Below are 139,805 nucleotides of genomic sequence, written 5' to 3' on the forward strand. Positions count from 1 at the left end.
GAATATAACTACTATAATACTACTCCTATGTACAAGAATATAACTACTATAATACTACTCCTATGTACAAGAATATAACTACTATAATACTGCTCCTATGTACAAGAATATAACTACTATAATACTACTCCTATATACAAGAATATAACTACTATAATACTACTCCTATGTACAAGAATATAACTACTATAATACTACTCCTATATACAAGAATATAACTACTATAATACTACTCCTATGTACAAGAATATAACTACTATAATACTACTCCTATATACAAGAATATAACTACTATAATACTACGTCCTATGTACAAGAATATAACTACTATAATACTACTCCTATATACAAGAATATAACTACTATAATACTACTCCTATGTACAAGAATATAACTACTATAATACTACTCCTATATACAAGAATATAACTACTATAATACTACTCCTATGTACAAGAATATAACTACTATAATACTACTCCTATGTACAAGAATATAACTACTATAATACTGCTCCTATGTACAAGAATATAACTACTATAATACTACCTCCTATGTACAAGAATATAACTACTATAATACTACTCCTATGTACAAGAATATAACGACTATAATACTGCTCCTATGTACAAGAATATAACTACAGGTAGTCCTCGGGTTCCGACGGTCTCGGGTTACGACATTTCGTGGTTACGACAGCTCCCTTGTAACAGAAAACTGCCAGCACTCCCAGCTAGCAAGGACTAGCCTGCGGAAAATCAATGCTGGCAGCTTGCTGTTACAAGTGAGCTTGTAAAATAAAACCCTGAAACAGAATGTGAAACTTACCGTACGGTGCAGGGTGGGCGGGCGGGCATTCAGGCCTCCTCTTCCTCCGATGTCCTGACCACTTCCTCCGGCGCTCGCAAACTGTTAATGGCCAGGGCACATGCGCAGTATCGTGATGCTTCTATTACGGCTACTGCGCATGCGCCCAGGCCATTATCAGCTTGCGAGCGCCGGAGGAGGAAGGAACATCGGAGGAAGAGGAGGCCTGAATGCCCGCCTGCCCACCCTGCACCGTACAGTAAGTTTCACATTCTGTTTCAGGGTTTTATTTTAAAGGGGGGGGGTTGATCCGTTCCTACGCGGCCTCGGTATGGTAGGTTTCCGACTTACGTCGAAATTCGGTTTACGACGCCGCGCAAGAACAGATCAACGTCGTAAGTCGAGGACTACCTGTACTATAATACTGCTCCTATGTACAAGAATATAACTACTATAATACTACTCCTATGTACAAGAATATAACTACTATAATACTACTCCTATGTACAAGAATATAACTACTATAATACTGCTCCTATGTACAAGAATATAACTACTATAATACTACTCCTATGTACAAGAATATAACTACTATAATACTCCTATGTACAAGAATATAACTACTATAATACTACTCCTATGTACAAGAATATAACTACTATAATACTACCTTCTATGTACAAGAATATAACTACTATAATATTGCTTCTATGTACAAGAATATAACTACTATAATACTACTCCTATGTACAAGAATATAACTACTATAATACTACGGCTATGTACAAGAATATAACTACTATAATACTCCTATGTACAAGAATATAACTACTATAATACTACTCCTATGTACAAGAATATAACTACTATAATACTACCTTCTATGTACAAGAATATAACTACTATAATATTGCTTCTATGTACAAGAATATAACTACTATAATACTACTCCTATGTACAAGAATATAACTACTATAATACTACGGCTATGTACAAGAATATAACTACTATAATACTACGTCCTATGTACAAGAATATAACTACTATAATACTACGTCCTATGTACAAGAATATAACTACCATAATACTACTCCTATATACAAGAATATAACTACTATAATACTACTCCTATGTACAAGAATATAACTACTATAATACTACTCCTATGTACAAGAATATAACTACTATAATACTGCTCCTATGTACAAGAATATAACTACTATAATACTACTCCTATATACAAGAATATTACTACTATAATACTACTCCTATGTACAAGAATATAACTACTATAATACTACTCCTATATACAAGAATATAACTACTATAATACTACTCCTATGTACAAGAATATAACTACTATAATACTACTCCTATATACAAGAATATAACTACTATAATACTACGTCCTATGTACAAGAATATAACTACTATAATACTACTCCTATATACAAGAATATAACTACTATAATACTACTCCTATGTACAAGAATATAACTACTATAATACTACTCCTATATACAAGAATATAACTACTATAATACTACTCCTATGTACAAGAATATAACTACTATAATACTACTCCTATGTACAAGAATATAACTACTATAATACTGCTCCTATGTACAAGAATATAACTACTATAATACTACCTCCTATGTACAAGAATATAACTACTATAATACTACTCCTATGTACAAGAATATAACGACTATAATACTGCTCCTATGTACAAGAATATAACTACAGGTAGTCCTCGGGTTCCGACGGTCTCGGGTTACGACATTTCGTGGTTACGACAGCTCCCTTGTAACAGAAAACTGCCAGCACTCCCAGCTAGCAAGGACTAGCCTGCGGAAAATCAATGCTGGCAGCTTGCTGTTACAAGTGAGCTTGTAAAATAAAACCCTGAAACAGAATGTGAAACTTACCGTACGGTGCAGGGTGGGCGGGCGGGCATTCAGGCCTCCTCTTCCTCCGATGTCCTGACCACTTCCTCCGGCGCTCGCAAACTGTTAATGGCCAGGGCACATGCGCAGTATCGTGATGCTTCTATTACGGCTACTGCGCATGCGCCCAGGCCATTATCAGCTTGCGAGCGCCGGAGGAGGAAGGAACATCGGAGGAAGAGGAGGCCTGAATGCCCGCCTGCCCACCCTGCACCGTACAGTAAGTTTCACATTCTGTTTCAGGGTTTTATTTTAAAGGGGGGGGGTTGATCCGTTCCTACGCGGCCTCGGTATGGTAGGTTTCCGACTTACGTCGAAATTCGGTTTACGACGCCGCGCAAGAACAGATCAACGTCGTAAGTCGAGGACTACCTGTACTATAATACTGCTCCTATGTACAAGAATATAACTACTATAATACTACTCCTATGTACAAGAATATAACTACTATAATACTACTCCTATGTACAAGAATATAACTACTATAATACTGCTCCTATGTACAAGAATATAACTACTATAATACTACTCCTATGTACAAGAATATAACTACTATAATACTCCTATGTACAAGAATATAACTACTATAATACTACTCCTATGTACAAGAATATAACTACTATAATACTACTCCTATGTACAAGAATATAACTACTATAATACTGCTCCTATGTACAAGAATATAACTACTATAATACTACTCCTATATACAAGAATATAACTACTATAATACTACTCCTATGTACAAGAATATAACTACTATAATACTACCTCCTATGTACAAGAATATAACTACTATAATACTACCTCCTATGTACAAGAATATAACTACTATAATACTACTCCTATGTACAAGAATATAACTACTATAATACTACTCCTATGTACAAGAATATAACTATTATAATACTCCTATGTACAAGAATATAACTACTATAATACTGCCTCCTATGTACAAGAATATAACTACTATAATACTACTCCTATGTACAAGAATATAACTACTATAATACTACTCCTATGTACAAGAATATAACTACTATAATACTACTCCTATGTATAAGAATATAACTACTATAATACTACCTCCTATGTACAAGAATATAACTACTATAATACTACTCCTATGTACAAGAATATAACTACTATAATACTACTCCTATGTACAAGAATATAACTACTATAATACTGCTCCTATGTACAAGAATATAACTACTATAATACTACTCCTATGTACAAGAATATAACTACTATAATACTACCTCCTATGTACAAGAATATAACGACTATAATACTACGTCCTATGTACAAGAATATAACTACTATAATACTACCTCCTATGTACAAGAATATAACTACTATAATACTACGTCCTATGTACAAGAATATAACTACTATAATACTACGTCCTATGTACAAGAATATAACTACTATAATACTACTCCTATGTACAAGAATATAACTACTATAATACTACTCCTATGTACAAGAATATAACTACTATAATACTACCTCCTATGTACAAGAATATAACGACTATAATACTATTCCTATGTACAAGAATATAACTACTATAATACTACTACTATGTACAAGAATATAACTACTATAATACTACTACTATGTACAAGAATATAACTACTATAATACTACTCCTATGTACAAGAATATAACTACTATAATACTACTCCTATATACAAGAATATAACTACTATAATACTACTCCTATGTACAAGAATATAACTACTATAATACTGCTCCTATGTACAAGAATATAACTACTATAATACCGCTCCTATGTACAAGAATATAACTACTATAATACTACTCCTATGTACAAGAATATAACTACTATAATACTACTCCTATGTACAAGAATATAACTACTATAATACTACTCCTATGTACAAGAATATAACGACTATAATACTATTCCTATGTACAAGAATATAACTACTATAATACTACTCCTATGTACAAGAATATAACGACTATAATACTATTCCTATGTACAAGAATATAACTACTATAATACTACGTCCTATGTACAAGAATATAACTACTATAATACTACTCCTATGTACAAGAATATAACTACTATAATACTACTCCTATGTACAAGAATATAACTACTATAATACTACTCCTATGTACAAGAATATAACTACTATAATACTACCTCCTATGTACAAGAATATAACGACTATAATACTATTCCTATGTACAAGAATATAACTACTATAATACTACTACTATGTACAAGAATATAACTACTATAATACTACTACTATGTACAAGAATATAACTACTATAATACTACTCCTATGTACAAGAATATAACTACTATAATACTACTCCTATATACAAGAATATAACTACTATAATACTACTCCTATGTACAAGAATATAACTACTATAATACTGCTCCTATGTACAAGAATATAACTACTATAATACCGCTCCTATGTACAAGAATATAACTACTATAATACTACTCCTATGTACAAGAATATAACTACTATAATACTACTCCTATGTACAAGAATATAACTACTATAATACTACTCCTATGTACAAGAATATAACGACTATAATACTACTCCTATGTACAAGAATATAACTACTATAATACTACTCCTATGTACAAGAATATAACGACTATAATACTACTCCTATGTACAAGAATATAACTACTATAATACTACTCCTATATACAAGAATATAACTACTATAATACTACTCCTATGTACAAGAATATAACTACTATAATACTGCTCCTATGTACAAGAATATAACTACTATAATACCGCTCCTATGTACAAGAATATAACTACTATAATACTACTCCTATGTACAAGAATATAACTACTATAATACTACTCCTATGTACAAGAATATAACTACTATAATACTACTCCTATGTACAAGAATATAACGACTATAATACTACTCCTATGTACAAGAATATAACTACTATAATACTACTCCTATGTACAAGAATATAACGACTATAATACTACTCCTATGTACAAGAATATAACGACTATAATACTGCTCCTATGTACAAGAATATAACGACTATAATACTACCTCCTATGTACAAGAATATAACGACTATAATACCGCTCCTATGTACAAGAATATATGTTTGGCTATGTTGCCTCCTCCTCCCTTCCATACGTTCCCCTATAGGTGTATGGTTTCTGTATATCTGGTGGTGTGTTCCTTCTTCTTGCGGCGTATCTTACAGTATAACCCTCCAGTTTCGCTCCCGTTGTGGCATACGTTTCAGGCCTGTAACTAGTTAGGGCTGGCTCTTATCCAGGCCTTCTGGTAACGTTTAACAATGGGCCTGGACCACATCCAGACGTTCTCACTATAGAGAGATGACTGCTGTGACCCAGCGTCTACAAGACAGGACGACGTTAACCCATGCCACCACTGGGTTCCCTGCCAGGACACGACCAGCTCCGCACTGTAATTACTACTGACATTTTGCCTCTGGGCAGTTGCATCAAAACAGATCCCATATTGCCAGTGAGTAAGAAATCTTCAGTATCTGGGTCTTGTAGAGGAAATATGGCCGCCATTGTATTAAATAAGAAAATCCTCTTATAAAGAAGTTCTTAAAGGGCTTCTACACTTTGGCGAATCCCTACTTGTTGTCAAGAAGTTGAGAATAAACATTCCTCTTGCTCTTACTCTTAGTAATCAGCTGCGATCAGTGGAGGGAACCTGGCAATAAGTGTTCAGTTTTCCTGCAGCGCCACCACAGGGCAAATGAAGAATTACACTGCGTCCATGTAAGTTAGTGGTTTGTGTAATGCAGAAGATCACCTCAGGGCCACATTACACCGATACATCAGCTGTGCCTATATCGATGCGTATGAGTCCTATAACCCTTCGGATTGTCCCCCATCTTTCCTAATATCACAATGAAGACTTCAATGACTTTCGTCTTTCTTATTCTCTCTAGGACAGATCCTGTTTCAAGTATTTGGTGATTTGTGTCCCTTCCCCCTCCCCGGAGAGTCGCAGCTTTGACTCCGGCACATAATCTTGTCACCTTGGCTGCTGCTTCCGATTTTCCGAATATTAGAGAGGAACGAGCCAGAATTAGCTCCGAAGCTCTTAGTACTAGTCCTAAAATAGTAATGGGATTTGTACCCTCCATATATTTATAGGGGGTTTCCTGGACTGTGATATCGACGACCTATCAATATTAGATCGGTGACAGTCCTACGCGTCACACCTGCAGATCAGCTGTCATTGGGGTGAGGTTTGCTTCTATTCTGGTGCCAGTGATGACATGTCCAGAAGACGTCACAGCTCGTGTCCAAATACTGCAGCCGCTTCAATTAGCTGATCTGTAGAGGTCCCGGGTACCAACCAAATATTCATGACCTACCCTATCATAGTCCCAAGTCACTGCCTTCTACACTGTACTGCTGAAATACTCTGTACTGCAGGCAGATACTTCTTCTCCCATTTGTCTCCATTCCCTCACACCACGGTCCTGGCACTGACCATGAAGTCCTGGTATTAGTGGAGGTCACTTTCCCCTTAAAATCAGCCCAGTCCTCTCCCAATGCTGAGGAAGGTAAATACTAAAATGTAGAGAAATGGATGTAACTCAGATTGACCACTAGGAGGCAGCATGGCCCAGAGCTCGGGGGTGGTAAATGCTTTACAATGTAAGATAAGATAAGATAATCCTTTAATCCCTCTTCCTACTTCCTGGCGCCCTTAGTGGCTGCCTGATACAGGGCTCCAAGCTGGGAGCAATCTCTATTTTTCCTTTCTCACTCTTTTCCTCTGTATCTTCAAGAATCGTGTAACTAAGCAATCTAGCACTATGAATTAGCAACTATAAATCGAATGGAAGACCCTGTGGAGTATTTTGTTTCCATTGTAAAGCATGGACAACGACAAGACCTGGTTCAGCTGGTTTACACATGTGCCTGTTACCATCCCCCCAGCTAGGACAGAATGGCTCACCATGCGGCAAGGAGGAGAAACTTACATGGAAATGCGGACTTCTTCCTTCAAGGAGATGATTTTTGGAGTCTATTGCTGGTGTGTGAAGATGCCTACAGCTGACTGGTATTTCTTTCTATTACTGTGGACACGTGGGACACTGTTACAGCCTGGGAACCATCACCCACTTACCCCAGGAGTTATGGAAGCTTGGCAAGAGAGCAGCACCCTGTATACCTGGATGGCTTCAGACCTCTCTGGGCAGTAGAAAATAGTGGTAAGAAGAACGGAGGAGGGCTGTGATGAAGGACATTTGGGGCATTTTTTGTGGTTAATGGACAATAGTGCTGATACAAGATACCGAACTATCAGCTGTGAGCAGGAGATCTCACCACCTACAAAAGGAACTGCCACATGTTATCATGATAGCTGCATATGTCCCCCACCTCTGCAAAAATGTTTTCTGCTTGTTATATCCACATGCTGTGACCCCCCTCCTCATGTCCTCCAACCACGGTCGGGCTGTATTATTATTATTATTATTATTATTATAATTATTATTATTAACAACACTCCACACAGAGAACTAAATGATCCTGCAGTGTGTCTGTGTTTCTTTCCTTTTTAGTTGCTCTGATTCCTAGGATTTCTCTATCTGCCATGAGCTTCTATGTGTTTCTCTCTCGTTATATACTACTGTACCATCTATGAAACTGTATCACTGAAATTTCCCCATTGTGGGACTATTAAAGGATTATCTTATCTTATATACCATATATATACTGTATATAGTAGTTGCCTATAGGGTAAGCCTGTCATTGCAATGGCTGGACCTGCAGACCCCTCCCCACCGTTATAGCCTTGGTGCCCATAATTAGACCAATAATGAACATCCCCCACATTCTGAGATGACGTTGCGCCCAGTGTTAGTCTTGGAAAATTAAACTCCTAACAATCCGTCACGTCCTATGTATAGTAAGATGTATCTAGGTGTATTATAATGTGGACTAGTATACACCATGGCATCTATCCTTGTATGACCACAGCCGCTGTCATCCTCCGGAGCTGCACTCTTAAATATAACCAGATACTCACTCGCAGTGTATTTATGAATTGCTAAAAAGCTATGTAAACAGTATGACACACGAAACCAAGAGGGGAACATGAGCCGCCCCTGGCCCAGCTAAAATGTGACCGAGAAATGTCTGTGCCAAGTAGTGGATGTAATGGATCATGGAGGAAGAGAAGGAGCCGGACAGGGCAATGACACTCGGGGTACAGGAGAATGACAGGCTGATACTTGGGGTACAGGGTAATGACAGGCTGATACTTGGGGTACAGGGTAATGACAGGCTGATACTTGGGGTACAGGATAATGACAGGCTGATACTTGGGGTACAGGGTAATGACAGGCTGATACTTGGGGTACAGGATAATGACAGGCTGATACTCGGGGTACAGGGTAATGACAGGCTGATACTTGGGGTACAGGATAATGACAGGCTGATACTTGGGGTACAGGATAATGACAGGCTGATACTTGGGATACAGGATAATGACAGGCTGATACTTGGGGTACAGGATAATGACAGGCTGATACTTGGGGTACAGGATAATGACAGGCTGATACTTGGGGTACAGGATAATGACAGGCTGATACTTGGGGTACAGGATAATGACAGGCTGATACTTGGGGTACAGGATAATGACAGGCTGATACTTGGGGTACAGGATAATGACAGGCTGATACTTGGGGTACAGGATAATGACAGGCTGATACTTGGGGTACAGGGTAATGACAGGCTGATACTTGGGGTACAGGATAATGACAGGCTGATACTTGGGGTACAGGATAATGACAGGCTGATACTTGGGGTACAGGATAATGACAGGCTGATACTTGGGATACAGGATAATGATAGGCTGATACTTGGGGTACAGGATAATGACAGGCTGATACTCGGGGTACAGGATAATGACAGGCTGATACTCGGGGTATAGGATAATGACAGGCTGATACTTGGGGTACAGATAATGACAGGCTGATACTTGGGGTACAGGATAGTGACAGGCTGATACTTGGGATACAGGATAATGACAGGCTGATACTTGGGGTACAGGATAATGACAGGCTGATACTTGGGGTACAGGATAATGACAGGCTGATACTTGGGGTACAGGATAATGACAGGCTGATACTTGGGGTACAGGATAATGACAGGCTGACACTTGGGGTACAGGATAATGACAGGCTGATACTTGGGGTACAGGATAATGACAGGCTGATACTTGGGGTACAGGATAATGACAGGCTGATACTCGGGGTACAGGATAATGACAGGCTGATACTCGGGGTACAGGATAATGACAGGCTGATACTTGGGATACAGGATAATGACAGGCTGATACTTGGGGTACAGGGTAATGACAGGCTGATACTTGGGGTACAGGATAATGACAGGCTGATACTTGGGGTACAGGATAATGACAGGCTGATACTTGGGGTACAGGATAATGACAGGCTGATACTTGGGGTACAGGATAATGACAGGCTGATACTCGGGGTACAGGATAATGACAGGCTGATACTTGGGGTACAGGATAATGACAGGCTGATACTCGGGGTACAGGATAATGACAGGCTGATACTCGGGGTACAGGATAATGACAGGCTGATACTTGGGGTACAGGATAATGACAGGCTGATACTCGGGGTACAGGATAATGACAGGCTGATACTCGGGGTACAGGATAATGACAGGCTGATACTTGGGGTACAGGGTAATGACAGGCTGATACTCAGGTACAGGGTAATGACAGGCTGATACTTGGGGTACAGGATAATGACAGGCTGATACTTGGGGTACAAGATAATGACAGGCTGATACTCGGGGTACAGGATAATGACAGGCTGATACTCGGGGTACAGGATAATGACAGGCTGATACTCGGGGTACAGGGTAATGACAGGGTGATACTCGGGGTACAGGATAATGACAGGCTGATACTCGGGGTACAGGATAATGACAGGCTGATACTTGGGGTACAGGATAGTGACAGGCTGATACTCGAGGTACAGGATAATGACAGGCTGATACTTGGGGCAGAGATGGAGAGGACATGAATCTGGGGGCAGAGATGGGGGACATGAATCTGGGGGCAGAGATGCAGGGAGATGAATCTGGGGGCAGAGATGGAGTGGACATGAATCTGGGGGCAGAGATGGGGGGACATGAATCTGGGGGCAGAGAGGGAGGGGACAGGAATCTGGGGGCAGAGATGGGGGACATGAATCTGGGGCAGAGATGGGGGACATGAATCTGGGGGCAGAGATGGAGGGGACATGAATCTGGGCGCAGAGATGGGGGACATGAATCTGGGGGCAGAGATGGGGGACATGAATCTGGGAGTAGAGATGGAGAGGACATGAATCTGGGGCAGAGATGGAGGGGACATGAAACTGGGGGCAGAGATGGGGGACATGAATCTGGGGACAGAGATGGAGGGGACATGAATCTGGGGGAAGAGATGGGGGACATGAATCTGGGGGCAGAGATGGGGGACATGAATCTGGGGGCAGAGATGGAGAGGACATGAATCTGGGGGCAGAGATGGGGGACATGAATCTGGGGGCAGAGATGGGGGACATGAATCTGGGGGCAGAGATGTGGAGACATGAATCTGGGGGCAGAGATGGAGGGGACATGAATCTGGGGGCAGAGATGGAGAGGACATGAATCTGGGGGCAGAGGTGGGGGACATGAATCTGGGGGCAGAGATGGGGGGACATGAATCTGGGGCAGAGATGGAGGGGACATGAATCTGGGGGCAGAGATGGGGGACATGAATCTGGGGGCAGAGATGGCGGACATGAATCTGGGGGCAGAGATGGAGAGGACATGAATCTGGGGGCAGAGATGGGGGACATGAATCTGGGGGCAGAGATGTGGAGACATGAATCTGGGGGCAGAGATGAAGGGACATGAATCTGGGGGGCAGAGATGGAGGGACATGAATCTGGGGGCAGAGATGTGGGGACTTGAATCTGGGGGCAGAGATGGAGGGACATGAATCTGGGGGCAGAGATGGGGGGACATGAATCTGGGGCAGAGAAGGAGGGGAGACTTGAATCTGGGGGCAGAGATGGGGGACATGAATCTGGGGGCAGAGATGGGGGACATGAATCTGGGGCAGAGAGGGAGGGACATGAATCTGGGGGCAGAGATGGAGGGGACATGAATCTGGGGGCAGAGATGGAGGGACATGAATCTGGAGGCAGAGATGGAGGGACATGAATCTGGGGGCAGAGATGGAGGGACATGAATCTGGGTGCAGAGATGGGGGGACATGAATCTGGGGGCAGAGATGGAGGAGACGTGAATCTGGGGGCAGAGATGGAGGGATATGAATCTGGGGGCAGAGATGGGGGACATGAATCTGGGGGCAGAGATGGAGGGGACATGAATCTGGGGGCAGAGATGGAGGGGACATGAATCTGGGGGCAGAGATGGAGGGGACATGAATCTGGGGGCAAAGATGGAGAGGACATGAATCTGGGGGCAGAGATGGGGGACATGAATCTGGGGGCAGAGATGGGGGGACATGAATCTGGGGGCAGAGATGGGGGACATGAATCTGGGGGCAGAGATGGAGGGGACATGAATCAGGGGGCAGAGATGGAGGGACATGAATCTGGGGGCAGAGAGGGAGGGACATGAATCTGGGGGCAGAGATGGAGGGGACATGAATCTGGGGGCAGAGATGGAGGGACATGAATCTAGAGGCAGAGATGGAGGGACATGAATCTGGGGGCAGAGATGGAGGGACATGAATCTGGTTGCAGAGATGGGGGGACATGAATCTGGGGGCAGAGATGGAGGAGACGTGAATCTGGGGGCAGAGATGGAGGGATATGAATCTGGGGGCAGGAATGGGGGACATGAATCTGGGGGCAGAGATGGAGGGGACATGAATCTGGGGGCAGAGATGGAGGGGATATGAATCTGAGGGCAGAGATGGAGGGACATGAATCTGGGGGCAGAGATGGAGGGACATGAATCTGGGGGCAGAGATGGGGGGACATGAATCTGGGGGCAGAGATGGAGGAGACATGAATCTGGGGGCAGAGATGGAGGGGACATGAATCTGGGGGCAGAGATGGGGGACATGAATCTGGGGGCAGAGATGGAGAGGACATGAATCTGGGGGCAGAGATGGGGGGACATGAATCTGGGGGCAGAGATGGGGGGACATGAATCTGGGGGCAGAGAGGGGGACATGAATCTGGGGGCAGAGATGGAGGGGACATGAATCTGGGGGCAGAGATGGAGGGACATGAATCTGGGGGCAGAGATGGAGGGACATGAATCTGGGGGCAGAGATGGAGGGGACATGAATCTGGGGGCAGAGATGGAGGGACATGAATCTGGGGGCAGAGATGGAGGAGACGTGAATCTGGGGGCAGAGATGGAGGGATATGAATCTGGGGACAGAGATGGGGGACATGAATCTGGGGGCAGAGATGGAGGAGACGTGAATCTGGGGGCAGAGATGGAGGGATATGAATCTGGGGGCAGAGATGGGGGGACATGAATCTGAGGGCAGAGATGGAGGGGACATGAATCTGGGGGCAGAGATGGAGGGGGGACATGAATCTGGGGGCAGAGATGGAGGGGACATGAATCTGGGAGCAGAGGTGGGGGACATGAATCTGGGGACAGAGATGGGGGACATGAATCTGGGGACAGAGATGGGGGACATGAATCTGGGGGCAGAGATGGAGGAGACGTGAATCTGGGGGCAGAGATGGAGGGATATGAATCTGGGGGCAGAGATGGGGGGACATGAATCTGAGGGCAGAGATGGAGGGGACATGAATCTGGGGGCAGAGATGGGGGACATGAATCTGGGGACAGAGATGGAGGGACATGAATCTGAGGGCAGAGATGGGGGACATGAATCTGGGGGCAGAGATGGAGGGGACATGAATCTGAGGGCAGAGATGGGGGACATGAATCTGGGGGCAGAGATGGAGGGGACATGAATCTGGGGGCAGAGATGGGGGACATGAATCTGGGGGCAGAGATGGAGGGACATGAATCTGGGGGCAGAGATGGAGGGACATGAATCTGAGGGCAGAGATGGGGGACATGAATCTGAGGGCAGAGATGGGGGACATGAATCTGGGGGCAGAGATGGAGGGACATGAATCTGAGGGCAGAGATGGGGGACATGAATCTGGGGGCAGAGATGGAGGGACATGAATCTGAGGGCAGAGATGGGGGACATGAATCTGGGGGCAGATGAAGGGTGTATATGAAACTGGGGGAGAAATGATAGAGGGGGGACATATAATTTACGGGTGACTGTAGGAGGATTATACTGTGTGCGGGCACATGAAAAATTAATGAGAATGGGAGGAGTCAACACAAAAGTGGGTGGGGCTAAATTTGCAGAGGCGCGCTATGCACGCCGCACTTTTTGTCCCTCTTTTGGTTCTTCAAACGTTGGGAGGTATGGTATTCCCAGGTGTTTTTCGGGGGACCACGGATGTCCGCTGTATCAGCTCTGCAGCCGCCCCTTTGGTCTTTACTACGCTTGCCATATTACGTGGTCACTGAGCGTCCGTGGGGTATCGCCAGGTTTGGGGAATATAAAATGGCGACCTGGTATTAAGTTAGTTATAAAGAAGCCGTGTCCATTGGCAACCAATCAGATTGCAGCTCTCAGTTTCCAAAGTCCCTGTGTTGTATGAAAGCTGCGTCCTTATTGGTTGCTCCATTTGTCTCTTCCACTGATGATTACAATAGCCGATACGTCATCCCTAGGAAACACTGACGGCCATTTTATAAGCTTCTCTTAGGGAGAGTGCAGGCATCGTCCAAACTGACCAATGAGATCATTGCTTTCATTTTCAGACTCGATAAAAGCTGAAATCTGATTGGTTGCTATGGGCCGTGCAGCCTGGGGCCTGTATACAGGGAGGTCTGATGGCCAGTGGTCTGGAAATGGGGGAGCCTATGTATTTTAGGGGGTCTGTATTATCTCGGGGGGATCACTATTTATTTCGGAGGCCATTTTTATGGGGCCTGTTCATATTTAGGGAATAACTGCCGAAGGCCTAAGTACAGAAGTCTGCCCAAAAAGGGGGTGACCTCCTGGACCCCGAAAGAGGAGGCAAATCTCCAGGACCCCACAGATTGCTCCCGCGTCTATATGGGACTTGGGCACCATAACGTTACGTGGCCAGCGCATTTCATGTCCGCACCACAAGGCAGCGCCGTGACGGTGAGCAGAAGGCCTCATTTTCCCCGTGCACTTTGCACCCCATTCTATAGGCACCACCTTTGGAAGTGTTGGGGGTTTGTATATACAGCTGATCTATGAGCGGTCCGGGGTGCGAGTGGTATTGCAGCTCAACGCGTGAATGTAGATGAGCTGCAATACCACAATACAACCTGTGGACAGCTGTGGCGCTGTTTTTCCAATAAGTCAGCCGCGTTTCCTTTATCCCGTACATTGTCTCATTTCCTAATTAGATTATTATACAATGGGGAGAATACAGAACACGCAAATAACATGGCGGCCGTCAGGTGCCGCGCCTTCCCTGGTACGCTGCGCTTAGTTTCTCACCGACAGGAGCTGGAAGCCATCAGACGTTAAAGTGACACTAAAAATTAGGCCAAGTGTCAGAAATAAATGGGGAGACTGGCCGCTCTGCTCATCAATGTGACAGCCCCCCAGCATCGCCGCAACGCCTCCGTCTCCACCGTACCCTGTCTATGAACTTACAGCCAGTGACATCACCACATCAGATAGTCGCGGCTGCTGCGACACTTGCCAAATGTGACCATAATTGCTGCAAGTAAATGGACTGGTGTCAGGGGCAGGAAGAAATGGCATTCATTTAGGGCAGGGGTAGGCAACCTTTTCTGTTCGGCGTGCCGATTTAAATTAAAAAATCAAAGATGAGGTCCTCGGAGTGCCGGGCAATAATTGTAAAGCCGACGACACCTACACTAAAGTCATATAGCACAACATAGGGGTGCTGTCATACTGCGCTCCCAGCCACATGCGCTTACCACTATTTGCCTGGGTACACATGTGCTTTTCCATTAGAAGCAATGTAAGTACATGTGTAACCCACAATTAGTGGTAATGTATGTGACTGGGAGCAGAGTGAGGTCATACCTGTAGAGTGGTGACACACAATGTACCTGTATGCTCCATCCAGTCCTTGTCCGTTAGTAACTTCAGTTTTCTGTAAGGGAGCGTTCACACTACCGTCGGTGTCTGACAGCTAGTGTCCGCTGCTAATGTCCGTTCAGAATCTTGTGCGGATATTAGTATCGGACACTAGCTGTGTCCGTGACATTTTGCATTGATTTAAATGGAGATCGGGTGCGTTCTTTTACTGTCCGTGCCTGTCCTTAACAGTCCGTTCACAAAGATGTCCAACTTTTCAAGCGGACAGCAAAACCCGACATGTAGGTTTTTCTGTCCGCTTGAAAAGTCGGACATCTTTGGGAACGGACACTTAAGGACACCCATGAACAGTAAACGAACGCACCCGATGTCCATTTAAATCAATGCAAAATGTCACAGACACAGCTAGTGTCCGATACTAATATCCGCACAAGATTTTGAACGGACATTAGCAGCGGACACTAGCTGTCAGACACCGACGGTAGTGTGAACGCTCCCTAAGTGAAACGCAGATTAATTTGTCACTTTTAGTTCCTGGCGGTGCAGTAACAGCAAAACCCCAGCCAGGAATAAATGGGTGTCACACTTACAACAAAGTGGCCGCACTGGTGCCCGGGACTGGATTTGGCTATAATTGCATCTAGTTACAGTGTCACCACCCAATAGAATCACACTAAGGCTGAGGCCCCACATTACAAAAATGCTGCTTTTTTATTGCAGATTTGGCTGCGTTTTTTTTTACGTCAAAGCCAAGAATGGCTAGAAAACGAATGGGAAATATATGGGAAGCTTCTTATACGTCTCCCTCCAGCTCAATCTACTCCTGGCTTCGGCTCAAAAAAACCAGCAAAATCTGCAACGTAAAAAAGCTGTTTCTGCAACGTGGGGCTTTAGCCTAAGGCTGAGGCACAGGGAACACGGCTTTTTTTGTTACATATTTTGCTGTGTTTTTCTGAGCCTAAGCCAGGAGTGGATTGAGCAGAAGGGAGACGTATAAGAAGCTTCCTATATATTTCCCATTCCTTCTGTAGCCATTTTTAGCTTTGGTTGAAATAAACCGCATCAAAATCTGCAACAAAAACGCTGCATTTCTGCAACGTGGGGCCTCAGCCTTACGCCTCCTGCATACAAATGGCACGGATGTGGTTTTCACTGACCTATACATTAGAAATGAATTGACAGGGCTGCAAATGCAGACAGATATAGGGGATGTATAGGACAGATATAGGGGATGTATAGGACAGATATAGGGTATGTATAGGACAGATATAGGGTATGTATAGGACAGATATAGGGGATGTATAGGACAGATATAGGGTATGTATAGGACAGATATAGGGGATGTATAGGGCAGATATAGGGGATGTATAGGGCACATATAGGGTATGTATAGGGCAGATATAGGGGATGTATAGGGCACATATAGGGTATGTATAGGACAGATATAGGGGATGTATAGGGCACATATAGGGTATGTATAGGACAGATATAGGGGATGTATAGGACAGATATAGGGTAGGTATAGGACAGATATAGGGATGTATAGGACAGATATAGGGTAGGTATAGGACAGATATAGGACCTGCTCAATAGTTTTCAGTTCTTCAATTTGGCCCAGATACACAGCCACAAATAGAATGGCTGTATATACGGGTCAATTGAAATATATAGGTCTGTACTTTTATCTACAGTTGTAGATAGAGTCTGGTCATGTGCATTACAGGTTACAACTCAATGTGCCTCATATTAATAGCAGTTAACCCCATCATGTCCTCACATTAACCCCCTGTGTGCTTTACATAAGGGACACTGATATGTGACATATGGAGATAATAAGTGAACATCTTCATTATATAGGTCCTTCATTAGTACCCCCATGTCTCACACCTCAGTAACCCTTATGTGAGCCACACAGGGTTAATGTGAGGGACATGATGGGGTTAACTGCTATTAATGTGAGGCACATGGAGTTACTAAAACTAAAGTAATAACCCCAAATGCCTGACAGTAATAAGAATGGTCAGTAACACACACGTACCTGGTGTTTCATAGTCCATATTACATAGTCCCAATAAACGGATATCTGACTACTGATCGCAAATCACAAGCGACATCTCCACTATAGGGATCCACATAAGTCGTGTGTGACTCCGACTACTTGTGATTTGTCAATGTTTTGCATTGTCTTGTGCTAGGTTCACACTGGTGCAGTACTCCGGCATGGCCATTACACAAGCAGGTGGCGCTGTTGGTTTCTGACTCTGGACACTTCTTAGTTCTGGTGTCGGCTGATCATTATGGGTGTCGGACTAAGTGAGGACATCAATTCCTAAATCCTGGACAACCCCTTTAAGTCCCACCCCCAGGACTGTTCCAAACAGTCAAGGCCTGCCTAATTTTTGGGTGGGGTTTGCACAAACTCCACCCTTTTTAGATTTGGGACAACGCTAATTTGCTGGTATTGTTACTGACAGTTGGCAACTTTGTAGGCAGCGAAACCCTGCGGCGCGTGCTCCTAGGTGGAAATTCGCTTTACTCGTGCCATTGGCGACCCTCAGTCTCTCACTTTGGTATTGTTCGTGACAGTCGCGCCTCAGTTGTGTCACTTTGTACGTAATAACGCGACCAAAGTCACAATCATTACTCGCCAAGTCACTGGTGAGCTCTAATAGGAATATCACACAAATGCTATATAATGGGGTACAGTACAGGGGTGCAGGCACAGATTGGGGGCCACATGATCACAGGCACACTGGTTCCTGCCCCTCCTCTAATAATGGGGTACAGTACAGGGGTGCAGGCACAGATTGGGGGCCACATGATCACAGGCACACTGGTTCCTGCCCCTCCTCTAATAATGGGGTGCAGTATGGGGGTGCAGGCACAGATTGGGGGCCACATGATCACAGGCACACTGGTTCCTGCCCCTCCTCTAATAATGGGGTACACTATGGGGGTGCAGGCACAGATTGGGGGCCACATGATCACAGGCACACTGGTTCCTGCCCCTCCTCTAATAATGGGGTACACTATGGGGGTGCAGGCACAGATTGGGGGCCACATGATCACAGGCACACTGGTTCCCACCTCTCCTCTAATAATGGGGTACAGTATGGGGGTGCAGGCACAGATTGGGGGCCACATGATCACAGGCACACTGGTTCCTGCCCCTCCTCTAATAATGGGGTACACTATGGGGGTGCAGGCACAGATTGGGGGCCACATGATCACAGGCACACTGGTTCCTGCCCCTCCTCTAATAATGGGGTACACTATGGGGGTGCAGGCACAGATTGGGGGCCACATGATCACAGGCACACTGGTTCCCACCTCTCCTCTAATAATGGGGTACAGTATGGGGGTGCAGGCACAGATTGGGGCCACATGATCACAGGCACACTGGTTCCCGCCTCTCCTCTAATAATGGGGTACAGTATGGGGGTGCAGGCACAGATTGGGGGCCACATGATCACACTGGTTCCCGCCCCTCCTATAATAATGGGGTACACTATGGGGGTGCAGGCACAGATTGGGGGCCACATGACCACACTGGTTCCCGCCCATCCTATAATAATGGGGTACACTATGGGGGTGCCGGCACAGATTGGGGGCCACATGATCACACTGGTTCCCGCCCCTCCTATAATAATGGGGTACACTATGGGGGTGCAGGCACAGATTGGGGGCCACATGACCACACTGGTTCCCGCCCATCCTATAATAATGGGGTACACTATGGGGGTGCCGGCACAGATTGGGGGCCACATGATCACACTGGTTCCCGCCCCTGCTCTAATAATGGGGTACACTATGGGGGGTGCAGGCACAGATTGGGGCCACATGACCACAGGCACACTGGTTCCTGCCCCTCCTCTAATAATGGGGTACAGTATGGGGGTGCCGGCACAGATTGGGGGCCACATGACCACAGGCACACTGGTTCCTGCCCCTCCTCTAATAATGGGGTACACTATGGGGGTGCAGGCACAGATTGGGGGCCACATGATCACACTGGTTCCCGCCCCTCCTCTAATAATGGGGTACAGTATGGGGGTGCAGGCACAGATTGGGGGCCACATGATCACACTGGTTCCCGCCCCTCCTCTAATAATGGGGTACAGTATGGGGGTGCAGGCACAGATTGGGGGCCACATGATCACACTGGTTCCCGCCCCTTCTCTAATCAGCATTACACCCACGTGGGGCTCACACAGCTGTCAATCAAACTTGCGCAACCCGGTCCAATTGACCCCGCCTACCCTGCCGGATTCCATGGAAACCACATCAGCCAATAGAAGGGCCGCGTTGATGAGTGACAGCCGCCTCCAGCCTCTTTCCTGCAGGAGAGGGCGGGACTAAGAGGGAGAAATGATGGAGAGGCAGCGAAGTAACGGTTTCGGGATGATTGACGGTGGTGTTAGCCAATCAGAGCGGATAGTGGGCGGGGGAAGTGACGGCGCGGGCCAATAGAGCGGGCGGAGAGGTCTGGCTGGCTCCGCCTGGTGTCGGTGGGCGTGGCCTCTGAGGTGACGGGCTGGTGGTTACCGGGAGGCGCAGAGACAGAGAGACGGAGCCCAGGAGCCGCCGGTAAGAGGGGGATGGTGTGGCGGGGAGGGAGCGGGGCTGTGTGTGCTCCAGTGAGAGGTAACTGCCCCACCCGGGGTATTAGCGAGCTGCCCCTCATACACAGCGCCCCCTCATGTGAGAACCGGGAGCAAATTCCTATTAATTTACCTCAGGGGGTCCTGTGTGACTAGAAAATACCCCCCATTACCCCCATAATGTCCTGGCCCGGGTCATTCCTCAATACCCCATTCATAAATCTGCCCCATTAGTCTTACCCCTCACTATATGCCCTCAGTCCTCTAATACCCCCTGCCCAGAGTAATAGCTGTTATATCTGAGACCCCAAACTCAGGCCGTGCCCCCCATCTCTTACCCTGTGCCCAGAGAATACCCCATCTGTATTACCCCATCCTTAGACTATGCCCCTTCTATACTACCCCCATCCCCAGGCTATGCCCCTCATCTGTTACCCTGTGCCCACATAATACCCCATCTGTATTACCCCACCCCCAGGCTATGCCCCTTCTCTATTACCCCCAGGCTATGCCCCTTCTCTATTACCCCATCCCCAGGCTATGCCCCTTCTCTATTACCCCATCCCCAGGCTATGCCCCTTCTCTATTACCCCATCCCTAGACTATGCCCCTTCTCTATTACCCCATCCCTAGGCTGTGCCCCTTCTATACTACCCCCATCCCCAGGCTATGCCCCTCATCTGTTACCCTGTGCCCACATAATACCCCATCTGTATTACCCCATCCCCAGGCTATGCCCCTTCTCTATTACCCCCAGGCTATGCCCCTTCTCTATTACCCCATCCCCAGGCTATGCCCCTTCTCTATTACCCCATCCCTAGGCTGTGCCCCTTCTATACTACCCCCATCCCCAGGCTATGCCCCTTCTCTATTACCCCCAGGCTATGCTCCTTCTCTATTACCCCATCCCCAGGCTATGCCCCTTCTCTATTACCCCATCCCTAGGCTGTGCCCCTTCTATACTACCCCCATCCCCAGGCTATGCCCCTTCTCTATTACCCCCAGGCTATGCTCCTTCTCTATTACCCCCATCCCCAGGCTATGCCCCTTCTCTATTACCCCCAGGCTATGCCCCTTCTCTATTACCCCCATCCCCAGGCTATGCCCCCTCTCTATTACCCCCATCCCCAGGCTATGCCCCCTCTCTATTACCCCATCCCCAGGCTATGCCCCATCTTTACTACCCCCATCCCCAGGTTATGCCCCTTCTCTATTACCCCATGCCCAGGCAGTGCCCCTTCTATACTACCCCATCCCCAGGCTATGTCCCTTCTCTATTACCCCATCCCCAGGCAGTGCCCCTTCTATACTACCCCCATCCCCAGGTTATGCCCCTTCTATACTACCCCCATCCCCAGGCTGTGCTCCTTATCTATTACCCCATCCCCAGGTTATGCCCCTTCTCTATTACCCCATGCCCAGGCAGTGCCCCTTCCATACTACCCCATCCCCAGGCTATGTCCCTTCTATACTACCCCATCCCCAGGTTATGCCCCTTCTATACTACCCCCATCCCCAGGCTGTGCTCCTTATCTATTACCCCATCCCCAGGTTATGCCCCCTAGTGTTTTTTTTTTTTTTTTAGCAGTCCCCTCCCTGATACCTTGTCTTTGACTCTGACCCCCCTCCATTACTTTTTTGCCCCTTCCACAACTCTCCCACATTAAATATTAAGGATCTGCCCGAACCTCTGGGCTCTCCTTCTGGTGCTTCCCCTTTCCCCTCCACGCCTGCATTTGGGCACCTCTTAGAGACCCTCCCCCCACATTATATGCCGTTCTGGTTGGCAATGCCAAGGTGTTTGCCTATCTTGAAATATTCCCCCCCCCCCCCCTCAAAATTCAAAGAATTCCCTGTTTCCCCTTAAAAACTATGACCATGGTCTCAACTATTATCTGCAATCTGATCCCTTTCTTCCTTGTACCCACAGCAGTGCCCCCCCCAAATTCCTCTGAGCGCCCCCTCCCCTTTTTGGAATGACAATTCCTAAATTGAACGGTTAACTATGAAGTCGTGACTCTTTGTCGGTGTCTTTGTGGCTGAAGGGGTTAATGATTTGGGCTCTGCCAGGGAGGATGCCATGCTGTTTCGCTGGCACTGCCCCATTCATTCAGGGATCCTGGAGGCCGCCATGTTTTCCCAGTTGCAGCAGAGGAAAGGGTTAATGAGCGTGCCATATGGCTTACTCCAGCCTGGCTGGTTGCCTTCAAGGGCAGCTTGATCTTTACCCCCTCCCTCAGTCTGGTGCCCATGTGTCTCGGGCCTGTGTGGGGCACTTAGCGGGCGCCGCCTCATTCATGTGTCTTATCTTGGCCTGAGCTCCTCGGCTCTGCTGCAGAACATCTCGCGGCTACCAGCGCTGCAGGCGGGTGAATTAATCAGGGGCACCACCCAGGTCCTGCTATTCAGCTGTTTGCAGCCTGGATGGTGGGTCTGCATGACCTTGTTTAGGGGGGAGGGGACGGCAGCAAAGGGGTTAAGTTGGAGAAACAAGTGTGGAGACCAGTTACCCGGCACTAGGTGGGCGGCTGCTCAGATCTCTTATTGCAGCAGCTCGCAGGGAACAAAGAGCCTGTCTACATCATGACTTGCAGCTTCCATGCGCTCAGTCAGTCCTCCTCTGCTCTGTCTAGCCCCCTCCTCTGTACCCCCCCCAGCCTACCCACCTCCTACAGAACCGCCAGGCCCAGCCGGAGCCCGCTGCATACCCATCCTACCCCAAATACCCGCACCCGCCTCATTCCCGGCCATACACATCCCATTACATTGGGTCTGGGGGCCATGGCTAGACGAATTAACCTGTGTATTGCTGTATCCGGATTACTAGGGGGTTTATTCCGCCCGCTTTAGGGTTACGTCGCCCTCTGTGTAATCTACCAGAAATCCTCCGACCTTCTAATCGTCAGTGTGCAAATGTTATAAGAAAGGTGGAGGGAAATCTTCTGAGAAGTTTCTAATTCTTTGCATATTAATCTTCTGCGGCTTGTGCTCGCCGTTACTTGGAGGGTCTATGCTGGGGAGGGGGATAACATGATGTATTATGCCAGGTGCTGCATGCAGGGGGGGCATTACCTGGGTATAAGCAGTGCATGAGGTAATGCAGGAGGGGGTCTCACTGTCAGAGTAGGTACTGGGGCATTTGCAGAGTGGTATATGCAATGCTCAGGGTAGTACATGGGGTGTTTGCAGAGTGGTATATGCAGTGCTTGGGGTGGTACATGGGGCATTTGCGGAGTGGTATATGCAGTGCTTGGGGTAGTACTTGGGTTCTTGCAGAGTGTATATGCTGTGCTTGGGGTAATACATGGGGTGTTTGCAGAGTGGTATATGCAGTGCTTGGGGTGGTACATGGGGCATTTGCGGAGTGGTATATGCAGTGCTTGGGGTAGTACTTGGGTTCTTGCAGAGTGGTATATGCAGTGCATGGGGTAGTACATGGGTTCTTGCAGAGTGTATATGCAATGCTCAGGGTAGTACATGGGGTGTTTGCAGAGTGGTATATGCAGTGCTTGGGGTGGTACATGGGGCATTTGCGGAGTGGTATATGCAGTGCTTGGGGTAGTACTTGGGTTCTTGCAGAGTGGTATATGCTGTGCTCGGGGTAGTACATGGGGTGTTTGCAGAGTGGTATATGCAGTGCTTGGGGTAGTACTTGGGTTCTTGCAGAGTGGTATATGCTGTGCTTGGGGTAATACATGGGGTGTTTGCAGAGTGGTATATGCAGTGCATGGGGTAGTACATGGGTTCTTGCAGAGTGGTATATGCAGTGCTTGGGGTAGTACGTGGGTTCTTGCAGAGTGGTATATGCAGTGCATGGGGTAGTACATGGGGCATTTGCAGAGTGGTATATGCAATGCTCGGGGTAGTACATGGGGTGTTTGCAGAGTGGGATATGCAGTGCTTGGGGTTACATGGGGCATTTGCAGAGTGGTATATGCAATGCTCGGGGTAGTACATGGGGTGTTTGCAGAGTGGTATATGCAATGCTTGGGGTAGTACATTGGTTGTTGCACAGTAGTATACATAGTGCACGAGCTGTTTGCCGATAAGGCGTTATTACTAGGTTGTAGGGTATTTTAGGGTTTGTATACCCATCGCCTATCCTTGGGATTGGTCATCAGTCTGGGAGCTGTGAGGGTCTGACCCGGGGCCCCTGCCTGTTGTCTTTATCCTTTGCTGATGTCACGTTCATTGGTCACATGGTCGAGCAGCAGTAGCACAATGCCATTCATGTCGATTATTAAAGGGATTGTCCAAGATCCAGGCATAACGGATGCCGTTGGTCTATCCAGTGGATGGATCAAAAGAGGTCCAACACCCAGACCCCACGCTGATCAGCTGAGCTGGCTGTGGTGTTGTAATTCTTCTTCATTCATTACAGTGACGATGAGGTGCTGCACCACACAAACTATAGACCTGTGCGGTTTTAGGAGTGAGCACCACCTGGCTATATGGCTTCTGGTATTTGTCCAGGCCTGTGAAGGGGCATTACCAGGGTGTGGGATATTGGTGGAGTCCTCATGGGGCAGATCCTTGGAGCCAAATAGACCTTGAAGATTTTGCTGTGGATTGTCAGTATTATTGGCATGTGGAATAGTGACAATGGGGTAAGAGGGCGTATGGGATATTGTAGGGTATTAAGAGGGCATATAGGAGTTAGTAGCATGGTATAAGCAGCCCATATGGGATTAGAGAGTGTAGCATTGCCAGGTTTGAGTCTGGGCGTGTTACTATCACATTGGGGTATTTGACAAGGGGTTGGCACCTAGTCGAGGACATTACGTGCCCAGCCTCATAGATATGAGATGTCCCCATATTTGGGGTAACTACACAATGTCCATGTTTGGTTTCCCCCAATCCTTGGTATGCCATTGTTTCAGAAAACTATTATTCCTGGAACTCTCAATGGAAGGAAATTCCAATACTGTGATCTATAGCGACTCCGGCGTCTTGTTGATCTTCACCCACATTTTGTGGAGCTCTGTTATAAAGAATACCGTAAGAGGATGACAGAGTAACAAGAACACCTCTGTGGTGAGGATTAGAGGAGGCGCCAACCTTACAGAACAGGTGGCCTGCATGGAATTGAGGGGCACAACATGGCAGTGCCAACAAGTTCTGAAAATGTGTGAACTCCCCGGGTGAATGGTGACTGAGCCTTCTCAGATTTGGTGATGGCCCAAGTAGCAGGAGATTATCTTCTGGCATCTCTTCATGTAGGTGAGACGAAGCTTCCCCAAAAGACTCGGCCACAGATACGTTTCAAGATTTCTTCTCCTTGATGCACTAGCCCTAAAAATATTTGGGCAACTCCACTGTTGACTTCAGGATATGAACCAAAAAGTTGTCCAAATCCTATTAATATTATAAATGTGAAAGTTTGTGGGTTTGTGTGTTTGGATGTTTGCATGTTCGGATGTTTGTTCCTCAATCACGGAAAAACCGCTCCACCGATTTGGCTGAAATTTTCCACAAACATAGTTAATACACCCGATTAAACAATAGGCTACTTTTTGTCACAATAGCGCACATACGTTTTTCCCAGGACCCCCACAAAACCCAAACTCACACCACTATCTCTGCAATCTCACACACTTTGGACCCCGATTTGGCTGAAATTTTCCACAAACATAGTCCCTACACTCGATGGCGTAATAGGCTACTTTTCGTCACAATAGCTCACATACGTTTTTCCCAGGACCCTTTGGATGTTCGGATGTTTGGCGGTCAATCACGCAAAAACCGCTCTACCGATTTGGCTGAAATTTTCCACAAACATAGTTATTACACTCGATTAAACAATAGGCTACTTTTCGTCACAATAGCGCACATACGTTTGTGCCAGGACCCCCACAAAACCCAAACTCACACCACCATCTCTGCAATCTCACACACTTTGGACCATAGCAAGCCACAAAATTCCTATTGCCCTCTGCAGCCTCGCCCCTAACCCCACACAATCACATATACATAGACTTTACCACTTTGCCCCTCACCTTACCGATACTCCAGGAGCTTCTCTATAACGCTCCGGAGCAGCCATGTTTGCCGACCCCCACCGCTCTGACAATCCGCGACACCGCCCACCCATGTCAATACCCCTAGGCGGTCTAATAAATGCAAAAAAAAAAGTTTAAAAAAAGTAAAAAAAAATATAAAAACAATAAATAAAAAGGATTAAAAATTCAAATCACCCCCGTTTCCCTAGAACATATATAAAAGTAGTTAAAAACTGTGAAATACATACATGTTAGGTATTCCCGCGTCCTAAATCGCCCGCTCTACAAAGCTATACAAATATTTTTCCTGTTCGGTAAACGCCGTAGCGGAAAAAATGGTCAAAAGTGCCAAACCGCCGTTTTTTCACTGTTTTGATTCTGCTAAAAATTTGAATAAAAAGTGATCAAAGCAATAACATTTCCCGAAAATGGTAGAACTACAAAGTACACCCGTTCCCGCAAAAAAAGACGCCCTATACATCCCCGTACACGCAAGTATAAAAAAGTTACGGCTGTCGGAATATGGCGACTTTTCAAAAAATAATTTTTTAACACAGTTTTGGATTTTTTTTAAGGGGTCAAAATGTAAATAAAACCATATAAATTTGGTATCCCCGGAATCGTAACTAAGCACAGAATACAGGGGACAGGTCATTTTGGTTGCACAGTGAACGCCGTAAAACCAAAGCCCGTAAGAAAGTCGCAGAAATGCATTTTTTCTTCAAATCCACCCCATTCTGAATTTTTTCCCTGCTTCTCAGTACATTATATAGAATAAATAATGGCGGCATCATGAAGAAAAATTTGTCCCAGGAAAAATTAAGACCTCATATGACTCTGGGAGCGGAGAAATAAAAAAGTTATGGGGTTTAGAAGGAGGGGAGTCAAAAACGAAAATCAAAAAATGCCATCGGTGGGAAAGGGTTAACTTCAAATACCTCAGTCCCAAAGTCACTATGTAAAGTTTCTCACAACACCGTATATATAGCGGCTCTAATACAAAGTAACTGCAACACAAAAGTCTCACGGATTCTCTGAATTACAGCAAAAACAAGATACAAAGTTACATTTCATATCCCATCCCTTATACACAGTACGAAAACCTTACCCGCACCTGTATATACCCACTGCTACAATCACCACAGACCAAGTCGTGGGTACCAGCTAGTGTATCTATGTAACTCAATGGGCAGATATGGGCACCATGGTCTTCTACTTTGATTTTAGGTAACTCCTTGTCTGGGGGGAGGGGTGTAGAGCTCTGGTGAGACCATTGAGATGATGTTATGGCCCTGTAGTGGTTTGGATGACACATACTGATCGGCCTTCTGTAGTTTTACAAGGCTTGATGTGTCTGTGCCAAATGAGGCGACAAGTGAAGTCATTAGTCATGTAATGAGGAGAAGACTATATCCAGTCTGATTACTAAGTGCACCCCCTACTGTGAGACACATCCAAACTCTAGGCCAACCAAGATGTCTCCTGGGGAAGTGCTGAGACCTGGTTCATAGGGATGTCTGTAATCTGCATATGATATTCACATCATGGACTCGGGTCATCTCCTATATTATGTGGTAAAGTCATAGGCTGTGCTATTTCTCCCACATATCTACCAGAATATAACTACTATAATACTACCTCCTATGTACAAGAATATAACTACTATAATACTACCTCCTATGTACAAGAATATAACTACTATAATACTTCTCTTATGTACAAGAATATAACTACTATAATACTGCTCCTATGTACAAGAATATAACTACTATAATACTACTCCTATGTACAAGAATAGAACTACTATAATACTGCTCCTATGTACAATAATATAACTACTATAATACTACTCCTATGTACAAGAATATAACTACTATAATACTACTCCTATGTACAAGAATATAACTACTATAATACTGCTCCTATGTACAAGAATATAACTACTATAATACTGCTCCTATATACAAGAATATAACTACTATAATACTACTCCTATATACAAGAATATAACTACTATAATACTACTCCTATATACAAGAATATAACTACTATAATACTACCTCCTATGTACAAGAATATAACTACTATAATACTACTCCTATATACAAGAATATAACTACTATAATACTACCTCCTATGTACAAGAATATAACTACTATAATACTACTCCTATGTACAAGAATATAACTACTATAATACTACTCCTATATACAAGAATATAACTACTATAATACTGCTCCTATGTACAAGAATATAACTACTATAATACTACTCCTATGTACAAGAATATAACTACTATAATACTACTGCTATGTACAAGAATATAACTACTATAATACTACTGCTATGTACAAGAATATAACTACTATAATACTACCTCCTATGTACAAGAATATAACTACTATAATACTACTCCTATGTACAAGAATATAACTACTATAATACTGCTCCTATGTACAAGAATATAACTACTATAATACTACTGCTATGTACAAGAATATAACTACTATAATACTACTCCTATGTACAAGAATATAACTACTATAATACTACTCCTATGTACAAGAATATAACTACTATAATACTACTGCTATGTACAAGAATATAACTACTATAATACTACTCCTATGTACAAGAATATAACTACTATAATACTGCCCCTATGTACAAGAATATAACTACAATAATACTACCTCCTATGTACAAGAATATAACTACAATAATACTACCTCCTATGTATAAGAATATAACTACTATAATACTACTCCTATGTACAAGAATATAACTACTATAATACTACTGCTATGTACAAGAATATAACTACTATAATACTACTGCTATGTACAAGAATATAACTACTATAATACTACTCCTATGTACAAGAATATAACTACAATAATACTACCTCCTATGTATAAGAATATAACTACTATAATACTACTCCTATGTACAAGAATATAACTACTATAATACTGCTCCTATGTACAAGAATATAACTACTATAATACTACTCCTATATACAAGAATATAACTACTATAATACTACAGCTATGTACAAGAATATAACTACTATAATACTACTGCTATGTACAAGAATATAACTACTATAATAGTACTGCTATGTACAAGAATATAACTACTATAATACTACTCCTATATACAAGAATATAACTACTATAATACTACAGCTATGTACAAGAATATAACTACTATAATACTACAGCTATGTACAAGAATATAACTACTATAATACTACTGCTATGTACAAGAATATAACTACTATAATAGTACTGCTATGTACAAGAATATAACTACTATAATACTACTCCTATGTACAAGAATATAACTACTATAATACTACTCCTATATACAAGAATATAACTACTATAATACTACAGCTATGTACAAGAATATAACTACTATAATACTGCTCCTATGTACAAGAATATAACTACTATAATAGTACTGCTATGTACAAGAATATAACTACTATAATACTACTATGTACAAGAATATAACTACTATAATACTACTCCTATGTACAAGAATATAACTACTATAATACTACTGCTATGTACAAGAATATAACTACTATAATACTACTCCTATGTACAAGAATATAACTACTATAATACTGCCCCTATGTACAAGAATATAACTACAATAATACTACCTCCTATGTACAAGAATATAACTACAATAATACTACCTCCTATGTATAAGAATATAACTACTATAATACTACTCCTATGTACAAGAATATAACTACTATAATACTACTGCTATGTACAAGAATATAACTACTATAATACTACTCCTATGTACAAGAATATAACTACTATAATACTACTCCTATGTACAAGAATATAACTACTATAATACTACTGCTATGTACAAGAATATAACTACTATAATACTACTGCTATGTACAAGAATATAACTACTATAATACTACTCCTATGTACAAGAATATAACTACTATAATACTGCTCCTATGTACAAGAATATAACTACTATAATACTACTGCTATGTACAAGAATATAACTACTATAATACTACTCCTATGTACAAGAATATAACTACTATAATACTGCCCCTATGTACAAGAATATAACTACTATAATACTACTATGTACAAGAATATAACTACTATAATACTACTCCTATGTACAAGAATATATACTGGAGTGGATATTACAGAGGTTGTGTCTTCTGTATATACCGTATGTGCTTTCACTATGCTGATACCAGGAGGATTTGGTTTTCTCTCCCGAGTTCTTTAGTCCTTGGGGTAAAGGTCATCTACGAGTTCTGGTATAATTGGTTACAGAATTATGTAATCATGTTTTGTTTCTTTTTTGTGAAGTGAAACTGTTACTTTGTATTCTTGGTAGTATCTAAGCTGCTGATATGTTACAGCCTGTTCTATCAGTGTATCTAAGCCGGTCTTTACTGATTTGTCTTCTCTCTTTAGGTGATTCCTAGTGACTCCATGATGTCTCAGAGAGTGGGGCAGGATGACCCCGAGCGATACCTCTTCGTGGACCGTGATGTGGTCTACAATCCCGCCACGCAGGCGGACTGGACGGCCAAGAAACTGGTGTGGGTGCCGTCAGAACGCCATGGGTTTGAGGCAGCCAGCATCAAAGAGGAGCGAGGTGATGAAGTGGTGGTGGAGCTAGCCGAGAATGGCAAGAAGGCCATGGTGAACAAAGATGACATCCAGAAGATGAACCCACCCAAGTTCTCCAAGGTGGAAGACATGGCAGAGCTGACGTGCCTCAATGAGGCCTCGGTCCTGCACAACCTGAAGGACAGATATTACTCGGGACTCATCTATGTAAGTTCTTCTCTGTTTATGTTGCAGTGACGTGTCTGTGTCTGATTAGCTCTTCTGGTTTCTGCAGCGCCACCGTTGTCTGGCAGGTTGTGTGTGGTATTGCAGCTTGGTCCAGTTTGCTTCAATGGAGTAGAAGTGCAACACCCAATCCAGGGGCCATGCTTCTGAACTAGTACAAGGTTATTGTGAGGTTTCGGGGAGCAGTGACCACTCAAACAAGGGGCAGTCTATGATGCATACTTAAAGGGGTTTATCATTAAAGACACTTGCTGGGGGTCTGACTGCTGAGATCCCTGCGATCAGGAGAGTGGTGCTTTTGGTCATGTGACGTGCACGTGACGTCCACTCAAGATGGCGGTGGTCTTGTGATACACCCATGTGACCCATCTATGATCCCTTTTAGCCCCTGTACAGTAGTGGATGTAATTGGGGTGGTGGTCATGTGACTGCCACATCTTGCTCGCTGCGATATTTGCAAAGCCATTACAAAAATTCCATCAGGAAGCAGACGACCCCTTTAAATGTATTTTTATTTTTATGATTTTTATGGCTTTCAGACATGATTGTAATAAATCCTTCTTTAGCCGCGACTTCCGCACGAGGTTCAGCGGAAACTTCATTTGTAATTTTTTTATCCTCAATTGAAACCAAATATTTACCATCGGGGTCACGGCTGCTGCGGAGGTTCGGACTTTGTGCACTGGTCACTTTGTGTGTAACCCTTTCACTGCCAGTGGGGTCCCCTGCTCTCCGAGGGGCCTGCAGAACGCTCCAGCCAAGTTCCCATCTGCAGTCACGTAAACAACACTGTCATCTCCTGGCCCCGTGTCCCGAGCGGCTGTCATCACCCTGAGCTTTTTTCCATCTCGAGGATTATTCATTATTCTTCTGCAGGAGGCTTTCTAATCAATAACCGAGCATTAGGTGATTACACGCACGCAGGTTTATGGATGGCTTAAAGGGGCAGGCCGGGACTGTGCTGCGGCAGGGTGGGACCCGTTCACGGCACGTTAGTGATGGCGGGCTTTGTGTGCCCTTATGGATATGTTAGGTGTAGTGATGTCACCTGTCTTTGGTGATGTCACCTGTCTCTGGTGATGTCACCTGTCTCTAGTGATGTCACCTGTCTCTAGTGATGTCACCTGTCACCAGCAATATCCTTTAAATCTTTCTAGTAACAATGGGTTACATCAGTGCTGAAAAATTTCTGATCCCATATACTCGTCCTATCATGCGCTCTGGGGCGTTGCTTCATTACAAAGACATTTAGGGCTGGCATGGTGGGTACAGTGATGCCCATTAGTCAGGATTTCATAAGGGGGCTCTTTCTAGTGGCCTTTTCCCTTTAATGATGTGGAGACTCGAGGTGGGGGGGGGGGTCACATGTTATGTACCGATGATGTCCCTGCTAAAATGTCCGGACAGTCTGGAAAACCCATTGCAGTGTTATTTTATGGTTAGATGTTTAGAGGGGTTCTCCGCTTTGCTTGTTGGAAGGGCTCCTTGATAATAATCTACCATAAAGCGACCATTGCTGAGACGCTCTGTAGACCAAGGGGAAACCTGGAAGTAAGTGTTGTGTTTTACTGCAGCTCCCCCGCAGGGCAACTAAAGCATTACACATTGTCCATTGAAAACAATGACATGTCTGTGTAAATGGAGGACAGGACAAGTCCTCCAGAGAGACCTCTAGCTAAGGGCGGAGTCTCCTCTGCAGGGCGTCTTCCCTCCCTGACAGGTTGCCTAAACTGGACAACCCCTTTAAGATGTCTTCAGCCCCCTCCTTTGGATTCCTAGAAATGCTCCATGCATTATTAAGCTGTTGTCCCGCTCTACGTCTCTCTGATGCATCTCCTCCATATCCTCCTCATTACGTCCCTGGCCCTATATCCTCCTCATTACATCCCAGACCCTATATCCTCCTCATTACATCCCAGACCCTATATCCTCCTAATTACATCCCAGACCCTATATCCTCCTCATTACATCCCAGACCCTATATCCTCCTAATTACATCCCAGACCCTATATCCTCCTCATTACATCCCAGACCCTATATCCTCCTCATTACATCCCCGGCCCTATATCCTCCTCATTACATCCCAGACCCTATATCCTCCTAATTACATCCCAGACCCTATATCCTCCTCATTACATCCCAGACCCTATATCCTCCTCATTACATCCCCGGCCCTATATCCTCCTCATTATATCCCCGGCCCTATATCCTCCTCATTACATCCCAGACCCTATATCCTCCTCATTACGTCCCCGGCCCTATATCCTCCTCGTTATGTCCCCGGCCCTATATCCTCCTCGTTACATCCCCGGCCCTATATCCCTCATCCTATAAACCCCTCTCTCCAGTATGCGGCTAGCTTTTTGTGGTCAGTGGCCAAGAAGTAGCGAGACCTGGCCAAGAAATCGTTGCGGTCTGCCCAAGTATGCACAAGTATGCAGCCTGTCAGAGGTAAGGAATGGAAGCAGTCACCAGTGTAGAGGAGCGTACGCCAGGAGATAAGCCGTCAGGCGGAGACGCGGAGCGCTATACAAAGCAGACGTCTGTCACTTTTCTATTTCCGTCTGCGTCTGGAGGAATCCGTGGAGAGTTCTTATCGGCAGCGCGAGATAAGTGGCAGCTCATGGAGGGGCGGCGTCGCCTCCAAAATAAAATGGCTTTCTCATGACCTAATAAGTTTGACGGGAAGGTCGACAAAATGTCTTTGATGGTGAAGCGGGAAAGCCCTTGTGCACCCGTGGATCACTTCGAGGGTATGTCCGGTCGGAGTATTTCTGAACACGGATGTCTTCGGCTAAGTTTATAAATATGACGCCAGAACAGATTTCTGACGTAAATTGGGGGGGAGGTCCTGTTTGTGGTTCAGATTTTCAGGTTTCTGCTCATTCAGTTTAGCCTTAGACTGGGTGGAGCTTATGCCAGGCTTCAAGGAGGTTTATTGGAAGAGGTTAATTGCTAGTGCAGTGGGTCTTGTAAAGGTGTTGGCAAACTACAGTCATCCAGCGGTTGTGAACTACAACTCCCAGCATGCATAGGTCCTTGATATTCCCATAGAAGTGAGTAGGGCATTCTGGAAGTTGTAGTTTCACAGCCGCCGAGGTGCCAGAGGTGGCCGATTCCTGGTGCAGAACCTTCTTGTTTCTTGCATAGAGGAAATGGGGGAAACGGAATTTATACTCAGCCAACTTGCAGCATCAAATCAATCTCCAACATGTAGTTTTTTTCCACCCAATTCAGAAGCTCAGCTCGGAATACACTCCCTCGGCTCGGAGCTTGACAATGAGGAAATCCAAAATAGAAGTTGATTCCAGCCAGGTTTCGTGGAAAATTGAAAGATTCTTCTTTATTATTTAAAATAACATAACATGTATGACAGCACACATCTCAACAGGAGCATGGGCGTCAGACTGTCGCCCATGCTCCTGTTGAGATGTGTGCTGTCATACATGTTATGTTATTTTAAATAATAAAGAAGAATCTTTCAATTTTCCACGAAACCTGGCTGGAATCAACTTCTATTTTGGATTTCCTTCTTGTTTCTTGGCCTGGCTATTAGTGATGAGCGAGTAGTATTCGATCAAGTACCTCGCCGGCATAGGAATGCGTGTAATCGGCCGAACACCAAGGGGTTAAACACTTTGAATATTCAATACGTTTAACCGCTTGGTATTCAGCCGATTACACGCATTCCTATGCCAGCGAGGTACTCGATCGAATACCACTCGCTCATCACTACTGGCTGTGATCACTCATGGCTAAGGACCTGGCTTACCTGTAGGACCTCTTAAAGGTCACGTTAATTCTAAACAACCCCTTTAATATGGATCAGACCTGATCGCCAAGGATCGGCTTTAGAACCCCCCACAATCCAAAGAAAAGCTACAGTGGCCACTACTGGTGAAATGCAGTGCTGCAGTTTGGAACTGTTTTTTGCATTTGATTGACTCCCCCAAACCCCCCCCCCCCCTTATGTCTTTAAGATACCGCCCCTTTAAGAGACCACAGGTAGTATTACATATGGGGGCTGTGTAGAATTTCCTAAGGGGCTTTTGGAAGGTTTCATTGTTGCTTGCAGTGTTTTTTGTGGTCTTATTTTTGTCGTCCTCTCTTTTCCGCTTCCTTTGACTTCTTTGAGATTCCTTTTTGGAAAAATAATAATAATTCGAGGAATTAAAAACTTCCTCCTGGATTGTCTGTCTTGAAAAGAATCTGACGCGTGGGAGGAAGCGCAGTTTTCCTGTAGGTCGGGGGGGAGAGGGTCGTCTCTGAAGTAGCAGCTGCCATGCTGAACCCTCCCGATAAGAATGTCAATGCTTGGTCTCCCTGCAGTGCCCCCGCTGGAAAACTAGAGTATTGCAGCAAGCCCTTCGTTTTTGGAGGACCGCAGACTGATTACATTTTTAGCCCTGTGCGTGTCTATAGGGAGGGTTAGAATCCAAATTAGGGGGCAGGAACGTGACAGCGGTAACAAATATAATCTGTGATGTCACCGCAGCGCCCCCTCCCCTCCATTGTCTTACGTTGCGCTGCTTTGGCCTCTGCCTTTGGCACTCGTTACCTTCTCAAATAGTTGGAATCTGGACGTGAAGTTTCTCGAGACAAACGGGAACAAAGTTTTGCAATCCTGAAATATGCGGGGTGATAAAAAAAGGGGAAAAAGTGTTTTAAAGGGAAACTCCGCAAGCGGCCGCCGATCCCTGAGAATTACTTTGGTACATAAGTTATACAAGTATCCTGTGCTCTAGTCACATCCAAAGCTGCTCTCTCAGCTCTATGCCTTGTTGGAGGTCGGTGTTCATAAATAGTGACCCGTTCTTTTTGCAGCTTTGGATGTGAGTGGAGTATAACGTGCAGTTCTGATGGTGCTGATTCATGGTGATCCTGCAGGTCGTCCTCATACATACATGCTCTTGTACGCTGCTCCTCCTATGGGGGGCGCTATTCCCGCAGTTTCCTGACCCCTATGCCCAGGCGCGGCTCCATACTGAGATTGGCATTCCTGCCTGCGCCCGCAGAATGGCGGCGGCCCCTGACCGTAGCCCATCCCTGTACTTATAGTGCAGGGTACCGCGGGCGTCCTCTGCACACAACCACAGGCCTTCCCATTTTAGCCACAGATATGTCAGGGCGAGGTTTGGCACTTCCTGCTGGCGGAGATTTCAGCGTTGCGCGTCTATCAGTGTGTGACAGAGGACGGAGCTGAATGATGTGTGACTAGAGCAGAAGCCACGTGTGTGAGACAGGGGGCACCGGCTACCCGAGCGAGCGCTGTGGTCTCATTACATAGGGGTGCCAGCTGTCCGCCCCCACTGACTTGGGCAGGGGTTAGTCTTTGAGTCCATGGTGCTGAGCTGTTCAGTCGCAGGGGGAGCAGTAGGATTTTCGATACAGCTTTGGACAGGATAGGAGTATTAGATATTGTAATTAGATCCAAAAATCGATTTGCAAATTGCAAATCTCTGTCCCATCCTTGAGATCCTCGTAATAAGCTGCAGCTCCTTGTGCGGGACCAGTCCAGGATTCAACAAAAGCAAAAAGATATTAAAAAATGGCGAAGTATCGAAATATTAGAAAGTCTCAATGTTTCATAGGAGCGGACATCCCCTTTAAGGTGGCCTGAGAAGACCTGATGGCTGGCTCCATTCCTTCCCTGGGTCTCTGAGGACCACCACATATGGCGGATTCCCGACTCCATCTTTTTAGGGTGCGCCGTAGCCCGTCAGCCGCCATGATGATCGCAGTCTATGTCCTTAGTCTAATCTCAATGATCGTCTGTTCCAGGCGCGATTCCAGCTCTGGAGCACATAGTAAATCTCCCATAGCTCAGTACTGGCAGAGGGGGTGAAGTATCGCTCCAGTATTCCCGATCTGGCCGTGGGTCTGGGGGCCGCGTGGTATGTGTGTGTCCTTGGAGTGGGGCCAGGGTACGACACATTCCCGCATTCCTCCCTGATAGACGGCTTCTTCCCTCCACTTGGTCCCGCACATTCCTGATCCCTTGTGTTTATTTCCCTTCCTGGCCGAGTCATTCATCATCGGGGATCGAGGGGCTCGGGTGATTGATTCCCACTTAAAGGGCCACCTCCCCCTTCCCACATTATAAGGTCCCAGACCGGGGTCTGAAGTGACGGGATACTGGGGATAAAGTACAATCGGGACTGCTGGGAATGGTCTTCAGTGCCACTTCATCTGTTTATGGGAAAGCTGGGTGTCCGTCAGTGAATCTTGCAGCTTTGCCAGACTCCTGAAGGGCGGGTAGCCCAATTACTCAGCAGTTAATGCCTCGTCTTCAGTATCGCACCTCTGCTGGGTACCGGCCCCTGTGTGAGATTTAAAGGGATCCTTTCATTACTTCCATCAGCGACAACTCTTTGCATCCTTTATCCAGCACCGCTTCAGTGATTCTGGAACTGTTGGAACTTTCTCTCTAGCCCCCACTGTTCCTGAATAATTGATGCTGTTAGTTTCTGTACAATTAGCTTGTCTGTCAGGTGGGCGGTTCTAGACTTGTTTCATAATAGACCCGCCCACCGGGCAGTGGGAGCCTAAGTGTACTGAAACTAACAGGACCAATGGCTCAGGAATGGTGGGGGCTAGAGGAAAAATTCCAACTGTGCTGGAATCAGGGCAGAGAAGCCTATTAAAGGATGCAAAAAGTGGAGGAGGTGAAAGGTCATCTTTAAAGGGGTTTTCTAGGCTTAGACTGGGATATCGGTTGACAGTTGGTGGGGGTCGGACACCTAGGATCCCGTCCCAATCTGCTTGGAGTGTTTGGGTGAGTGCTGCAGCCAAACACAGTGGCAGTAGTGCAGCCTCAGGCTTTGGGCCTGGTAGTTCACGTGATCCTATCTCTGCCTAGGTTTTGACAATCTGCTTTCACATTGTGTAATTTTAGTCTTTCTGTTCGGTTTCCTGGAGATTTCTTGCTGTTCGTGTTTCCCGTCCTCTGATCCCGTAGACCTCACAGGTAATCTTCCTGTTGGGAAACACAGACATCCTGAATGGTAACTTCACTAACCTCTCTGGCCCCTTTAAGATCCAGAATGGATGGCTCAGCAGTGTTGTTCGTGTGCGGCAGCGTAGCAGGGCGCCGCCGGGTGTAGTGTCGCAGCGCACACTTAGTCCTATTCCAGAGCAATGACAAACCTGGAAGGTGCCGGATCATAAGTCGGACATGATGTCCTCTCCTGGGCTCCATTACAGCATCTGGTGCAGGTCTCTGTCCTCTTTGGACCTCCTGAACGAGTCCAGCGACCCCAGGGGACCTTGAGGCTTGTGATTGGTCCATGGAGTGTGTCACCTGCTCCACGTGACTGCTGAGCCCCAGTCTCGGGCCTTATTGGTCCCTCTTGGCCACCAATGTCGTTTGAGAGAACGGGAACCGGCAGCGGACACTGATGGAGTCCAGGAGAGACGAGTATGGTTACCTTCCTGCACCCTCCTTGGGCCTCCACTTATACTCTGGGGTCTGAAGAGCAGCGATTCCCAAATGGGGACCTTGGAAACCCCCAGGGGGGCCTTGTTAGAAAGACAACCGGATGCCTCCATGCAACGTTATCTGCTTCCTTTCAGATTCCTTTTTTTGGAAAAATTTGGTAGGAGTTTGAGAATTCCCCCCCCCCCCCCTTCCGCATTAGTGCCCTTCTGAGTCCGACAAGGTTCATACACCCCATCCTGGCATACAGTAGAGGTTCCCAAACCACCAGACGTTCCTCTCGAATATTCTTTAGACAAATCTCCCAAGGTTTCTCGTCGATTCTTAACAGATTTCCGAAAAGTTGGGTTTTCTCTCACTGACTTTCTCAGCTCTTTACTTGGTGCCAAAACCAACAAGCCTGACTATGTAGGGTGTCGGGGGCCGGTATTTTAAGCAGCGGGGCTGACAGTCTTGAGGAGGGTTTCCTGAATGTAATCTCAGCCGCTGGATCCTTCTGTTCAGGAATGTCAGGAAGCCCAAAGAGGCAGGCTGGTGGGTCTGGAGAATGCAGCGGGCCTGGGGGGGTCATGCTTTGGGAATCTAGTGGTTAAACATGTTTAAGCCCTAATCGTTTATAGGGTGTTTGTGTTTGAGGGGGCGGTTCTTGTTGGCGAGGTGTATGTGTATATGGCCATATGGTTGTGCCACCCGTATACAGATCAATACACGTAGCTCTTCCCTGGGACTCCTACATGGGTCTAGTCCTGTAAGCCAAGCGCTTCCCCCTCCTCTACCATGAAAGTGTTTAAATTATTAACTTCCTAGATTAACAGATGATTTGGGGGTGTCTCATGTTCATCTCTCGCCCCCTCCTCACAATCCTAGCCTCTATAAATATCTGGTGTGCACCTGGCCTCCTTCAGCCCCTTACATGCCGGCCGCTCTCTTCAGCACGTGTGCACATATACAATGGGTCTTCCTGCACACCTGGCCGCACATCCTCCTGCCCCCCCCCACCCCCCTATCATTGTCGGATGGGTGGTGATGGCCCAGCGGGCTCTGCTACATGGAGGCACAGACGTAACCAGATGTTTCCACTTTGCAGGGTTTATAGATCTGCGGCTCCTGCAGACTAACCAGGGACAGGTTAGAATCCTGTCGTAAAACAGCGCCATTCCACTTTCTGGAAATTACGGTGCGGCGAGTGTCCGCTGCTGGGGCAGATGCAGTGATGTCCCTGGCCTGTGGCATGTCGCCAGTATCCCGGGAGGGCACCGGTGAGGCGGCACCACATGGCCGCCCGCTCCTCGGCTGTGTTCTGGCCCTCGGCTGCGGCCGCACTTTCCCACACATCTCCGGGGCCTTTCGTGATGGAGAAAGAATTCTCTGAGTAAACAGAAGTAGAACTCGCACGGTGTTTTCTCAGCAGAGCTGGACCCTTCTGTTTCTGAGGGGTTGGTGTTTTTGCTGGGTGAATAAACCCGCACGTTGACTGATGCCGGCGGTCGTTGACATTTGTTTTATATACCCAGCTTTCTGCAGTTCCTGAGCGGCCTATAAATCCGCATGCAGCTTTAGATTTCACCTCTGTTCTCTATTAGCTTTCTGTTGTGTCGGTCTAAACTGTCATTCTGGCATTCTATTCCTGGACCAGTAATCTGCGGGTGAGCAGAGCTTTACAGGTACTGGCCATACAGGGGTGTAGTGGACTAGTAAATTCAGTGTGTGGCCTGTACTTATTAGGCCCCAGGGTGTAGCAGGGCACATGCCCATATTCTGCAAAGCCGCATTGTCTTGAATGAACGGGCCGAGCGCCTTGTGAGGACAGATAAGGAGATGTGCGGCCTCTGCAGGCCTGGACTTATCGGCCTCCGTGTGCAGCTACAAGGGCGTGTGCAGATGGAGCAGAGTCTGTTGTAGTGAAACATTTCTTTAAAAAATTGCCTTTATTATTATTATATTATTTTAAAGGAATTTTCCACTTTTGCGCAGCGCACAGGGGGGTTCAGAATTCATGGAGGGGGGTTCGTCGGTTATAAAGGGGGACCCGTCCTCTCCAGGGTTATACAGACATGTGACTGGACACGTTGTAATACTTCATTTCCCCTGTGGTGGTGCTGCAGGGAACACTTGCTGGCAGGATTCCCTGATCCCAGAGAAGGTGGTCTGTGATTGGCTGACGGGATCTCTTCTATCAGTTAGGGTTTCCTAAAGTGGAGCGCCCCTTTAATTGCACCAAGATTTGAAGTTCTGCCTGATGGGACCTTCACGATCCCGAGGTCAAAGTGCACCGTACACAACTGGCTCCCATAGAGAACGCCGGAGCCCTGGTGTGAGGATCGCGCCGCTCCCATCAGGGATGTAACCCCCCCTAACCTCCAGGGCTGTAGTCACATGACCCCATGGGTTTGCTGAATGGGTGAGATAGACAAAGGGGAGGGGCCATATAACAGATGGTGTTTCTGCCTCCTGGTGGACATAATTGCACGGCTCCTTGGTTTAGCATTGTCTTGCCGCCGGTGCGCTTGCGTACATTTTGATATCTTAATTACACTGGTGGTGGTTAATGTCGCGTTTTATTACGGTTGTCATCGGCGCGCACGCGAGGAGGGCGTTAGTCATTTACTGTAGACGAGCTTCTAATTCCAGTTGTTTTCTCTCTCTCTCGGTGTCTAGACGTACTCCGGGTTATTCTGCGTGGTGATCAACCCCTACAAGAACCTCCCCATCTATTCCGAAAATATCATTGAGATGTACCGGGGGAAGAAGCGCCACGAGATGCCGCCGCACATCTACGCCATATCAGAGTCCGCCTACCGCTGCATGCTCCAAGGTGAGTCCGTGGATGGAGAGGCTTCATGACCTCCCACCTTAGAGGGAAAAAATAGATGGCTGCTTTCTTCCAGCGACGGCGCCCCACCTGTCCATGAGCTGGTACTGCAGCAGGTGCTTGACCTGCAATACCGCACACCACCTGAGGAGAAGCGTGGCGCTGTCTATGGAAGAAAGTCAGGTATCCTCCACCCTAATAGTCAAGTCTCCATTGGCTCGAGCCTGTCCTGAAAAAAAAAAAACTGTAGGTGGGAGGAGCCATCACTTTGGGCCACTTCTGATTGGCTGAGTTGCCGTCACAAGGTCATGTAGCTTGCGGCCCCCACCTGCATGCAGATATATATTGGCCTTAGTCGTTAACGTTCAGCGCTGCCTTTCTGTTAACTCTCAGGTGCGCGACCTCCTATAGCTGTGTGTGCAGCTTTGGGTGTGACTGGAGTGTACGTCCTGATGTCTAGCTGTAGGTGCAGCTTTGGGTGTGACTGGAGTATACGTCCTGATATGTAGGTGTGACTGGAGTATACGTCCTGATGTCTAGCTGTGCGTGCAGCTTTGGGTGTGACTGGAGTATACGTCCTGATATCTAGCTGTAAGTGCAGCTTTGGGTGTGACTGGAGTGTACGTCCTGATGTCTAGCTGTAGGTGCAGCTTTGGGTGTGACTGGAGTATACGTCCTGATATGTAGGTGTGACTGGAGTATACGTCCTGATGTCTGGCTGTGCGTGCAGCTTTGGGTGTGAGTGGAGTATACGTCCTGATGTGCAGCTTTGGGTGTGAGTGGAGTATACGTCCTGATGTGCAGCTTTGGGTGTGAGTGGAGTATACGTCCTGATGTGCAGCTTTGGGTGTGACTGGAGTATACACTCACCGGCCACTTTATTAGGTACACCATGCTAGTAACGGGTTGGACCCCCTTTTGCCTTCAGAACTGCCTCCATTCTTCGTGGCATAGATACAACAAGGTGCTGGAAGCATTCCTCAGAGATTTTGGTCCATATTGACATGATGGCATCACACAGTTGCAGTCGCAGATTTGTCGGCTGCACATCCATGATGCCAATCTCCCGTTCCACCACATCCCAAAGATGCTCCTCTATTGGATTGAGATCTGGTGACTGTGGAGGCCATTGGAGTACAGTGAACTCATTGTCATGTTCAAGAAACCAGTCTGAGATGATTCCAGCTTTATGACATGGCATTGCATTATCCTGCTGAAAGTAGCCATCAGATGTTGGGGACATTGTGGTCATAAAGGGATGGACATGGTCAGCAACAATACTCACGTAGGCTTTGGCGTTGCAACGATGCTCAATTGGCACCAAGGGGCCCAAAGAGTGCCAAGAAAATATTCCCCACACCATGACACCACCACCACCAGCCTGAACCGTTACCGATACAAGGCAGGATGGATCCATGCTTTCATGTTGTTGACGCCAAATTCTGACCCTACCATCCGAATGTCGCAGCAGAAATCGAGACTCATCAGACCAGGCAACGTTTTTCCAATCTTCAATTGTCCAATTTCGATGAGCTTGTGCAAATTGTAGCCTCAGTTTCCTGTTCTTAGCTGAAAGGAGTGGCACCCGGTGTGGTCTTCTGCTGCTGTAGCCCATCTGTAGCCTCAAAGTTGGACGTACTGTGCGGCGTTCAGAGATGCTCTTCTGGCTACCTTGGGTGTAACGGGTGGCTATTTGAGTCACTGTTGCCTTTCTATCAGCTGGAACCAGTCTGGCCATTCTCCTCTGACCTCTGGCATCAACAACGCATTTCCGCCCCCCACAGAACTGCCGCTCACTGGATGTTTTTTCTTTTTCGGACCATTCTCTGTAAACCCTAGAGATGGTTGTGCGTGAAAATCCCAGTAGATCAGCAGTTTCTGAAATACTCAGACCAGCCCTTCTGGCACCAACAACCATGCCACGTTCAAAGGCACTCAAATCACCTTTCTTCCCCCCCCATACTGATGCTCGGTTTGAACTGCAGGAGATTGTCTTGACCATGTCTACATGCCTAAATGCACTGAGTTGCCGCCATGTGATTGGCTGATTAGAAATTAAGTGTTAACGAGCAGTTGGACAGGTGTACCTAATAAAGTGGCCGGTGAGTGTACGTCCTGATGTAACTAGTACATTGTGATACTGTATCTACATAACTGGAGGCGGGGCATCTGTCGGAGAGCGCGATGAATCCGTCTTGTGGCGTTGGGGTCATCTCTCGGAGGATTTATCCATTAGTGATTAGTTTCCTGTCCCGTCACTTTCCTGGGTCTGTTTATCGTCTCGGGGAATTTTTTGGCGCTCGCGCACCACATGTGTATACATTCTGCTGTATGTGGAATCTTAATGTATATGAGGCTGTATAAACAGCGGGTGGGCGAAGCATCTGTGCGTGTATATATATAATATAATATATACTGTCTGTACTGTCATAGGTTACACGTACAACCTGTCCAGGGGTGCAAACGCCATCACTGTGTGCGCTGTAGCGCAGAGTATTTCAGCACTTGTTCATTGCTTCGATGTGTGGTTGAGGCGATGACGGGCATCACACAGAGCCAGGGCAGCATGACCCCAGTGGCCTTGAGTGTATCTGTTTTTTGGGAGTCCTCTAACACTGTAACAAAACTGCTTACAGTGTGATACGTTATACAACATAATCCTCCGGGCCAATCCAATATGGAGGCAGAATCTGGTCAGAGTTTTGTGACCACATCGAAGTTTGGGCCTTCCCCCGAATGCTCAGGCACTTCCTATAGAGATAGATATGGAGTTTTTGATCTTGAGTGGAATTCCAGCATTGCAGTAAAGACTGACACTGGTGAGCAGCAGGGCTGATGTCACTGGTGGGCTGTAACTTAGAATATCAGAATAGACATCTACAGCAGTCCAGGCCCCACCACCACCGCCGGGCACTGTCCCACCATCCGCCATTGATGTTCTGTACGTCATTGTGTAGCAGTGTGCAGATATCTATGGTGGTGCAGGGATGTGATAGGTGAACATGGCACCACCTTGTCTTCCTCTGGTGCCCGGCCTGTGCCCTGGGTGACGATGGCGTCGCAGTGGAGGGCCCCCTTCCATACGTTGCGATTGCTCCGAGCCTTGGCGTCCATCCAGCTAATGTCACAGTTTTTGCCTCTGACTGTTTCCTCCCCCATAAACCCTGCGGTAACGGCAGCAGACATCCAGATCTGGGCACTCTGAGGTCACGGGGCCAGACCCTGAGCTCTACCCCCCCCCCCCCCCCCACTTCCTTCCAGTCTCCCCCACCTCCTTCCAGTCTCCCCCACCTCACAGGGTTTGTAATGTCTGGCAAGTCTTGGGAGTCATTGTCTGCAGAATGTGGACTGGATTAACTCCTGGATGCCCAATAGGCAGCAATTCTGTAGTTTAAAGGGATTGTCCACAGAAGTGCAGAACAACATGGAGCTCAATGTAACATCTCCGGAGACATTGTCAAGGATTCCTCTACCTCCTTTTGACGCCCCACTTTAATGAGTTGGTGAGCAAGGCGGCCAAACTTGGACCACCAGGGTGCAGGGGCAGTGGTACTATATAGTGAGTGAGCAGTATGGGACTACCCAGAATGCCTTGCTGTGGTGCGAAATCCCCATGTCGTAGGTTTGTGATGTTCAGGATTTATTTCCCGTTGTCATTCTCCTCCGCAGCCTTCCAGGGATTGGCACATAAACGAGAGCACTGCCCGGGCATCCTGTCCTAGTGTCCGCCTGCTCTGGCCAAAGGCCATTTATGTTCAGCTGGTTCATCCGTCCTGGTGATTCCCCCTCTAACAATCACCACTCTGTGTATGTATGCTGCATGTGCCCGAAGACTGGCAGAACACCGAGCGGCTGGCAAAGTCACCCAGCGATCAGCGACTTGTTAGGAAGAGGAGTGTACAGATGGTGCATTATCTGGCAGTATTATACAAACCGCCATATGGTAGATGAGGACGCCAGAAAGTAATATCACAGTATTACTACAGGAGAAATTACTGATACTGTCTGTTATTACATAGGAGGTAGTATTATAGTAGTTATATTCTTGTACATAGGAGGTAGTATTATAGTAGTTATATTCTTGTATATAGGAGGTAGTATTATAGTAGTTATATTCTTGTATATAGGAGGTAGTATTATAGTAGTTATATTCTTGTATATAGGAGGTAGTATTATAGTAGTTATATTCTTGTACATAGGAGCAGTATTATAGTAGTTATATTCTTGTATATAGGAGGTAGTATTATAGTAGTTATATTCTTGTATATAGGAGCAGTATTATAGTAGTTATATTCTTGTATATAGGAGCAGTATTATAGTAGTTATATTCTTGTATATAGGAGGTAGTATTATAGTAGTTATATTCTTGTACATAGGAGTAGTATTATAGTAGTTATATTCTTGTACATAGGAGCAGTATTATAGTAGTTATATTCTTGTATATAGGAGGTAGTATTATAGTAGTTATATTCTTGTATATAGGAGCAGTATTATAGTAGTTATATTCTTGTATATAGGAGGTAGTATTATAGTAGTTATATTCTTGTACATAGGAGCAGTATTATAGTAGTTATATTCTTGTACATAGGAGCAGTATTATAGTAGTTATATTCTTGTACATAGGAGGTAGTATTATAGTAGTTATATTCTTGTACATAGGAGCAGTATTATAGTAGTTATATTCTTGTATATAGGAGGTAGTATTATAGTAGTTATATTCTTGTACATAGGAGCAGTATTATAGTAGTTATATTCTTGTACATAGGAGTAGTATTATAGTAGTTATATTCTTGTATATAGGAGCAGTATTATAGTAGTTATATTCTTGTACATAGGAGTGGTATTATAGTAGTTATATTCTTGTACATAGGAGTAGTATTATAGTAGTTATATTCTTGTACATAGGAGTAGTATTATAGTAGTTATATTCTTGTACATAGCAGTAGTATTATAGTAGTTATATTCTTGTACATAGGAGGTAGTATTATAGTAGTTATATTCTTGTACATAGGAGGTAGTATTATAGTAGTTATATTCTTGTACATAGGAGGTAGTATTATAGTAGTTATATTCTTGTACATAGGAGGTAGTATTATAGTAGTTATATTCTTGTACATAGCAGTAGTATTATAGTTATATTCTTTTACATAGGAGGTAGTATTATAGTAGTTATATTCTTGTACATAGGAGGTAGTATTATAGTAGTTATATTCTTGTACATAGCAGTAGTATTATAGTTATATTCTTTTACATAGGAGGTAGTATTATAGTAGTTATATTCTTGTACATAGGAGCAGTATTATAGTAGTTATATTCTTGTACATAGGAGTAGTATTATAGTAGTTATATTCTTGTACATAGGAGCAGTATTATAGTAGTTATATTCTTGTACATAGGAGGTAGTATTATAGTAGTTATATTCTTGTACATAGCAGTAGTATTATAGTAGTTATATTCTTGTACATAGGAGGTAGTATTATAGTAGTTATATTCTTGTACATAGGAGGTAGTATTATAGTAGTTATATTCTTGTACATAGGAGTAGTATTATAGTAGTTATATTCTTGTACATAGCAGTAGTATTATAGTAGTTATATTCTTGTACATAGGAGGTAGTATTATAGTAGTTATATTCTTGTACATAGGAGTAGTATTATAGTAGTTATATTCTTGTACATAGCAGTAGTATTATAGTAGTTATATTCTTGTACATAGGAGGTAGTATTATAGTAGTTATATTCTTGTACATAGGAGGTAGTATTATAGTAGTTATATTCTTGTACATAGGAGGTAGTATTATAGTAGTTATATTCTTGTATATAGGAGTAATATAGTTATATTCTTGTATATAGGAGTAGTATTATAGTAGTTATATTTTTGTACATAGGAGTAGTATTATAGTAGTTATATTCTTGTACATAGGAGGTAGTATTATAGTAGTTATATTCTTGTACATAGGAGTAGTATTATAGTAGTTATATTCTTGTACATAGGAGTAGTATTATAGTAGTCATATTCTTGTACATAGGAGTAGTATTATAGTAGTTATATTCTTGTACATTGGAGTAGTATTATAGTAGTTATATTCTTGTACATAGGAGTAGTATTATAGTAGTTATATTCTTGTACATAGGAGTAGTATTATAGTAGTCATATTCTTGTACATAGGAGTAGTATTATAGTAGTTATATTCTTGTACATAGGAGTAGTATTATAGTAGTTATATTCTTGTACATAGGAGTTGTATTATAGTAGTTATATTCTTGTACATAGGAGTAGTATTATAGTAGTTATATTCTTGTACATAGAAGGTAGTATTATAGTAGTTATATTCTTGTACATAGGAGCAGTATTATAGTAGTTATATTCTTGTACATAGGAGTAGTATTATAGTAGTTATATTCTTGTACATAGGAGCAGTATTATAGTAGTTATATTCTTGTACATAGGAGTAGTATTATAGTAGTTATATTCTTGTACATAGGAGCAGTATTATAGTAGTTATATTCTTGTACATAGGAGCAGTATTATAGTAGTTATATTCTTGTACATAGGAGGTAGTATTATAGTAGTTATATTCTTGTACATAGGAGGTAGTATTATAGTAGTTATATTCTTGTACATAGCAGCAGTATTATAGTAGTTATATTCTTGTACATAGGAGTAGTATTATAGTAGTTATATTCTTGTACATAGGAGTAGTATTATAGTAGTTATATTCTTGTACATAGGAGTAGTATTATAGTAGTTATATTCTTGTATATAGGAGTAGTATTATAGTAGTTATATCCTTGTACATAGGAGTAGTATTATAGTAGTTATATTCTTGTACATAGGAGTAGTATTATAGTAGTTATATTCTTGTACACTGGAGTAGTATTATAGTAGTTATATTCTTGTACATAGGAGTAGTATTATAGTAGTTATATTCTTGTACATAGGAGTAGTATGATATAAGACGTTTAGTTTGGGGGGGGGGGGGGGTCTCATTATGTGTCCCCAATACTTGCCTGGTACACGTATCCCCGCCATCTCTCAGGACACCATGTTATGTAATGCAGAGCCATGACCCTAATCCTCTTTTCAGGCCACCTCAAGACTGACTTTTGGTACTTAGTCTCAGTAATTCCTTCTTACGTCCTTGTGTCTCATCCCCATCTTGTGCCAAGAAAGAAGCTTACCCTCAGACAGGGCTCTCGTTGTGCAGACGTGCTGTGTCTGTAGGGATGGATTGCAGTGTAATGTGGGGCACTGTATACTTCGGGGTGCTGTGAGTATCTCGTGTTCTTGCTTATGGCACTGTCGCTTACCCTTGGGCAGGTGATGTTGCCGCACAGATCACACTTGTCTATCCTCAGGACTCTCATGTCTGACTGTAGCCACGTTTTTAGTGAGCGACTTTATTGCGGATAAAATTGGACGAATCCCACCCCCCGTTATAGTTAATAGGGCCAAGCTTTGCTGTGATATTCATTGGTCCCTTCCTATAATGTACCGCAGTGGTGTTTATAGTCCGGGCAGATGTCCAGGTGAGAAGTCGTCCTCCGAGAAGTCCCATATGTTCTTGAGCAGTCCTGTTATTTAAGAAGGGGGGGGGGGCAGGTGAAGGGGCGACTTCTAAATACCAATGTCTGTATGATGGGAACCAAACGTGACCCGATTGCTGACTCCCCTCCAATAAGTCTCTCGAGCACTTTCTTAAACTCCAACGTTCCCCAAGTCTTTTGAAGTCCTGGCCGTCCATGAAGTGATCCCATTCCTCCGAGGTGCAGGAACGCTTCGTGTCTTTGATCTATTACCCGTCTGCTTTAGTTTTTGAGAGTTTTGTTGTGTTTTGGGTCCATGGTAACAATGGGACATGGACTTTATCACGATGTCTGATACTTGCCTGGGTTGGGTCCTGGCTGATGTTTTTCCTTCGGTTCCTACGTTAATATTTTATATTGGGTTTTGTAATCCAGATGTTTATCCATCTGCTCGGAGTATAATGTGATTCCTGAACGGTGGCGTAACCTCAGTGCACGGTATATATGTATGTTTGTGTCTTCTGGTCTTCAATGTGAAGCAGACCCAGGAGGACATTGTATGTTCCCGAATACGGGATGGGAGGAATCATCTACTAGATCCAGGGGAGCAGCTGGATTCACCCCCTGACGTCTGAGTAGTGAGAACCCCCAATCTCATAAGGTGAATGGCCGAACCCAACAAAATTGGCAGATTTGGCGGGTACACGTCTAAGGCTGCCCCCGGTCTACATTTGGTGTCCCCAAATCCACTTAAAAGCAGGACTTTTCTTTCTGTATCTTTCCACCTTTTTCAGGCGGCCCCCATAGTCTATAGACCCCATTATAGTTTCTGTGGGTTACCACTTTTTTTTTTTAGAGGATTAGGTTCCCGTTTGTGGGGTCCCTAAGCAAGTCCATGAACAAAAACCTGAACGCAGGTGTGACCCTCGCGTTGTGTATTGTCGGCTTAAAGGGGTTTCTTAAAGTCCTATCTTGGCCAGTTGTGACCTGGTGGAGGTCTCAACTGGCTCTCAACAAATGTGATGGTGGTCGCACAGTGTTCAGACACCGCATGCTCCACTCCAGCCATTTCTATGGGAGAGCCTTAAACAGCCAAAATGCAGTCAGTCGCTCCCCCATTTTCCCCATCAGTGGGGGTCAGAACCCAAACCATGTGCAAGTTATCCCCTATCCTGAGCTGTATCAGGTGACCTCTATTCATCGGGGTCACTTCACACTGCCATTACTGTCCGTTGCTCTCATCCATCAGACCCTCCTCCTCTGGGTGTGTCTCCAATGTTAGTTTGTTGCAGTGTCGTGTGGACATCACCTTGTCACGGCTGTCCCCATTAGATGCTTGTTTGGCCAGTCGTCACCTCCTACACATGTATAAGATCTGAATGGGGGGCGGCCGTTGTCGAACTCCTCTGGCCATGGTTTATACATCTGAGAACTAGAGGATTGCCCATTGTGCCTGTCTCATCTCTTAGACCACAGATTAGGAGCCCCCACACATGGTAGACCTCAGATGGTCCTCCAACATGGCTCAGATGTGTACGGCCAGCTTTAGTCCATGTAGAAGAATCCAGTCTTTGTATTTCATGTGGATCCGTTGACACCGCGCCGGTGTTAGAGGTGCCAGCTTTTGATATAAGACTTCCATGAGTGTTCTGGATACATGGTGGGATGGGTGGGGGGGTCGTCTAAAATATGTGGTTGGGGGAACCAGCTCGCTATGTGATCTCCACCTTGGATACAGCAGGTTCTTGTATCCCACATTCAGTGGATTGCTTTTCATAGCTATAGAAGTGGAGCTCCCCTTTAAGTGGGTGGCAGACTTGGCACAATACAGACCCCCCTACCATCCAGACCTCTGCCCGTACTATGACGTTAGAAGCCGAGTCTGTCACATTTTATGGTCTCTTCTTTTGGCCGATTCTTGACCTGAAGCCAATTCTACCTAAAAATATTCCCCTTAATGTTCTTGATGTAAAATCCAAGGAAGGAAGTAATAGTAAGACGACCTCCTCAAGTCAGAGACGGGAATTTCCTCTCGTGATCGCTTGCAAAGGTTTATTAGAAGGGAATTAATCCTTAATCTGATGCACTTTGGGATTAAAGGGGTTTTCCCGTCAAAGCTGTTTATATGGGATAGGAGGTAACTTGCTGATCGGTGGGATCCGACTGCTCAGACCCCGCACTGATCAGGAGAATCGGGATGGGGGTAGTCAGGCCGTGTGTTCATATCCATGGTAGTGCCAGATATAGTATTCACCCATCGAAAGACTAGAGCGACACATCCGCTGCCCGACCACCACTCCATTCCGAATGCGGGGCAAAAGTTGCCAGATTTCCTAATCTGTGTGGCTCTGATCAGTTGGGCCTCAAGGTTACCCTTTATCCTATGGTTATGGGATGACTTTCTTTGATGGGACCATACACATTAGGTTAATGTTGGTTAGTCACCAGGTCATGAAGGAGATGAGGTTCGGACACGTCTCTGGGCCGCCTGTAAGTCACAGTCAGAGGTGCCCGGTCATGGCTTGTGGCGTGTCTGTACTGACCGCCCTTCACACTTGGCTGATACTAGAGTTAATGTGTAGGGGAAGTCGGAGAGATTTCTATGGCTCGGTCACTACAATAATGATGGTATGGGCCCCAGCCTGGACATCTCACAGGGTCCTAATGGTGGAAATAAAATGGGATAAGTCAACGTATGGCTTTACATTGGAACTTTTTGACAGACGCCACCAATATGGTCACCAATGGAAACTCTACCATTGTGTTGCCCATTTCTAGGTTGTGGGATCCCCGAGTCCTTTGGTTGTGGATATATGACCCCAGCTTCATCTTACTGGTGGTTCACCTCCATGGCTTGGCTTTGTGGATGAGGATGGAGATCACATTAACTCCGTGTGTCCCTCTCCGGCCCTCTCTGAGGTTGCCGTACGTCCTCGTCTACATCTGCATTGTATTTATTTTACTGTTCTCGTTAAGCCGAGCAATCTGTAAAGCCCATCTGCAGTCAATTTGTTTGTTTTATGCCTTTGGTTTATTTTTAGGGCACACCGCTCCAGCTGTACAGACCAGACACCACGCGCTTGACCAGAGTCGTGTTTGTGTCGGTTCTTGCTTTGTAAGGAACTCCTCTAAACCACAGGAATGCAGGTCTTGGAGGGAACGATCCGGCCTGTCCCCCATTGTAGCTCCAAAGACCCCCGTTCTGTAGTGAAAGGCGCATTTGCCGCCCTGCGGGACTCTTTATTTGGCTGAGGGTGCTGTGTTGGGATGTACAAGCTGGACTTGGCATTATTACTTGTCCTACAACCTTAGTTTGCAAATTGTTGATCGCTTTAGATCCATGGCCTGGTTAAGGTTCTTCAGGCGGTGTATATAATGTATATATGCACTGAGAGCCAGTCCTGTTCAGTTTGATGATCCAGCCACGGCCTCTGTTTGTTCCCATGCTAGTGAAGCTCCATTAACCCCGTCCGTCACCAGCCGTGCACTGATGCGTCCATTACTATAATTACCTGCCAACCCATTAAACGTCTTCAGCATAAGATGCACAAGTTGCAAACACTGGAGACTTGTTTCCAAACACACTCATCACCTACTTGCAGATTCCGGTGGCGGGTTTTTTCCGTGCCCCACAAGACCCTTCCTCTGACCTCTCCTTTATTGGTGTCAGCCTCAGCAGGAAGCTCTACCCGAGACTTGGGATTCCTGAAGAACATCTTGAGGTGGATCTCACAGGCTTTGGTCTGTGGTTGTAACTTACACTTTACATATGACAAAGCCTTGTTGGTTGACAGGTATTCCTCCTGACCCCTCTTCACACACGTGTACTCTGGGCTTCGCCAATACTGTTTGAGGAAAACCCCCTACACGTTAATTGGTGGGACAGACCAAGCAAGATCAACTGCAGCAGCCAACATTTATGGACTGTAGGCTGCAATTAAAGAACAAGGCTCATCCAAACCCGGTCTTACCTCTGCAGTGAGTGGAGAAGTGTCCGTGCATGCTCATCTCTCCCCATTGACTTCTATGGGAATGCCATACATGGCGGAGGCCTAATGTCAGGACTCCCAGAGAAGTGAGTTGAGTTCTTGATGTGCCCGGTCAACTCTTCTCTTCTCTCACGGCTCCTCTTTCTTGGTAGGTGGTTCCCACCAAATGTTCCTGGTTTGCAATACCCCTTTATCGTCTGCCCATAGTCATGTCAATTACGTTTTTACCTTCAAATTCTGGATCTTTCCAAAAGTCCAGTTGAGTTACCCCCTGATCTAGATTTTCCTTTCCCTTTATACCCTGTGTATGTGTTCCCTCCTCCAAAAGAAGGGACTGCTCATCCGAGCCCTTCCCTCCGTATTCAGAGAACCATCTGACAGAGGAAGGGACTGCTCATCCGAGCCCCGGCCACAGCGCAGACCTGCCTCAGCCGGTGAATGCCGAATGGTAATTTCCAATGTGTCAAGTGGGATCAGCCCGGATTAAAGACCAGCAGGGACCTGGGAAGTGTTGGAACAGGAATCGTGACAGGAGCTTCACCTCCCCTTTAAGGATGCCTGCTTTACAATTCATCAGCTATTGGTCGTTCTCTTTGGTGGCCTTGACAATGGTCCTTATCATAACAAGTCCGGGAAGCCACCATTGCACCCGTCATGTTGACCACCTTGATGTCTGGTAGTGGTGGTGTGTCCATATAGCCTTGGCTGGATTCGGGGTATCGGTCAGATCTGGGGGTCGGATAGTTGTAAAGATTTTAGCTTCCATCGTACATCGTTCTCCTAGGACGTGCTGTTGACTTGAGGCCATTTGTCTTGTCTTTCGTGATGAGACGTCCTGTGTGACATGCCGCCGTACATGGGAAGGAGGGGCCGCCCGCCATGCTTGGGTTAAGGTCAATTACACAAAGGGCATTCACATGACTGACAACAGGTGCGGACCAAGGATTCCTGGATGCCGGGATACCAGATATCCCACACAGTAACCCCGCCAGTCCTCCGTGCATACATTACTAATATATACTGCATTACATGATTAACCCGGTGTCTCCAGAGCGTAAGCAAACGTCCCTTGTAATGTATACCATAGGCTGTCGTAACGAAAACAAGGCCAAACAATCCAAAAAGAGACGCCCGTAGCAACCAGTCAGCGCCTCGGACAGATGGGTGATGCCATTGTGTAAGTGTTTGCATTGGTGCAATCCCTGGACAGTACAGCGCCGTGTGAGATGGGACAAGGGGTCTCCATCAGTTACCTCAATAGTTGTACCATAGAGTTCAGCCTAAATGATGTAATGAGACAGACTGTCTCGCCGCCTTTATAGAAGACTATAGAAATTTCCTTGACTACTTCACCTGTCTGAAGTTCCTGGACACCATTGCTAAAATGGTACCGGAGTCCCTTGTGCCGCTTGTACTGGTGTCCTCTTATGGGCAGAGGGGCTTCTGGATGCTTTGGACACCGTGGCCGGTGTGACTGCTGCAGCCTGTATGTCCCGGAGTCTGTGGCTGTTGTAGGGACATGAGCATCTCTTTAGTCGTGCCCCTCCGTGTCTCTGGGAGGGGGGTACTCATTTCAGATTCTGTATCACCCGCCTGCTTACAGTCCTACAGCCGGTGACCATGTCCCGGGGCCGCTCTATCCAGGTGACATCACTGGAGCTCTTGGTGACCTCATGTCCATCACATTCGGGCAGATTTTAGTGCTTTGTCATGTTCGTCACCCTCTGAGGACCCGTTGAGTTCTCAGGCTTGAGGCCTAAGTATTATCCCCATGAGATCAGGAATCTGCGCCCGTCTGAGAGCAGCTGTGGGAACGCTCACCAGGATTGTTTACAGACAACTGTCTTACTGCGGCTTTTATGTTCAGGACTCTTAATAGAGAAGTGATTTACTGGAGCGTTTACACACAGATCACCCCCTGTTACCCTATAATGGCTTTATTATAGCAGTATGGCTGCCCTGACATTCTCCAGATGTTAGAATCAAAATCCTACCAAGACGTCTTCTGCTGGTATCTTGTTATAGTCAGAACTGGCAATGAGGAGGGTAAACACACAGGGTGCAGAGACAGGAGCGGTCTATGGCCTTATCTCTTCTTTGGATGTCATTACATTTCACATTTGTTCTGATGAAGACCTATCTCCTGTATTATACTCCAGAGCTGCGCTCACTATTCTGCTGGTGCAGTCACTGTGTACATACATTACATTACTTATCCTGTATTATACTCCAGAGCTGCGCTCACTATTCTGCTGGTGCAGTCACTGTGTACATACATTACATTACTTATCCTGTATTATACTCCAGAGCTGCGCTCACTATTCTGCTGGTGCAGTCACTGTGTACATACATTACTTATCCTGTATTATACTCCAGAGCTGCGCTCACTATTCTGCTGGTACAGTCACTGTGTACATACATTACATTACTTATCCTGTATTATACTCCAGAGCTGCGCTCACTATTCTGCTGGCTCAGTGCTTGCGCTCCGCAGGATCTGGTGATTTTTGTCTCTCCAGCCTGACATGGCTGATAACAGAGAACAATGCTCTGTGCTCTCCTGCTGACCAGTTCCAGGGCTCTCTGAGTGTAGCAGTGCAGGTATTCCAGGCTTGGGGTGCAGCACATTTCGGAGATGTTGCAGACCTTGCTGTGCAGTCCTCTGGTTTATTTCCAGGACATGCGGTTTGTATACAGATATTCGGCTGTTTATGGGGGGGCTCTGAGCGTTTGATACGCTTGGGGGGGGGGGGGGGGTAGATAACACCCGGTCATGTTGAGGCTACGTCCTCGCTTTTCTCCTGCGCTGGACTGAGATCAGTGGTTTTTGTGTTTTCGTTGACCTGCGCTGCTGTTATTGTTGGACTTCCATGGCGAGTGCTGTTGTTGGACCGTTGCGCTTCCTCCTTGTTACCGTGTAACCGTCTATTCAGGAATCTCATTGGTGTCGTCGATGGCGCGGTATTACTTTACAATAGCCAAGCCTCCAATCTCTGCCAGCATGAGGGTTGGCACTCAGCTTTCCTAGAGTCCTGGAAGGTCTGCAGATTTACCACTGCCATCATGCTCCTACTAGTTTCACTGTCGGCCTGCTGTGTACGTGCGAGTGTGATGGATTGTGTGCAGCCATAACTAGACTGACACATGGGTCAGCGTGGTGACAGCCTGGTGGGGCGGGCGGGGGGGCTGCAACTTGTTTCCTGTTAGTCATTAGCCGCCCTGCTGCCTATGACAGATGCTCCCGGCTGGTGCTGGGAACATTTAGCCCCGTCTGGGCTGCCAGGAGCGCGCGCGGCCTCATCCGTTAGCAATCTGCCTGGTGTCTGCCCGGGCCTAGTTGATGACAGATGTTGTACATGGGCAGGAGGATGATGATGATGATGACCGTCCTTCTGTAAATAGGTGCAATGCTTGGTGGCCTTAAGAGGAGGAACAATGGAAGACCGAATTGTCCTCTATGTACAGCAGGGCGGTATATGTTGGCAGTATAAGTCTACGAGCATTGGCGTCCGTGACTTGGTATAAAACAAAGTGAGAGGAGTTATAGGAATTCTTTATAATGGCGAAAATCAATTCTGTCCAAACCAGCGTGTCTGATCGGCAAGTTCGGCCATATGGTGCTCACTGAGACCTGTAAATATGCAAGGACAGCCACACCTGTAGTCACACCTCTGTATATGGTCAGTGTGCTATAGGTGGCGTGACTTGTACTGTGACCAGTGTGGTTGTCGTAGACGTGTGGTAAGTGTTGCATATAATAGTGGAATGGCACACTGCCCACATTACGTGTAGCAGAGTCCTGTACTATTAGATAGCAGTTGGGCTGTTCTTGTAGAGCCATGTACTATTAGATAGCAGTTGGGCTGCTCTAGTAGATCCATGTACTATTAGATAGTAGTTGGGCTGTGTACTATTAGATAGTAGTTGGGCTGTTCTAGTAGAGCCATGTACTATTAGATAGTAGTTGGGCTGGTCTAGTAGAGCTGTGTACTATTAGGTTGTAGTTGGGCTGATCTAGTAGAGCTGATTACTATTAGATAGTAGTTGGGATGGTCTAGTAGAGCCCTGTACTATTAGATAGCAGTTGGGATGGTCTAGTAGAGCCCTGTACTATTAGATAGTAGTTGGGCTGGTCTAGTAGAGCTGATTACTATTAGATAGTAGTTGGGCTGGTCTAGTAGAGCTGTGTACTATTAGATAGTAGTTGGGCTGGTCTAGTAGAGCCATGTACTATTAGATAGTAGTTGGGCTGTTCTCATAGAGCTGTGTACTATTAGATAGTAGTTGGGCTGTTCTGGTAGAGCTGTGTACTATTAGATAGTAGTTGGGCCGGTCTAGTAGAGCCCTGTACTATTAGGTAGTAGTTGGGCCAGTCTAGTAGAGCCCTGTACTATTAGGTAGTAGTTGGGCCGGTCTAGTAGAGTCGTGTACTATTAGATAGTAGTTGGGCCAGTCTAGTAGAGTCATGTACTATTAGATAGTAGTTGGGCCGGTCTAGTAGAGCCCTGTACTATATTAGGTAGTAGTTGGGCTAGTCCGGTATCTGTGGCCTGTACTGTATCCTATATGACAGGACGTAGCAGTAAATCTCGCTACTCTTTGTGCTGCTCTGACAGGGGCGGGGTCTTCTATAGGCGTTGCGTCGCTCACTCCTGATAGAGAGACAGCTGCAGCCTCAGCACCCGGGCATTCAGGGGCAGCTGCCCACATCAGTCTTCCTGGGGTGAGATTAGTGTCCGTCTTCTCGCCCCCACATGGGTGCACATGACTGTACCTATACTCGGGGGTCTCCTCCGGGCGGGGGCTCGTCTCGCTTTGCTTCTGTATTTGCAGTGTGGTTTATAGGTTTCTCTTCTGTTCTTCCTCGGACGTCAGAAGATAAATCTGCGGCCGCCCGATCTCCTTGGCGTTTGCTTATAATAAGAAGTGTCTGTTTGGCTCTTGGCGCGGAGCTGGCGGTAGATCCAGTAGCGGTGACACCAGGCAGACGATGGAGATTAATGGCGCTATAAACAGTCCTCGGCTACAGTTTCAGGTGCCTGTTAATAGCGGGATAATAATAATGTGCGGCCGCCATTCATCATACTAAGCATTAGGGTGACACGTAAAGCTAACATGGTGGAGGCGCTGCCCCCTGGAGGAAGGCTCCTATACTGTATACCTTCTCTGACTACCTGTATACACATCACTACTGTGTGCTGCATTAGCTGTCACCGCCTTTTTGGTGTTTTGATGCGTTTCACATGAGGTGTCATATGGGGGAGGGGGGTGTCCCCGGCAATCCACATGTATGTACATATAAAGGTCTTAAAGTGTTCCTGACACCTTAGTCTGTCTTCTGCCCCTCCCCCAGCTCCTCGGCCCCTCCCTCCTCCGCCAGCTGCTCCTCGGCCCCTCCCTCCTCCGCCAGCTGCTCCTCGGCCCCTCCCTGCTCCGCCAGCTGCTCCTCGGCCCCCCCCCCCTCCGCCAGCTGCTCCTCGGCCCCTCCCTGCTCCGCCAGCTGCTCCTCGGCCCCTCCCTGCTCCGCCAGCTGCTCCTCGGCCCCTCCCTGCTCCGCCAGCTGCTTCTCGCCCCTCCCTGCTCCGCCAGCTGCTCCTCGGCCCCTCCCTCGGCCAGCTGCTCCTCGGCCCCTCCCTCGGCCAGCTGCTCCTCGGCCCCTCCCTCCTCCGCCAGCTGCTCCTCGGCCCCTCCCTCCTCCGCCAGCTGCTCCTCGGCCCCTCCCTCCTCCGCCAGCTGCTCCTCGGCCCCTCCCTCCTCCGCCAGCTGCTCCTCGGCCCCTCCCTCCTCCGCCAGCTGCTCCTCGGCCCCTCCCTGCTCCGCCAGCTGCTCATCGCCCCCCCCCCCCTCCTCCGCCAGCTGCTCCTCGGCCCCTCCCTGCTCCGCCAGCTGCTCCTCGGCCCCTCCCTGCTCCGCCAGCTGCTCCTCGGCCCCTCCCTGCTCCGCCAGCTGCTTCTCGCCCCTCCCTGCTCCGCCAGCTGCTCCTCGGTCCCTCCCTCCGCCAGCTGCTCCTCGGCCCCTCCCTCGGCCAGCTGCTCCTCGGCCCCTCCCTCCTCCGCCAGCTGCTCCTCGGCCCCTCCCTCCTCCGCCAGCTGCTCCTCGGCCCATCCTTCCTCCGCCAGCTGTTCATCGGCCCCTCCTTCCTCCGCCAGCTCCCCCGCCAGCTCCTCGGCCTGTAGGATTGTGTATAATTTTGTCTGACTACCCCCTCACAGGTAATCTATCTGCAGATCTGTAATTCCTTTTCTGTCCCTTTTTGTCTTTCAGATCGTGAGGACCAATCCATCCTGTGCACGTGAGTAACTCTGAGCATTGTGGCAGATAACAGAGACAATAGCGCCCCCTGCAGGCACATAGAGACCCAGCCTGTGTCCCTGCTCCTACACATTAGGCTTCCAGTGACCTCTGGGGTGATGCAGCCATGATGGTGTCTGTCCGGTGTCCTGGTGGGCGCCGTTGCCCCCTCCCAATATCTGTGACCTCCTGATAGAATTGCACCGACCAGTTCCATTTAACAAACTGCTGTATCCATTCTGCAGAATGACCCGTAGACTCCGCCGCCCCTCCCCCGCTCCCCCTCCATCTTGTTTGGGTCACTGCAGCGTCAGAAGATGATTTTCTGCTGGATTTCCCCTTTAAGTGTGTCAGTCCCCGCCCACATGACTCCGGTCAGCTGACACCTTTACTCTTATGGAGTATATACAGCGGCCGCCTGTCATCTCTACAAGTCACCTGTGTCTCACTCCTGGGAGTTTATAGCCGTATGTTTCCTGCAAACGCTGACGGGTTTATGGCCTTGTCTGGACCCACAGTAGTCATACAAAGAGTTACAGGGGGATATATGCAGGATAAGTAATGTATGTACACAGTGACTGCTCCAGCAGAATAGTGAGTGCAGCTCTGGAGTATAATACAGGATAAGTAATGTAATGTATGTACACAGTGACTGTACCAGCAGAATAGTGAGTGCAGCTCTGGAGTATAATACAGGATAAGTAATGTAATGTATGTACACAGTGACTGTACCAGCAGAATAGAGAGCGCAGCTCTGGTGTATAATACAGGATAAGTAATGTATACAGTGAGCTCTGGGTCTAGGTCAGTATCTGTATATGTGTATACAGATACAGTATATGTGTTCTTGCGGCTTATTTCTTTCTCCTATATACAGTAACGCCTCTCCTAATGTCGGCCCTGTTACTTAGAGTCTCCCTGTGCTGGTTCTTAGTTTGGTCCCTTACAGGCCTCCCCCTTAGGTTCTGTGTCCAGTCCTTGTGTTCCTCAGTTTCCCTTTCAGTGCCGGCGTCCCTTTCCCTTGGCATTATACATCAGTACGGTGGAATGAGGACAGTATTGTGCAGCTGTCTGATGCCATCCGGACTTCTCATCAGACCTCGGGTGCTGCGTCATGTGAGTGCCCAGTGTCTGTCTGCTCCAGCGAGCCCTCTGGCCTGACAGGATGCAGCAGATGTGCACCAAGCAATGCCCCGTATGTTCTCCACATTCCAGGCTGGTTAGGCCGTCACGTTTGCAGCTGCCCGCACGGCCTGAGCTTTCTTACATCAGACACTTTGTTTTCTTCGTTCCTTCTCCTCCAGAATAAGACGCCTTCCAGTATAAGAGCAGAACTAATCCTCAGAGTGACTATAAATTTTCTTTAACGGCCTATTTTTTTTGGCAAGCATTTCCCCTCGGATTGATGAATGGATTATTGGCGCTCACATTTTCTGCCTTTTTAGTACCAAGAAGATAGTCTTAAGTTGCTGCACCCCAGTGTGGCCATAAAAGGTTACCTGCCGTGGCCAGACTGGCCTGCTAGACGTGAGCCCGCAGTTATTGGCTGGTAATAGCCGCACACAATGCCAATTGTATTGTGAATATCTTGGCCGTCGGCTGCGGCAGATGTTAAGGCAAGGAATGGTGTGAAGGTTCCCATACTGGGGGCCATATGTGCTCCGCATTCCAGGTAAGAACTGATGGGCTTCCCCGGGCCAGGAGACCCTGACTGATACCAGCCGCACTTCTCAGGACTCTCCCCCATTGTTATAAGACATCAGATAGCTTTGTTTTCTGGATGAGTTGCTGTGTAATGTTTCTGGGTCGGGGCTGTGGGAGGCCGGCGGATAATTTGGTCTTTGTTTTTGTTTCCTTAGAGGTGAATCTGGAGCTGGGAAGACGGAAAATACCAAGAAGGTCATCCAGTACCTGGCTCATGTGGCATCTTCACATAAGGGAAAGAAGGACCATACGATTCCTGTGAGTTGTCAGAAGGCATCCCATCCTTTATCTTGTCATGGGGGGTTGTCCTTCCACCGGGCTCACGGGGGTGGGGGTGTCCTTCCACCGGGCTCACGGGGGTGGGGGTGTCCTTCCACCGGGCTCACGGGGGTGGGGGTGTCCTTCCACCGGGCTCACGGGGGTGGGGGTGTCCTTCCACCGGGCTCACGGGGGTGGGGGTGTCCTTCCACCGGGCTCACGGGGGTGGGGGTGTCCTTCCACCGGGCTCACGGGGGTGGGGGTGTCCTTCCACCGGGCTCACGGGGGTGGGGGTGTCCTTCCACCGGGCTCACGGGGGTGGGGGTGTCCTTCCACCGGGCTCACGGGGGTGGGGGTGTCCTTCCACCGGCCTCACGGGGGTGGGGGTGTCCTTCCACCTTCTTCACTGGGGGTTGGGGTGTCCTTCCACCGGGCTCACGCTGGTGGGGGTGTCCTTCCACCGGGCTCACGGGGGTGGGGTTGTCCTTCCACTGGTGTCTTCAGTGGGAATGACCCAACTATCTCAAAAGGTTTTGATCAGGCCAAACCCAAATAAACAACTGGTCGCGTTGACTGAATAGTTGATACTTCCAGGGCAAGTTTAGGTTATCCAGGCTCCAGAAATTTTTGTAAATATAACCCATGGGGGTCATGACCACACACTTGGGGGTCAGTACAGTTGCCGAAGGGCGCTCCTGGTGAGTAGATCCAGCCACCCTTCATGGAACTTTTTAGGTTGACCTTTGGTAGTCGCACCATTGGCACTAATACTTCTCTGGTGACACTCGGTAAGTAGAACCAACCAACCTCGGGGTATTAGTGAAACTTTTTGGGTTGCCATGGCCTTTATCACCATTGGTATGAATAGTTCCTTGGTGACCCTTGTGGTGTAGATTTAACCATTGGCAGTGGAACATTTTTGGTTGAGCTTTGGTCATTGGCACCATTAACCCTTATACTACTAGTACAACTAACCAACAGCCAACGTTCATGGAAATTTTTGGGTTGAGTAATTGGCTCCACTGATCCTTTCTTGGTGACCTTTGGCGAGTAGATCCGACCTATGTGGATGTTTTTTGGGTTGAGTTCTTGAATGTCCCCCACCTTGACACTAATGGGTCACCCTGATGTCTGGCTGTACTGGTTAGTGATGGACGCCCCTTGGGTGCCATGTTTTGGGGGTGGGTTTGGGGGGTCATTGCACTTCCTGCCTCCTTACTAACTTGTGTTTATTTGTTTGCCATAACAGACGGAATCCCCTAAACCCATCAAACATCAGGCAAGTGGATTTCCTCCTCGTACTTCTCTGTATAGCTCATTCTATGGTGCCCTCACCCAGTGGAGGCGGCCATTTTTCTGGAGCCCATTGTTGGTTTGTAGCCCACAGAATGGCCGCCCGCATTGTACGGAGGTGCCCGTTACTATGACTCTTCCTCGCCCATCTCTCTGTACCCATAGACGTATTCCGCTCCATGTATCTCTCACTTCTGGTCCCATTAACAACGTAACCATTCCGTTCTCGGCGCTCACATCATATTAACACTATGGTGCCCGCTCCTCCATCGGACCAATCCTGGTCCATCTCTCCCGAGCACGGTGACCGCCCCCTACTGAAACCACATTGTCACCTATAAGGGGGAGTGTCAGGTCTTAGCCCCTCCCCTCAGACCTGCAAAATCTGCTGTGGAGGTGGGGCAACGTGAAAGCTATGGGTGGCAGCTGCCGCCCTTCTGTCCTGTTGGGGGGAGGCGGGGTCCTTGCTATGATCTAATCCCTGTGTTGAATTTGGTGTGCTGCATAAACCATAACCATTAACGTATTTTTTTTCTCCCCCCCCACTGTCATTTTGTTATACTACAGAGTGGATCCTTGTTGTATGTGAGTAGCATGTAGCTCTCCCCACCCCCGACACTTACCCAAATTTAATTTCTCACGCTCTTTTCACTCCCCCACCCCCCCACACTTACACCCCACCCCCACCCCACCTCATATCCCGCTATCATTCCATCTCCGTCCTCGCTCATTCCGCGCTCCGCATGCCGCGCTCTGCCTGTCCCTGTCTAACTTCATCCCACTGCTCTCCGTTAATCCTTCTCTGCCATTTTTTAACCTGTTTTTCCCCCCTAATCTGAACAGCCCCGAGTCTGGGGGCCTCGCTTACTGTTTGTTGCTAAAGTGCTGAGCTCAAGCTATTGCTGCAAATTGTACAGTGCTTCCCCCCCCCCCCCCCCGCTAACAATGGTCTGTTCCATTGTCTTATGTTGAAATGTTTGGGAATGTTCTAATGCGACCAGTGATAGGTGAGAACCGTCTGTTACATGTCCATGATGAGTTCTCTTTACAGCAGTCGTAAAGTGAGAGGAAACCATCGAATGTCACATGATGGATACCAGTCAGTGACAAAATATGCCCCATCCCTAAACCCATCACAATGAGGCACAGTGACCAGCAGAATAGTATAATACAGGATAAGTAATGTAATGTATGTACACAGTGACTGTACCAGCAGAATAGTGAGCGCAGCTCTGGAGTATAATACAGGATAAGTAATGTATGTACACAGTGACTGTACCAGCAGAATAGTGAGCGCAGCTCTGGAGTATAATACAGGATAAGTAATGTAATATATGTACACAGTGACTGCACCAGCAGAATAGTGAGCGCAGCTCTGGAGTATAATACAGGATAAGTAATGTAATGTATGTACACAGTGACTGCACCAGCAGAATAGTGAGCGCAGCTCTGGAGTATAATACAGGATAAGTAATGTATGTACACAGTGACTGTACCAGCAGAATAGTGAGCGCAGCTCTGGGGTATAATACAGGATAAGTAATGTAATGTATGTACACAGTGACTGTACCAGCAGAATAGTGAGCGCAGCTCTGGAGTATAATACAGGATAAGTAATGTAATGTATGTACACAGTGACTGTACCAGCAGAATAGTGAGCGCAGCTCTGGGGTATAATACAGGATAAGTAATGTAATGTATGTACACAGTGACTGCACCAGCAGAATAGTGAGCGCAGCTCTGGAGTATAATACAGGATAAGTAATGTAATGTATGTACACAGTGACTGTACCAGCAGAATAGTGAGCGCAGCTCTGGAGTATAATACAGGATAAGTAATGTAATGTATGTACACAGTGACTGCACCAGCAGAATAGTGAGCGCAGCTCTGGAGTATAATACAGGATAAGTAATGTAATGTATGTACACAGTGACTGCACCAGCAGAATAGTGAGCGCAGCTCTGGAGTATAATACAGGATAAGTAATGTAATGTATGTACACAGTGACTGCACCAGCAGAATAGTGAGCGCAGCTCTGGAGTATAATACAGGATAAGTAATGTAATGTATGTACACAGTGACTGTAGCAGCAGAATAGTGAGCGCAGCTCTGGAGTATAATACAGGATAAGTAATGTAATGTATGTACACAGTGACTGTACCAGCAGAATAGTGAGCGCAGCTCTGGAGTATAATACAGGATAAGTAATGTAATGTATGTACACAGTGACTGTACCAGCAGAATAGTGAGCGCAGCTCTGGAGTATAATACAGGATAAGTAATGTAATGTATGTACACAGTGACTGCACCAGCAGAATAGTGAGCGCAGCTCTGGAGTATAATACAGGAGAAGTAATGTAATGTATGTACACAGTGACTGTACCAGCAGAATAGTGAGCGCAACTCTGGAGTATAATACAGTATAAGTAATGTAATGTATGTACACAGTGACTGTACCAGCAGAATAGTGAGCGCAACTCTGGAGTATAATACAGTATAAGTAATGTAATGTATGTACACAGTGACTGTACCAGCAGAATAGTGAGCGCAGCTCTGGAGTATAATACAGGATAAGTAATGTAATGTATGTACACAGTGACTGTACCAGCAGAATAGTGAGCGCAGCCCTGGAGTATAATACAGGATAAGTAATGTAATGTATGTACACAGTGACTGCACCAGCAGAATAGTGAGCGCAGCTCTGGAGTATAATACAGGAGAAGTAATGTAATGTATGTACACAGTGACTGTACTAGCAGAATAGTGAGCGCAGCTCTGGAGTATAATACAGGATAAGTAATGTAATGTATGTACACAGTGACTGCACCAGCAGAATAGTGAGCGCAGCTCTGGAGTATAATACAGGATAAGTAATGTAATGTATGTACACAGTGACTGTACCAGCAGAATAGTGAGCGCAGCTCTGGAGTATAATACAGGATAAGTAATGTAATGTATGTATACAGTGACTGCACCAGCAGAATAGTGAGCGCAGCTCTGGAGTATAATACAGGATAAGTAATGTAATGTATGTACACAGTGACTGTACCAGCAGAATAGTGATCGCAGCTCTGGAGTATAATACAGGATTAGTAATGTAATGTATGTACACAGTGACTGCACCAGCAGAATAGTGAGCGCAGCTCTGGAGTATAATACAGGATAAGTAATGTAATGTATGTACACAGTGACTGTACCAGCAGAATAGTGAGCGCAGCTCTGGAGTATAATACAGGATAAGTAATGTAATGTATGTACACAGGGACTGCACCAGCAGATTAGTGAGCGCAGCTCTGGAGTATAATACAGGATAAGTAATGTAATGTATGTACACAGTGACTGCACCAGCAGAATAGTGAGCGCAGCTCTGGAGTATAATACAGGATGTGATTGGTATATAATATGTAGATTATTGCTATATATACGGTTTCTCTTGTTTCCGATCCCCCTGTGACATTAATCCTTCATTACACTGTTCCTTCCTTCCGCCCCCTCAGTAATCGCTCAATCTTCTGAGACGCCAATAACTTCCCCACAATTCCTTGTGCTCACCTGCCGTTTCGATAAGCGCTATTGTTGTAGACAAAGCCTCCTGGCCCCGGGTGATCTGTTGGGTGGGGGGGATTGACAGGTACAATATGGCTGATTTATTGTGGAGTGAGGACATTTCCATACGTGTGCCTCTCCCATGTGCTCGGCTCTTTGTCACTTACACGCAAGTATTGTAGTGGGGGAGGGAAGGCGTTGGGGTCTGCAGCGATGGATTGTTACTGGTGACTATGGGGGGCGCACGGCCGCGGTGTAAATGATTTATCCTGTGCAGCAGTTGATTAGTTAGGTCTTTGTCCTGGTTCCGGTCCCGCTAGGTGTAACATCCAATGCTCAGGCATGGAGTGCAGGAAATCTCTAAATGTTGTGACCCCAATGGACGGGTTATGATCCCGCCGCGCTCATGTTGGTGTGATAGGAAGTTAAAGGGATTGTCCAGGTTGTCTGCTTAGCTCCTGAGCGCCCTCTAGTGGTGACATCAGTTGGTGCACCTTGTCCTCAGAGTAGGAAGTCCATTGGCTTGCTGCATACAGTGTGTATAGAAGGTTTGCCACATATATGTGTAGGTGTAACATATGTGTATATATAGGTGTAGCAGTAGAAAGGATATATATAACCGTATGGCCGCCATGTGGGCCGTCTCCTCCAGGGTACAGGCACATGATATGTTTTCTGCTTTTTCGTGCTTCTCTTTAGTCCCCTGACCTAGTCCTGAATCCCATGACGCCATGCTGCGGTGGTCGCTGCCATATGGCGGTACATGCTTTGCCTTCAGAGCGGTGTCATGTAAATGTTTGGATCTTGCCATGTTTTTTTCTCTGTAGGGGGAACTCGAGCGTCAGCTACTGCAAGCGAACCCCATCTTAGAATCTTTCGGAAATGCCAAGACGGTCAAGAACGACAACTCATCCCGCTTTGTAAGTGATGGAGGATTTATGTGGGGTCGGACCCTGTTCACATGCCCCATACTTCGTGGTATACTCCTTGCCATGTCCGTCCAGTGTCTGGTTCCTTGCGGCAGAGCTTCCCTTGTCCTGACACCACCCGATGCCGTCTGAAATACAAGCCTTATGTGCGTTGCGGTGATCTCACCCTGAGGCGTCCCCGGGGTGCACAGCGCCTGCCTTCTACATTTCACAAGTTCCTTAAGTGTCTCTGTGTCTGCGCTCTGTCCATGAATGTCCTGCTATATGTATATATATATATATCTTACAGGACAGACGTCATTCTGATCTGCAGATTAGGCCCAGCAATGGCTGTATCAGTTTGCTGTCAGTGAATGGAGATCTTCTCTCTTCCGTTTCGTGCAGTGCTTACTTTGTGGCACTTACAGCTGCAGGACTGTTACAGTGTATCAGAGCAGACCTGATCAGGAAAGACTTGGAGGGTTCCTATTCACTTGCAGCAAGCAGAGGTCTGGACAGTGAGGAATTAGAAAGTCACACAAGCTTCAGTGACGTGACCCTGAGGTCACCTGCGTCTGATCACATGACTCGTATTCATTCTGAAATGTTTCCAATTTGTTGATTAGTTATTGATCACATTCCGATTTCCATTTCTCTCCCCTCCCCCCTCCAGGGCAAGTTCATCCGGATAAACTTTGACGTGACCGGTTACATCGTAGGGGCCAATATCGAGACCTGTATCCTTTCACCTCTGCCATCGCTTCACGTCCGGCCTCCGAGCCCGGCAGAAAGTCGCGACCGCTCTCAGTCTTGGGATAAACTGAGATTTCCTGTCCTTCATGTCACTGCCAAATTGGGTTTAACTCCCAAATCCGTATAAACGCCGCCGGCCCGTTACACGAGATCGCACAGGTTATGGATCTTAGCTGAGAATTTCCTAAAATAGTCAGGCGCGCCCCTGTGGTGACCGGAGCGAGGAGAGGTATTTTTACTGTCGTTCTGGGCTGGATCCGGTGCAGACGCCGCCGCGTTCCTCTGGCATCTTTTTATAACCGGGACCAGTCGACACGTGTTGTGTGTAATAGTAATTGACACGTGTCGAGTGTATACATAGGCCGGGGTCACTGTGATCAGTGGGGGGCGATCCGTAGCTTTATCACTGTACTCTGTACTGCCGCCCCCTGGCTGTGTAGGGAACTGCAGCTCCATATGCTACATAGGAGGGCTATGGCCTGTACGCGGGCACCACGGCTGGCACTGTTTGGGTCCATGTGGGTATCGCTCATCACAATGGCACACGCAGTCACTTCTCCACTGCAAACACGGGCACGAGAGCTTAGGAAACCGTATATAGCGTGTGTCCTTCTGGAGCCAAGGGCCACATGTGCACCCCTCTGTACTGGCATGGGTTAACCATCGCTGTGCTCACATGTTCTGCACGTAACATAGCCAACTAGCATGCTTGCTGATGGTTTCCATCTAGAAATATTGGTGCCCTTCTGAGACTGAACCAGTGGACTTTTCTTTTGGTCTTACTTTGGCTCCATCAGAGTCTTCACCCCGTTTCGGTCGATGCCCTGCCCCCCACCGATGTCCTGGAGGAGCGGATCTTGCTGCGGGCGGTGTGCGGGCCAGGAATCTCATCTACTCATTATCTCAAGTTACCGCCCTGGGATTCAGTGTTTATCCGTTATGCCACAGGCTGTTATTAGTAGGGACACCGTGGGGGGAGCGCGGCCCCAAAAATCTATCTACGGCAGGGAAATTAAATATCATTCCTCGGATTCCTCGCAGCGCCAAGATTCAGATGAAATTCAGCTTTTCTTAATTAAAACCACTCCGCTTCTCTCCGGTGCCTGATTTAACACTGTGCTGGAGACGTGTATATACCTGATGTGTGGGTATATAGCTGCCATGGGGTCACCTACCTGCCCTACGTAGGGGCGGTACATTACACGTTTAGTCGTGGCCCTCATCCCTACGCGTCAGCCGTGAGCCGGTTTGTCCTTTGGATATTTTTCTTATAAGCGTCATGGTCTGATATACAGAGGAAGATGTCGGGAAGCCCGCCCTAGTATATAGATGGCTGAACGACAATTAAAGGGGATGTCTGGAGTTAGAATAACACGGCTCCTTTCCATGGTTGATGTCTGGAATTGCAGATCAATTGAAATAAGAGGAACTAACCTGCAATACCAAACCCGACCTGTGGATCGGTGTGGCGCTGTCTGTGATACAAAGCAGCCATGTATTTTCAGACCCCCCCCCCCCATGTATTTTCAGACCCCCCCCCCCCCATGTATTTTCAGACCCCCCCCCCCCCATGTATTTTCAGACCCCCCCCCCCCATGCCGTGTGGACATTAGACAGACAGAAAATATCTCCTTAACTCGGGTCCAGACTTGTTGGAAAAGTCTCGAGCCATCCGACAGGCCAAGGACGAGCGGACCTTCCACATCTTCTACCAGCTGCTTGCAGGGTCAGGAGAACATCTGAAGTGTAAGTCTTGTCCTCCCCGGACACGTGGTCGTCCTCTGATGTCCTAGATAATCGCCCCGCTGATGATGCGGGTGTCATTAACCCTTTGTCTCTCTCTGACTATAGCGGACCTACTGCTGGAAGGCTTCAGCAACTACAAGTTTGTCTCTAATGGCTACATACCGATCCCCGGGCAGCAGGACAAGGACAACTTCCAGGAGACCATGGAGGCCATGCACATCATGGGCTTCACTCACGAGGAGATACTGTGTAAGTATAAGATGGCCGACATGGCCTGCTGAGAGTTGTAGTCCTTGGACGGTCAGTGTAGCACCAGATGATCCAGTGTATTGGCCGTATACCCGTATACCTCGCCCCTTACGTCTCCTTTATCTCACAGCCATGCTCAAGGTTGTGTCCTCAGTTCTTCAGTTTGGAAACGTCATCTTCAAGAAGGAGAGGAACACGGACCAGGCATCCATGCCGGAGAACACAGGTTGGTGGAGCGACGGGTGTGACGACTGCGTGCTCATGACAACTCTCCCTGGTCAGGACCGTCATAGGCCTCACTAGTATACAGTCTATTACGGGTACACATCCCATCCCATTGCTTTGTCCCGTGACCTGACTGTGCCCCAGAGATACTGGGACGTTCATTAGCCGCAGCACATCGCAGGCCCAGACCCTCCGGAGCAGCCCACGTGCCGCCGCTCCACCCTGCTGATAATGGGTCGGGGTTGGGGCAGAATCTCTGTGGCCTGTTCTGTGTGTTTATTTTCATTGGGTCTGTGCTGTGGAGAACGGAGCAGAGGCCAAGAATCCGCAGCCAAACCCCGAGGGACGCGGCGAAGCCAAGGGAAGAAATCGCTCTGCGGACCCTCTAACCTATTGTTTAGTGCAGGAATGTTACGAGCGCTGCTCCGGCGGTGGAGAGGATTGATCGTGACGTATATAACACAACCCCCCACACGGCCCAGTAAGAGCCGTCGCCCCCAATTTCTGCATAAATTTATGGCGTTATCTGCCCCCACCCCACAGCTCATTGGTCTGTAACTCGGCTGTGGTGGAACTACAACTCTCAGCAATGCACGACTGCCTGCAGATTGTCAGGGGAAGCCGTCACTTATAGTCTCACCACAGCCGACAATGCAGGACCTAGAGATCCCCTCACCCACAGCTGATAATGTAGCATTCATTCATGGCCTCATCCGATACAGCACCTATCTGCCCCCCTCCCCTCCTCCGCCTCTGGTACTCCAGCACCTATCTGCCCCTCCCCTCCAGCACCTATCTGCCCCCTCCCCTCCTCCGCCTCTGGTACTCCAGCACCTATCTGCCCCCTCCCCTCCTCCGCCTCTGATACTCCAGCACCTATCTGCCCCCTCCCCTCCTCCGCCTCTGATACTCCAGCACCTATCTGCCCCCTCCCCTCCTCCGCCTCTGATACTCCAGCACCTATCTGCCCCCTCCCCTCCTCCGCCTCTGATACTCCAGCACCTATCTGCCCCCTCCCCTCCTCCGCCTCTGGTACTCCAGCACCTATCTGCCCCCCTCCCCTCCTCCGCCTCTGATACTCCAGCACCTATCTGCCCCCTCCCCTCCTCCGCCTCTGGTACTCCAGCACCTATCTGCCCCCTCCCCTCCTCCGCCTCTGATACTCCAGCACCTATCTGCCCCCCTCCCCTCCTCCGCCTCTGATACTCCAGCACCTATCTGCCCCCTCCCCTCCTCCGCCTCTGATACTCCAGCACCTATCTGCCCCCTCCCCTCCTCCGCCTCTGATACTCCAGCACCGATCTGCCCCCTCCCCTCCTCCGCCTCTGATACTCCAGCACCTATCTGCCCCCTCCCCTCCTCCGCCTCTGATACTCCAGCACCTATCTGGCCCCCTCCCCTCCTGATACTCCAGCACCTATCTGGCCCCCTCCCCTCCTCCGCTTCTGATACTCCAGCACCTATCTGCCCCCTCCCCTCCTCCGCCTCTGATACTCCAGCACCTATCTGGCCCCCTCCCCTCCTCCGCCTCTGATACTCCAGCACCTATCTGGCCCCCTCCCCTCCTCCGCCTCTGATACTCCAGCACCTATCTGCCCCCTCCCCTCCTCCGCCTCTGATACTCCAGCACCTATCTGCCCCCTCCCCTCCTCCGCCTCTGATACTCCAGCACCTATCTGCCCCCTCCCCTCCTCCGCCTCTGATACTCCAGCACCGATCTGCCCCCTCCCCTCCTCCGCCTCTGATACTCCAGCACCTATCTGGCCCCCTCCCCTCCTGATACTCCAGCACCTATCTGGCCCCCTCCCCTCCTGATACTCCAGCACCTATCTGCCCCCTCCCCTCCTCCGCCTCTGATACTCCAGCACCTATCTGCCCCCTCCCCTCCTCCGCCTCTGATACTCCAGCACCTATCTAGCCCCCTCCCCTCCTCCGCCTCTGATACTCCAGCACCTATCTGCCCCCTCCCCTCCTCTGATACTCCAGCACCTATCTGCCCCCTCCCCTCCTCTGCCTCTGATACTCCAGCACCTATCTGCCCCCTCCCCTCCTCCGCCTCTGATACTCCAGCACCTATCTGGCCCCCTCCCCTCCTGATACTCCAGCACCTATCTGGCCCCCTCCCCTCCTGATACTCCAGCACCTATCTGCCCCCTCCCCTCCTCCGCCTCTGATACTCCAGCACCTATCTGCCCCCTCCCCTCCTCCGCCTCTGATACTCCAGCACCTATCTGCCCCCTCCCCTCCTCCGCCTCTGGTACTCCAGCACCTATCTGCCCCCCTCCCCTCCTCCGCCTCTGATACTCCAGCACCTATCTGCCCCCTCCCCTCCTCCGCCTCTGGTACTCCAGCACCTATCTGCCCCCTCCCCTCCTCCGCCTCTGATACTCCAGCACCTATCTGCCCCCCTCCCCTCCTCCGCCTCTGATACTCCAGCACCTATCTGCCCCCTCCCCTCCTCCGCCTCTGATACTCCAGCACCTATCTGCCCCCTCCCCTCCTCCGCCTCTGATACTCCAGCACCGATCTGCCCCCTCCCCTCCTCCGCCTCTGATACTCCAGCACCTATCTGCCCCCTCCCCTCCTCCGCCTCTGATACTCCAGCACCTATCTGGCCCCCTCCCCTCCTGATACTCCAGCACCTATCTGGCCCCCTCCCCTCCTCCGCTTCTGATACTCCAGCACCTATCTGCCCCCTCCCCTCCTCCGCCTCTGATACTCCAGCACCTATCTGGCCCCCTCCCCTCCTCCGCCTCTGATACTCCAGCACCTATCTGGCCCCCTCCCCTCCTCCGCCTCTGATACTCCAGCACCTATCTGCCCCCTCCCCTCCTCCGCCTCTGATACTCCAGCACCTATCTGCCCCCTCCCCTCCTCCGCCTCTGATACTCCAGCACCTATCTGCCCCCTCCCCTCCTCCGCCTCTGATACTCCAGCACCGATCTGCCCCCTCCCCTCCTCCGCCTCTGATACTCCAGCACCTATCTGGCCCCCTCCCCTCCTGATACTCCAGCACCTATCTGGCCCCCTCCCCTCCTGATACTCCAGCACCTATCTGCCCCCTCCCCTCCTCCGCCTCTGATACTCCAGCACCTATCTGCCCCCTCCCCTCCTCCGCCTCTGATACTCCAGCACCTATCTAGCCCCCTCCCCTCCTCCGCCTCTGATACTCCAGCACCTATCTGCCCCCTCCCCTCCTCTGATACTCCAGCACCTATCTGCCCCCTCCCCTCCTCCGCCTCTGATACTCCAGCACCTATCTGCCCCCTCCCCTCCTCCGCCTCTGATACTCCAGCACCTATCTAGCCCCCTCCCCTCCTCCGCCTCTGATACTCCAGCACCTATCTGCCCCCTCCCCTCCTCTGATACTCCAGCACCTATCTGCCCCCTCCCCTCCTCCGCCTCTGATACTCCAGCACCTATCTGCCCCCTCCCCTCCTCCGCCTCTGATACTCCAGCACCTATCTGCCCCCTCCCCTCCTCCGCCTCTGATACTCCAGCACCTATCTGCCCCCTCCCCTCCTCCGCCTCTGATACTCCAGCACCTATCTAGCCCCCTCCCCTCCTCCGCCTCTGATACTCCAGCACCTATCTAGCCCCCTCCCCTCCTCCGCCTCTGATACTCCAGCACCTATCTGCCCCCTCCCCTCCTCCGCCTCTGATACTCCAGCACCTATCTGCCCCCTCCCCTCCTCTGATACTCCAGCACCTATCTGCCCCCTCCCCTCCTCTGATACTCCAGCACCTATCTGCCCCCTCCCCTCCTCTGATACTCCAGCACCTATCTGCCCCCTCCCCTCCTCCGCCTCTGATACTCCAGCACCTATCTGCCCCCTCCCCTCCTCTGATACTCCAGCACCTATCTGCCCCCTCCCCTCCTCTGATACTCCAGCACCTATCTGCCCCCTCCCCTCCTCTGATACTCCAGCACCGATCTGTTCCCCGGGTGCCATGTTCTAGTACTGCTGCGGTCCCTGGCTGCTGTACGTGGCCCCTCTGATCTCTTCCCTACATGCGGAGCCCCCTCAGACTTGTGCTCCTTCTACATTATACACCCCCCCCCCCATTATTTCTGACAGTAATGTAATATTGGCGTCTTCAGGCCTTCGCTGTGCAGGATTCTCCCCCGAGACTCTTCTTTCCAAGTGCACAGCAAACTGGGGGGCCGATGTCTTCAGAGTCTAGTTCGTGGAGATGGCCTGGGGGAGGGGAGGGGGGGACATATTTTGTTAGGATATGAGATGGTTTGGCAAGTCCAGAGAAGAGGGGCCCCATATAGCAGAGACCTGTAACCCCCGGGGCCCTATCGCAGCCATTACCTGCAGCATCGGCCCCTGCCGGGGTATTTGTACTGAGAGTCTCTTTTAGAGCGGGTACGCCATAGTGAAGACCGCAGTGCACCATTCAGCAGACATGGGCCACGTGTGTTATGCGAGGGGCTGATCTCTTGCGGCTGATAGCCATTTGGCTCCGGACCCCCCCCCCCTCACTTCCAGACTGTGGGGGTTACAGGGCGGTGAGCTGTATGACACAGACCAGGTGCAAGGCCTCATCCTTGTCTTCTCTTCACAGCCGCACAGAAACTCTGCCATCTGCTGGGCATGAACGTCATGGAGTTTACCAGGGCCATCCTCACTCCCCGCATCAAAGTGGGCCGGGACTACGTGCAGAAGGCGCAGACAAAGGAGCAGGTGAGCTGAGGCCCTGCCAGCCGAGAGAGCCGTGACCCGCACAGGGACCTGCCCCACTGTTGTGTGTGCAACAAAAATAATCGGCTGTGTGTGCACCTGAGCTTACCGAGCGTCTCGTGGGGACAAGAGCTGGAGCTTATTGTGGGAGGTCTCCTGTAGGTTTATGGGGCTTCACAAGTGTTCTATCCTTAGGTCATCAATTGGGGATCAGCGGGGGTTCGCACCTGGGACCCCTGAGATTCAGCAGAGCTCCTCTTCACATATTCTATGAGCTCACATTCATTGCTTGTTCACAGCTCAGTCCCATTCAAGTGACTGACCTGCAATACCTGGCACAGCCACTATACAGTACGGCGCTGTGCTTGGTAAGTAGTGGAGAGGCCGCAGCACTGACCCGCAACGCTGCAGCCTCTTGTAATAGATGATTGATAGGGGTCTGTTCTCTTTGACCCCTCCAGATGATGACCGGTCCTAAGAATAGGTAATCAATTACTAAGCCTGGAAAACCCCTTTAAGGGGGCATTCACACGGAGTAACGCCGGGCGTGTATCACAGCCATACACGCCGGCGCTACGGCAGGCTGCCGAACACTTCCCATTCACTTCAATGGGAGCGCTCGTAACGCCGCCGTTACGAGCACTCCCATTGAAGTGAATGGGAAGTGTTCAGCAGCCTGCCGTAGTGCCGGCGTGTACGGCTGTGATATACGCCCGGCGTTACTCCGTGTGAATGCCCCCTAAGACTGAATCAACCAGCGCTGATCGCAGCTTCAATGTAAGTTCCCACCAGGGGGCGCTCACTACATATGGATTTATTATTGTGGATAGTGGGAGCCTGAGATGTAGTGAGCCCCAACTCCCCCCATCCCCCCACCCCTGTTGGTTGCTGCAGAAAACCAAATTATGAAGAGGTATCCAGGTATGTTTAGAGGGTTTAGTATTTAAAGGGGCGGTCTGATTGCTGTGACCCCTCCACTACTTGCCATTGTATAGTGGCCGGGCTTGGTATTGCAGCACAGCTCTGTCACCAATGGATATGAAGATCACAGTCCAGGACATCCCCTTTAAATGAATGTGTAGGATTACAGTGTAGGCCCGGTGTGCGGCTGTTCTTACTAATCCTGCACAATCCCTTTAATGCCGGCGATCTCTTTAAGCAATGCCATTACTGTATTCTCTTTTCCAGGCGGACTTTGCCATTGAAGCTTTGGCCAAGGCTACGTATGAGCGACTCTTCCGCTGGCTGGTCCATCGCATCAACAAGGCTCTGGACCGCACCAAGCGCCAAGGAGCCTCCTTCATCGGCATCCTGGACATCGCTGGCTTTGAGATCTTTGAGGTGGGTTATGCTGGGGGTTGTAGTTCCCCAGTAGTCGGAGTGCCCCCGGGTGCCTCTGGTTGTCCCTGGTTTACACTTTGTCTATTTACTGAAGACATTTCTCATACTTGGACAAGGAGTCTTTGTCCCGCGTTGCGTCATCTGCCAGTGATTTGTGTCAGACGCGGAGATGATATAACACATAAATAAATGACAAGATGGGACTGATCATTCTAATCCAATATACACAAGTGACTCGATTAGAGACGTGAGCTGCGGGATTATATCGCTCCTCCGTATGACCGGGACATGTCCACACCGTGCTGGAGGCAGAATATTACACCGTAGACTGTGCTCTAGTCACATCCAGAGCTGCACACTCAGGCTACTGTGTCCAATGTATAACTCTACGTCATGCAATCTGCCTGTTCTAGGATCTGGTAGGGTCGGGGTGTTATAGGATCAGCAGGTAGGGTCGGGGTGTAATAGGATCAGCGGTTAGGGTCGGGGTGTTAGAGGATCAGTGGGTAGGGTCGGGGTGTTATAGGATCAGCAGGTAGGGTCGGGGTGTTATAGGATCAGCGGTTAGGGTCGGGGTGTTATAGGATCAGCGGTTAGGGTCGGGGTGTTATAGGATCAGCGGGTAGGGTCGGGGTGTTAGAGGATCAGCGGGTAGGGTCGGGGTGTTATAGGATCAGCGGGTGGGGTCGGGGTGTTATAGGATCAGCGGGTGGGGTTGGGGTGTTATAGGATCAGCAGGTAGGGTCAGGGTGTTATAGGATCAGCGGTTAGGGTCGGGGTGTTAGAGGATCAGCGGGTGGGGTCGGGGTGTTATAGGATCAGCAGGTGGGGTCGGGGTGTTATAGGATCAGCAGGTGGGGTTGGGGTGTTATAGGATCAGCAGGTAAGGTCGGGGTGTTATAGGATCAGCGGTTAGGGTTGGGGTGTTATAGGATCAGCGGGTAGGGTCGGGGTGTTAGAGGATCAGTGGGTAGGGTCGGGGTGTTAGAGGATCAGCAGGTGGGGTCGGGGTGTTATAGGATCAGCAGGTGGGGTCGGGGTGTTAGAGGATCAGTGGGTAGGGTCGGGGTGTTAGAGGATCAGTGGGTAGGGTCGGGGTGTTAGAGGATCAGCGGGTAGGGTCGGGGTGTTAGAGGATCAGCGGGTAGGGTCGGGGTGTTAGAGGATCAGTGGGTAGGGTCGGGGTGTTAGAGGATCAGTGGGTAGGGTCGGGGTGTTAGAGGATCAGCGGGTAGGGTCGGGGTGTTATAGGATCAGCGGGTAGGGTCGGGGTGTTATAGGATCAGTGGGTAGGGTCGGGGTGTTAGAGGATCAGCGGGTAGGGTCGGGGTGTTATAGGATCAGCGGGTAGGGTCGGGGTGTTAGAGGATCAGCGGGTAGGGTCGGGGTGTTATAGGATCAGCAGGTGGGGTCGGGGTGTTATAGGATCAGCGGGTAGTGGGGGTGTTATAGGATCAGCAGGTGGGGTCGGGGTGTTAGAGGATCAGCGGGTAGGGTCGGGGTGTTATAGGATCAGCAGGTGGGGTCGGGGTGTTAGAGGATCAGCGGGTAGGGTCGGGGTGTTATAGGATCAGCGGGTAGTGGGGGTGTTATAGGATCAGCAGGTGGGGTCGGGGTGTTAGAGGATCAGCGGGTAGGGTCGGGGTGTTATAGGATCAGCAGGTGGGGTCGGGGTGTTAGAGGATCAGCGGGTAGGGTCGGGGTGTTATAGGATCAGCGGGTAGGGGGTGTCTGACAGATCCCGGGTAGTAACCTGCAGGATTAGGACTACCATCTCCTGACTCTTGATCCTTCTCTTACAGCTGAACTCCTTTGAGCAGCTCTGCATTAATTACACCAATGAGAAGCTGCAGCAGCTCTTCAACCACACCATGTTCATCCTGGAGCAGGAGGAGTATCAGCGCGAGGGCATCGAGTGGAACTTCATCGACTTTGGCCTGGACTTGCAGCCTTGCATTGACCTCATTGAGAGGCCGGTAAGTCCTTCTGCCTGGTAGGTACTGATGTGAGCTCACGGTTCTGTAGTCAGAGGGTCTTCTCCAACATAGAGACCGAGGATGACGAGGCCGAGGAACATCCCTTACACAGCAGCACAGCCAATTCTCAATGTATAGTTAATATCCGTGGTGCCATCTGGTGGTGATATGCGGAATAACTGCAGTTCTTATAGCATATTGGTGATTGGTGATGTAACCCCTCCGCGTACCCCACTCTCTGGCTAGGAGCTCAGTACTTGTTACCCTCTTGCAGTCACGTCACTGTCTCATCATGGTTTCCGCCTTAGGCTAACCCTCCTGGCGTTCTGGCTCTGCTGGATGAAGAGTGCTGGTTCCCCAAAGCCACAGACAAGACTTTTGTGGACAAGCTGGTGCAGGAACAGGGCACACACTCCAAATTCCAGAAGCCGCGACAGCTGAAGGACAAGGCCGACTTCTGCATCATCCATTACGCTGGCAGGGTAAGTCGCTTTACTGCACCGATGGACTTGTATTATATGGACCAGGATCCGTTGTCTGATCTTACCTGCATATATATAACATGTTGTAAACCTGAAAGGGCTGACCAGTGCCACCCCAGTGCTCAGGTTGTGTGTGGTATTGCACAGCAGCCGCAGTCACTTCTGTGGAGTGGAGTTGCAATAGCAGACATACATGTAGAGAGCGCCACCCCTGTCCATGGGTTGGGTCAGGTATCCCAGCTATGACGCAATACTGTACACAATCTGTAGACTGATTTCCAGTCTCTGGAAGAAAGTAGCCATGTTTTCTAACCTTGGGTATTATGAAATCTCAAGTCAGAGCAGCTTTGGATGTGACTGGAGTATAAGACATGCTGATCTGTAACTCTCCCATCCCAGGTGGATTATAAAGCTGATGAATGGCTGATGAAGAACATGGATCCCCTGAATGACAACGTCGCCACCTTGCTTCACCAGTCTACAGACAAGTTTGTGGCCGAGCTCTGGAAGGATGGTACGTCGCCCTGTGTGCTTGTTATACCGCCCTGATCCTGCGCTGGACGCTAACTGGATCTTGTATCTCCTTTTGCACAAAACTTCTAGACATTCAGACTGTGCAGCGAGCCTCCTTTTATGACCACTTGTGTGGAGGTGAATGTGTAGTCGTAGTCGGCAGCTTTGTAGAGCAGCGCAGTCAGGAATAGAGAGCTGGTCAGAGGGGCCCCATAGACACAGAAGCCTCTGCATAGCGCACTCGCCCCCCGCCCATGACATTGATGCCTCCGCTGTATTTTTAGCAGATTTTTATACTTTTCCATTCTTCCCTTGCTGTCAGTGAGTGCAGATATATAACATGGCTGCAAGGCTCGTTCCATTCACTGACAACAAGCATAGCCCTTCTCATGATACAGGTCGTGCCCCTTTCACTTGTCCTTTCCTCTTCCTACAGTGGATCGCATTGTCGGCCTTGACCAGGTGGCCGGAATGACAGAGACGGCCTTCGGATCTGCATACAAAACCAAGAAGGGCATGTTCAGGACGGTGGGGCAGCTGTACAAGGAGTCACTGACCAAACTCATGGCGACGCTCCGAAATACAAACCCGAACTTTGTGCGCTGTATAATCCCCAACCATGAGAAGCGGGTGAGTGTGGGGTGACGGGCTGTATACTCTGCTGTATACTCTGAGCCTATATCCTGCCATGTGCTCGGGTGTAGATGTAGCAGACCTGACCAATCAATCTGCAGATCTAGGCCAGACCTGGCAGACGTCTGACACGTATTCACATTGGGCACTGAAAGGAAAAATTCCCATCCAATATTCACTTGTGGGTTTTAAAACCTGCAAATTTGATGTGTTCTGCACGGAGCGGGGCCGGCGGGCTGGGAGAGCTCACAGCATAAAGTATCATCGCTTCTTCCAGGGATGTCCAATATTTTACTGCTATAGGACGAGATTATAATGTATAACATGAGCTCCGCTCTTCTTTCTCCTACAGGCCGGTAAGCTGGACCCTCACTTGGTGCTAGACCAGTTAAGGTGTAATGGTGTCTTGGAAGGCATCCGAATCTGCCGTCAGGGATTCCCCAACAGAATCGTCTTTCAGGAGTTCAGACAAAGGTAAAGTATTGTTAATATAGAATGATGGCAGCCCCTTACACAACCACTGGGTAGCTGAAAGGGCGTCTGACTTAGTCTGTGGCGTACAGATTGGGCTTGGCCTATGGCTTCTGGCTCGGGCTTGGCCTATGGCTTCTGGCTCGGGCTTGGCCTATGGCTTCTGGCTCGGGCTTGGCCTATGGCTTCTGGCTCGGGCTTGGCCTATGGCTTCTGGCTCGGGCTTGGCCTGCGGCTTGTGGCTCGGGCATGGCCTATGGCTTCTGGCTCGGGCTTGGCTTCTGGGTCGGGCTTGGCCTATGGCTTCTGGCTCGGCCTATGGCTTCTGGCTCAATCTTGGACTATGGCTTACAGCTCGGACTTGGCCTACGGCTTCGGGGTCGGGCTTGGCCTATGATTTACAATGTAAGTTCATTGCTTTATCTTCTATGCTCTTGTAGATATGAGATTCTCACCCCCAACGCCATTCCCAAGGGATTTATGGACGGCAAGCAGGCGTGTGAGCGAATGGTAAGGAGGCGGCCGCTTCTATACAGTGACTCTATCACAATACTAAGACGTCCTTGCTTCTTCTGACCATTTCCTCTTCCCACAGATCCGGGCTCTCGAGTTGGATCCAAATCTTTTCCGTATCGGCCAGAGTAAGATCTTCTTCCGTGCGGGTGTGCTGGCGCACCTGGAGGAGGAGCGGGACCTCAAGATTACCGATATAATTATCTACTTCCAAGCCGTGTGCAGAGGCTACTTAGCCCGGAAGTGAGTACAGATTTTTTTTTTTTTTTTGGGGGGGGGGCAATGTGACCTGCAGTGCCAGTAATGACCACCGGATGGACCTAGCGTCTCTCCTGACTGTCCTATATACAAGTGTATACATTATGTTCAGACCATTGTAGTTGGTCCTGATGTAACATTCGGGATCTTCATCTTTTAGGGCCTTCGCCAAGAAGCAGCAGCAGCTGAGCGCCCTGAAGGTCCTGCAGAGGAACTGCGCCGCCTACCTGAAGCTGCGCCATTGGCAGTGGTGGAGACTGTTCACCAAGGTGAGTCCTGCAGCTTCAGTCTCTGCGGGGTCCGGGGCCACCACTTCAGCATTTGAGGACCTTGCTGTGTTTTATAGGTAAAACCTCTGCTCCAAGTCACCAGACAGGAGGAAGAACTTCTGGCCAAGGATGAAGAACTGCTTAAGGTGAAGGAGAAGCAATCCAAGGTGGAGGGCGAACTGGTGGAGATGGAGAGAAAACACCAGCAGGTAAGTGGCCATCTGTAGTGGTCACCTGGAGGATGGGGGGCCATTATACCCCTCCCCCACCTAACCTCTAATCTCCTCCTTCAGCTGGTAGAAGAGAAGAACATTCTGGCTGAGCAGCTCCAAGCCGAGACAGAGCTGTTTGCCGAGGCCGAGGAGATGAGGGCCCGTCTCGCTGTCAAGAAACAAGAACTGGAAGAGATCTTGAGAGACCTAGAGATCCGCATGGAGGAGGAGGAAGAGCGGAACCAGGTCCTGCAGAACGACAAGAAAAAGATGCAATCTCACATCCAGGTAGATGTCTGCACCAGTCACATCTTAAAGGGGCTCTCCAGGACTTGTATATTGATGACCATGAGGAGGGGGGTCTGACATTCGGCATCCCCACTGGTCAGCTGGTTGAAGAGTTTGCAGTGTTCGGCTGAGGACGTCATTGAATACCAATCACAGCATCGTATACCCTAGGGGCTGTGCTTGGTATTGCAGCTCAGCCCCATTCACTTGAATAGGTCTGAGCTGCTGCTATGTTGTGTCCTGATATACGGGCCTTCATCAGCCCTGGGTGTCGGACCCCCACCGATGACTTATTAACCGAAGAATAAGCTATTAGGTGCTGTTCTGACACCCAGCACCCCCACAGATCAGCTCTTTGAGGAGACTGCATCTCTCATCCCAACACTATGGTCTCTTCAAACCACTTGTCAGGTGTCCGACCCCTCGATCTGATATTGATGACCGATCATAAGTACATAGAACATTCCCCAATAACTTACATTGCTGGCACCCCCAGTATTCGGAGGGGGTACCAGTGGGCTCCAGTGTAATTTGGGTGCCATCTTGTTCCCTGTTATAGGATCTGGAGGAACAGTTGGATGAGGAGGAAGCGGCTCGGCAGAAGCTACAGCTGGAGAAGGTGACGGCAGAAGCCAAAATAAAGAAGATGGAAGAAGATATCCTGCTGCTGGAGGACCAGAACTCCAAGTTTATTAAGGTGGGGGGGGAGACTAGGAGGGGCTGTACAGGTCTGGGGTGTGGCCTCCAGCCCGGACACAATTGTGTACTATCATATACTCTATTCACATCCAAATCTGCACCTGCCGGCCGGACTCTGATTGCAGCTTTTGGAGTGAATATTTAGTGTCACTCAATAGTCCTTGTACTTATTTAGGAGAAAAAGTTAATGGAGGAACGAATCGCAGAATGTACGACGCAGCTCGCCGAGGAAGAGGAGAAGGCCAAGAACCTGGCCAAGCTGAAGAACAAGCAGGAGATGATGATCTCGGATCTAGAGGGTGAGATGTGCTCCGAGTCCTGGACTCCTCCATCACCGGGAGCCTCTTCCAGGTTTATTGATCACCGCCTTACTCTTTGTAGAGAGATTGAAAAAGGAGGAAAAGACTCGTCAGGAACTGGAGAAGGCGAAACGGAAGCTGGACGGGGAGACGACCGACCTGCAGGACCAAATCGCCGAGCTCCAGGCGCAGATCGAGGAACTGAAGCTCCAGCTGGCCAAGAAGGAGGAGGAGCTGCAGGCGGCGCTGGCCAGGTGATAGGACTGATGTCGATGTATACCTATATACTAGCACAGGACTATATACTAGCACAGGACTATATACTGGCCCAGGACTATATACTAGCACAGGGCTATATACTAGCACAGGGCTATATACTAGCCCACGGGTTATATACTAGCCCACGCCTATATACTAGCACAGGGCTCCTTCCTAGACTGTCATATCGTGAATGGTCAGGGAACTACTACGGTATCGGTCTGTCGTACTGGTGGTCTCAGACCCGGTTTAGTGACCATTTCCCTCTTTCCGTTCACAGAGGGGACGATGAAGTGGTTCAGAAGAACAACGCTCTGAAGTTGGTGCGGGAGTTGCAGGCGCAGATCGCAGAGTTACAAGAAGATCTGGAGTCGGAGAAAGGTTCTCGTAACAAAGCTGAGAAACAGAAGCGAGACCTAAGCGAGGAGCTGGAGGCTCTGAAAACGGAGCTGGAGGACACCCTGGACACCACGGCCGCCCAGCAGGAGCTGAGGTATCGTCACTGTGTATCGTGGACTTGTCTGTTGGGTTAGGAGTGTTGCATAAGACCGTATTCCACCCTGGAAATGTCCGCAGCCGTGTGCATGCAATTCACCGCATCACATCTGCAGCTTTGTGTCCGTCTAGTACAGATACGATCGGGCTGTTATGGAGGTCCATGCACACGGCCGTAGTCTGTCTGGGAAATGGTGTGTACATGAGGGGGCTCTCATGCTACACCCCCTTTATTTTTTGCATAAGTCTCTTCCTATTCATTTACCATACGATTCATTTCTAGGACCAAGCGTGAGCAGGAGGTGGCCGAACTGAAGAAGAACATCGAAGAAGAGACCAAGAACCACGAAGCCCAGATCCAGGAGATGCGGCAGCGACAGGCCACGGCCTTGGAGGAACTATCTGAGCAACTGGAGCAAGCCAAGAGGGTGAGAGGAGTGTGACCTCAGGGATCCTCGTACCTTGGACTTCGAGAATCAGAAATGTTTTCATCTCTGTTCTTCTGATTTCTCACAGTTTAAGGTGAATTTAGAGAAGAACAAGCAAACCCTGGAGTCTGATAACAAGGAGCTGGCCGGGGAGGTGAAACTGCTGCAGCAGCAAAAGTCAGAGTCAGAATACAAGAGGAAGAAGCTGGAAGGACAAGTGCAGGAGCTCCACGCCAAAGTGTCCGAAGGGGACAGGCTGCGCGCAGAACTGGGCGAGAAGACCAGCAAGCTCCAGGTACGGTCTCCAATGTGTAATATGGAAGTTAGTGTTATACCAAGTACCCTGCAGGGGTTAACTCGCTGGGATCCATCATCTGCGTTCATGGCTGTATGGTAAGGCTGAGACAGGTGGTTTACGATATGGCGCAAGGCAGCAAGGGGTTAATGATGTAATATTTTTCTTCCTTTTTAGAACGAGTTGGAGAATGTCTCCAGTCTGCTTGAGGAAGCCGAGAAGAAGGGGATTAAACTGGTGAAGGACGTGGCGGGCCTGGAGTCTCAGCTGCAGGATACACAGGTACCGATTCTGGAAATTGTCAGCGTTGTCCTGTGTGAACCCGACCTTAGGAACTTGGATAAATGATGTAACAGGATCTATAAAGAAAATCAATTGTTTGTGTGCAGGAGCTGCTCCAGGAGGAGACTCGGCAGAAGCTGAACCTCAGTAGTCGCATCCGTCAGCTCGAGGAGGAGAAGAACAATCTACAAGAACAGCAGGAGGAAGAAGAGGAGGCCAGGAAAGCCCTGGAGAAGCAGATCCTCACCCTCCAGGCTCAGGTAGCCATAGTGGTGGTCACATGAACCCTTGGAGGACAATAAAATCAGGTCTTGTCACCTTCCTGCTGTCATATTGATGAGCTGTTCTCATAATACTTAGCTCACAGACGCCAAGAAGAAGGTAGAAGATGACGTGGGAACTATCGAGGGACTGGAAGAAGTCAAGAAGAAGCTGCTGAAAGACATGGAGTTGTTGGGTCAGCGTCTGGAGGAGAAGGGCCTGGCCTACGAGAAGTTAGAGAAAACGAAAAACAGACTTCAGCAAGAATTGGACGATCTGATGGTGGACCTGGACCATCAGAGGCAAATCGTGTCCAACCTGGAGAAGAAGCAGAAGAAGTTTGACCAGGTGGGTCTGCTGTCACATCCTCGAGGCTCTATGTCCTACTTAGACAGACCATGACATGAGTTTATCGTTCTCCCTTTTGTCGCCGATTCCAGCTCCTCGCCGAAGAGAAAAATATCTCTGCCCGATGTGCCGAAGAACGTGACCGAGCAGAGGCCGATGCTCGGGAGAAGGAGACCAAGGCCCTCTCTCTGGCCAGATCCCTTGAAGAAGCCTTGGAGGCGCGAGATGAGTTTGAGAGGTTGAACAAACAGCTTCGAGCAGAGATGGAAGATCTCATGAACTCGAAGGACGATGTCGGGAAGAACGTGAGAGAGATTATTGCCTAATACTCATCACTGATTCCTTCAAGGCTTCGGTTTCATGAAATGAATCTTGTTGGCTTTTCGCTTTGGCAGGTCCATGAGTTGGAGAAGTCTAAGCGCACTCTGGAGCAGCAGGTGGAGGAGATGAGGACTCAGCTGGAGGAGCTGGAGGACGAGCTTCAGGGTACAGAAGACGCCAAGCTTAGACTGGAGGTGAACATGCAGGCCATGAAGGCACAATTCGAGCGAGACCTACAGGCACGTGATGAGCAAAACGAAGAGAAGAAGCGTATGTTGGTGAAGCAGGTGAGCGATCGGATCGAGTTATACAACATGGACGTCCATAAAGTATCAGCGAGATGTTGACCTTATGTTTCTACCTCTTCAAGGTGAGGGAAATGGAAGCAGAACTGGAAGATGAACGCAAGCAGCGAGCCCTGGCTGTTGCAGCCAAGAAGAAGCTGGAAATGGATTTGAAGGATCTAGAGTCACAAATGGAGGCGGCAAATAAGGGTCGGGAGGACGCCATCAAACAGCTCCGTAAGCTGCAGGTAATGTCTCGTGGTCATACAGATGTAACAAGGGCCAAGGTGACCCACGGGCGGCCTAATAAACTTCTGTGTCCGGTCAGGCTCAAATGAAGGATTACCAACGGGAACTGGAAGAGGCGAGAGCATCTCGAGATGACATCTTTGCTCAGTCAAAGGAGAATGAGAAGAAGTTGAAGAATCTAGAGGCAGAAATTCTCCAACTTCAAGAGGTAATGCGTCAGCGCAGGGTTAACTCCTTAGACCCTGAAACGGCTTCACTTGCTTTCTGTTGACCGTGTTCCTAATAACATCCACAGGAACTTGCAGCTTCTGAGCGATCCAGACGTCATGCCGAGCAGGAGAGGGATGAGCTGGCCGATGAGATCTCAAACAGCACCTCAGGAAAGTGAGTCCTTGTGCCCCAGCGTCTTAAGGTGGTGTATGTGGGAGTGACTGCTGGATGTAGACTTGACTCTCTCCTCAATGACAGGTCTGCCCTCTTGGATGAGAAAAGACGACTGGAAGCCAGGATCGCCCAGCTGGAGGAAGAGTTGGAAGAGGAGCAGAGCAACATGGAGCTTCTGAATGACCGATTCCGCAAAACCACTCTGCAGGTGGGGGGTCCGACCTCCAGCGCCACATCATAGCCATGGCTGAGATTAGCATATATGTAACACGTCTCTCCATCACTAGGTGGACACGCTCAACGCTGAACTGGCCGGGGAACGCAGCTCAGCCCAGAAGAGCGAGAACGCGCGGCAGCAACTGGAGCGACAGAACAAGGAGCTGAAAGCCAAACTCCAGGAACTGGAGGGGACGGTGAAGTCCAAGTTTAAAGCCACTATTGCCACCCTTGAATCAAAAATTGCACAGCTTGAGGAGCAGCTGGAACAGGAGGCCAAGTGAGTGTCTGGAGATGAGCGATCTGATCAAAGTGGTCAACGTAATGTAGACTTGTCTGTGACATTTGGTGAATTGTCTTCTTCTCCTGCAGAGAGCGAGCCGCGTCTAACAAGCTTGTGCGCAGGACGGAAAAGAAACTAAAGGAAGTGTTCATGCAAGTGGAAGATGAACGGCGACATGCGGACCAGTACAAGGAGCAGGTACGTGTCCATGTGATGATCCTTTGGTGGTCCCGCCATGGGGACATGTTGGGTGGGTGACATTATATGACGGAGCTGGTATACAGCGCTCACAAGTAATTCCTCTACAGATGGAAAAAGCCAACGTCCGCATGAAACAACTGAAGAGGCAACTGGAAGAAGCGGAGGAGGAAGCCACGCGTGCAAACGCCTCAAGACGCAAGCTGCAGAGGGAGCTGGACGACGCATCGGAAGCCAATGAGGGTCTGATCCGTGAAGTGTCGACCCTAAAGAACCGGCTGAGGTAAGAAAACCAAACAGCGGGAGGAAAGAGAACATTGTGGGGTCTATCATGGAAACTAGAACACGTGACCTCAGAAGTCTCCCTGATTGTTATACATTGTCTTCCGTCTTGCAGGAGGGGCGGTCCCGTGTCCTTCTCCTCAACCTCTTCTAGCCGTTCCGGTCGCCGTCAGCTCCAGATGGAGGGCGCATCTCTGGATCTCTCCGACGACGAGACGGAGAGTAAAACCAATGAGGTCAACGAGACGTCGGCTTCTTCCCCAGCTGAATGACTTCCCTCCCGAGCATTCCTCTGCCCGAGTCAGGGCCGCCAAGGGAGCAAGAACGAAGGGACATTACACTGCTGGTAGAAGCAGCCAAGGGGCCGCTCAGTCTGGAGGAGTCTGTATCGCAACGCTCTCCAGACGCCTCTGCTCTTTCTAATGCCGTTGTGAAGCGGTTTCCGGCAGAGTTTCTCGATTTCTGCAGAAGGGCCGCCTTCCTTCACCCCCATACGCCGAGGGCGGCCATCAAAGAGATTTACTTATTCCGACTCTACATTTCCTTTGAAGGCGTCTGTTTTAAGACTTTTTTTTTTTGCTTTCTTTTTCTTTCTAGCATCATGTGGATAATCCTACACTACATGTCCATATCCCATGTGGGCGATGACGGGGGTGAAGGGACGACGCGCGATTCCTCCCCCATTTTGCATGTTGTATCAGGTCCCTTTCTCTTCCGGTCTGTGGTGGACTGACGAACAGATGACTAAACTGTGAATCTGCCAGGAATCGGGGTCGGGCACAGACTGTACGTGTTTCTGAGTCGCCCGGCGCCGGCTATTCCGCATTCTGCCGACACTTGTGACGTTGGTAGTTCGGATCGATTCTCTCCAAATTGCGTTTCGATTAGCATTTTGCTCCGATCCCACGTAACGATGTTTAAAAAAAACCTATTTAATGACATAAGCGGTGCCTTAGACACTTAGTCAATCGAGAATCTAAAATCCATATCCACTACTCCCCGCGTATCCATCGGGACGGTGACGTTACGTTGTATCACTAGCAAGTCCAATTCACAAGTCAGTATTACTCGGATCACGTGCTGGAAATATCATGGTGGGGTTTTGGTTTTTTTTGTATTAAAAGCTTCATACTCTCCGGGTTTAGGAGGGGTGTTGTGTCGCCCCCTCCTGGACCAATGAGGGTTAATACAGGTTATCTCTATGTGCGCATACAATGTCTGTCCAATTATTATTATTATTATATTTTTTTTAATACGTAACAGCTGCCGCCATCCCCCGGGATCTCCCTTTTCCCCGTCACCCCCGTGTATATCCCATATTTCTAGACAATGAATTTTGTAAGACAATAAACGTATTCATTATAGAATCTGCTTTCTCTGCCTCTTATTGACGCGGACGGTCGGAGCGCGGTGTTCGCATGTTGGCGATGGATCGACTGGTACAACGTGACGTCCGCTGCCAGGTGGTGAGGGGGCCGCCGGCTGCAGATTGTACCCACCGGGTGTTCAGCTGCAATCTGTGTAGGGTCTGCATGTCCAAGCTGCAAAAACTGGGGCAGGTCCTATTCCATCGATGGCGTCTGCAGACTGAGGTCTTCCCTTTGCAGTTTTTCCTTCGCCCTGTGGCCGTGTGTATGAGGCCTTCTCCAATACACGGCGATGGTGTTATGAAGCCGATCAGAGCTAATCCCTGAGACCTACATAGGCCTTATTATTGTATACAGACTGGTTCTTCCGTTAGGGATCTTTAGGGTCCCCACAATCATGGAACAAACACCCTTATGGCACCCAAACCTTTGAGAGGCCCTAAGTAGTGCCGATCACGATCTACGTTCCTGTCCCCGTGACTCATGCGGTAAGCACACGGACCCCATTATAGTCTATGGGGGCCATTATAGTCTATGGGGTCCATGTGCTTTCATTGCCCACCGCTTACCAATGCGTTTGGGGGGCCCCATGTGAACTCTCCTGAATGAATTACCGACGCAGATGTGAACCAGGCCTGACTTGTAAAGCGGGATCTGTGGCTGAATCGCCCACGTCATCCACCAGACTGGGCAGGTCGCTTACACTTTAAGACTCCTCCTTCAGTCTTTGCCTCCCATGGATAATGTTATTAGGCAGAGGGAGATCCACCTTAAAATCAGTATGAAATTCTGCCATGTGCACAGTCCCCACCTGTAGAGAAGCATTGCCCCTATAGATGTTTGGGTTTCTTTCCGCCCCTTTCTATATCTAATAACCCAATATCCCACCTTAGAACTTTCCTTACTCTCCAATTCCCTTCTTGAGTCCTTAGCCGGGGTTTCTAGGCGGCGGCCATTGTGGTCCTGACATGTCACGGGGTTACTTACAGCTACTTGTGTCTTCCCAGTTCCAGACTTTGAGTCCATGTGTGTGTGTATATATATTTTCTATTACCTTAGACATCCCCTAGTCCTGGTGACCATGTCCAGGCTCTGTGTCCCCTTCTGTCTGTCCAGTTCCATTCGCAGTAATGGCGCTCAGGGAATCCATTATAGTGGGGGTCAGGAACCTTCACCTCTCCGGCTGCTGTGAAACTACAACTCCCAGCATGCTCCATTCACTTCCATGAACAGCAGAGCCAGTATGCATGCTGGGAGTTGTAGTTTCACAGCAGCTGGAGAGCCGTACGTTCCCTACCCCTGCACTATTGTGAGACTACAACTCCCAGCATGCTCCAGTCACTCGTCTTACAGGTGTGCATGCTGGGACGTGTAGTTCCACAATAGCTGGAGGTTGCAGGTTATTGTATGTTATATAGGTGCGATCACTGTATGTACAAGGCTTTATTCATCGGGACAGAGAAGGATTTGGATTTTTTTTTTTTTTTTGTAAATTGCCAAAATACTCAATAAAAGAACCGAAAACAAGCCGGACTTTCTCCCTTCATACGATGTCACTGCGACAATAGGAAGGATTTGAGATCGTAGTCCACATCACTTACATGAATAGTCTATGACGCCGTGTTATCATTCCTGACTACTAGAATCTGCCGCGGTCTTATCACTGAGGTGTCAGGGTGTAATACTGCAGAGATCCACAAGGTGGCGCCATTCTAATATGTATATGTGTGTTATATATATATATATATATGTATATATATGTATATACAATGCAATGAAGTGGCTGATAAAGAGCACTAGAATATCCTCCGCATAACAAATGGCAGCAGATAGTCCGGATTCTCTATCGTGTCCTGTCACTTCCAGGCGCAGTGAGAAGACTTTGGGGAAACGTCCTGATTTATTAAACCGACCACAAGTTTTTATTTTTCCAGTTTATTTTCAGTCGTCCACACTCTTACATAAAACCTGAAGACATCAGTCCAACCTATAACCCTACAATCCCTACAGCGCTGATCCAGGGGAAGGCGAAAAACCCCCGCGAGGCTCCGGCCAATCGCCCCATTTCAGGGGGAAAAAAATTCCTTCCCGACTCCAATCTGGCAGTCAGTATAAACCCTGGATCAGCGCGTCCTTAAAGGGATTCTACCAGTAAAATCAAATTATTTTTGTCGCTAACATGTCAGAATAGCCTTAAAAAAGTCTGCTATTCTTCTCCTACCTTTAGATGTCTTCTCCGTGCCGCCGTTCCATAGAAATCCCGGTTTTCGCTGGTATGTAAATTAGTTCTCTCGCAGCACTGGGGGCGGGCCCAATGCTGTGAGAGAACTCTCCAGCACCGCCTCCATCTTCTTCAGGAACGGGTCTTCGCATCTTCCGGCACTGGCTGGAAACTTCTAGGCCAAAGCCAACTGCGCATAAACACTGCATGCCATACTGTGTAAGCGGCCATCTTCTTGTGGCCGGCGGGCATGTGCAGTCAGTTTTGCCCTAGGTCCGAGGCCTAGAAGTTTGAAGCCAGCACTGGAAGAAGACCTGTTCCTGATGAAGATGGAGGCGGTGCTGGAGAGCTCTCTGGCAGCATCGGGGACGCCCCCAGTGCTGCGAGAGAACTCATTTGCATATTGGTGACAACTGGGATTTCTACAGAACGGCGGCGCTGAGAAGACATCTAAAGGTAGGAGACAAATAATCTTTCTTAAGGCTATTCCCTCATGTTAGGGACAAAAAAAAACTCAATTGAATCCCTAAACTCTAGCGTCCATATCTCGAAATCTTGTTTTCTTTAAGAAAGTCGTCCAGGCGCTCCATGAACTGAGGTAAGTAAATGACTGGACTGAAGGTAACGCTACAATACCAGACACGGCCTGCAGGTAAGAGAGGCGCAGCCACAACCAAACCCATCCCTCGAGACATCGTTATATGAAATAAGAAAGTAAATATCCCAATAGGTTTAACCCCTTAATGACAAGAGACGCTTTCATCTGGCCGCACAACTATCATGAAATAAAAATTTTTTACAAACTTTTTTCTTTACATAAAACAGACCAAGACTATAAACGGTGTCCAATGTATTCTTACTTAAAGGGGTTGTCCAGGATTAAAAACAACCTCCTCCCCCACCCCCCTCACTTGCTGGAGGCCATTGTACTTTCATACGTTTGTCCCCAGTGTGGCCCGCTCCTTCTCTGACAAGTGAGGTAAAGTCTATCTGTACCGGGAGGTTTTCCAGCGTCTACATCACACCTTAGCTCCGTATTCGCAGCCAGGCGTTGCAGACATAGAAGACGGCGTGCAGGGGCTCCTGGAACGTGGCTGTGACCGTGTGTAAGAGTCTGATGGGGTCACTCAGCTCATAGAAGGAGAGCTGCCCGGCCTCGTAATCCAGGTGTAGTCTGAACCTGTAACATGGCGCCGTCGGATAAATGTCAATTGCCTCGTCGTTGTGCACCACCGCATACTGGTCACGAGCATGGACCTTTGACAGACACCAGGACGTGGTGCTGGCCCCGATGTACTCAGTCCTGGGCATACTGGTATAGCAGACCCCTAAATCCCAAGTCCCCGATTTACTGGTCTCCACATCCCAATAATGTTTCCCTGAAGAAAAGCGCTGGTAACTCCAGACCTGATAGCGATGCAGATGGTGCTGAGCGCCCCAGGGTCCCTGTCGTATTTGTGACCATGAAGCCACTTTCAGGTCCTCGGAGATCTCCACGCTAATCCCGGCTCGTTGTGGATCCAGCGATAACGTCGTTTCTTCGGGATTATAAATCATCTTCGCATGAGACATCATAACAGTCAACCATTTACGCAACATCTCGGAGAGCTGAAGTTTATCCAGAACGGCGGCTGCTTGGACGACACCACTTGGCACCAATATGGCGGCTTCTTCAACAGCGAAAAAGTCCTCTCGGCTTGACTGTGGATCTTGTAAGACGGACCAAGGATCAGTCATGTGACGCAGCGCCTCCAGGTGACCTATTTTGTTGGACATTTCATCCTTCTTGATTTCCATTTTACGGATGAGATCCGAAATAATTGACATTACGCCGCTCTGCCGGAGGGTTTGATCCAAGATCATCTTCTCCAGCTGGTCCATCGTGCGTCTGAGACTTTGGAACAAGTCCGTGGCTGCCATTGAATATAATGTCTTACTCTCTTGTCGCTGTTCCTTTAAGCTTTGAAGTCTTTCCTCGGTTATTTTCTTGTTTTGCGTCAGTTTTTTCAGGACGTTTTCCACTTTCTCCTTCTTCTTCTCGGTGGCCTCGGTCAGCGGCTCCACGTGGTGCCCGATATGATCCCCATCCAGCCGGCAGAGGAGGCAGATACAGGCCGCGTCCTTGGGGCAGTAATATTGGAGGATCTTCTTATGGATGGGGCATCGTTTACTCTCCAGGAACGCGGTGGGGTCGGCCAGGACGTGCTCCTCTGACTTGTTATGGACTCTCACGTGACTTTCACACAAAGACGCTTCACAATGGAGACAAGACTTGACGGCGGCCGTGGGAGAATGAATACAATAAGTACAGACGCCATCAGGCCCGAGCGGCGGAGACTGCGCGCACTGGAATCTCTCGGCGATGTTGGTCAGGGCCACGTTTCGGCGCAGCGTTGGTCGCTCTTGTAGCTCCAGGCGGCACTCGGGGCAGTTGTAAGGACCCGAGCCCTCCAGGGCACTCAGTATACACTCCTGGCAGAAGTTGTGGCCACATCTCAGGGTTACAGGATCTTTGTATATACTCAGACAGATGGAGCAGGTCAGCTCGTCTCCAAGATCTGCGCAGGCCCCGGCAGAGGAGGAGGATGGGGGGCAGTCAGGACCTTCTACCTTCTCAAGCACAATACGGAACAAGGTCTCAGGCTCTTTACGGATCGTCTCAAAAACGGAACTGGGCAGCTCGTCTATAAGTCCCGCACAGGCCATGATCGGGGCCGAGGTGTGAGCAGGAGCGGGAGCCGGGGCAGGAGCGGGAGCCGGGGCAGGGGCCGGGCACTCAGGACAGATAGATACCTCCGAGCCGTCCGGTTTTCCTAATTCCTCCTCCAGACTCTCCCGGCAGTAGCGATGGCCGCACGTCCGGACCGCAGGATCTTCATTGACGAACGTACAGAAGGAGCAGAAGAGGAAGTGACCGGAACACGCGCGGAGAAAGCGAAACTAAAAGGACGTGAGAGTTCCGGTCACGTGACTCGGGCCCAGGCTATTAACTCCTTACATTCCGGAAGTCGTATCTGTGGGGGAGATTCCTGAGCTCAGTGCACACTGGGACGTCCTGCTGCGGCTCTTATGTGCTGGGATCGTATTTTATACAGATCAGAGAGAAATGTGCTGCAGCTGGTGGGCCCGGCCAGGGGGCTGTGGTCTGGTATATATATATACTGGAGAGCAAAGAGACATGTGCAATGTGCTGCAGCTGGTGGGCCCGGCCGGGGGGCTGTGGTCTGGTATATATATATACTGGAGAGCAAAGAGACATGTGCAATGTGCTGCAGCTGGTGGGCCCGGCCGGGGGGCTGTGGTCTGGTATATATATATACTGGAGAGCAAAGAGACATGTGCAATGTGCTGCAGCTGGTGGGCCCGGCCGGGGGGCTGTGGTCTGGTATATATATATACTGGAGAGCAAAGAGACATGTGCAATGTGCTGCAGCTGGTGGGCCCGGCCAGGGGGCTGTGGTCTGGTATATATATATACTGGAGATAAGAGAGAAATGTGCAATGGGCTGCAGCTGGTGGCCCGGCCGGGGGGCTGTGGTCTGGTATATATATATATATATATATATATATATATATATATATATACTGGAGAGCAGAGAGAAATGTGCAATGTGCTGCAGCTGGTGGGCCCGGCCGGGGGGGTCTGTGGTCTGGTATATATATATATATACTGGAGATCACAGAGAAATGTGCAATGTGCTGCAGCTGGTGGCCCGGCCGGGGGGCTGTGGTCTGGTATATATATATATATATATATATATATATATATATATATATATATACTGGAGAGCAGAGAGAAATGTGCAATGTGCTGCAGCTGGTGGGCCCGGCCGGGGGGGGTCTGTGGTCTGGTATATATATATATATATATATATACTGGAGATCACAGAGAAATGTGCAATGTGCTGCGGCTGGTGGCCCGGCCGGGGGGCTGTGGTCTGGTATATATATATACTGGAGATCACAGAGAAATGTGCAATGTGCTGCAGCTGGTGGCCCGGCCGGGGGGCTGTGGTCTGGTATATATATATACTGGAGATCAGAGAGAAATGTGCAATGTGCTGCAGCTGGTGGCCCGGCCGGGGGGCTGTGGTCTGGTATATATATATACTGGAGATCAGAGAGAAATGTGCAATGTGCTGCAGCTGGTGGCCCGGCCGGGGGGTCTGTGGTCTGGTATATATATATATATACTGGAGATCAGAGAGAAATGTGCAATGTGCTGCAGCTGGTGGCCCGGCCGGGGGGCTGTGGTCTGGTATATATATATACTGGAGATCAGAGAGAAATGTGCTGCAGCTGGTGGCCCGGCCGGGGGGGTCTGTGGTCTGGTATATATATATATATACTGGAGATCAGAGAGAAATGTGCAATGTGCTGCAGCTGGTGGGCCCGGCCGGGGGTGTGTGGTCTGGTATATATATATATACTGGAGATCAGAGAGAAATGTGCAATGTCCTCCAGCTGGTGGGCCCGGTTGGGGGGCTGTGGTCTGGTATATATATATATACTGGAGATCAGAGAGAAATGTGCAATGTGCTGCAGCTGGTGGGCCCGGCCGGGGGGCTGTGGTCTGGTATATATATATATACTGGAGATCAGAGAGAAATGTGCAATGTGCTGCAGCTGGTGGGCCCGGCCGGGGGGTCTGTGGTCTGGTATATATATATATATATATACTGGAGATCAGAGAGAAATGTGCAATGTGCTGCAGCTGGTGGGCCCGGCCGGGGGGCTGTGGTCTGGTATATATATATACTGGAGATCAGAGAGAAATGTGCAATGTGCTGCAGCTGGTGGCCCGGCCGGGGGTCTGTGGTCTGGTACATATATATATACTGGAGATCAGAGAGAAATGTGCAATGTGCTGCAGCTGGTGGCCCGGCCGGGGGTCTGTGGTCTGGTACATATATATATACTGGAGATCAGAGAGAAATGTGCAATGTGCTGCAGCTGGTGGGCCCGGCCGGGGGCTGTGGTCTGGTATATATATATATATATACTGGAGATCAGAGAGAAATGTGCAATGTGCTGCAGCTGGTGGGCCTGGCCGGGGGGCTGTGGTCTGGTATATATATATATATACTGGAGATCAGAGAGAAATGTGCAATGTGCTGCAGCTGGTGGCCCGGCCGGGGGGCTGTGGTCTGGTATATATATACTGGAGATCAGAGAGAAATGTGCAATGTGCTGCAGCTGGTGGGCCTGGCCGGGGGGCTGTGGTCTGGTATATATATATACTGGGGATCAGAGAGAAATGTGCAATGTGCTGCAGCTGGTGGGCCCGGCCGGGGGTGTGTGGTCTGGTATATATATATATATACTGGAGATCAGAGAGAAATGTGCAATGTGCTGCAGCTGGTGGGCCCGGCCGGGGGGCTGTGGTCTGGTATATATATATATACTGGAGATCAGAGAGAAATGTGCAATGTGCTGCAGCTGGTGGGCCCGGCCGGGGGGTCTGTGGTCTGTTATATATATATACTGGAGATCAGAGAGAAATGTGCAATGTGCTGCAGCTGGTGGGCCCGGCCGGGGGGGCTGTGGTCTGTTATATATATATACTGGAGATCAGAGAGAAATGTGCAATGTGCTGCAGCTGGTGGGCCCGGCCGGGGGGGTCTGTGGTCTGGTATATATATATATATATATATATATACTGGAGATCAGAGAGAAATGTGCAATGTGCTGCAGCTGGTGGGCCCGGCCGGGGGGCTGTGGTCTGGTATATATATATATACTGGAGAGCAGAGAGAAATGTGCAATGTGCTGCAGCTGGTGGGCCCGGCCGGGGGGCTGTGGTCTGGTATATATATATACTGGTGATCAGAGAGAAATGTGCAATGTGCTGCAGCTGGTGGGCCCGGCCGGGGGGCTGTGGTCTGGTATATATATATACTGGTGATCAGAGAGAAATGTGCAATGTGCTGCAGCTGGTGGCCCGGCCGGGGGGCTGTGGTCTGGTATATATATACTGGAGATCAGAGAGAAATGTGCAATGTGCTGCAGCTGGTGGGCCTGGCCGGGGGGCTGTGGTCTGGTATATATATATATACTGGAGAGCAGAGAGAAATGTGCAATGTGCTGCAGCTGGTGGGCCCGGCCGGGGGGCTGTGGTCTGGTATATATATATACTGGAGATCAGAGAGAAATGTGCAATGTGCTGCAGCTGGTGGGCCCGGCCGGGGGTGTGTGGTCTGGTATATATATATACTGGGGATCAGAGAGAAATGTGCAATGTGCTGCAGCTGGTGGGCCCGGCCGGGGGTGTGTGGTCTGGTATATATATATATATACTGGAGATCAGAGAGAAATGTGCAATGTGCTGCAGCTGGTGGGCCCGGCCGGGGGGCTGTGGTCTGGTATATATATATATACTGGAGATCAGAGAGAAATGTGCAATGTGCTGCAGCTGGTGGGCCCGGCCGGGGGGTCTGTGGTCTGGTATATATATATACTGGAGATCAGAGAGAAATGTGCAATGTGCTGCAGCTGGTGGGCCCGGCCGGGGGGGCTGTGGTCTGTTATATATATATACTGGAGATCAGAGAGAAATGTGCAATGTGCTGCAGCTGGTGGGCCCGGCCGGGGGGGTCTGTGGTCTGGTATATATATATATATATATATATACTGGAGATCAGAGAGAAATGTGCAATGTGCTGCAGCTGGTGGGCCCGGCCGGGGGGCTGTGGTCTGGTATATATATATATACTGGAGAGCAGAGAGAAATGTGCAATGTGCTGCAGCTGGTGGGCCCGGCCGGGGGGCTGTGGTCTGGTATATATATATACTGGTGATCAGAGAGAAATGTGCAATGTGCTGCAGCTGGTGGGCCCGGCCGGGGGGCTGTGGTCTGGTATATATATATACTGGTGATCAGAGAGAAATGTGCAATGTGCTGCAGCTGGTGGCCCGGCCGGGGGTGTGTGGTCTGGTATATATATATACTGGAGATCAGAGAGAAATGTGCAATGTGCTGCAGCTGGTGGGCCCGGCCGGGGGCTGTGGTCTGGTATATATATATATACTGGAGATCAGAGAGAAATGTGCAATGTGCTGCAGCTGGTGGGCCCGGCCGGGGGTGTGTGGTCTGGTATATATATATACTGGAGATCAGAGAGAAATGTGCAATGTGCTGCAGCTGGTGGGCCCGGCCGGGGGGGCTGTGGTCTGGTATATATATATATACTGGAGATCAGAGAGAAATGTGCAATGTGCTGCAGCTGGTGGCCCGGCCGGGGGGCTGTGGTCTGGTATATATATATATACTGGAGATCAGAGAGAAATGTGCAATGTGCTGCAGCTGGTGGGCCCGGCCGGGGGGCTGTGGTCTGGTATATATATATATACTGGAGATCAGAGAGAAATGTGCAATGTGCTGCAGCTGGTGGGCCCGGCCGGGGGTGTGTGGTCTGGTATATATATATATACTGGAGATCAGAGAGAAATGTGCAATGTGCTGCAGCTGGTGGCCCGGCCGGGGGTGTGTGGTCTGGTATATATATATACTGGAGATCAGAGAGAAATGTGCAATGTGCTGCAGCTGGTGGGCCCGGCCGGGGGGCTGTGGTCTGGTATATATATATACTGGAGATCAGAGAGAAATGTGCAATGTGCTGCAGCTGGTGGGCCCGGCCGGGGGGCTGTGGTCTGGTATATATATATACTGGAGATCAGAGAGAAATGTGCAATGTGCTGCAGCTGGTGGGCCCGGCCGGGGGGCTGTGGTCTGGTATATATATATATACTGGAGATTAGAGAGCAATGTGCTGCAGCTGGTGGCCCGGCCGGGGGGCTGTGGTCTGGTATATATATATACTGGAGATCAGAGAGAAATGTGCAATGTGCTGCAGCTGGTGGGCCCGGCCGGGGGGTCTGTGGTCTGGTATATATATATACTGGAGATCAGAGAGAAATGTGCAATGTGCTGCAGCTGGTGGGCCCGGCCGGGGGGCTGTGGTCTGGTATATATATATACTGGGGATCAGATAGAAATGTGCAATGTGCTGCAGCTGGTGGCCCGGCCGGGGGTGTGTGGTCTGATATATATATATATATATATATACTGGAGATCAGAGAGAAATGTGCAATGTGCTGCAGCTGGTGGCCCGGCCGGGGGGCTGTGGTCTGGTATATATATATATACTGGAGAGCAGAGAGAAATGTGCAATGTGCTGCAGCTGGTGGGCCTGGCCGGGGGGCTGTGGTCTGGTATATATATATATACTGGAGATCAGAGAGAAATGTGCAATGTGCTGCGGCTGGTGGGCCCAGCCGGGGGGGCTGTGGTCTGGTATATATATATATACTGGAGATCAGAGAGAAATGTGCAATGTGCTGCAGCTGGTGGGCCCGGCCGGGGGGGTCTGTGGTCTGGTATATATATATATATATATATACTGGAGATCAGAGAGAAATGTGCAATGTGCTGCAGCTGGTGGGCCCGGCCGGGGGGCTGTGGTCTGGTATATATATATATACTGGAGAGCAGAGAGAAATGTGCAATGTGCTGCAGCTGGTGGGCCCGGCCGGGGGGCTGTGGTCTGGTATATATATATATACTGGAGATCAGAGAGAAATGTGCAATGTGCTGCAGCTGGTGGGCCCGGCCGGGGGCTGTGGTCTGGTATATATATATATACTGGAGATCAGAGAGAAATGTGCAATGTGCTGCAGCTGGTGGCCCGGCCGGGGGTGTGTGGTCTGGTATATATATATATACTGGAGAGCAGAGAGAAATGTGCAATGTGCTGCAGCTGGTGGCCCGGCCGGGGGTGTGTGGTCTGGTATATATATATATACTGGAGATCAGAGACAAATGTGCAATGTGCTGCAGCTGGTGGCCCGGCCGGGGGTGTGTGGTCTGGTATATATATATATACTGGAGAGCAGAGACAAATGTGCAATGTGCTGCAGCTGGTGGGCCCGGCCGGGGGGGCTGTGGTCTGTTATATATATATACTGGAGATCACAGAGAAATGTGCAATGTGCTGCAGCTGGTGGGCCCGGCCGGGGGGCTGTGGTCTGGTATATATATATATACTGGAGATCAGAGAGAAATGTGCAATGTGCTGCAGCTGGTGGCCCGGCCGGGGGTGTGTGGTCTGGTATATATATATATACTGGAGATCAGAGAGAAATGTGCAATGTGCTGCAGCTGGTGGGCCCGGCCGGGGGTGTGTGGTCTGGTATATATATATATATACTGGAGATCAGAGAGAAATGTGCAATGTGCTGCAGCTGGTGGGCCCGGCCGGGGGGTGTGGTCTGGTATATATATATACTGGAGATCAGAGAGAAATGTGCAATGTGCTGCAGCTGGTGGGCCCGGCCGGGGGGCTGTGGTCTGGTATATATATATACTGGAGATCAGAGAGAAATGTGCAATGTGCTGCAGCTGGTGGGCCCGGCCGGGGGCTGTGGTCTGGTATATATATATACTGGAGATCAGAGAGAAATGTGCAATGTGCTGCAGCTGGTGGGCCCGGCCGGGGGTGTGTGGTCTGGTATATATATATACTGGAGATCAGAGAGAAATGTGCAATGTGCTGCAGCTGGTGGCCCGGCCGGGGGTGTGTGGTCTGGTATATATATATATACTGGAGAGCAGAGAGAAATGTGCAATGTGCTGCAGCTGGTGGGCCCGGCCGGGGGTGTGTGGTCTGGTATATATATATACTGGAGATCAGAGAGAAATGTGCAATGTGCTGCAGCTGGTGGGCCCGGCCGGGGGGCTGTGGTCTGGTATATATATATACTGGAGATCAGAGAGAAATGTGCAATGTGCTGCAGCTGGTGGGCCTGGCCGGGGGGCTGTGGTCTGGTATATATATATATACTGGAGATCAGAGAGAAATGTGCAATGTGCTGCAGCTGGTGGCCCGGCCGGGGGGCTGTGGTCTGGTATATATATATACTGGAGATCACAGAGAAATGTGCAATGTGCTGCAGCTGGTGGGCCCGGCCAGGGGGTCTGTGGTCTGGTATATATATATATACTGGAGATCAGAGAGAAATGTGCAATGTGCTGCAGCTGGTGGCCCGGCCGGGGGGCTGTGGTCTGGTATATATATATACTGGAGATTAGAGAGCAATGTGCTGCAGCTGGTGGCCCGGCCGGGGGGCTGTGGTCTGGTATATATATATACTGGAGATCACAGAGAAATGTGCAATGTGCTGCAGCTGGTGGGCCCGGCCAGGGGGTCTGTGGTCTGGTATATATATATATACTGGAGATCAGATAGAAATGTGCAATGTGCTGCAGCTGGTGGGCCTGGCCGGGGGGCTGTGGTCTGGTATATATATATATACTGGGGATCAGATAGAAATGTGCAATGTGCTGCAGCTGGTGGGCCCGGCCGGGGGTGTGTGGTCTGATATATATATATATATACTGGAGATCAGAGAGAAATGTGCAATGTGCTGCAGCTGGTGGCCCGGCCGGGGGGCTGTGGTCTGGTATATATATATATATATATATATATATATATATATATATATATATATACTGGAGAGCAGAGAGAAATGTGCAATGTGCTGCAGCTGGTGGGCCTGGCCGGGGGGGCTGTGGTCTGGTATATATATATATACTGGAGATCAGAGAGAAATGTGCAATGTGCTGCAGCTGGTGGGCCCGGCCGGGGGGCTGTGGTCTGGTATATATATATATACTGGAGAGCAGAGAGAAATGTGCAATGTGCTGCAGCTGGTGGGCCCGGCCGGAGGGCTGTGGTCTGGTATATATATATATACTGGAGATCAGAGAGAAATGTGCAATGTGCTGCAGCTGGTGGCCCGGCCGGGGGGCTGTGGTCTGGTATATATATATATATATATATATATATATATATATATATATACTGGAGAGCAGAGAGAAATGTGCAATGTGCTGCAGCTGGTGGGCCTGGCCGGGGGGGCTGTGGTCTGGTATATATATATACTGGGGATCAGATAGAAATGTGCAATGTGCTGCAGCTGGTGGCCCGGCCGGGGGGCTGTGGTCTGGTATATATATACTGGAGATCAGATAGAAATGTGCAATGTGCTGCAGCTGGTGGGCCCGGCCGGAGGGCTGTGGTCTGGTATATATATATATATACTGGAGAGCAGAGAGAAATGTGCAATGTGCTGCAGCTGGTGGGCCCGGCCGGGGGGCTGGTATATATATATATATACTGGAGAGCAGAGAGAAATGTGCAATGTGCTGCAGCTGGTGGCCCGGCCGGGGGCTGTGGTCTGGTATATATATATACTGGAGATCAGAGAGAAATGTGCAATGTGCTGCAGCTGGTGGGCCCGGCCGGGGGGTGTGGTCTGGTATATATATATACTGGGGATCAGATAGAAATGTGCAATGTGCTGCAGCTGGTGGCCCGGCCGGGGGGCTGTGGTCTGGTATATATATATACTGGAGATCAGAGAGAACTGTGCAATGTGCTGCAGCTGGTGGGCCCGGCCGGGGGGTGTGGTCTGGTATATATATATACTGGAGATCAGAGAGAACTGTGCAATGTGCTGCAGCTGGTGGGCCCGGCCGGGGGCTGTGGTCTGGTATATATATATATATATATACTGGGGATCAGAGAGAAATGTGCAATGTGCTGCAGCTGGTGGGCCCGGCCGGGGGGCTGTGGTCTGGTATATATATATATACTGGAGATCAGAGAGAACTGTGCAATGTGCTGCAGCTGGTGGCCCGGCCGGGGGCTGTGGTCTGGTATATATATATACTGGAGATCAGATAGAAATGTGCAATGTGCTGCAGCTGGTGGCCCGGCCGGGGGCTGTGGTCTGGTATATATATATACTGGAGATCAGAGAGAAATGTGCAATGTGCTGCAGCTGGTGGGCCCGGCCGGGGGTGTGTGGTCTGGTATATATATATATACTGGAGATCAGAGAGAAATGTGCAATGTGCTGCAGCTGGTGGGCCCGGCCGGGGGTGTGTGGTCTGGTATATATATATATATACTGGAGATCAGAGAGAAATGTGCAATGTGCTGCAGCTGGTGGGCCCGGCCGGGGGGCTGTGGTCTGGTATATATATATACTGGAGATCAGAGAGAAATGTGCAATGTGCTGCAGCTGGTGGGCCCGGCCGGGGGGCTGTGGTCTGGTATATATATATACTGGAGATCAGAGAGAAATGTGCAATGTGCTGCAGCTGGTGGGCCCGGCCGGGGGGCTGTGGTCTGGTATATATATATACTGGAGATCAGAGAGAAATGTGCAATGTGCTGCAGCTGGTGGCCCGGCCGGGGGGCTGTGGTCTGGTATATATATATACTGGGGATCAGATAGAAATGTGCAATGTGCTGCAGCTGGTGGCCCGGCCGGGGGTGTGTGGTCTGATATATATATATATATACTGGAGATCAGAGAGAAATGTGCAATGTGCTGCAGCTGGTGGCCCGGCCGGGGGGCTGTGGTCTGGTATATATATATACTGGAGATTAGAGAGCAATGTGCTGCAGCTGGTGGGCCCGGCCGGGGGGCTGTGGTCTGGTATATATATATATATATACTGGAGATCAGAGAGAACTGTGCAATGTGCTGCAGCTGGTGGCCCGGCCGGGGGCTGTGGTCTGGTATATATATATACTGGGGATCAGATAGAAATGTGCAATGTGCTGCAGCTGGTGGGCCCGGCCGGGGGCTGTGGTCTGGTATATATATATACTGGAGATCAGATAGAACTGTGCAATGTGCTGCAGCTGGTGGCCCGGCCGGGGGCTGTGGTCTGGTATATATATATATACTGGAGATCAGAGAGAAATGTGCAATGTGCTGCAGCTGGTGGGCCCGGCCGGGGGTGTGTGGTCTGGTATATATATATATACTGGAGATCAGAGAGAAATGTGCAATGTGCTGCAGCTGGTGGGCCCGGCCGGGGGGCTGTGGTCTGGTATATATATATACTGGAGATCAGAGAGAAATGTGCAATGTGCTGCAGCTGGTGGGCCCGGCCGGGGGCTGTGGTCTGGTATATATATATACTGGGGATCAGATAGAAATGTGCAATGTGCTGCAGCTGGTGGCCCGGCCGGGGGGCTGTGGTCTGGTATATATATATACTGGGGATCAGATAGAAATGTGCAATGTGCTGCAGCTGGTGGCCCGGCCGGGGGTGTGTGGTCTGATATATATATATATATACTGGAGATCAGAGAGAAATGTGCAATGTGCTGCAGCTGGTGGCCCGGCCGGGGGGCTGTGGTCTGGTATATATATATATATATACTGGAGAGCAGAGAGAACTGTGCAATGTGCTGCAGCTGGTGGGCCCGGCCGGGGGCTGTGGTCTGGTATATATATATATATATATATATATATACTGGGGATCAGAGAGAAATGTGCAATGTGCTGCAGCTGGTGGGCCGGCCGGGGGGCTGTGGTCTGGTATATATATATACTGGAGATTAGAGAGCAATGTGCTGCAGCTGGTGGGCCCGGCCGGGGGGCTGTGGTCTGGTATATATATATATATACTGGAGATCAGAGAGAACTGTGCAATGTGCTGCAGCTGGTGGCCCGGCCGGGGGCTGTGGTCTGGTATATATATATACTGGGGATCAGATAGAAATGTGCAATGTGCTGCAGCTGGTGGGCCCGGCCGGGGGCTGTGGTCTGGTATATATATATACTGGAGATCAGATAGAACTGTGCAATGTGCTGCAGCTGGTGGCCCGGCCGGGGGCTGTGGTCTGGTATATATATATACTGGAGATCAGAGAGAAATGTGCAATGTGCTGCAGCTGGTGGGCCCGGCCGGGGGTGTGTGGTCTGGTATATATATATATACTGGAGATCAGAGAGAAATGTGCAATGTGCTGCAGCTGGTGGGCCCGGCCGGGGGGCTGTGGTCTGGTATATATATATACTGGGGATCAGATAGAAATGTGCAATGTGCTGCAGCTGGTGGCCCGGCCGGGGGGCTGTGGTCTGGTATATATATATACTGGTGATCAGAGAGAAATGTGCAATGTGCTGCAGCTGGTGGGCCCGGCCGGGGGGCTGTGGTCTGGTATATATATATACTGGGGATCAGAGAGAAATGTGCAATGTGCTGCAGCTGGTGGCCCGGCCGGGGGTGTGTGGTCTGATATATATATATACTGGAGATCAGAGAGAAATGTGCAATGTGCTGCAGCTGGTGGCCCGGCCGGGGGGCTGTGGTCTGGTATATATATATATATATATATATATATATACTGGAGAGCAGAGAGAAATGTGCAATGTGCTGCAGCTGGTGGGCCCGGCCGGGGGGTTGGTATATATATATATAGTGGGGATCTCACATCTGTCACGTTTGGTTGTATCCTCAGAGATCAGACCATTGAGTCCAGTCCATGACCAGTTATTTTTTGGAGAGTTAGTGCCGCCCCCTTGTGAGACCTCCCACCTGTGGCCAAGGCTGGCTAATCCACACACTGGATGGGGCCATAAGGGGCAGGATGAGGCCATGAAACATTCAGGAAGAAAATGGAGAAACTGAAGGAGATTTTGGCGAGCGGCGCTTCAGTAAGGAAAGAACTTGAGGAAAAAAAAAAATCCAAGATCTTCCACTGTACAAAGAGAGCACATTGGCAAAAACGGCAAGAACAAGACAGGAGGAGCAGGCGTCACTCTCAATCTCTGATCTGAGACATCAACTGGACACAAGGAAGGATGAACTATCCAGGAAGATGCGTCATGTGGAGAAACTAACACAACGGATCCACAAAGTCTCTGACAGGACCAAGAAACTGCTGTGAGTGACTTCTCAGACCTATAATGACCAATGCTGCAGAAGACAAGGATGGAAGTCTTATCTCACAGATGGAGCATGAGGGCTTGCCCAGAAGAATTGGTGATGTGGGGTTAACAGAATATAGTGCAGACAATGAGGCTACTGAGATATTACTGGAGGTCAATAACATCTGTGTGTCCGGTGACCTAAAGACGGAATCTTGCTCAGGAATACATCAGAATTGCACAAAAGGTTTGACGAGACCAAAGTGTTGAGTATGAGGAGCGACGCATCAGGACAATGTTACTGGGACATGGATACATGCAAATCAGGGGGTGGGGTGTGGGCGTGGCCTATACTAATATGGAAAGGATCGGGCATGTTGCTGTTATTGGGAAGAATGACAAGTCTTTGGGTCTCCGCAGGTTTGGCTACAGCTACTTAAGACTCAATGACAAAGAAGTCAAGGTAAATTGTGAAGCCACATGTGAAAAAAAATGAGGCTATATCTTAATTATACCGCCGGGTAGTCATTATACGAGCTGAGTGACCCCATCCGTCACATTCTCCACCACTTTGGCCTTCTCTCGGCCCCTCCATGCCGGGTTTGCTTTGTGGGATAATGGCTGGGTCAGAAGAAGCTGTGGGCGACCCCCGATCATGTTCATGGCTCACGGGTGATCCTTGCTGGTCGCTCTCCTCACATGCCCCTTGTTATTTGGAGCACATTTCTGCTTTTCTACGCCATTTTGCAGTTTACACCTGAGCTTTGCACTTCCACTGTGTGAACAAGGTCAATCATTTCTCCTCTCCGATCACCTGTACAGTATCTGTATCTGCGGTGAATGGTCGGGGGATATGTAAGGCGTAATAATCATAACCTATACTTTGTCCAAACCCGCTAGAGAAGGGGATAATACTAAAACGAATAACTTTATTATCTCACAAAGATTAAATGTGAATACACCTCGCCCCTCATACAATCATTGTGCACAAGGCGATTAAAACATTGTTCACACCCAATATGGACCTCGTCTTGTTGTGTCCTGCTTCTAATACTTTGCAGAGACTACGGCTTGTTAGCAACAGCACAGGCGCCATTTATCACAATGGAAGTTCTCAATGGGATACTGAGCATGCTCCGTTCCCCTTAGAACTACGTGAGCGTACTACACATTCAGTACGCCTGTGAACTGCCATTGAGAAAAATGGCGCAGGATTTGAACCAATCCCGCCGGAAGAAGAGGACGATGAAGCCGGGGAAGACCATAAACTGATTTTTATGCGCTGCCAATAAGCAGAGTGATTGACAACAAGCAGAGATCTAGAAAACCAGGAGGCATTATACAGAAAGTATTTGGGGAGATTGTACAACTTACCCTCAGACCAACAATAACATGTGTATCCCAATATTCGTCTGAAAATGGCCGAATCCTTTAAGATGAGACTCTGCTACTCAACCAGTCAGCGGAAAGCAAGAAATCCTAATTATAACAATATATTGTGATATTAAAGTATTTTAGGGTTTGGGTCAGATCGTCCTGTGTGCAGAGCTAAGAAAAAGCAGCAAATTAGAAACCAAAGATCACAATGACGAGTTTATTGAAATTCACTGATACAAGCAAATCCATCAATAACAGGACTGAATACCCGAAATACTGACAGCTCCGCTCCCCTCCATACATCACTGGTGTGTGAGATACATCAAGTAACCTGCTGCAGTCACTGTGTACATACATTACATTACTTATCCTGTATTATACCCCAGAGCTGCGCTCACTATTCTGCTGGTGCAGTCACTGTGTACATACATTACATTACTTATCCTGTATTATACCCCAGAGCTGCGCTCACTATTCTGCTGGTACAGTCACTGTGTACATACATTACATTACTTATCCTGTATTATACCCCAGAGCTGCGCTCACTATTCTGCTGGTGCAGTCACTGTGTACATACATTACATTACTTATCCTGTATTATACCCCAGAGCTGCGCTCACTATTCTGCTGGTGCAGTCACTGTGTACATACATTACATTACTTATCCTGTATTATACTCCAGAGCTGCGCTCACTATTCTGCTGGTGCAGTCACTGTGTACATACATTACATTACTTATCCTGTATTATACCCCAGAGCTGCGCTCACTATTCTGCTGGTGCAGTCACTGTGTACATACATTACATTACTTATCCTGTATTATACTCCAGAGCTGCGCTCACTATTCTGCTGGTGCAGTCACTGTGTACATACATTACTTATCCTGTATTATACCCCAGAGCTGCGCTCACTATTCTGCTGGTACAGTCACTGTGTACATACATTACATCACTTATCCTGTATTACACTCCAGAGCTGCGCTCACTATTCTGCTGGTACAGTCACTGTGTACATACATTACATCACTTATCCTGTATTACACTCCAGAGCTGCGCTCACTATTCTGCTGGTGCAGTCACTGTGTACATACATTACATCACTTATCCTGTATTATACTCCAGAGCTGCGCTCACTATTCTGCTGGTGCAGTCACTGTGTACATACATTACATCACTTATCCTGTATTACACTCCAGAGCTGCGCTCACTATTCTGCTGGTACAGTCACTGTGTACATACATTACATCACGTATCCTGTATTACACTCCAGAGCTGCGCTCACTATTCTGCTGGTACAGTCACTGTGTACATACATTACATCACTTATCCTGTATTACACTCCAGAGCTGCGCTCACTATTCTGCTGGTACAGTCACTGTGTACATACATTACATTACTTATCCTGTATTACATTCCAGAGCTGCGCTCACTATTCTGCTGGTACAGTCACTGTGTACATACATTACATTACTTATCCTGTATTACACTCCAGAGCTGCGCTCACTATTCTGCTGGTACAGTCACTGTGTACATACATTACATTACATATCCTGTATTACACTGCAGAGCTGCGCTCACTATTCTGCTGGTGCAGTCACTGTGTACATACATTACATTACTTATCCTGTATTACACTCCAGAGCTGCGCTCACTATTCTGCTGGTACAGTCACTGTGTACATACATTACATTACTTATCCTGTATTACACTCCAGAGCTGCGCTCACTATTCTGCTGGTACAGTCACTGTGTACATACATTACATTACTTATCCTGTATTACACTCCAGAGCTGCGCTCACTATTCTGCTGGTACAGTTACTGTGTACATACATTACATTACATATCCTGTATTACACTGCAGAGCTGCGCTCACTATTCTGCTGGTACAGTCACTGTGTACATACATTACATTACTTATCCTGTATTATACTCCAGAGCTACGCTCACTATTCTGCTGGTGCAGTCACTGTGTACATACATTACATTACTTATCCTGTATTATACTCCAGAGCTGCGCTCACTATTCTGCTGGTGCAGTCACTGTGTACATACATTACATTACTTATCCTGTATTATACTCCAGAGCTGCGCTCACTATTCTGCTGGTACAGTCACTGTGTACATCCATTACATTACTTATCCTGTATTATACTCCAGGGCTGCGCTCACTATTCTGCTGGTGCAGTCACTGTGTACATACATTACATTACTTATCCTGTATTACACTCCAGAGCTGCGCTCACTATTCTGCTGGTACAGTCACTGTGTACATACATTACATTACTTATCCTGTATTACACTCCAGAGCTGCGCTCACTATTCTGCTGGTGCAGTCACTGTGTACATACATTACATTACTTATCCTGTATTATACTCCAGAGCTGCGCTCACTATTCTGCTGTGCAGTCACTGTGTGAATACATTACTTATCCTGTATTATACTCCAGAGCTGCGCTCACTATTCTGCTGGTACAGTCACTGTGTACATACATTACATTACTTATCCTGTATTATACCCCAGAGCTGCGCTCACTATTCTGCTGGTACAGTCACTGTGTACATACATTACATTACTTATCCTGTATTATACCCCAGAGCTGCGCTCACTATTCTGCTGGTACAGTCACTGTGTACATACATTACATTACTTATCCTGTATTATACTCCAGAGCTGCGCTCACTATTCTGCTGTAATGTGATAGTCTAGGTGTAATCTTCACCTCATCCTTCTGCGTTCCTCTCTGGAGTCTCTGGGATTCTCAGATAAGACTAACTTAAGAGCCTCACCCAGGCCTTCCCCCACACGGCAGACACTGGGTATAGCGCCTCTGTGAAGGTGGTACTGCAGGTATATAAATGTCTGATGGAGTTCCCCAGCTCATAGAAGGACAGCTGTCCCGCCGTATAGTCCAGGTAGATCCTCACTTTACAGGAGGACGGCCGGCACAATATCGGGATTTCTTTCCCACTGTGTCGTACAGAATACTGCTTATTAAAGCTGCGCAGACCCCATGACGACTTATTATTTCCAATGAAGGAATATTCTCCTTTTCTTCTTATACTTCGATACGACATCCCGACTCTCCATCCTCCGTCCTCGCTCACTTCGACATCCCAGTAGTGTTTTCCTTCAGAAATTCCCTTCATGCCTAGGACTATGCTGTTTGTAAATCTCTCAGATTCATTGTCTGGACGTCCCTGACTTACTTCTGTCCAGGCCGCAGTCTTCAGGTCATCTGAGATCTGGACATCATTAGACGCCGTGGTCACATCCCATAATAGACCAGAGGCCTCCGGCACATAGTAACCCTTCTGAAGGCCTGACATTATATCCACCATACCAGAGTTCAGGGACTGGTAGATCAGATCTTCATCCAGATCTTCAGCTTTAGTCTCTATCAGGTTTCGGTTCCTCTCCTCCATCAAATCAGCAAAGTCACCTCTGTCTGCTTGTAAGTAATGTAAAGGATCCGTCAGCTGACTGACATCTTCTATAGTGGATATCTCCTTGGAGAGAGTGTCCATCTTTATTTCCAGCTGTTGGATCAGATCCTTGACGGATAGCGACACCTTCTCTTGTTGCTCGGAGATCTTCTTCAGAACACGTTTCTCCAAGTTGTCTAGTTTCATTCTGATCTCTCTAAACTGGACGCAGACTCCGTCCACGATACCAGCAGCTTTTTGTGGGATGTGCCTTAGATGGTCCTGGAGATTTTGGACTCTCTTTACAATCTCCTCCCTTTCTTTGATGACATTGTCTTGAGTCATTCTTAGTTTCTCACGTTTCTTCTTGGAGGCTTCATTCAATAATTCAACCTGGTGACCCCGATGCTTCTCCCCAAGGCCGCAGGACACACACAGACACTCCGCATCCTCGGTGCAGTAATACATCAGGATCTTCTGGTGCTCAGAGCATCTTCTGTTCCTGAAGGACTTTGTTGGTTGGATTAAGACGTGTTCCGGGGACTTGTTGTGTGCTTTCAGGTGGAGGTCACACAGAGAAGCTTCACACCACAAGCATGTCTTAGAAGCCACAACAGTTGTGTGAACACAATACGTGCAGAATATCTCACACTCTTGCTGTTCCTCCCGAGAGATGAAATGCTCTGCTATGTTTCGCAGCGTTGTGTTCCTCTGCAGCAAAGGACGCTCCTGAAACTCTGCTCGGCATTGAGGACAGGAATAACCTACAGATTCCGTCTGTGTATCCAAGACCTCCTCAATACACTCCCGACAGAAGTTGTGTCCACATTTCAGGGTTACAGGATCAGTGTAGAGACTTAGGCAGATAGAACAGGTCAGCTCGTCTCTCAGATCAGCAGACGCCATCGTAGGACGGTGACGGGACAGAAAGACTGAAAACTTCCGCAGGGCGTGTTCTAGTTTTACGTCTGCAACTCTACAGGGTTTATCTTCTTTTCACTCCCAGTTAACTCCTTGTGTTCCTCCCAATAAGCTCAATAAGAAACATTTGTTGATACAGTATGAAGAGAGAACACGGTAGTGTAACCATCATGGTGGTGAAGGTCTTATACACCGCGATGGACAGAAGACCTACCAGTGCAGCAAATTACCAAGAGACTTTATGGCCTGAAGGGCTCCGCATGACAACTGATTTATTAAGGATTGACCCTCTTCAGTTTAGGGTTGGAGAGTCCATCACTGTCGCCACCGATGATAAAGCTGAACTTTAATTTCCAAAACCCTCAGCGCCCTATTCCAATTTTACTATTCGACCAGTTTCCTTTACAAACCGTAGGAAATTTAAGTGTAGAAACCGCCCCCCCTCCCATCAGTCAGGTTCTTGGAGGTGTGTGCCCTGAGGCACGAAGTGTAGGGAAGATCATGTTCACAACTCCATGTAACCACTGACACCTCTAACCCTTTACTGTTGACATCATCAGAATCAGATTGATCACAGACACATCAAGGTTAAGGTCACATTGAGCTGGCTACGATCTAGGAAAACAGATTCATGGGTCAAACAAGACAAGTTTATCGGCCTGCAGGGTGCACACAAGTAACAAGCACATGAATGTCATATACACCATGGACTACCAGGACCCGATACTCCGTATACTACCTGTCCCTGTGTAAATCACAATGCCCGATCACCAATATACTAACTACATGAAATAAGTGACCCCTTTACACTGTCTGATGCCCTGCAACCCGCCCTGAACTCTGGGTAGCTTTAATGTTCCTGTTAAAATTCAGGTGTGCCATTTATTTCCTTTCTACTGCTCCAATTAAATGCGGGGTCCAGAGCAGGGGTGGAGGGGAAGAAAAATTCCCATTGTCATGATCGGTGTGGGTCTCAGGTCCAAACCCATCAGGACGGTTATGGAAGATCTTATGAAGCAGAGCAACTTATCTTGTCGACACAGGGCATGGTGTAGGTGGCAAAACGAAACTTCTATCCTCTGACAGGGCACCATACATAGCGGAGTCACAACTCTACAGGAGGGGGGTCTGTGCATCATTGGGGTGGGGGGACATTAAGAAGGTGTTCATAGTGTTCAGTCTGACTACTCATGTATGGCATTTAGAAATTCAATGGCCATCTCTGGCCAGGACCAAGCTAGGTATAGGATGGGACAGGACATTTCCAGTTTCTAGGTGTCTGGATTGGCTGGGGCACCGTGCACTTCTCGCTAGTGATCTCTTACCATAAAATGTGTGATTCATCTACTGATGCCGAAGATTTTATTCGAAATGCTGGGTGATATCCAATTTGGGAAAGTGGAGTGTCCCCACAAGCAAGAAACACTTTACGGTCAGAACAACAACTTACTGGTGAAGGACCAAGTCTGCTCAGTGTAGTATTGGACAATCCATCCCTTGGGGTTGTCGTCACCCGTTATAAACCTGAACTTCTATTTCCTCACCTTTTATTGGGAAGACCTTACGGCTTGTAAATGGAAACCGGTCTAATAGTACAGAATGGGCCAAAGGTACAGAGACACCTGACATGGACATTGGTGGTTGGGGACATTGTCCTATGTGTGTGCGGTTATACCCAAGAAAGCAGCCATTTTGAATGCCACAATTTTAGCACCAAGTCAAACAGTAAGGGGAACAAAGACTTACATAACCCTCACACGCACAATGGCGGTCCCAACCCACTCATTCCAATATCTCCATAGCTTTGGGCCCCTGTAGAAGTGAATTAGGGAGCAGATGTTCCCTGATATGTAAGTGCAGGAAACCCCATAAGTCAGAGTCAATTATATAGGCTCCCCAAGGGTCAGTGTGAATAGAGGTCTACGCTCAGTTCTCTTCTAACTCTTTACTACTGAGACATCACCTCAGGATTAATGTTGGGAAGACCAAGGAGATGGTGGTGGACTTTAGTAAACGGAGAAGTGCACCGACCCCGGTGGAGATCCAGGGGACATGTATTGAGATAGTCAGGACCTATAAGTATCTGGGTGCGCTCCTCAATAATAAACTAGATTGGGCTGATCACCTGGAGACGCAAATTATGGAGCAGGTCCTATATATGTCCTATAGCTGTCCTATAAGTGTCTGCATTTGCAGCCCTGTCAATTCATTTTTCATGTACAAGTCCCCATCTGTGCGGTTTTTTGTGCAGGAGTCCTAAGGGGTACAGCACAGGACCGTGTTTCACATATGCAACACTGTATGTGAGCTGGATTTACTTGCTTGAACGTCATGCTGAGAGCAGGACTCCTGGAAGTGCAGTCATCTGATACTAGGACTTTCGGCCTCCCAGCAACATACTGCCCCGTATCAATTACAGTGTGAGACAGTATGTCACTGGTCGTGTGCTGCTCCCAAGGCTGAGGCCCCATGTTGTGGAAACGCAGAATATTTGTTGCAGATGTTGCAGCAATTTTTTGAGCCAAAGCCAAGAATGGTCACAAGAAGAATGGGAACTATCTAGGAACCTTCTTATAGGTCTCCCTTCTGCTCATTCCACCCCTGGCATTTGTGCAGAAGAACGCAGCAAGGCAGCAGTGCTAACCACTGAGCCACCGTGCGGCCCCTTACAATTTTTGACTGGCACTCCAAAGACCTCATCTTTAATTTTATAATTCAAATAGGCACGCCGCACAAAAAAAGGTTGCCTAATGCCTGGTGTAGAGGTTTAGGCAGATAGAAGAGGTCAGATCGACTCTCAGATCAGCAGACGCCATTGTAAGCTTGTGATGAGAAGGAGGAAGACTGAAAACTAGAAGAACCTGCAGAAGTTTCCGGCTTATCTCGCTTGTTACTCCTTGTGTTCATCTTAGAGAAGAAAGATATATAGCAAAGTACCGTATATACTCGAGTATAAGCCAAGCTTTTCAACAGTTTTTGTGCTGAAAAAAGCCCCCCCTCGGCTTATACTCGAGTCAAGCAAAAAAAAAAAAAAAAGCTCAGGGAAGGGGCAGACAGACAACCAAGACACCCCCTCCCCTTCCCCAGCATCTACTGCACCCAAAAACTCCAACCATTTTAATATTTGAAATTTTCCAGTAGCTGCTGCATTCCCTCCTCCCCTCCCCTCTTGGCTTATACTCGAGTCAATAAAGTTTTCCCAGTTTTTTGTGGTAAATTTAGGGGACTCGGCTTATATTCGGGTCGGCTTATACTTGAGTATATACAGTAGATGTAGATCTACAGCCACCTTTCCACCATTACATACTAGTCATCAGTGGTACAAGTAAGGTTTGATGAAATTAGCATTTTTTATTATTAGGAAGTTTCACTTCTTTTTTTTTTTTTTTTTTTTTTTTTTTAATTCCAAAGCATTCTCATTTAAGAAACAAACACACCACAAATAACCATCTAAAAAGGAGTAGGAATAGGAGTCAGTGTCCACCATAATTAACCACCATCAACATTATGGAACAGCCCCCATCTATAACATAATGGTCCCCATCCTGCACGGCCGTGGCTGGGGGTGGAAATTCAATTCTGCTGTCTTGAGTCAAAATTTTTCAGATGGCATGGAGATGTCACACGGTCACCCAATTACCACCCCAGTCTATATTAACACATCGTTCCTGGTTTCTAGGTCAGGTTTTGATGTCTGCCTAACTTAAGACAGTCACCCAAGCATTCCTCCATACAGCGCTCACCGGGTATAGCGCCCCAGTGAAGGTGGTATTGTAGGTATATAAATGTCTCATGGAGTTTCCCAGCTCATGGAAGGACAGCTGTCCCGCCGTATAATCCAGATATATCCTCACTTTATAGGATGAAGGTCGGCACGCCAACTGGATTTCCTTCCGGTCGTGTCTTACAGAATACTGCTTATTACTGCTGCACAGACCCCAAGACTTCTTATTTTTGCCTATGAGGGAATATTCTCCTTTCCTTCCTATGCTTCGATATGACATCCCGACGCTCCATCCTCCCTCCTCGCTTCCTCTTACATCCCAGTAAAACCTTCCTTCACAAAAACCCTTCGTGCTCAGAACTCTATGACTCTCAAATCTCTCACTGGGTTTGGGATGACTTCGCTTTACTTGTGAGCAGAAAGCGGTTTTCAGGTCGCTGGAGAGCCGCACGTCATTAGCAGCCGTGGTCACATCCCATAATATATCGGAGGCCTCCGGTACAAAGTAACCCTTCTGCAGGCCTGACATTATATCCATCACTCCAGAGTGCAGGGTCTGGTAGATCAGATCTTCAGACAGGTTAATAGCCGCAGTCTCCATTACGTTACTGTTACTGTCCAACATCTCATTGTCAGGGTCATCTCTGTCTGTCTGCAAGTAAAGCAGAGGATCCGTCATTTGACATCGCTCCCCTATCGTAGAGATCTTCTTGGACAGATGGTCCTTTTTTAGTTCCAGATGTTGGATCAGATTTGAGAGTGACCTTGACACCTGCTCGCGCTGCTTGGAGATCTCATTCACAATAAGCTTCTCCAAGTGATTTTGCTTCATTCCGAGTTCTCTAAACTGGACACAGATTCTCTCCACAATAGCAGCTGATTTTTCTGGGATCTGCTTTACGTGGTCCTGAAGACCCTTGACTTTGTTTTCAAGTTCTTCCATTTCCTTCATGATCTGTTCTTGAATAATCTGCAGTTTATCTTGTTTCTTCTTGGAGGCTTCTTGCAATGATTCCACCTGATGTCCCCAGTGCTTGTCCCTGAGGCAGCAGGATACACACAAACACTCAGCATCTTCAGAGCAGTAATACACCAGGACCTTCTTGTGTACAGAGCAAGTTCTGCTCCTGAAGGAGTTTTTAGTTGGGATTAAGACGTGATCCGGGGACTTGCTGTGTGCAGTCAGGTGAATGTCACACATGGAAACTTTACACAACAGGCAGGTTTTCGAGGCGGCCTCAGGTGGGGGAGTGCAGTACATACAAAATATTTCACACTCCTGATCCTTGTCAGCCAGAACATGCCTTGTTATGTTGCACAGCGTGGTGTTCTTCTGCAGCAAGGGACGTTCCTCAAATTGTGCTCTGCATTGAGGGCAGTTGTAGACCTTAGATCGTGCCTGCTTATCCAGGACTCTCTCAACACATCTCTGGCAGAAACTGTGGCCACAGCGTAACGTTACTGGATCAGTGTAGACGTTCAGGCAGATAGAACAGGTCAGCTCGGCCCTTAGCTCAGATGTCATGGTTTCACGAAGATGGAGGGATGGAGACAGGACACTACCACAGGGGCTCTTCTACCGTTATAGACCGCACTCTAGAAGGAAACCGAAACAATTGCTCTATTATCAGATACAAGATTAGCCAGACAAAAAAAATGAAAGACAAACTGGTTACCATAGGACAGGAGTCTACAGTGTCCAACTATTGATCACTACTCCCTGCATGTCCCAATAGCCTTGCACAGGTTGCAGAACCAATCTGGCAAGAGGTGAGCATTGCCATATTACTAGTATTAGGCCCTCCAAGTCATCCTAACATGAGTTAGAAAGGGAGTTTTGGTTTTCAGCCATTTGTTGCTATTGTACAGTTACTCCTGGCAGAATTACTTCTAAGCAAAGCAAACTAGTATGTAAAAGAAACTGTTCATAGTTAGGGTTGAGCCGATCTTGAAATTTCAGTATCATTTTTAAAACCTGATTTCCGATCATTTTCCATCTGATCCCGATCCCAATGCAAGTCAACGGGAATTTTTTTTTTTAATTATCGAAGATCGGATTTTAAAAACGATCCTATTCACTACACAGAATGGAGTTGTGTAGTGATTAAAAAAAAAAAAAAATCCCCCGGCTACTTAGCCCCCCTGGTGTCTGCTTACCTGCACAGATCTGCTGCTTTCCGTTCTTCTCAGTCCGGTCCTCTCTCATTGACATGCCTTCAGAGCGCCCTCCACGCCCCCACCTCCCTAGGCTAGTGTTAGAGATGATGGGAGTAGGCGGGGCTTGTTGAGGCTGAGGAGAGTGTGGGCGGGGAGACATGAGTGCATCACTCACGTCTCTCCTCCCTGTTCCTTCCCACACTCTCCTAAGCCACAAGCCCCCCCCCCCCCTTCTCCCAGCATCTCTAACACTAGTCTAGGGAGGCGGGGGCACGCAGGGCGCTCTGAAAGCATGAGACGGAGAAAGAAGAGGAGCGAGAAGAACAGGGAGCAGCAGCAGCACTTCTGTGCAGTTAAGTTGAGCGTTCTGTTCCCGATTTTTTTTTAGTTGGGAATCTGAACCCAATCTCGAAATTTACTTGATCGCCAATTGGGATCTGATCTTTTCCAATCCCGATACTCTACCCTATTCGTGGAGTATGTGAGAAAAAAAAAATAAAATAGGAAAAATAAAGTTAGCATTTCTCTAAGCTCATGTCTGAACAGTACCCAGGATAATCTGCTGCAGCAGAACTTAAAAAGTATTATTGGTATTTTAAAATTTTAGCTGACCCAATGTTGGAATAGCAAAGAAGAAGAAGAAAAAAAACAAACAAAAAAAAACATTTATGGGGCATAACAAAAAGAGGAGACGTCCTGGACGAAGGTGGCTGTGGTGCAATACTAAACACAACCACTATATGAGGAACGGCGCTGTGCTCTAGTAGAGAGCAAATTCATCTCAACATTTGTGAATGCCTTATATTACCAATGACTGAGGCACTGTCTTTCTGTTTACATCATGGAAGACAGATTTGCATATTCTTCCCATGATTCCTCAGTGGAGCGCCTATGGCTTAGTAAGACTCCACACACCTACATGGTGGTCTCTCCCTAAGGAGTGACGATATCCCCTTAACCCTGTCTAGAAGCCTCTCACCTCTGCCAAGTCAGTATTCTCTGCGCCAGGCTGAAGAGATCCAAATAGATCGAAACAGCTATCCTCGGCTGAGAGACTGACTTGGTAAAATCCCACATCATTGCAGCAAAGGCCTCTGGGAAGGTTGGGCATGATGTTAAAGGGAGCACCTCCTAGTGGGCTGCATGACTGAGGCACTGTCTCCCCTATTTACATCATGGAGAGACAGATTTGTATACTCTTCCCATGATCCCTCAGTGGAGCGCCTATGGCTTAAAGGGATTCTACCATTAAACTACTTTTTTTTTTTCTAATGAACACATCGGAATAGCCTTAAGAAAGGCTATTCGTCTCCTACCTTTAGACGTGGTCTCCGCCGCGCCGTAGAAATACCGCCGCCGGCCATTTTTGGGTAGCCGCTCTTGCAGTTCAATACAGGAGCCGGCCGGCGGCCATTATGGGGTGGCTGCTCTATGCTCCTCTATAGAACTACAAGAGCAAGAGAAGCCAGAAGAGGTGGAGTTGCTGCAGAAGAAGGAGGCGGCGCAGGAAAGAGCTCTTGGGCAGCAATGGGGATGCGCGCATCGGCCTTTCAGAACTGGGGCCCGCCCTCATTGCTGCGGAGAGCTCATTTGCATACCGGTTGAAACCGGTATTTCTACGGAACGGCGGAGACCACGTCTAAAGGTAGGAGACGAATAGCCTTTCTTAAGGCTATTCCGACGTGTTCATTAGAAAAAAAAAAAAAAAAAAAAAAAAAAAAAAAAAAAAAGTAGTTTAATGGTAGAATCCCTTTAATAAGATTCCACACACCTACACAATATCCCCTTAACCTTATATTACCAATGGCGAGGTTATATTATTAGATAGCGATATATGGCTGAGGATCTAAGAACACGCACAGACTTAGCAAATCATAGAAACATTTATTGTCGTGGTACACAACAAGTACAAAACTGGACATGCAACACATTACCAGGGCCCCTGCCGCAAGTCACAATGGACAAGACGATCACCAGTGTGCCAAGTGTAGGAAAGAGTGCATGTGACGAAGAAAAGATATTACAGAAGCCAAATCTGGCAAGTTACAACATATAGAGGATTCTACATTACTGTGTATATACACCCTGGACTACCATTGTGCAGTTTACACATCGGACAAGTAATTATCTGAGTTACATCCTGTATTATACTCCAGAGCTGCGCTCACTATTCTGCTGATACAGTCACTGCACATACATTGTCTATTCCAAGTTAGTTCCTAGAATGCTCCAGAGCTGTATTCGGTCGGATTTAGGGTTTTGAGACAAGTCTAATTCAAGATCCTCATCCAAGCATTTGCCCATACGGAGATGACCGGGTATAGCGCCTCTGTGAAGGTGGTATTGTAGGTATATATGTGTCTCACTGAGATCCCAATCTCATAAAAAGACAGCTGTCCGGCCGTATAATCCAGATATATCCTCACTCTATTGCAGGAAGGTTGGTACGCCAATGGGATTTCTTTCCGGTCGTGTCTTACAGAATACAGTTTGTTAATTCTGCGCAGACCCCAAGACTTCCTATTGTTTCCAATGAGGGAATATTTGCCTTTTCTCCCTATACTTGGGTAGGACATCCCGACTCTCCATCCTCCCTCCTCGCTTACTTCGACATCCCAGTAAAGAATTCCTTCACAAAAACCCTTCATGCTTAAAACGCGACGAATTGCAAATCTCTCAGGAGTTTTCAGACGACCCTGATTTACTGGTGACCAAGAAGCCGTTTTCAGGTCATCCGAGATCTGCACATCATTAGACGCAGTGTTCACGTCCAGCAATATGCCAGAAGCCTCCTGCACATAGTAACCCTTCTTCAGACCTGACATGATGTTCACTATACCAGAGACCAAGGTCTGGTTGATCCGATCTTCATCCACATCATAAGTGGACAACTCTTTTAGGTTACTGTTGTGATCCTGCAACACGCCCAGAAAATCCTGATCCGCTTGTAAATAGAGTAAAGGATCTGTGATCCGACATAATTCTTCTATCGCTGACACTTTCTTGGACAGACCATCTTTTCTTATCTCCAGCTGTTGGATCAGATCAGAGACTGACAGCGACACCTGCTCCTGCTGCTTTGAGATCTCATCCAGAACACGCTTCTCCAGGTTTTCCTTTTTCATGTTGAGGTTTCTAAAGTGGATACTGACCCCCTTCACAATGCCTTCTGCTTTGTCTGGAAGGCTCCTTAGTTCGGCCTGGAGACATTGGATTGCATTTACAGCGGCTTCCCTTTGTTTGACAAGCAAGCGCTGAACATTCCCTTGTTTTTCTTGTTTGTTTTTGAAGGCTTCATTCAGCAGCTCAATGTTGTGTTCCCAGTGCCGCACACCCAGGCAGCAGGAAACGCACAGACACTCCGCATCTTCATTGCAGTAAAACATGAGGACCCTCCTGTGAAGAGGACATCTTCTGTCACTGAACACATGCTCCGGGGACTTGCTGTGATCGACCAGGTGACGTTCGCACACAGAAACTTTGCACCATAAGCAGGTCTTAGCAGCAACCACTGGTGTGTGAAGACAGTACGAGCAGAAGACCCCACACTCCTCCTGCTCCTTCTGAGACAGAAAATACTCCGTAATATTACACAGTGTCGTGTTCTTCTGCAGCAAAGGGAATTCTGGAAACTTGGCTCGACATTGAGGGCAGCTGTAACCTACAGAGCGCGACTGTGTACCCAGCGCCATCGTAATACAGTCCTGGCAGAAGTTGTGTCCGCACTGAAGAGTTACAGGTTCTGTGTAGAGGTTTAGGCAAATGCAACAGGTCAGCTCTTCCTTCAGGTCATCAGATGCCATCGTTTTATGGCAACAGGAGGGACGCAAGCTTCACGTACACGACTCTAGAAGTAGACCAAATAATTGCCGTTTTATCAGGTGCCAAGTTAAAATGACATACATATACACACTACCGTACAAAAGTTTCCGGTCACTTAATCTCAGTTTTGATAGAAAAGCCCAGTTTTTTTCTATGAACATTAAAAGAATCAGAAATCCCCTCTATACTTTGTTACTGAGACACCGTCTTCCTATTTACATAATGGAAGACAGATTTGCATATTCTTCCCATGATCCCTCACAGTGGAGCACATATGGCTTAATAAGACTCCACACACCTACATGGTTGTCTCTCCCTAAGGAGTGACGATATCCCCTTAACCCTGTCTAGAAGCCTCTCACCTCTGCCAAGTCAGTCTTCTCTACGCCGGGCTGAAGAGATCCAAATAGATCGAAACAGCTGTCCTCGGCTGAGAGACTGAATTGGTAAAGTCCCACATCATTGCAACAAAGGCCTCTGGGAAGGTCGGGCATGATGTTAAAGGGAGCACCCCCTAGTGGGCTACATGACTGAGGCACTGTCTTCCTATTACATCATGGAACACAGATTTGCATATTCTTCCCTTTGTTACTGTGGTCAAGGACATCTGGTTATTAATACAATATCTACATTGGTGTATATTTGGCCATTCCCAGCAGCCATCACTCCAGTCTTCTAATGGTACATGGCGTTTGGTGACTGTAAGAAGGTAATGGATGGTTAGAGAACCTTGTACAAGTCTGTTAGCACAGCCGAGAACATTCTGCTGCTTAGAGAAGCCATAAGACTGACCTGACGATCTGGAGCATTACATTTGTTGGTTCCATTAAACACTCAAAATGGCCAGAAAAAGAGAACTTTCATGTGAAACGCAACAGTCTATTCTTCTTCTTAGAAATTAAGGTTATTCCATGCGAGAAATTGCCAAGAAACTGCAGATTTCTTACAATGATGTGCACTACTCCCTGCAGAGGACAAACAGGCTCTAACCAGAGTAGGAAGAGAAGTGCGAGGCCGCGCCACACAACTGAGCAACAAGACAAGGACATTACAGTCTCTAGTCTGAGAAATCGTCTCCTCACAGGTCCTCAACTGGCAGCGTCATTACATAGGACCCGCAGAATGCCAGTGTCAGCGTCTACAGTGAGGAGGCTACTCCGGGGTACCGGCCTACAGGGCAAAGGGGCAAACAAAAAGCCAAATCTGAGACTGGCTAATACAAGAGAAAGATTAATATGGGACAAAGAACACAGACATTAGACAGAGGAAGATTGGAAAGAAGACTTATGGACAGATGAATCCAAGTCTGAGGTGTTTGGGTCACACAGAAGAACTGAGAAGATGCTGGAAGAGCCTGAGGCCATCGGCCAATGGTGGAGGGAATGGGATGGTAAAGGGGGAGATTTGTACAAGGTAAAAGGGATTGGGAATAAGGAAGGCCATCCCTCCATTGTGCACCGCCATGCCATACCCTGTGGGGGCACTTGTTTGGAGACAATTTCATCCTACAACACGATAATGATCCAAAGTCACCTCCAAATTATCCAAGAACTATTTAGGGAAGAAGCAGCAGCTGGTATTCTATCTGTAATGGAGGAGGCGGCGCCGTCACCAGATCTCAGCCCCATTGAGCTGTTGTGGCAAAAAGTGTCCATCAAGCCAATCCAACGTGTGGTCGGAGCTTCTGGAAGCATGGGGGGGGGGGGGGGGAGTAAAGATTTCTCCTGTCCACAAGAACTGCATCTGGCTATGGGAAGAGGACAGTGGGCAGTGCACCCCCAAGGAAGCAGGATTGTGCAGTCACCACTACAGCCTGCGATCTTACTCACTAGGCCAACCGTTACTTTCCTCCAATTACTGAAGAATTGTGCACTTTGTTCTGCCACCAACCATCTCATGAAAGACTGAAGTGTGTCTGTCCATCAATGGTGGTAGGGGCGTAACTAGTAGAGATGAGCGAACACTGTTTGGATCAGCCGTTCCGAACAGCACGCTCCCATAGAAATGAATGGAAGCAGCTGGCACGTACACTTTGCCGGCAGCCGGTCTCTTAACCCCCCCCGCGCGCCAGCTACGTCCATTCATTTCTATGGGAGCGTGCTGTTCGGAACGGCTGTTCCGAACAGTGTTCGCTCATCTCTAGTAACTAGCAAAGACTTGCTCCCCCAACAAACTTGACGTTGGGCATAGCATCCCCTTTCCTGTTCCCCACCACCACCACTATTATGCCCCAACAATTGACCATCCACAAACTATTATACCCTGAGGTCTTCTCAGCCCCCAGACTAGAGTGATCGGAGATCCAAGGGAGGTGACAAACAAAAGCCAGTGTTCTTTCTCCTGCGCCCCAGCCTGAGTACCTGCTGCCTCTGGCTCTTTTCATTGGTGGTACAGATGTTATGTGGGCCAAGCTAGTGTTGCAACACATACTGACGCCGGCCTGGCCAATGTGATGTCTGGGACTTCATTAAAGAGACCTGAAGAAGCAGGGAGTCATGCCGGAGCTCAGGAGAGGAGTGTAATACCACATGTATAGGGAGATCACTGGGCCCCACCCCCAAAGTCCTGGGCTATGTGGCAGCCACTATGGCTACTAAAGCGGTAGAAATGCCACTGGATGGAGGGCAACAGCTCAGGAACAGAAAGGCCACACAGGGGCTGCAGAGAAACAAGGCAGTCTTTTCTAGGTATGCAACAAAAAAACAAAAAAATTCAGCTCACCAAATATAACTTAAATCTTATCTTTTTCTGTTTACCTGGGAAGCGTGGATACTGGGAGGACTTGACCAGTGGGGAAAAAAAAAACCAAAAACACCATTGATAAAAAATCCAGCGTCAAACCAGGCAACACGATGAAATCTTCAATAAAACATTGCTTTTATTTGTGGGTCCAAATAAAATGTTACATCGTAAAACGGAGTAGACAATGGATGAAACACATACGACGGCTACGCGTTTCAGGACATAGTGTGTCCCTTCCTCATGGCATGCTACTGCGGACTAAAAGGTAAGTATATATAGAAAAGCACCCTAATTGACTAACTCCTCCCAAGCTGTTCTAATTAACCCTTTAAGAACAAGTTGTACATAGAAAACAAGTCAATAAACAAATAAATACTCCCAGCAACAGTAACACTAGCCTAGAGAGGCAGGGGCGCGCACTGCGCTCTCAAGGTATGTGAATGAGAGAGAAGAGGAGCGAGAAGAACAGGGAGCGGCAGCTGATCTGTGCAGGTAAATTGAGCGATCGGATCGGAATTTCGTTCCCCTTCGTTCTTTAGGCGGGATCGGAACACGATCGCAATCGTGAAATTTACTCAATTGCCGATCTGGAGCCAATCTTTTCCGATCCCAATCACTCAACCCTAGTCTTTTCGTTATTTGGTCGCACATCCCTCCCCACAATGAAGATGGACACCATTTAGAAACTGGCATAGATTTTTGGTACAAATGGTGCTGAACAGAGAAGGTGTTGCATCTTTGGCACAAAAGGGCAGTATGGTGGATAGCAATGGAGTCATAGGTGCGAATCCCACCAAAGACAATATCTACAAGGAGTCTGTATGTTCTCCTTGTGTTCTGTGGGTTTCCTCCAGTTTCCTCCCACGTTCCAAAGACCTCCTGATAGGAAATGTAGATTGTGAGCCCTGTATAGGACAGTGATTGACAAAATCTATAGAGCGCTGCAGATTAAATTATTATTATGCCTTGCACCAAAGAGTCAACACATTTTCACCCCTCTACACCAAAAGAATTGACGGTTTGATAGACCCCCCTCCCGATTCTCTTACTACAAAGGATGTATCTTGCCACGGGCTCTGCATCTAATGCTTTGTGTAGAATACAGTTGCACACATATATATATATATATATATATATATATATACACACATATATACATATACATATACACACACACACACACGCATGCATGAGACTGATCTTACCACAGGCTGCATTTAATCTTTTGGCCAGCGCACACACAAGTATATGGAACATTAGGAGTTAAACACCACGCACACAAACACTCCGCACCCTTTATGAGGAAATCAAAACTTATGCTTTACATAGGTGGAGTTGTGGCTGAACAAGGTCCATGTAGTCCCAGCTGTCCTTCCCTGCACAGCCTATACTTACCACCATGGCATCTGCGGCTCTGAAAGAAGAGCTGACCTGCTCCATCTGTCTGAACATCTACACAGACCCTGTAACGCTGAGATGTGGACACAGCTTCTGCCAGGAGTGTATAGAGAACGTGCTGAAGACACAACTTGCATCGTCAAGACCTTGTTGTTGTTCTTGTCCTGAATGCAGAGCGGAGTTTCAGGAGTTCCCGTTGCTGCAGAAGAACGTAAGTCTACAAAACATAGCGAGACATTTCCTTTCTATCCAACCTGAAAAATCAGCAGCCGAGATCTTGTGCACTTACTGTATTCAGTCCCACGTCCCAGCGGTTAAATCCTGTCTCTTATGTGAAGCTTCATTGTGTGATGGCCACCTAAAGCTACACAGCAAGTCCACCGAACACGTCCTAATAGAGCCGACCACATCGATAGGGAACAGAAAGTGTCCCAAGCATGACCAAGGCCTCTTGTATTACTGCACCGTGGACGCCTCGTGTGTCTGTGTCTCTTGTACCCTGACTGGAGAACACAAGGGCCACCACATTGAATCCCTCAAGGACGCCTCCAAGAAAAAGAAGGAAAGCTTGAGGGAACTTCTAGGACACTTGATCTCAAAGAGACAGGAGACCAACAGAAGTCTTCAAACACTGCAAGACCTAAAAACCGATGTGCCAAAGAAAGCAGCTGGCATAAAGGATAAGGTCACCGGCGTCTTGAGAGATATGAGACGAGAGCTAGACTTACTAGAGAAGAAACTGTACTGTGAGTTGTCCAGTCAGGAGGAGAAAGCCTTACGTTCATTCTCGGACAGGATTGAGCAGCTAGAACTGAAGAAGGACAAATTGTCCAAGAAGATTCATCGTAACGAGGAGCTGTACAATATGGCCGATCCATTAGAGCTCTTGCAAGTGGAAAGATGTAGTTTCTCCGATGTAGAGACTACAGACAATAAGATTCTGGGCAACGACATGGACGTCTTCCATAAAGGACTTGGATGAAGGTCTCATCGCAGCGACCTTGTACAAAGGCTTGGCCGACATGGTGACCTCGATGAAGGAGAGATACTACGTCCTGGCCGACTCGGACGTTTTGCTAGATATAGATACAGCAGCCAACAATTTAGATATTTCCGCAGACTTGAGATCTGCGTCTTATGCTGAAACTGAGAACAACCGCCCAAAGACGCCAGAGAGATTTCAGTCTCAAAAACAAAAGGGGACACCGAGCCAACCGTAGTGTGATAACTTCTAGATAAGTAAATGTTCAAATGAGGAAAAAGGCTCACCTTGGAGGGTTGTGGATTATAACCACAACACTTTTTGTACATGCATATGTAAAATTCCTTCTCCTAGGTCGAGGCAGCAAAGTTCCTGACACCTCGCAGGTGTAATATTGTGTGGTATAAGGACCAATGGCTCAGATTTGTTCTGAATCCGAAACTGAGGAACTGCGCTCTCTTATTTAGTGGTTAAAAGTACACGATTTTATTGACTTCAGACAAACTTTCACACAACGCGTTTCGGGCGTTATACTACGCCCTTCCTCAGGTGTATTAGTTTCTACAATTAAAACACAACAACATACGTCTAAGCAATATGCGGTTGCAGCTCTCCAATAAATAGTTAAAACCAGCATCTCACTTTACATCAAATAAAACAAATGTAAATCATGTAAATACATTGTGTACATGATTTACATTTGTTTTATTTGATGTAAAGTGAGATGCTGGTTTTAACTATTTATTGGAGAGCTGCAACCGCATATTGCTTAGACGTATGTTGTTGTGTTTTAATTGTAGAAACTAATACACCTGAGGAAGGGCGTAGTATAACGCCCGAAACGCGTTGTGTGAAAGTTTGTCTGAAGTCAATAAAATCGTGTACTTTTAACCACTAAATAAGAGAGCGCAGTTCCTCAGTTTCGGATTCAGAACAAATCTGAGCCATTGGTCCTTATACCACAGAGAGATTTCAGTGGCACCAGGCTAGTACCAGGAGCTTTTCTAAAGGGAAACATTACTGGGAAGTTGAAGTGGGGAAAGTGGGAATCTTCAGATTAGGGGTTTCTTATGCCACAGTTGAGAGACAGGGGGGGCCCTCTTTTCTTGGAAACGATCAATCTTGGGGCTTGCGAAGACGTGATGACAAGTATGCAATGTATTATAACAAAGAAAGCAGTGTTCTCCCGCACAAGCCCTCCAGCCAGAGGTTGGCCATGTATCTGGACTACGAGGCTGGACACTTGTCCTTTTATGAGTTGACCAACTCTATTAGACACCTACACACCACAAAAACAACCTTCACCAAACCGGTGCACCTCGGATTCCTTCTATTTGAAAACTGCTGGTTAAGAATTGTCATCTAGAGGAGTTTAGATAAGTCTATCCTATCAAGATTCCCTGAGTTACACAACAAGTCTCAGGGTCAATCAATAGTTCTTTTCCACATTCCTTACACTCAGGGGTAAGGTTCTGTGAGGAGCCAAGAGCGACCCCTTTAACACAAAATCAGACCCCATTTTGGAGCCCCCCGATATTAGTGTGCCCCTTAAGTCAGGTCCATGCAAAGGTTTCACAAATGCCCCCTTTCCCCCCCAAAGACACGACCACTTAGAAATACCTGGCCTATAATACACATATACACACACACTCCCTTGCAGGGGTTGTCCAGGCTACGATTTTCCTTATTAATTACACCGGGTAGATGGAAGAAAAGTAAACCGGTCCTGCAGCTCTGTTGTCTTCCGGCAGCAGTAGTCTCCGCACGTGACAGCTGAGATCATCAGTGACCTCAATAAGGATATTTTTTTAAGTGAGAAGTTTAACAGCAAGAAGGCAACCATACTGCAGGACTGGACTGCCCTGGGAGGACACCGCAGCATCTGGGACAGGAGAGCAGGGTTTAGTTTAGTTTTTTTAATTCTCCCACCTCCCTGGCCCAAGTTACAAAATATCAGTTAGCCTGGACAACCTCTTTAAATATTCAGGAGATTGTGAGCCCCCCCCCCCCTTATAGAGATCACAATGTATATTCCCCCCCCCCCCCCCCCATCAGTATGCTGGAGTATGGGAAGAAATCCACGCAAACACAAGGGGTACATACAAACTCCTTGCAGATGTACTTGGCAGGATTTGAACCCAGGACTCCAGCCCTGCAAGGCTTCAGTGATAACCACTGAGCCGTGTCGCCCCAGTAATTTTTTATATTAGTGAAGGTGGAATCCATTATATGAGCTGCAACGAACAATGAAGGTGAAGCAGAGACTTCAGGGCAGCGTCACTACTTAATACCGATGACCAACACACCATTGATGGGACAGGCTGCCCCTTAACCCCTTAAGGACACAACCTGAAAGTGCTTTTATGGACCAGACCTTATTTCAAAACTGATATTTGTCACTTTACATTGTAATAACTTTGAGATGCTTTAACTTACACGAGAGAGTGAGATTGTAGTCCATGTTAGGTGTAAACGGCAACCGATATTTCTGTATTTAAGTTATATATAATATACTAGCAGGAGGACGCGGCTTCATACGGGTATATTACACAATATGTGGCAATGTGGCATTGTGTGGAGAGGCTCGTATCTAATCCTATGGCGTTTGGTACTGTGTGCAGAGGCACATACCTAATCCTCCCCCGTGTGGTTTTGTGTGCAGTGGCGTGCATCTAATCCTCTGGTGTGTGGTATTGTGTGAAGGCGCATGTATCCAATCCCCAGCGGGTGGTAATGTGTGCAGACATGCGTATCTAATCCTATGGGTTGTGTTACTGTGTGCAGATGTGCGTATCTAATCTTCTGGCATGTGGTACTGTGTGCAGACATGTATCCAATCCCACAGCGTGTGGTACTGTGTGCAGACTCATGTATCTAATCCTCTGGCGATGGTACCATATGAAGACCTGCATATCTAATCCTCCGGCGTGTTGAACTGTGTGCAGATGTGCATATCTAATACTCCCCTGTGTGGTATTGTGTGAAGAGGTGCGTATCTAATCCTCCCAGTGTGGTACTTTGTGCAGACACACGTATCTAATCCTTCAGCGTCTGGAATGGTGTGCAGACGTACATATCGAATCCTCCCCTGTGTGGTATTGCGTGAAGAGGCGCGTATCTAATCCTACGCCGTGTGGAACTGTGTGTAGATGCGCGTATCTAATCCTATGGCATGTGGTTCTGAATACAGACGTGTGTATCTAATCCTATGGCGTTTACAACAGTGTTCAGACATGTGTATTTAATCCTCTGGTGTGTGAAACTGTGTGCAGATGCGTTTATCCAATCCTCTGGCATGTGGAATTGTGTGCAGACGCATGTATCCAATCCCCTGGCGTGTGGTACTGTATGCATACATGCGTATCTAATCCTCTGGCGTGTGGTACTGTGTGTAGACAAGCGTATCTAATCCTCCGCCGTGTGGTACTGTGTGCTGAGACGCATATCTAATTCTCTGGCGTGTGGTACTGTGTGCAGACGTACGTATGTAATCCTCCCGTGTGGTATTGTGTGAAGAAGCGCGTATCTAATCCTACGGCATGTGGAACTGTGTTTAGACACATGTATCCAATCCCCTGCCGTGTGGTACTGTGTGCAGATGCGTGTATCAGTTTGGATATCAGTGTTGTATTGTTCATGTGGAGTGACCGTGTGTATTGCAGTTGGAATAGGAGTCAAAGACTTGCAGATTTGTATTGGCTAAGGGGGGGGGGGCACTGTGTTTGGAATGCTGTATCTCAGCAACGGTACATCCAAGAGAGTTGGAGTCTCGTCTTAAACCTTCCCGGATACCTGAAGTATCTCTGTACCAAATTTGGTGAAGATGGGTCCAGTCGTTTGGTTGCGCATAAAGAACAGAGACAGATCTTTATAAGATATAGAGATATATTTTTGTTGGAAATTTGAGATTCTCCGAAATGTGAAATGTTTTGCTTTTCATACATACTACCCAATACATGAATAAATATTACCCATCACATCTCCGCTTCATATTGGATCATCTTTTCATCGTCCTGTATTATATTTTGGATATTATAAAGCTTACAAGTTTAAGAGCGATTCTCCAGATTTACAAAGAAAATTTCCACATTTTTTTTTTTTGGTCCACTTCAGTTCTGGTGTAGACTATAAACCCCCATAACTCACCCCATTTACAACACTGCCCCCCTCAAATAATTCAAAACAGCATTTGGAATGTTTGTTAACCCTTTAAGCATTTTGCGGGAATTTTGACTTTCACCATTTTAATTTGGCACTAAAATTAACAAATTCACAAAGGGTTAAAAGGACAAAATGGATCTCCGTGTTTGTTATGCAATTTCTCCCAAGCACAGAAATACCCCACATGGGGGTGTAAGCTGATGTTTGGGCACATGGCAGCACACGGAAGGGAGGGAGCCACACCGGGGGTAAGAAAAGCAGATTTTGCTGGAATAGTTTTCAGGTGCCATGTCTCATTTGCAGAGCCCTTAGAAGACCAGTACAATAGAAACCCCAAAAAGTGACATTTTAGATACTACACCCCTCAAGGAATTTCTCAGGGGGTATTAGCCCAAGAGTGATTACCAAAACTTAAATCCGCACTCCTACAGCACATCGCTCTCGTTCACATCTGCGCCCCGTGCGGATCCAAACTGCATTCTATGCCACATGTATGACACTGGTGTAACCAGGATAACTGCCTCAATGCCACATGTGGGTATAGACTGCGGGGGTAGAGGGGGAAGGAGCAATATTTTGTTTTTTAGTCATGCTACTTTTGCAGAGCCACTAAAATGGAATCTGCAGACATGTCACCCCATTTTGTAAGTTACACCCCTGTAGGTATTCATCAAATGGTGTAGACATTTTTAACCCTTGAGTATTGCATTCATTTAATTTCCAGAAATGAATGCACTGCTGATAATGAAATGATAAAAATGACGTTTTTCCAGAGATTCGCCAATTCAGTGCCTAACTTGTGTCAGCAGAGAGACACTCCAAAAACTGGTAGGTGGGTAGGCCGGGCACATTAGCTTATGGAGTGTTCGTCCAATACAAGCCAGGCACAATATATTACGCACTGCAATGACGCATTCATGGAAAAATTGTTGTTTTCGCCTTTCACAGTTATCTGCACGTTAGTTTCTGGAAAATCAATTTTAGCAACACTTGTGGGTTAACAAATGCTCCCTGTACCCTGGGGGGCAGTGAAATACAGCCAAAAAACAAAAAACCTACTACCTGTGACATCACAGGTCCTCTTCCTGAGGCCACTAATTGGCCTAAGCAGTCACATTTATCACCGTCCCTGCCTTCTCTAAGGAAGCTCCGGATGAAGTCACAGCCGGCATCCCGTTTCAGCAGCTGCACGATTTCAGTACTGGTACGTCCTTGCAGAACAAAACAGGGACCGCCTAGACTAAAAACTATGGGCGGTCTGGAAGAGGTTAAATATGCAGAGATTCAGAGCTGATGCCCACAATCAGTACCTGCACTGATCACAGGCATTAACCCCCTTGGCACCTCAATCAAAGCTGACCAAGGCGTCATTTTGCCGGGGAGTGCCGACTCCCGGGGCTGGTGTCCCACTGGTAGGACAGCCAGGAGTTTATAGAAGGCTCCCAGGCTTCTCTCCCATATTTATTCAGCCAGTTATACAAATGCTGATATTTTGCAACTCATTAGCATTGTAATGCATTGTTTTAGCAAACAGATGCCTGGTGTTCAAGACCTGTAGACAGGGAAAGGGGGGGGGGGGGGTCTAATAAATGCAAGAAGTAGAGTCACATGTCCCAGATATACCGGCCTGGAGAGAGGGCATATACTGTGGTGGGAGAGGACTCTTCGTATGATGCCAAGAATCCCTCTCCTGGCTCATGTTCTGACTGGTATATCAGAGTCACAGACTGTGTCATGGTTGAAAGTTGGCCACGTGAATCTAGTCTACAAGTTAATTTTCTTGGCAGTAAGATTGCCCAGCCATGTCACCAAGATCATAAAACAGCATGCCAGTGGTTACGAAGCCATATCAGAGGTGGTACACTCCCTTTAACCCAATTCAAGTGCCTCACTACTATGGAAGTTGGAAGAGGGCCAATGACCAATATTGCCCGTAAGACCAACCCCCTGTCTCTGCCGATAGGAGGATTCACGAAGACAATGGGAGAATCTTCCACGTTCCCATGTAGAACTCCCTAATACTTCGGTATTTAATTGATATTAAAGTCTAGCCAGGGGCAGAGGCAGCAAGGAATTATTCAGAGGTGAGGCCTGACATTTCAGACTCGCCCTGATTTGGAATAAGGTAAAACAAGCTCCACTAGATTTCTGAGACGTTTTCTACTCGTCTTTAATATTTTGGAGAATGGCGTCTGCTGATCTGGCCGATAAGCTCCTCTGTTCCATCTGTCTGAAGTTCTGCGAGGATCCTATAAGGTTGATCTGTGGACACAGCTTCTGCCGGGGGTGTATCGACATGCTGGATACCCTGGAGGGATCTGGAGAGGATACCTGTCCGGAGTGCAGAGAAGAGTCTGGAGAACAAGCCGTGCGTGCGGAGAAGCAGCCCTCGTGTGAAGGCCGTGGGATCTTCTGTACTGACTGCACCTTCTCTCCACTGCCGGCCGTCATCTCCTGCTTGTATTGTGAAGCTTCTTTATGTGATCACCACTTACGAGTCCACGGCAAGTCTGAGGAACACGTCCTCACCAAACTGAACTTCACATGTTCCACACACAAGAAATCCTTCTCATATTACTGCTCTGAAGACGCAGCTTGTCTCTGCATTACTTGCTCACTTTCTGAAGAACATCAAGGACACCGGCTGGAGACATTGGCTCAAGCCTCAGATAAGAAGAAGGAAGAGCTAAGAAACGTTCTTGAGAACCTGGACAAGAACAAAAAGGCTACAGAGGAAAGAATAGAGAATCTACAAGAGCATCTGAGAGGAGCCAAAGAAAAAGCATCTGGAGTAACTGAGAAAGTTGTGGCACTCTTTACAGACACCAGAAGACAGCTGGATGTCCTAGAAGACAAAATCCTGAAGGACATCTCAGACCAGGAAGAGAAGGCCAGAGATTCAGTCTTGGATCTTATCCATGTGCTGGAAGTAAAGATAGCCCAACTGACCAGAGATATGAAGGCCATGGAGGAGATATGTGCCATGACCGAACCTTTGTCAGTCTTACAGAGTTCTAAGTCTGTCAATGGAGACCTCGAGGTGGTCCTAGAAGAGCTCAGGAGTGATCCAGATGTAGGATTGATCTCGGCAACGCTACACACAGCCCTTTCGGACCTCATTACTAGTGTGAGAAGAGGTTTCTTCGTCCAGCAGACTCCGGACATCATACTGAACGTGGACACCGCCTCCAATGATATTCACATTACCAGTGACCTTAAGAGTGTGTCCGGCTCAGAGTTCAAGCAGAATCGCCCAAAATTACCAGAGAGATTTCAGTATAACCAGGTCTTAAGTACCAGGAGCTTCTCTTCTGGTAGACATTTCTTGGAAGTGGAGACCTGTCACTCCGGGAACTGGAGACTGGGAATGGCCTATGCCAGCATCGCCAGGAAAGGCTACCACTCGCTCATAGGCCAGAGCAACAAGTCGTGGGGTCTGTGCAGATACTTGAACCAGTATTTTGTTGTACACGACAGGAAGGTTGTTCCGGTCCTTCACAAGCCATCTTCTCAGAGGTTGGGGATATTCCTGGATTACGAGGCCGGCCACATAGGTTTTTACGAGTTGTGCGATCCCATAAGGCACCTGTATACCTACGCCGCTAAGTTTAATGAAGCTCTTTATCTTATACTTGGTGTGTATACGGGCTGGGTAAGAATCAGAAACTAGTGATCACATGTGGATAGACTTTGCTTGGTTCCAAGTTAAATGTTTATGTTTAAAGGGGTTATCAGCGTTAGACAACATGGCTTCTTCTCGGGAAGTGACCTGTCCGTGGGTCACGTGGCCATGCAGCAGCTCAGTCTCAATCATTTGAATGGGACGGGGCTGTGGCATTGCCATGTGACCAATGGATGGGATGTCACAGCCTGAGAAGATAAAAGCAGCCATGTTTTCTAATCTTGGATAACCGCTGCGGGCTACGGCCCCACATTGCAGAAACGCAACTTTTTTTTGTTGCAGTTTTTGTTGCGTTTTTTTGAGCCAAAGTCAAGAATGGCTACAAAAGGAATGGGACATATATAGGAAGCTCTTATACTTCTAGCTTTTGCTCATAAAAACTGCAACAAAATCTACAACAGAAAAAGCTGCGTTTCCGCAATGTGGGACCTCAGTCTTAAAGAGGTTTTCCACCTAGGTGTCATATTTAGACAGTAAGAGAGCAAGGGCTGGCTTTAAAGGGGTCCTCACCACTGCTCTCCGTTCCAGCTCGCAGTGGAGGGACGTCAGCAGAAGACCCTTCTTTGCCATCAATATCAGAACACACAGACATGAGTCATTTTGATCAGACAACCCCTTTAAGTCTCCTTGCCCTCAGTTGCGATAGCAGCATGTCCCTAGTAATACGCCTAGCGTCCCAACCGGAAGGCCTGGTGGCTATACAGCGCTAGTCCGGGCCCCTAGAAACGCAGCATAGAAGCAGTCACTCCGCGCCATTCTTGGCCTCTGCCCTATTACATTTAGCTGGAGAATCTCTTTAAGGACATGTAATACAACCTGTAGGCAGCATGTTATATAGCAGGAGCAGCGGAGCGGATTCAGAGTGTTGTGGAATTGTAATTTATTAAGAGTCCAGTGGGCGGTCCTAACCCCTGATTGCATACACAGAAGGTTGACAATTGCCACGTAACACCTTCCTCTTGCTCCAGGAAGAGTTGGGGTTTACATGAATGGATTACACGTTCGAGGCTCGGTCAGGATCTGGTAGAACGCCTGGCGCCCTGACAGAAGCCCAGGAGAGTTATGGGGTCCATCTGATTTTTGTAATTCTGATTCAATGCTGAATCTTCACCTTTAAAGAGCACCTTTTAGGTCCTCCAACATTAGCGCTATAGTCTGCAGGTGCGTGCCCCGATATTGGTGCTGAAACTATCACTGGAGGGGGTCACTCACAGCCCAGCTTAGGCCGACCCCTCTGACAGCGCAGAGATATCTGTGCCAAAACTAACACCAATATCTCGGGGCAGATCCTGGCAACACTGACACTGAATTCAGCGTCCCAGGGGTATACAAGAGCACCAATGTTAGAGGACACGAGGTCTCTTTAAATCCCATGATACGTGTGCCTTCCTGTAGCAAAACCACTAGGGGGAGCTCTGAACATAATACAGCGCAGTAGACGCCCCCTAGTGGTGACCGGGCACAATCTTACAACAGACTTTAGGAGACTTGCTCAGACTATTGGATGTATTGAGATTGCTGACGATATTCGCTCTCTGATCCTTCACACATTATAATTATATCATGTTATTTACAAGAGTAAGACAACGCCGCTTATATACTGAGGGTGACTGCAAGCTATACAAATAAATACAGTGCAAGTGTCATCTACTGTCCTGTGTCTGGTATAAGGTGGAGGATAGTCCGGGGGGTAATGGCGGAGATTACCTTGCAGGTTAGCTATTCCCAGCCAGTAATAAAGGGGGTGACCTGGCAGGGGGCATCCTGATCGCACATAAGGGTCACTCCGCATAAAACCGCATGGGTAAGGAAAAGGCGCAAAGTATTCTATACTGAAGGGAAATCATAACGGATACAAAATACCACTAGCTATGGATAAAACTAGTATGGGGCAATGGGTGCAGTGTGGTGCAACAAAACCAGATCTAAAAACTGGTAGAAAACATCCAGGAAAGCTGGAGAGGCCGCAGTGACAGTGCGCAAAAAAGAATAATAACTTACTGCGATACAAGTGACAGATGTAGCCGAGAGAAGTGACACTGTGCACCGACTACGTCATGGGATAACCGACACGGAGAACCCAGGAAAACCTGCCCAATGTAAGCTAAGGAGCAGTGTACACCAGGCTTAGAAATATACCAACAGGGAACATATAATGTATGGAAGTTATACTGTGCAGTGTATTGTAATATCACCGTAATGTGACAAGTGCGCGCATACCAGAGAAGATATACTGTGCAGTGACAATTTATTGTAAAGTTATATTCACTGCAAGAGTGTGTGCACCCCTGAAAGGGTTAATATCCACTGCAGTACAAAACTTGTACACTAGAGGGCGAGCGACACCCAGAAGTCACAAATATTCTAAGAATTTCATCCGAATAACTTAAAAATCTGAACCATCAATGGAGTCACCAGGCAGAAATCCAGGATATAGAGTGTGACTATATTATATCACATCAAGTCTGATCCTGTCAGTCATAAGATCAGATGGAAGAGACTAAAACGCTAATAAATATCCAGAAACTTCCAGATTTATAAGGAAAGTGATCAAAAAGATAAACTACTAAAATAACACTGCCCCCTATATACAAGAATATAACTACTATAATACTACTCCTATGTACAAGAATATAACTACTATAATACTACTCCTATGTACAAGAATATAACTACTATAATACTACTCCTATGTACAAGAATATAACTACTATAATACTACTCCTATGTACAAGAATATAACTACTATAGTACTGCCTCCTATGTACAAGAATATAACTACTATAATACTGCCCCTATGTACACGAATATAACTACTATAGTACTGCCTCCTATGTACAAGAATATATCTACTATAATACTACTCCTATGTACAAGAATATAACTACTATAATACTGCTCCTATGTACAAGAATATAACTACTATAATACTGCCCCTATGTACAAGAATATAACTACTATAATACTACTACTATGTACAAGAATATAACTACTATAATACTACTCCTATGTACAAGAATATAACTACTATTATACTACTCCTATGTACAAGAATATAACTACTATAATACCACCTCCTATGTACAAGAATATAACTACTATAATACAGCCCCCTATGTACAAGAATATAACTACTATAATACTACCCCCTATGTACAAGAATATAACTACTATAATACTGCTCCTATGTACAAGAATATAACTACTATAATACTACTCCTATGTACAAGAATATAACTACTATAATACTACTCCTATGTACAAGAATATAACTACTATAATACTACTCCTATATACAAGAATATAACTACTATAATACTACCCCCTATGTACAAGAATATAACTACTATAATACTGCTCCTATGTACAAGAATATAACTACTATAATAATACTCCTATGTACAAGAATATAACTACTATAATACTACTCCTATGTACAAGAATATAACTACTATAATACTACTCCTATGTACAAGAATATAACTACTATAATACTACTCCTATATACAAGAATATAACTACTATAATACTACCCCCTATGTACAAGAATATAACTACTATAATACTGCTCCTATGTACAAGAATATAACTACTATAATAATACTCCTATGTACAAGAATATAACTACTATAATACTACTCCTATGTACAAGAATATAACTACTATAATACTACTCCTATGTACAAGAATATAACTACTATAATACTACTCCTATGTACAAGAATATAACTACTATAATACTACTCCTATGTACAAGAATATAACTACTATAATACTACTCCTATATACAAGAATATAACTACTATAATACTACTCCTATGTACAAGAATATAACTACTATAATACTACTCCTATGTACAAGAATATAACTACTATAATACTACTCCTATGTACAAGAATATAACTACTATAATACGGCTCCTATGTACAAGAATATAACTACTATAATACTGCTCCTATGTACAAGAATATAACTACTATAATACTACCTCCTATGTACAAGAATATAACTACTATAATACTACTCCTATGTACAAGAATATAACTACTATAATACTGCTCCTATGTACAAGAATATAACTACTATAATACTGCTCCTATGTACAAGAATATAACTACTATAATACTGCTCCTATGTACAAGAATATAACTACTATAATACTACCTCCTATGTACAAGAATATAACTACTATAATACTACCTCCTATGTACAAGAATATAACTACTATAATACTACCTCCTATGTACAAGAATATAACTACTATAATACTACCTCCTATGTACAAGAATATAACTACTATAATACTACTCCTATGTACAAGAATATAACTACTATAATACGGCTCCTATGTACAAGAATATAACTACTATAATACTGCTCCTATCTATTATGAGGTTAGGGCAGCTGCAGTAGTGACAATGATGTAGTGGTTACGGTATTCCATACACAATGGGCCTCTCACATTCTCAATGGGATCTTTGAGATATCTTGAGACTCTGGAGGACTTGGGATTCTCACATCTCCAGCATCTGTCAGACATGAATAGCCCGCAGCCTTGTGCTGTACACTGGACTATTGTCCGGTCACTAGACTCTATGGAGATTGTGCACAATACAGCGCTACATAGCGCACACAGCAGTGAGGGGACTGATTGTACGGTATACAGAGTTGTACTTACAGATGTAGCAGAGCTAGGTAGGTTATTGATCCTTGTGTTGCTGGGTTTCTGTAGAGCAGTGATCTCCCACCTGCGGCTCTGCAGCCATTACTATTAGCAGTCACAGCATGTAGGGAGTAGTAGATCAGCATAGAAATAAGGGGACATACACTATACACTGTCACAGACAATAAAACTGCAACGAGGAACTCAGGAAACCCAACAAAAGATGGCGGCCACAAAGAGCAGCGAGGCCTCCAGTCAGAAGACACAACATGGCGGCCATGGCCCTGCACTTGTCTATTAGGTCTCAGCCTCTCACCTCTCCTCCTCCTCCGCCGCTCTCCTCACAGGCTGCAGGTCACTATCAGCTGCTAGGCCTCATATAATAACTAGTGCAGACAGAAGGGGGAAAATAATTAACCAATCAGCTCACAGCTGCCATGTTAGGTGTGGGCCATGGCAACCAATCACCTCACTGTTATCACATTTAGACCATTGGCCAGAGTAACCAATCAGCTCAAACCTCTCATATTAGGGCTTGGTCATAGTAACCAATCAGATTGCAGCTTTCAAGTTAGGCACTTGCTAGAGTAATGTTAGCTGGAACGTGATTGGCTGCTTTAGGTAACTGCCTCACTTTACCAGTTCAAGTTTTGACCAAGCTTTATTGCTATGTAACACAGAGACCTTCTGCAGTGCTATTGCACACCCTGGCCTGTGACATGTAAATGATGTCTCTGTGTGTGAAACTACAACTCCCAGCATGCACTGGCAGCCACATAATAGAGACCACTACTCTAATTATTAGCATTTTATGCAAACCCCTTGTTTTGGGAACAGGGGTCAGAGGCCACCAATCGGCCACCAGTTCTGAGGAGATAACAGCACTGACCGTCCCTATAGACATGGGGTTAAGGGGACATAATCTTGATGGACATGTTGGTCTAACCTGAAAACAAGGACAGAAACCGCACTTCGGCCATCTTGGATAAGAGGCTGGTAAATCCCCTTTATATTAGGGCTGCCTGGTCACACAATGTCAGATCAATATGGACAACAATTACTTAAAGGGATT

At 47.6% G+C, this 139,805-nt stretch overlaps 6 protein-coding genes across 6 annotated transcripts; 2 read left to right on the forward strand and 4 right to left on the reverse strand.

Annotated features, from left to right (window-relative positions):
- Positions 1-20,444: 20,444 nt before the first annotated feature.
- On the forward strand, positions 20,445-88,726 carry MYH10 (myosin heavy chain 10). The gene is made up of 43 exons (XM_075279286.1): positions 20,445-20,525; positions 31,014-31,379; positions 41,491-41,647; positions 59,424-59,451; positions 61,310-61,412; positions 62,662-62,691; positions 63,273-63,290; positions 67,080-67,172; positions 67,834-67,897; positions 69,561-69,659; positions 69,765-69,908; positions 70,039-70,134; positions 74,706-74,824; positions 76,010-76,162; positions 77,965-78,138; positions 78,447-78,620; positions 79,020-79,134; positions 79,570-79,763; positions 80,119-80,240; positions 80,678-80,747; positions 80,833-80,993; positions 81,169-81,277; positions 81,355-81,486; positions 81,571-81,777; positions 82,337-82,474; positions 82,652-82,775; positions 82,858-83,029; positions 83,314-83,526; positions 83,812-83,956; positions 84,045-84,251; positions 84,429-84,533; positions 84,641-84,793; positions 84,894-85,142; positions 85,235-85,447; positions 85,538-85,750; positions 85,834-85,995; positions 86,076-86,204; positions 86,292-86,380; positions 86,465-86,588; positions 86,668-86,876; positions 86,969-87,077; positions 87,188-87,360; positions 87,475-88,726. The coding sequence occupies exons 2-43, from the start codon at positions 31,032-31,034 to the stop codon at positions 87,629-87,631; spliced, it is 5,994 nt and encodes a 1,997-aa protein (XP_075135387.1). The 5' UTR covers positions 20,445-20,525; positions 31,014-31,031; the 3' UTR covers positions 87,632-88,726.
- Positions 88,727-91,885: 3,159 nt separating this feature from the next.
- On the reverse strand, positions 91,886-93,653 carry LOC142209925 (nuclear factor 7, brain-like). Its single transcript, XM_075278964.1, has one exon. The coding sequence runs from the start codon at positions 93,651-93,653 to the stop codon at positions 91,974-91,976; it is 1,680 nt and encodes a 559-aa protein (XP_075135065.1). The 3' UTR covers positions 91,886-91,973.
- A 16,173-nt stretch (positions 93,654-109,826) lies between these two features.
- Positions 109,827-111,407, reverse strand: LOC142209242 (nuclear factor 7, brain-like). The gene has a single exon (XM_075278169.1). The coding sequence runs from the start codon at positions 111,384-111,386 to the stop codon at positions 109,827-109,829; it is 1,560 nt and encodes a 519-aa protein (XP_075134270.1). The 5' UTR covers positions 111,387-111,407.
- Positions 111,408-115,099: 3,692 nt separating this feature from the next.
- LOC142209243 (nuclear factor 7, brain-like) lies at positions 115,100-116,650 on the reverse strand. The gene has a single exon (XM_075278170.1). The coding sequence runs from the start codon at positions 116,648-116,650 to the stop codon at positions 115,100-115,102; it is 1,551 nt and encodes a 516-aa protein (XP_075134271.1).
- Positions 116,651-119,552: 2,902 nt separating this feature from the next.
- Positions 119,553-121,088, reverse strand: LOC142209244 (E3 ubiquitin/ISG15 ligase TRIM25-like). Its single transcript, XM_075278172.1, has one exon. It carries the CDS (start codon positions 121,083-121,085, stop codon positions 119,553-119,555), a length of 1,533 nt encoding a protein of 510 aa, XP_075134273.1. The 5' UTR covers positions 121,086-121,088.
- A 4,157-nt stretch (positions 121,089-125,245) lies between these two features.
- On the forward strand, positions 125,246-134,298 carry LOC142209926 (E3 ubiquitin-protein ligase Midline-1-like). The gene is given in 5 exon segments (XM_075278965.1): positions 125,246-126,204; positions 126,206-126,427; positions 127,196-127,583; positions 132,624-134,039; positions 134,257-134,298. Coding segments are annotated over 5 exon segments (3,027 nt in total).
- Positions 134,299-139,805: the final 5,507 nt, after the last annotated feature.

The sequence above is a fragment of the Leptodactylus fuscus genome, chromosome 6 (genome assembly GCF_031893055.1).
Source record: "Leptodactylus fuscus isolate aLepFus1 chromosome 6, aLepFus1.hap2, whole genome shotgun sequence".
Lineage (NCBI taxonomy): Eukaryota > Metazoa > Chordata > Amphibia > Anura > Leptodactylidae > Leptodactylus > Leptodactylus fuscus.

Bases quoted from the DNA above. Each gene is read 5' to 3' on its own strand.
- LOC142209925 (XM_075278964.1), bottom strand. From the start codon at position 93,653: ATGGCCTGTGCGGGACTTATAGACGAGCTGCCCAGTTCCGTTTTTGAG.
- LOC142209242 (XM_075278169.1), bottom strand. From the start codon at position 111,386: ATGGCGTCTGCTGATCTGAGAGACGAGCTGACCTGTTCTATCTGCCTA.
- LOC142209243 (XM_075278170.1), bottom strand. From the start codon at position 116,650: ATGACATCTGAGCTAAGGGCCGAGCTGACCTGTTCTATCTGCCTGAAC.
- LOC142209244 (XM_075278172.1), bottom strand. From the start codon at position 121,085: ATGGCATCTGATGACCTGAAGGAAGAGCTGACCTGTTGCATTTGCCTA.
- MYH10 (XM_075279286.1), top strand. From the start codon at position 31,032: ATGATGTCTCAGAGAGTGGGGCAGGATGACCCCGAGCGATACCTCTTC. The intron at 78,139-78,446 runs GTAAGTCCTTCT...TTTCCGCCTTAG, and splicing joins TTGACCTCATTGAGAGGCCG to GCTAACCCTCCTGGCGTTCT. The intron at 84,252-84,428 runs GTACGGTCTCCA...CTTCCTTTTTAG, and splicing joins AGAAGACCAGCAAGCTCCAG to AACGAGTTGGAGAATGTCTC.